The sequence below is a fragment of the Symphalangus syndactylus genome, chromosome 8 (genome assembly GCF_028878055.3).
Source record: "Symphalangus syndactylus isolate Jambi chromosome 8, NHGRI_mSymSyn1-v2.1_pri, whole genome shotgun sequence".
NCBI classification, from domain to species: domain Eukaryota; kingdom Metazoa; phylum Chordata; class Mammalia; order Primates; family Hylobatidae; genus Symphalangus; species Symphalangus syndactylus.
Genome location: NC_072430.2, coordinates 63,108,627 through 63,252,805, shown reverse-complemented (window position 1 = coordinate 63,252,805; position 144,179 = coordinate 63,108,627). Strand labels below are relative to the sequence as shown.

The window sequence follows — 144,179 nt, the reverse complement described above, 5'->3', positions numbered from 1 at the left end:
TTTTCTAAGCCTATTTTTATGTTCAGGCTGGCCTATCTCCTAGGATAATCATCTCCTAAGTTCCATTCCCATCAAGAAAAGCAGCACTACACGAATGCAACCCTAATAAAGCCAAGATACACATTGTTCAGTCCCCAAATAGGTCATATTTTAAAAAGGACAGTCTGAGGGGAAAATAAGTCTCAAAGAAATTCATGTGTGAAGTGAAATAGGCCAAACACAAAAGGACAAAAATATTGTCTGAGTCCACTCATATGAGGTACCTAGAATAATCAAATTCATATAGACAGAAAGTAAAATAGTGGTTACGGGAGTTAGGAGGATGGGGAATAGAAAGTTAATGTTTAATAGGTAGAGTTGCAGTTTGGGAAAATGAAAAAGTTCTGGAGATGAATAGTTGTGATGGTTGCATAACAATGTGAATGTACTTAATGCCAATTGAAATGTATACGCTAAAATGGGAAATTTTATATTGTGTATATTTTATAATTTTTAAAAAGAAATTCAATGCTTTTCTTGCATCTCTAGAGAGATGCTAATGAGACTCTAATCTATAATATTCCTATTCTTGTCATGTATTTTTAAAAACTCTCTTCACAATTAAAAGAACTAGAGAAGCAAGAGCAATCACATTCAAAAGCTAGCAGAAGGCAAGAAATAACTAAGATCAGAGCAGAACTGAAGGAGATAGAGACATAAAAAGCCCTTCAAAAAATCAGTGAATCCAGGAGCTTGTTTTTGGAAATGATCAATGATCAACAAAATTGATAGACTGCTAGCAAGACTAATAAAGAAGAAAAGAGAGAAGAATCAAATAGGCACAATAAAAAATGATAAAGGGGTTATCACCACTAATCCCACAGAAATGCAAACTACCATCAGAGAATACTATAAACACCTCTCCGCAAATAAACTAGAAAATCCAGAAAAAATGGATAAATTCCTGGACACATACACCCTCCCAAGACTAAACCAGGAAGAAGTTGAATCCCTGAATAGACCAATTTTCTCAAAGCCCCACACTCACCAACATCATTCTCTTCCAAACCCACCCCCAAACTTCTTAATACTCCACTCTGGTCACTACTTTATATCTTCCCCTTCTCCTCGCTTTCTTCATGAGCCCACACCATTTAAGCACACAAGAGATAGAACCTCTATCCAGGGGCAGAGAAAAGAAAAACTATGAGCAAGCAAGTTCCTCCGTAGCAGGCAGGAGAAGGAAAAAGTCTAGAAGTAGTCACCAATAGTAATTTAATTTCATCGCACTCATTTTAGCCTATTCTTAACCTTTATCTAGCTTCAAGTGCTTCTAATCATCTGAGATTTGGTGAATGAATCTGTATTTCACCTTATCTATTGACATTCATGATTTCAGTCTTCATTCAGATCATGCCTTAGCCCCTTGTTCATCACGTGTTCACGTTGATTAGAGGTTTTAGCAGTGGTTCTCAACTTTTGCTGTTCATTAGAATTACCTGGGGGAACTTTTAAAAGTTAAGGCCACAACCCATACCAACTAAATCAGTGGGATCCAGGTAACTGTACTTTTTAAACTCCCAATGTGCAGCTAAGTTTGAAAATCAGTGTTTTAAGGAAGTGCATCCCAAATTTTAATGTGCACGTTAATTACATGGAGATCCTGTTAAAAGATCTGATTCTGATTCAAGAGGTCTGGGAAGGAGCCCCAAGATGCTGCATTTCAAATGAGTATCAAGGTAAGGCTGAATTGACTGTGCCTGGACTCCACTATGAGTAGTGAGGCTTTAGGGAACAAGAACCATTCAAGTTTCCTTTCTTAATGGAGCATTTATTACAGTAATACACAGCCAGTGATGGTGAAGTCACAACTGAGCCTCCCAGCAAAAAGGGTCTGAAAGATGGCTTGAGCCACAGCTGTGGTACCCTGGGGACTGTAGCTGCACCTCAGTTGCAGCTGTGTGTGTGTGTGTATGTGTGTGTGCACATGTGCGTGTATGCTGATTCCACTGCTCTTCCTCTGCTTCTAGGTTGGTCTAGGTGGGAGCCCCAAATCAGCCACTTCTAAATTCAGGATCTTTAACAAGTTATTCAATTCTCTAACCCTCAGTGTCCTCACATGTAAAATGGGGATAACAATGTCAACTATTTCACTGGGCTTTCGTGAGGATTAAGTGAGATACTTGTGTACAGCACTGGTGTGAGGCTTGCCATTAAACATGTCTGTCTTTATTTCTGCCCTGGCTGTCAATGAAGAACCAACTTACTAATTTGCTGTCTACCTCAAATTCTGTTTATGGATTCAGCTAACTGGTGGCTTCGCTCTATGCACTTTTTACCTCTCTCCCCACTACCAACTGCTGACTCCTTATAAGTCCAGGTTTGCATTCCTCAGGAGTGGATTTGATTGGTTCAATCAGTCACCATCCACTATAGGCTATCCCAGTAGGACTCTGTGTTTGCACAAAGCAACCTCTGTGGTAGAGCAGGGTGAATGTGTGGATTGGCTTCCTTTGGTTAGGATTTGACTTATACTAGGCTACAGTATAATTTATATGTAAGAAACCCTCAGAAAGAAATGGGCATATGGCAGGCAATCTAAGGCTCCTTGGGAGAGGACAGTGGAGGTACCTTGCTCAACTTGCCTAGTACACTCAGCAAATATTTACTGAACATCTAATGTGTGCAAGGCATTCATTGTAGCCCCATCCCTTGAGATCTGGGCCCATCTGTGTTTCGTAGTTCTAGATAGGAAGAGTAAAATACCCAGAGTTCCATTCCTTTTTGTACAGATGGTAGAAGAAAAATACCAAGATCTTTTCTCATCGAATACTGTTTTTGGTTTGTAATGAATTTTGTGCTCAGAACTGCTACTCCAAAAGGAACAAAGATAACCTCTCCAATTCTCAGAATTTGGTAAGGGGATAATAGCTAATATTGAATGCTTATGATACACCAGGTAATGTTCTAAGTGCTTTATATGGCTTAACTCATTTAATCCTTATAACAACCCTATGATGTAGGTATTATTATCCCCATTTGGCAAACGGGGAAACTGGGGCTAAAAGATGGCCAAGTCATACAGCTAGTAAGTGACAGTACCAGTTCCCAGCTCCAGTGGCCTGCTCCAGAACCTCCACTCTATCTGCATTTCACTGTGCAGTGTCTCTGGCCCTCTCTAGAGTCTGCTCAGATTGATGGTGGCACAGCTGCTACATCAACATATACCCACTTTGTGTTTTGCAGAGATGTCTCACAAATTGTAACATTCTCATGTATATACCATGAAAATATATATAATACCTGGCCTTCTAGCAGGGACTTAAAATGATATTAAAAGATAAACTTGCAATGCCTACAGTTTATGTCAAAAAGCAAATCATTCATAAACCTCAGTATTATTACTATTATTTGGAACCAGCAACAATTAAAATTTGCTGATTTCTTGCATATATATGTCATAGGGACTTTTTGTGGTTGCCTGGCATCTGAAGCTCATTCCTATTTTGGGGAAGAACCCACTGTGTAACTTCCTAAAGACCAGATTTTTGCTTTCTCTCTCCTCCTGTCAAACCCTCTAGGCCGGACATGTGACCTAGACTTTAACCAGTCAGATTTTCCTGCCCAGAACTTGAATACCAAGAAATAAGGTGAGTGGAAGATTCATTTTGAGGACACAGCAGAGGGCAGCAAGGCCAGTCACACCAGCATCAGGAACCAGGAGCAGCTGCCGCATTACATCTGCCAACTGTTGCTGGGCATGATGTTGGCTGAGGCCTGCTGCCTAGCTTCTCTTTGTATTAGTTTCCTAGGACTGCAATAACAAAGTACGGGCATACCTTGGAGATACTGTGGGTTCAGTTTTAGACCACTGCAGTAAAGCAAAAATCATGATGTAGCAAATTGCACATATTTTTTTTGTTTTCCCAGTATATAGAAAAGTTACATTTACATGGTAGTGTAGTCTATAATTAAAAATACTTTATTGCTAAACAATGCTAAAAATCATCTGAGCCTTTAGAGTCATAAACTTTTTGCTGGTGGAGGGTCCTGCCTCAATGTTAATGGCCGCTGACTGCTCAGGGTGGTGGTTGGTGAAGCTGGGGTGGCTGTGGCACTTTCTGAAAATAGGGCAAAAATTGAGTATGCATATCAATTAACTCTTCCTTTCATGAAAGATTTCTCTGTAGCATGAGATGCTGTTTGATTGCATTTTGTCCACAGAAGAACTCTTTTAAAATTGGAGGCAAACCTCTCAAACCCTGCTGCTGCTTTTCAAATAAGTTGATGTAATATTCTAAGTCTTTTGTTGTCATTTCAACAATGTTCACAGCATCTTCAGGAGTAGATTCCATTTCAAGAAACCACTTTCTTTGCCCATGCATAAGAAGCAACTCCTCATCCATTCAAATTTTATAATGAGATTGTAGAAATTCAGTCACATCTTTAGCCTCAACTTCTAATTATAGTTATCTTGCTATTTATATCACATCTGGCTTCAGTGGAGGAAATCTTGAAACCCTCAAAGTTGTACATGAGGGTTGAAATCAACTTCTTCAAAACTCCTATTAATGTTGATATTTTGGCCTCCTCCTATGAATCACAAATGTTCTTAAATAGCATCTAGGATGGTAAATCCTTTCCAGGTTTCACATTTACTTTGCCCAGATCCATCAGAGGCTATAGCCTTACAAATGCATTTCTTAAATAATAAGACTTTAAAATCAAAATTACAGCTTAATCCATGGGCCACAGAAAGGATGTTGTATTAGCAGGCATGAAAACAACATTCATCCTCTTGTACATCTCCATCAGAGCTCTTGGGTGACTAGGTGTATTGTCACTGAGCAGTCTTATTTTGAAAGGAATCTTTTCTCTCTGAGCAATAGATCTCAACAGTGGGCTTAAAATACCCAGGAAACCATGCTGAGGAAACCATAGGTGTTTTGCCATCCAAGGTTCGTTGTTTCATTTATAGAAAACAGGCAGAGTAGATTTAGCGTAATTCTTAAGGGCCTTAGGATTTTCAGATTCATCAATGAGTATTGGCTTCAACTTCAAGTACCACCTGCATTAGCCCCTAACAAGAGAGTCAGCCTAGTCTTTGAAGCTTTGAAGCCAGATATTGACTCCTCCTTTCTGTGAAAGTCCTAGATGGCATCTTCCAATAGAAGGCTGTTTTTTGTACATTGAAAATCTGTTTAGTGTAGCCACCAGCATCAATAATCTGAGCTAGATCTTCTGGAAAACTTGTAACATTTCCATCAGTACTTGCTGTTTTACCTTGCACTTTTATGTAATGGAGACGGCATCTTTCATTAATCCTCACGAACCAACCTCTGCTAGTTTCCAACTCTTCTTCTGCAGCTTCCTTACCTTGCATAGCCTTCACAGAATTGAAAAGCATTAAGGCTTTGCTCTGGATTAGGCTCTGACTTAAGGGAATGTTGTGGCTGATTTGTTCTATTATCCAGACCACTAAATTTTTCCCATCACCAATAAGGCTCTTTCGCTTTTTTATTCATGTGTGCACCAGAGTAGCATTTTTAACTTTCTTCAAGCACCTTTCCTTTGCATTCACAACTTGGATGTTTGGTGCAAGGAGCTTTCAAGCCTGTCTCAGCTTTCGACATGCCTTCCTCACTAAGTTGAATCATTTACAGCTTTTGATTTCAAGTGAGAAATGTGTGGCTCTTGGAACACTTGGAGGCCACTGTGGGGTTATTAATTTGCCTACTTTCAATATTACAGGGAAATGGCTGGTCAGTGGAACAGTCAGAAAACACACAACATTTATCAATTATGTTTGACTTATTACATGGGTGTGGCTCATGGCACCCCAGAACAATTACAACAGTAACATCAAAGATCACTGATTACAGATCACTATAACAGATATAACAACGAGAAAAAGTTTGAAATATTACAAGAATTAACAAAAGTTTGAAATATTGCAAGAATTAACAAAATGTGACACAGAGACATGAAGTGAGCACATGCTGTTGGAAAAATGGTGCCAATAGACTTGCTCAGCGCAGGGTTACCACAAACCTTCAATTTGTAAAAAATGCAATATCTGCAAAGTCCAAAAAAATGAGGTATGCCTATACCACTAACGGGGTAGCTTTAAAACTACAGAAACTTATTTTCTCACAGTTCTAGAGGCTAGAAATCTGAAATCAAGGTATTGGCAGGACCCTGCTTGCTCCAAAGACTCTAGGAAAGACCTATTTTTGTCTCTTCTAGCTTCTAGGGCTTGCTGGCAATCTTTGGCATTCCATGGTTTGTGACAACAAAATTCCAATTTCTGCCTTCATCTTGACAGGCCTTCTTCCCTTCTTTGTCTCTGTGTGTAAATCTCCATTCCTTAGGAATCACACTAATGAAGTATGACCACATTTTAACTTGATTATATCTGCAAAGACTCTATTTCCAAGTAAAGTTACCTTGAGATATCAGGGATAAGGAGTCCGCCATATTTGGGGCTTAGGGTGGAACACAAGTCAACCCATAACACTAATATCCCTGCCAAGTTTCTGGATCTGGATCTCCATCCATCCCAGTGACCTTGTGGGTCATCCAGTAATTTTCTTATAAGGCGACCCTTAAGCAACACAGGTTTGAACTGCACAGGTCCAGTTATATGTGAACTTTTTCAATAAAATTTACCCCCAGTGTGCCTGCCTCTCCTGCCTCCCCTTTCACCTCTTCTACCTCTTCTGCCTCTGCCACCTCTGAGACAACAAGACCAACTCTTCTTCTTCCTCCTTCTCAGCCTACGCAACATGAAGATCATGAGGATAAAGACCCTTATAATCACCTACTTCCACTTAATGAATAGTAAATATATTTTTGCCTTATAATTTTCTTAATAACATTTTCTTTTCTCTAGCTTCCTTTTTTGTAAGAATACAGGATATACTATACAAAATATGTGTTAATCGACAGTTTATGTAATTGGTAAAGTTTTTGGTCAACAGTAGGCTTTTAGTAGTTACATTTTTGAGGATTCCAAAGTTATGTGTGGATTTTCAACTGCACGGGGGTCGGCACCCCAACCCTGCATTGTTGAAGGGCCAACTGTACACTCTTTCTACTTAAAATCTGTGGAATTAGTTTTGCTGCTTGCAACTATTGCAACTACAAACGCTGACCTGTCTTACGTCTAATTCAATTTCCTTGACCTCCCATCTGACAGTCGTCATCAAGATTCACTAGGAATGAGCAGAACCGTGACTTTCTGATGGCAAAGATCCATTTGCTTTAAGCCCAAGGTAAAGATTCCCATCCCACTCTCTGAATCAAGCAAACTGAAGAAGTGACATCCCAGGCCCATGTTGAAGGACTCACATTCACCAGTCCCAAACCTCATCACTGAAATGCCAGCAGAACCTTTTGATTTCCTAAATTATGAGTTTGTTCTCAAGCTATATCTCATTCTGGAGCAGAATTCAACTAATTTTTGCCTTTGGGGCCTGTGGATGGTGTGAGGGCTGTTTCAGTGGAAACGAGCACACTGCTTGCATTAGATCTCAGAGACGTTGCCCCAGTCTGTGTAATTTTCATCAAGTCATGACAGCAGCACCAAAGGGGCTAGCCATCATTTCAATTGTGTTTGGTCTAAAATTTCCAAAGCCTCATCAATGCTCTTAGGAACAATAACATTATGCCAGAAAGAGCTGCAGAGGAAACAAAACATTATGGGGTTCTAAGAAACATGGTAATAAAAGACAGCTGAATTTTTAAAGAGAAAAAACTACATCATTGACTTCAAGGAAATAAAAACACATTTAAACTTATTGAATAAGTCATCTTCACAAACGGCCGTTAGGAGAAGAGTGGTAATGTTACTTTTTGATTTGCCCTGCTATGCTGCTTTTTATGCCCTGCCCCTTGCCAACATCATGGAATCGTGGTAGGGCTAGGGACCACATATGCTTGGAACTGCCTGAAACTATCTTTGCTATCATTTGTAGAAAGCCTGTTTGAGAATGAAACCAACTCAGGAAAGAAGAATCAAATAGATATATACAAAGTTATTATTTCATTGAGTCCCTCAATCTAGCCATACCTAAAAATATCTATTAAACTTCTAAGATTTTTGAGCCAATAAATTGTGTTTGTTTGTTTAAGCCGGCGTCAGTTTGAGCTCTAGCCTTACAAATGACAATATGCTATCAAGTGCCCATATCTATTTTGACCTAATTTATTTGGACTGCTATTGGCAAGGGACTATTGTGTTGAATGAACCACAGATTTCAACTAGGATGGTGGTTTCTGAATTTCTGTCATCTGGCACACTGTTGGAAACATGTGCACAGAAAAATACACACATAAGCTAATGGAGAAGCACCTTTGCAAGGCAATCTTTTGGCACATGCATATTGTTGAATTATGATTACACCTAAGGGCATGGCCAATAGGAAAGTAAATCAACTAACTGGAGGAGAAAAGTCATTTATTCTACCCAATTCAAGCTCTGTACATCCTTGCCTTACCACATCAAACCAACAACATGGGAATTTACCTTCCTGAGCTCCAGCATTGTCTGTTTTTTTAGCGAAGCTGTGCTGTTACATCTCGACTCAGCATGTTCACAGACAACATATGGGTAACATGGCGCCCAGCTAGACCAATCTCCTATACCTCTCATCCTACTTCTCCCAACCCAGTTTTTCCAAAACCCCTGGGACTAGCCTGAACTTCCTCATTCATTCACATGTTTATACAATAAATAAGTATTGTGCACTCGCTATGTGCTGAGCCCAGGTGTAGGCACTGTGAAATCAGCAATGAACAGAATAGAGTAAGATCTTGCCCTTGTAAAATTTATACTCTACCGGGAGAAGATAGCCAACAAACAACTTTTACATAGACATATGTCAGATGGTGATAAATGTTATGGAGAAAAATTAAATGGGGTCAAAACGAGAGGAATGCAGAATGAGTGGCTATTTCACATATGGTGAAACTGTGAACCTTGTAGGTTACTGTGGGAAGACTATGCCAAGGCAAGGGAACAATATGTGCAAAGGCACTGAAATAAAAACACTGAGGAGGCCAGTATAGCTGAAGAGGAGGTAATGAGGGGCAGTGTGCTAGAAGATGAGGTGAGAGGTGTTAGAGGGGGAAAGGTTGACAGAGAATATTTGGAGCATTTGTATGCCATGATAACAACTCTGGGCTTTATTCTGTTATTTTAAAAACAAAAAACAAAAAACCCATGGAGTGCTGTAAGCAAAGGAGTCACATAACCTGACTTAAAGTTTTAAAGATTGTTCTTTAAACAATCTTTAAACAATGTCCACTGTGTTGAGAATATAACTGGTATTAAGGACAGAAGCAGGGACACCAAGGAGATCATGAAAATAATAGTGCAGGGGGTAAGAAGTAGTTGAATGTTGGATATATATTCTGAAGGTAGAGACACCAACAGAATGGGATGTAAGCAAAAGTGTTCATAAATGTCTCCAAGAGCTTTGGCCTAAGCAATGAAAGAAATGGAATTGCCAGTTACTGTGATGCATAGATTTAGAAATGGGGGAGGAATCAGCAGTGTAGTTACAACATATTAAGTTAGAGATACCTATCAGATATGCATGTAGAATAGATAATTAGCTAAATGAGCCTGAAGTTAAGGGAAAATTTCTGGACTGGAGACACATATTTGGGAGTCATCAGAATATAGATGAAATTAAAATCATGGACTGGATGAGGTCACCTAAGAAGTGGGTCCATACAAAGGAGAAGAGAAGAGATCTAAGGACTATATTGTTGAGCAGCCTGATGTTTAGAGGTGGAGGAGAAAGGAGACTCAGCAAAAGAAAATGAGAAGGAACAGCACATAAAGCAGGATGAGAACCAAAAGGTTCCTGGAACGCAAGTTAAGGAAAAAAGAACCACAGCAACATTTCAGTAAATAAAGAGTAGTTAATGGGATCAAATGTTGAGATAGGTCAAATAAAATCAGGACTAACAATTACTACTGGATTTGGCTACAAGGAAGTCATTGGAGTGGATTCAAAAGGAACAAGAGGAAGTAAACTGGAAATAGGTAGCACAGACAACTCTTTTGAGGAGTTTGCTGTTACAGCAATAGAGAAATAGAGCTATAGCTGGAGAGAAGTGTGGGGAAAAGAGAGAATTTTCATTTAAGATGTGCAGAATTTCAGCATGTTTGTATGCTATGAGGATGATCCATTAGAGAGGGTAAATTTTGATGATGCAATGGGGAGAGGAGACACATACTGGAACAATTTTCTTTAATAGGCAAGAGGAGTAGAGTCTAGTGCACAAGTATAGGAGTTAGCCTTAGGTAGACATATAGATAATTTATCCACTGTAACAGGAGGGAAGGCCGAGTATAAAGGTAAAGTTGCATATAGGTGAATAGATGAGGCAACAGAATCGTGTATAAATCTTCATCTGACTGCTTCTATTTTCAAAGTAAAATAGGAAGCAGATTCATCAGCTGAGAGTGAGGATGAGGGAAAAGGTTGCAAGGCTTGAAGAGAGATGAAAAGAGTTGCCTAGGAAAGTGGGAAAAGCCTGAAATAAGACAATGGTGATAGAACCCCTGGGTGGCATGAAGGGCCTGCATGGGTCAGTGGTCATCTTCCTACTGTGGGTTTTGGGCACTATGGTGAAGGGGATGATGTCCATAGGTGTTTGGAGTCAAGGATGGGAGAAGGCAGAAGTGAACATTCATTTACTTTTTCAAAAAATTAATTGTTTGTTTGTATGTTTGAGAGCTCTGTCGCCCAGGCTGGAGTGCAGGGCTGCCTTCATGGCTCACTGCAGGCTTGAACTCCTGGGCTCAAGCGATCCTCCCACCTCAGCTTCCCAAGTATCTGGGACTTCAGGCACGCCACCACACCTGGCGATTTTTTTTTTTTTTTTTTTTAATAGAGATGGGGCCTCATTGTATTGCCCAAACTGGTCTGGAACTTCTGGCCTCAAGCCTCCTGAAGTGTCAGGGTTACAGGTGTGAGCCACCATGCCCAGCTGTGAGCAGCCATTTAAAAGTAAGCTAATATTTAAGACACAGAAGTAAACACAGGTCTACAGTACAAATTTGAAAAGTGCCTGAAATCTTAAAGGCAAAACATTAGATATAATTTGAATATACTCTTCAAAATAAAATCAGGGAATTTTAAAACTTAAAATGAAAATGACCTTAGTGATTTTCTCATCTGAATTCACTTTACGACATTTGAAAATCAAGGGCCTATAAAAGTAAATGCCTTTTCCAAGACCACAAGCTTAGTTAGCAGCAGACACAAGTCTAGACATTAGTCCTCAATCTTCATCCACTAGTCTTTCCTTTCTCATTTAGTGGCAGAGGACAAGGATATTTCCGGCTGATCCTCTTTTTCTCATTGCATGTCCAGGCCTTCCTTTCTCTTAACTGTTCCATCAGCTATTTTCCATAACAAAGTCCACTTGTTATCTCTCAGTCACCCAGCCCCCTCTCAGCACCTCAGCCAAGTGGGTACTTCATTGGAGCTTCAAATCTAGTGCCTTAAACTGGATTGAGAGCCCAGTCTCAGCAAAGTATGAGTTGGGCTTCCCTTAGAAGGAAGAAAGGGGGGTTGTCTCACCAAAATTCAACAGCTGATTTCTCTAGACTTAACAGACAGCACCGTGGTGCCCAGGTGCCAGTGATAAGGGCACTGCATTCTCTTAGCCCTACTTGTGTTCTGGTCAGAGAGAAGCACAAGACAGTTTTCAAGCCACAAGCCATATGTGCTCTTTGGACCAACAAACGTCAAGCCTTTGCATTAAGAAGAAAATGAATCTGAACCAACAAGCTTGGGTACAGCCTGCAGCTTGCGTCCCATCTGAATACCATTTGAGCACAACTGGTTAAAGTTCTTCAAATGATGGCTCTTGTTATCTATAAAATTAAGACTAAACCAGAGATCAAGGAATTTCAACTGGAAGCTATATCCTGTCTCCAGTCTCCCATCTTGGTGTAATTTAAGTGAGTTACAGGCCCCTTTAAATTCACTTATTTAAAACAGATACTCATCCAAAGAGGCACTCTATAAACATTTGGTACATCTTGATGAGCACTTCGATTGTCCTTCAAAGGCAGTGGAAACAACCTCCAAACCAATTACTTATGCTCTCCTCCAAGAAGTCCATTAATTGGAATGAGGGCCTGCCTCTGCCTGAGTGTGTCCTCTCCTCTCTTTCATGTCTAGCAATTGTCCCTTCTGAGAAACAGTAGTACAGTTTCAGACAATATTTTAAAATGTATACATTATTGGCCGGGCGCGGTGGCTCACGCTTGTAATCCCAGCACTTTGGGAGGCCGAGGCGGGCGGATCACGAGGTCAGGAGATCGAGACCACGGTGAAACCCCGTCTCTACTAAAAATACAAAAAAATTAGCCGGGCTTGGTGGCGGGCGCCTGTAGTCCCAGCTACTCGGAGAGGCTGAGGCAGGAGAATGGCGTGAACCTGGGAGGCGGAGCTTGCAGTGAGCCGAGATCGCACCACTGCACTCCAGCCTGGGCGACAGAGCGAGACTCCGTCTCAAAAAAAAAAAAAAAAAAAATTTTGTGGGTATATAGGTGTATATATTTATGGGATACATGAGATGTTTTGATGCAGGCATGCAGTGTGAAATAAACACATCATGGAGAATGGGGTATCCATCCCCTCAAGCATTTATCCTTTGATTTACAAACAATCTAGTTATACTCTTTAAGTTATTTTGAAATGTACAATTAAGTTACTATTGACTATAGTCACTCTACTGTGCTATCAAATAAATAGTAGGACTTATTCATTCTTTTTATTTATTTTTTTAACCCATTAACCATTTCCACCTCCCCCCACCCCAGCCCCCTGCTACCCTTCCCAGCCTCTGGTAGCCATCCTTCTACTTTCTAGGTCCATGAGTTTAATTGTTTTGATTTTTAGATCCCACAAATAAGTGAGAACATGTGATGTTTGTCTTTCCATGCCTGGCTTATTTCACTTAACATAATCCCCAGTTCCATCCCTGTTGTTGCAAATGACTGGATCTTATTCTTTTTTATGGCTGAATAGTACTCCACTGTGTATATGTACCACATTTTCTTTATCCATTCATCTGCTGATGGACACTTAGGTTGCTTCCAAATTTTACCTATTGTAAACAGTGCTGCAACAAACATAGAAATGCAAATATCTCTTCAATATACTGATTTCCTTTCTTTGAAGTATATTCCCAGAAGTGGGATTGCTGGATCACATGGTGTCTCTATTTTGAGTTTTTTGAGGAATCTCCAAACTGTTCTCCATAGTGGTTGTCCTAATTTACATTTCCACCAACAGCATACAAGGGTTCCCTTTTCCTCAAAACCTTGCTAGCATTTGTTAGCGCCTGTCTTTTGGGTATAAGCCATTTTAACTGGAGTGAGATATCTCATTGTAGTTTTAATTTGCATTTCTCTGATGATCAGTGATGTTGAGCACCTTTTTTTTATGCCTGTTGGCCATTTTTATGTCCTTCTTTTGAGAAATGTCTATTCAAATATTTTGCCCATTTTTCAATCGGGTTATTAGATTTTTTCCTATAGAGTTGTTTGAGCTCTTTATATATTCTGGTTGTTAATCCCTTGTCAGATGGGTAGTTCGCGAATATTTTTCTCTCATCTGTGGGTCATGTCTTCACTTTGTTGACTGTATCCCTTGCTGTGCAGAAACTTTTTAACTTGATGTGATCCTATCTGTCCATTTTTGCTTTGGTTGCCTGCACTTGTGGGGTATTCATCAGGAAATCTTTGCCTAGACCAATGTCTTGGAGATTTTCTCCAATGTTTTCTTGTAGTGGCTTCATAATTGGAGTTCTTAGATTTAAGTATTTAATCCTTTTTGATTTGATTTTTGTATATGTCAGAAATAAGGGTCTAGTTTCATTCTTCTGCATATGGATATCCAGTTTTCCCAGCACCAATTATTGAAGAGACTGTCTTTTCCCCAGTGTATGTCCTTGGCACCTTTGTCAAAAATGAGTTCACTGTAGGTGTGTGGGTTTATTTCTGGGTTCTCCATTCTGTTTCATTGGTCTATGTGTCTGTTTTTATGCCAGTACCATGCTGTTTTGGTTACTATAACTCTGTAGTATCAATTGAAGTCAGGTAATGTGATTCCTCCAGTTTTGTTTTTTTGCTTAGAATACCTTTGGCTATTTTAGGTCTTCAGTGGTTCCATATAGATTTTAGAATGTTTTTTCTATTCTGTGAAGATTGTCATCGGTATTCTAATAGGAATTGCATTGAGTCTATATATTGCTTTGGGTAGTATGGACATTTTAACAATATTAATTCTTCCAATACATGAACGTGGAATATTTTTCCATTTTTTGGTGTCCTCTTCAATTTCCTTCATCAGTGTTTTATAGTTTTCATTATAGAGATATTTTGCTTCTTTGGTTAAGTTAATGCCTAGGTATTTAATTGTATATGTGGCTATGATAAATGGGGTTACCTTTTCTCTTTTTCACATTGTTCACTCTTGGCATATAGAAATGCTACTGATTTTTATATGTTGATTTAGTATCATGCAACTTTACTAGATTTGTTTATCAGTTATAATAGTTTTCTTGTGGAGTCTTTAGGCTTTTCCAAATATAAGATCATATCACCTGCAAACAAGGATCATTTGACTTATTTCTTTCCAGTTCGTACGCCCTTTATATCTTTCTCTTATCTTAGTGCTCTGGCTAGGACTTGCTGTACTATGTTGAATAACAGTGGTGACAGTGGGCATCCTTGTCATGTTCCAGATTTTAGAGGAAAGGCTTTCAGTTTTTCCCCATTCAGATGATACTAGTTGTGGGTCTGTCATATATGGCTTTTATTATGTTCAGATATGCTCCTTTTATCCTCAGTTTTTTTGAGGGTTTTTATCATGAAGGGATGTTGAATTTTATCATATGCTTTTTCAACATCAATTGAAATGATCATATGATTTTTATCCTTCATTCTGTTGATATGGTATATCACATTGATTGATTTGCATACATTGAACCATCCTTGCATCCCAGGGATAAATCCCACTGGGTCATGATAAATGATCTTTCTAATGTATTGTTTGTGATTTGCTTGTATTTTATTGAAGATTTCTGCATCAATTTTCTTCAGAGATGTTGGCCTGTAGTTTGCTGTTTTTGATGTGTCTTCGTCTGGTTTCCGTATCAGGGTAATACTGGCATTGTAGAATCAGTTTGCAAGAATTCTCTCCTCCTCTATTTTTCAGAATAGTTGGAGTAGAATTGGTGTTAATTCTTCTTTAAATGTCTGGTCCCAGATTTTTCTTTAGTGGGACACTCTTTATTATGGCTTTGATCTTATTACTTGTTATTGGTCTGTTCAGATTTTGGATTTCTCCATGGTTCAATCTTGGTATGTTGTATGTATCTAAGAATCTGTCAGTTTCTTCTATGTTTTCCAGTGTATTGGCATATACTTGCTCATAGCAGCCACTGGTGATTCTTTAAATTTCTGCAGAATCAGTTGTAATGTATCCTTCTTCTTTACTTATCTGGATCTTCTCTCTTAGTCTGGCTAAAGGTTTGTCGATTTTATTTATCTTTAAAAAAACAACTTTTTGTTTCTCTGATATTTTGTATTGTATTTTTTCATTTCAGTTTCATTTATTTCTACCCTGATCTTTATTATTTCTTTTCTTCTCCTGATTTTGGGTTTGGTTTGCTCTTGCTTTTCTAGTTCCCTTAAGATACATCATTAGACTGTTCAATTGAAGTTTTTCCTCTTTTTTGATGTATCCACATACAGCTGTAAACTTCCCCTAGTACTGTTTTTGCTGAATCCTATAGGTTTTGGTATATTGTGTTTCCATTATCATTTGTTTCAAGAAATTTTTCAATTTACTTCTTGATTTCTTCATTGACCCATTGGTCATTCAACAGCATATTGTTTAATTTCCATATATTTGTATAGTTTCCACAATTCCTTGTTATTAATTTATAGTTTTATTCCATTGTGATCAGAGAAGATGCTTACTATTATTTCAGTTTTTTAAATGTTTTAAGACTTGTTTTGTGCCCTAACATATGGTCTATCCTTGAGAATGATGCATGTGCTAAGGAAAAGAATGAGTATTTTGCAGTTCTTGGAAAAAATGTTCTGTAAATATCTGTTAGATCCATTTGATTTATAGTACAGATTAAATCTGATGTTTCTTTCTTAATTTTCTGTTTGGAAAATCTGTCCAATGCTGAAAGTGGGGTGTTGAAATCTCCAGCTATTATTGTATCTCTCTTTAGTTTGAATAATATTTCCTTTATATATCTGGGCACTCCAGTGTTGGGTGCATATATATTTAAAATTATTATATTCTCTTGCTGAATTGAGCCCTTTATCATTATATAGTGACCTTCTTTGTCTCTTCTTCTATTTTTTGTCTTTGAAATCTATTTTGTGTGATATAAGTATAGCCAGTTCTGATCTTTTTTGGTTTCCATTGGCATGGAATATCTTTTCCCATCCCTTTATTTTCAATCTATGTGTGTCTTTATAGGTGAATTGTATTTCTTGTAGGCCACAGACCAATGGGCCTTGCTTTTTCATCCATTCAGCCTATCTGTGTCTTTTGATTGGAGAGTTTAATTCATTTACATAAAATGGAAATGTTATTATTGATAAGTAAGGACTTAACTCCTGCCATTTTGTTATTTGTTTTCTGGTTGTTTTGTGGTCTTCTCTTCCTTCTTTCTTTCATCGCTGTCTTCCTCTAGTGAAGGTGATTTTCTCTGGTAAATGATTTAGTTTCTTGCTTTATATTTTTTGTGTGTTCATTGTATGATTTTTGATTTGAGGTTACCACGAGTCTTGCAAATATCACCTTATAACCTATTATTTTAACCTGATAACAACTTAACACTATTTGCATAAACAAGGAAAAAGAAAACTATTAAAAACTCTATGCTTTAACTTTGTCTACCTGCTTTTTAACTTTTTGTTGTTTCTCTTTTTTTCCGAGACAGAGTCTTGCTCTGTTGCCCAGGCTGGAGTGCAGTGGCATGATCTCAGCTCACTGCAACCTCCACCTCCCGGGTTCAAGCAATTCTCCTGCCTCAGACTCCCGAGTAGCTGGGATTACAGGCACATACCATCACGCCAGGCTAATTTTTGTATTCTTTAGTAGAGACAGTGATTCACCATGTTGGCCATGCTGGTCTTAAACTTCTGACCTCTTGGTCCGCCCACCTCAGCCTCCCAAAGTGCTGGGATTATGGGTGTGAGCCACCGCGCTCGGCCTGTTGTTTCTCTTTATATCTTATTGTACTGACTATGTCTTAAAACATTGTTGTAGTTATTATTTTTGATTGGTTCATTGCTTAGTCTTTCTACTTAGGGTAAGAGTAGGTTACATACCACAGTTTCACTGTTATAATATTCTGTGTTTTTCTGTGTACTTACTATTGCCAGTGAGTTTTGTACCTTCAGGAGATTATTTATTGCTCATTAATGTCCTCTTCTTTCTGATTGAAGTACTCCCTTTAGCATTTCTTGTAGGATAGGTCTGGTATTGATCCCTCAGCTTTTGTTTGTCTGGGAAAGTCTTTATTTCTCTTTCAAGTTTGAGAGGTATTTTCACTGGATATACTAATCTAGGGTAAAAGTTTTTTTTCCTTCAGCACTTTAAATATGTCTTGCCACTCTCTCCTGGCTGGTAAAATTACCACCAAAAAGTCTGCTGCCAGACACACTGGGGCTTCATTGTACGTTCTTTGTTTCTTTTCTCTTGCTTGCTTTTTGGATCCTTTCTTTATCTTTGACCTTTGGGAGTTTGAATAAGTCTCCTTTGGAGACTACCTTGGAGGTCTCCTTAAATTTGCTTAGTGTTCTATAACCTTCCTGTACTTGGATATTGATATCTTTCTCTAGATTTGGGAAGTTCTCTTTTATTATCCCTTTGAATAAACTTTCTACCCTTATCTCTTTCTTTTCCTCCTCTTTATGGCCAATAACTCAGATTTTCCCTTTTGAGGCTATTTCCTAGATCCTATAGGCATGCTTCATTGTTTTTTATTCTTTTTTGTCTCTTCTAACTGTATTTTCAAATGGCCTGTCTTCAAGCTCACCACTTTTTCTTCTGCTTGATCAATTCTGCCATTAAAGGATTCTGATGAATTCTTCAATATGCCAATTGCATTTTCAGCTCCAGAATTTCTGGTTGATTCTTTTTAATTATTTCAGTCTCTTTGTTAAATTTATATGATAGAATTCTAAATTCCTTCTCTGTGTTATCTTGAATTTCTTTGAGTTTCCTCAACTCAGTTATTTTGAATTCTCTGTCTGAAAGGTAAAGCATCTGGGGTCTTATTTAGTTCATTTGGTGAGGTCATGTTTTCCTGCATAGTGTTGATGCTAGTAGATGTTCTTCAGTGTCTGGGCATTGAAGAGTTAGGTAGTCTTCACTGTCTGGGCTTATTTGCAGCCACCTGTCTTGGGAAGGCTTTCCAGATATTTGAAAGGACTTGGTGTTGTTATCTAAGCTATATCTGCTTTAGGGGGCACCCCATGCTACAGTAACACTGTGGTTCTTGCAGACTCATAGAAGTACCACTTTGACAGTCTTATACAAGATCTGGAAGAATTCTCTGGATTACCAGGCAGAGACTCTTGTTCCCTTCCCTTACTTCCTCCCAAACATAAAGTCTCTCTCTCTGTTCTGAGCCATCTAAAGCTGGGGGTGGCATGACACAAGTACTTCTATGGCCCTCACCACTGTGACTGGACTGGGTCAGACCAGAAGCCAGCACAGCACTGGATCTAACCCAAGTCCTGCCGTAACCACTTTCTGGCTACTGCCTATGTTCACTCAAGGCCCTGGGACTCTATAATCAGGAGGTGGCAAAGTGAGCCAGGCCTGTGTCCTTCCCTTCAGGTGGTAAGGCCCTGGGTGGGTACAGAAGTGCCGTCTGGAGTCAGGGACTAAAGTAAAAAAAGACCTTAGAAGTCTGCCTGGTATTCTACTGTATTGTGCTGAGCTGGCACTCAAACCACAAGATACAGTCCTTGCCACTCTTCCCTCCCATTTTCAAAGGCAGAGGAGCCTCACCCTATAGGCACCACCAACCCAGGCCATGAAGGGTACCAACAGACTACTACTGATGTTCCCTTATAGCCCAAGGTCTCTTAAGTCAGCGTGGCATGAATACTGCCTGGCTTGGGACTCACCCTTCAGGGAAGTGGTCTCCCCTCTGGCCCAGGGCAGGTCCAGAAATGCCATCCAAGAGTCAGGATCTATAATCAGGAACCCCACGAGCCTGCTTGGTTTTTTACCCCACTGTGGCCATGCTGGTACTTAAGGTGCAAGACAAAGTCCACTTTACTTTTCCCTCTGCTTTTCTCAAGCAGGAGTTTTGCCCCATAGCCACCACAGCTGGTTATGTGCTGAGTCTCACCTGAGATCAGCAAGTCTCAGAGGCTCACTCAAGACCTTTGATGTAGTATCTGGGTATCACTGCTGGTTATTCAGGGCCCAAGGGCTCTTCATCTAGCAGGTGATGAATGCTGCCAGGATTGGGTCCTTTCCTTCAAGGTAGTGGGTTCCCTTTCGGCCTAGGGTGTGTCTACAAATGTCATCTGGGAGCTAGGGCCTGGACTGGGGACCTCACGACTTTGACCAGTGCCATATCTTGCTGTGGCTGAGCTGATATCCTAGATGCAAGACAAAGTCCTCCCCACTCTTCCCTCTCCTCTCCTCTCCTCAAGCAGAAGGAAGGGGTCTCTTTTAGAGCTATGAGCTGTGCACCCTGGGGTTAGGGGACAAGTGATGCCAGCACTCTCTTGGCTTTCCCCAGCTGGTGTCTCAGTATGTTGCATGCATATGTTGCATGTCCACTGTCTCCGGGCCCAGTTCAGCACTAGGACTCACCTATGAGTTGCAGTCCTTATGGACTAGATTGCCTTTCAAGATTACCTGGAGACACAAAGCTGCTGGGTGTGGTGGAGGGGTGGCAACAATGATTCAGGACCGTTTTTTTCTATCTCTTCAGAGCCTCTTTCAGCAATACGAAGTTAAAACCAGGTACTATGAGTGCTCACCTGATTTTTGTTTCTTATGAAGGTGTTTTTCTGTGTAGATAGTTGTTAACTTGGTGTCCTTCTATGGGGGACAATAGGTGGAGCTTTCTATTCTGCCATCTTGTTTCCTAAAACAAACCTTTAAAATGGGGCCTACGTACTCTGTAAAAAATTAGAAAGGATTCATTGGTGGCAAAATCATCTTAGTGAACACATTACCCACAAGTACTAGAGGGCTGAGGATCAAGACACTGCATATTTTAAAGAATGGGTCATGTAACCTATTTGAAGTATAGTTTTGATTTCATATGTATCTATAAAATATATCTTTTGGTCAACAATTCTACACTTATAAATAAATTAAAAAACCATGGTTAGACAAAGATTTAGCTACAAAGATGACCACTACTGCATTATTCATAATACAGTAATGAAAACATAAGAAACCACACATTAAGATATTGGTACATCCATAAATGAATTATGCAGCAACTAAAAGTGATAATACAGAAGAATGACGTAAGATATTCTCAATATATTTTTAAAAGTAAGGCATAAAAACAGCATTCATGGCAAAAACTTATACAGTATGTATATACACACACATACATACTATGAATATATATATGCATAGAAAACAGACTGGAGGGAAATTCATTAAGGTATTAATAGAATGGTGATAGAACTATAGAATTTTTTTGTCTGTGTTTTCTTATCTTTCCCATGGTCATCATTGTCATAGATTGAGTTCCCTTTGCAAATAGTTTCTCAGATGAAGATTTTCCTGCTCTCAGTAACAACGTCCAAAAAAGACTGCTCACAGAAACAACACCTATAAGAAGTGAGGAAAGCAGGGTCAGGCAGAAGAGGAAGTTGAGCTGCAACTGCAATAGAGACCTCAACAGATCCCATAGGGAGTTCTGAAACTGGGATGGCCCTTCAGAGGCTAGAAAGGTATTCCTTGTACCCCTGTACTGACAAGCCATTAAATATGAGCACTCCAAGGAGGGATATGACCTCGGAGAGGTAGTTCCCTTCAGCTGAGAGCAGTGCCTGGTGAAGAACTCAGCTGTGACCTAGTTGCAGGTAGCATTACAGCAGCCAGGTGAAATGAGTGCCTAAATCTTTAACTGGATGTGGGAAATTGGGTGGCACACCACATCTATAACAATATACCTTGTGCTACACATATCCACTAATTTTCTCTATTAAATTTACCTCATCTTTCTTTTTCTGGGGAAACTTACAAAATGAAGGCTAATCAGACAAGCAACAGCCCTAGCCACTGGCAGCTGGTCACGGAGCTACAACTGATATTCATCACCTTCTTCCTCTATTTCTCAGTTTAAATTCTCCTCACTCTCACCTACCATTTCTGCTGATTTAGTTGATTTACTTAGCAGGGAGGAGGCAAGAAACTATATCCTCAACCCTAGTCAACCCTGGAGGCCTAATCACCATGCCCTTCTAGGCCATGACTGATGAATTTGCCCGTCTACTAACAAAACTGGGCATAGGAGTACCAACAGACAACTTAGAGGCTCTAAATTCTTCCCTGAACCTTCTTCACCTAATAACCAGGGTCAACTAGCCCTGCCACTGATGACTCCCTTCTTTGACTGATGGTCTCTTTGTGCTATAAATCTATAGAGACCAAGCAATAATAATTTAAATTTAATGGTATTTTTTTTTTTCTGTGTCCTCTGGTGGAAGCATTCTCCTCTGGGAATCATAACCTCTAGATAACAGAACTTAGAACTATAGGGACTGAAAATACAGATTCTCCAAGAGGCAGTAAATGGATGATATGTAGGGCCACCCCTTTGTTCCTGGAGCCACATATTATACCTATTAGGAATATAGAACCACATGACAGACATTGATTTGGGATAAATGCCACATCCTTGAAGATGGCCCCCCATCGCTGTACGGCATCATCCCAAAGTTGGCAACTCAGCTACACTTTCAAAAAGCTGTTTCATGCCACCATCTGACCAGCAGCTTCTGGGTGATCAAATAAGTGACAGGACCAGGGATAATGCCACACCCCCACTGCCACTGCCATATTTTGTTTGCTATAAATTTGGTCCTTGGTCTAACATGGTGTTAGGCAGGATTCCCTGTCTGTGGATAAGACACTCAGTAACCCCTCAGATAGTGGAGCTGGTTGAGGCCTTGGGGACAGGAAAGCCATTATTTATACCTGAAATATATGTTGATTCCAATCAAGATAAATTCTGTGTAGAAGGGGTCCAATATAACCAATTTGCATCAAATGATTGGTAGTTCTCCTTGAGCTAGACCTCAAGGCTGTTTCTCTGTTGGTCCTTGTAGCTGTCATGCTGGATTTTTGGCAGCAGCAAAAGCTAGATCAATCTTAGTGAGTGAGAAACTATACTCTTAAATTAATGCATAGCCTCCCTTTCTGCCATCATAGCTATTCTGTTCATGCAACCTTGTTCCTACCCTGGGGTAACCAATGACAGAGACTGGCTGACATCAACTGACCAAATCATTACATTTACTTGGTTTTTTCACTTTTTTTTTTTTTTTTTTTTTTTTTTTGAGGCAGAGTCTCACTCTGTCACCAGGCTGGAGTACAGAGGTGCTGTCTCGGCTCACTGCAACCTCCGCCTCCTGAGTTCAAGCGATTCTCCTATCTCAGCCTCCCGAGTAGCTGGGATCACAGGCACACACCACCATGCCCAGCTAATTTTTAGTAGAGATGGCATTTCACCATGTTAGCCAGGATGGTCTCAATCTCCTGACCTTGTGATATGCCCACCTCAGCCTCACAAAGTGCTGGGATTACAGGTGTGGGCCACCGTACCCAGCCGGTTGTTTCATTCTTTTCCTTCATGTTCAGGAACACTGAAACGTGGTGCAAGTATCTTCACATTTAGTGCACACTTGCATAGGGCCATCCATATTTCTCTTCCCCATATCTGCTTGTCCCCAACATTCTAATCACTCTCCTTCAGACTCCTGGCCATTTAGTCAAGCCATTTGCAACAGTCCATAAGGCAGTATATATTTACTCCTTTGACCACTTCTTGTACCATACAAAGAGGAAGATGAGCTGCACTGCCCAAAGCTGTGTTCACTGGAAGGATTCCTCTTTACATAACCACATACAAAATCAACATATCCACAACAAAGCTTGCCTTTTTTTGTCAACTGATCATACGAGACTATGTATGTAGCCCTAGGTATAAGATGAGGGAGTAGAAATGGTGCAAGAGTAGTGGATGGCATGGGAGTCTGGGCTACTTCCTATGCAGCCTTCTTGTGCCCTCTGACCCTGCTCATGCTCAATCCCAGATGTACCACTTCTATACTGGATTGCTGTTGGATTGTAATTTATGACTTAGTGGGTCTGATAGAACTCAAGTAAAGTAGACAGTTCAGGCCACATGGCCACTCAAAGTTCCATGATTAGGTGCTCTGTTCCTACCAGAACCCAGAAGCACACAAGGATCTGATTTCCAATTAGTACATAATTCTCCACCATAGGTGGTATGGCATTGCTTCAGAGCCCTAGGTGTGTACACTGTCATGAACCCTGGAAACATTATTGGTCTGTCTCCTCCACCATCCCTTTCAAAGCATGGCTAGGATTGCACACCATACAGGCTGACCATTTTCTTGATGATATAAAGGCTTGTGAGCCTCTTCTAGATGGTTTAAACTCAAACAGTACACTAGTAGAACTGACTGTGTCTGGCAATCAAGATGCTGTAAACGTCAAGCCAAATGAGAAGTTGGTGGTGGAAATAGAAACATCCGGGGTATTTTCAGAAAGCACACATCACAATCAGTAACAATAAGAACAATAAAGCAGCCATAGTCATTAATTGAGCATGTGCTAAGCAATCACATTGTTTCATTATTTTATTTAATCCTCACAATAGTCACATGTGTGAAGTAGGTGCCATTTTTCTCATTTTTGTAAATACAAAAGGTAAAGCATTGTAAGCCACCATGCCCAACCAAATTATTTAATATGCTTTCAAAATTATTTTCAAAGCATATTAAATTATTTAAAAGCATATTAAATAATTTGGCTGGGCATGGTGGCTTACACCTGTAATCCTAGCACTTTGGGAAGGTGAGGTGGGAGAATTGCTTGAGGCCAGGAGTTCAAGGCTGCAGTGAACCATGATCATGCCACTGCACTTCAGCCTGGGCTACAGAGTGAGACCCTGTCTCAAAAAATTAGTTAATTAGTTAATTAATTTAAAAATAAATATTAAATAGTTTTTCCAAGTCACACAGTAAAAGTGTCACATCAGGGATTTAAACACAAATTCATCTGACTCTAAATGCTAGGTTCTTTCCCACTGTATTGTAACCACTCCTCAAATTATGAAATTCTCCCCATGAGGTAATCTTTCAAGATTTTCTATTGATTCTTGGTCATCTTCTAGAGAAGACAAGTGAATCTGGAAAGTTAAGGTGAGTTATATAGAATGTTTAGCATTTCTTTTTTATTTTTTTAAAAGAAAACCATTTTTATTATAGAACAAAATCATGTTCATTATCGGATAACCATAAACTATTTGTGGAGCCATCACTTGCCCCCAGTCCTTAGGCCTGACTATTGAGATTTACTCAGACATGCCATGTACTTTATTCGCCTTTCATTGTCCCTCACCACAAGTTGAGTCCTTCCCAACCTACACAATTTAAGTCTTTTTAAGTCCACTGAGTTCATATACAATTGTGGACATAGTTTGAATATTTTCCCAAAGAGGCTACTCCACTTTCTTATAAATCAAGGGTGTAGCTAAGTACTTTGAGGGGGAGGAGGTGGATTTATCTAATCCCACTGTCTCAAAGTCCTATCTAGTCATTGCATCAAACTGTACACCAATATCCAGTTCTGTTCTACTTCATACATGTGGGAAGATGATAATCACAGGTGACTTGACGTGGCTAATAAAATATAAATGGAAAATGTGATGTATCACTTCTAGGGTGGAAACATAGAATGTTTAACATTTCTTTATAGCATTTCCTGATCAGAATCTATTTCAGACAAACATTTCTTCTAGCGAATGTTATTTTGTGACCAATTCCTACCATGGCAAGATAATGTAGTGGATGCTTTATGGATCAATGTTACAATTTGACTATAAAAGGTGTTTTATTGTGCATATGTTGTGTAGTGCCAGCTGGGGAATTCGTCAGAATAAGCTAACTGCTAATAATAATTCCTGAATCTCAATGTCTTCATATAGTAAAAGTTCATTTTTTCCTACTCATGCAAATGTTTGTAAGGATATTCTTTGATGGGTATAATTTCTGAGTAGCTCACCCCCAAGTGATGACTCAGGTATCCAGTCTCCATTTATCTTGTAAGGTACAATCTTCATGCAGTCCCTCCAAGGTTGCCATGAAAGGTAAGGAGAGTATGGGCAAGGCACATAGAATACTTAACCACCTTAGCCAGGAAGTGACATGCATCATTTCCATTCATAGCCCATTGGCCAGAACTTGTCACATGGTCACACCAAAAATCAAAGCAGCTGGGAAATGGAGTCCCCAGTTGGGCAGCTGCAACATAGCTACAACTCTACATTATAGGAGGGTCCGTGTCTCAGGTAGTCACTCAGCTGTTTCAGCCACAGCTGGTGTTAGCTGATTTGGGTTTGCAAAAAGCTTTTTAAAAGCAAGATTACTCAAATAGTTTTCTTTACTAGACACTGACACCATAACTAGTTGTCATACAAATCAATAAGTTGTCCCATGCATTTTGTTGGATGAATTAACCAGACTGCAGTGGGTTGAATGGTGGCCCCCCAAAAAAGATATGTCCACCTGGAACCCATGCATATGACCTTATTTGGAAAAGGGTCTTTTCAGAAAAAATTGAGTTAACGATCTTAAGATGAGATCATCCTAGATTAACTGGGTACACCCTAAATTCAATTATATCTGTCATTAAAAGAGAAAGAGAATGGAATAGAGAAGAGAAGAAGGCCATGTGCAAATGTAGGGAGAGATTGGAGTGATGCCACCACAAGCCAATAAATGCCTGGAGCCACTACAAGCTACATGAGGCTCCCCCAGAGACTTCAAAGGGAGCATGAATGGCCCCGATGACAACTCGATTTTGGACTTCTGGCCTCCAGAACTGTGAAAGAACATATTGCTGTTGTTTTAACCCCCCAAGTTTGGGGCACTTTGTTATGGCAGCCACAGGAAACTAATACACAGCCTAAAGTAGTATGTTATGAACTGAACGGTGTCCCCCCCAAATTTCATGTGTTGAATCCCTAATACGGTAGGACTTGTGTCTTTATAAGAAGAGGAATACACACCAGGCGTGCATGTGCACAGAGAAAAGGCCGTGTGAAGACACAGCAAGACAACAGCCATCTATAAGCCAAGGAGAGGCCTCAGGAGAAACCACACCTATTGACATCTCCATCTTGGACTTCCAGCCTCCAGAACTTAATAAGTACATTCCTGATGTTTAAGCCACCAGATGGTGGCACTTTGTTATGATAGCCCTAGTAGACTAATACAAGATGTGCCAGAGAGACTTCCTAGAGGTAAAACTTCTGATGAAAGAACCAGAAGGCCCAGAATGTCCACATTTGAGAGTACTTCTAATTTAATAAGCGAATAAATATAATCATAAGCCAAAAGCATGTATGATGTAGGCTTCTTACCTATGATACATGCTTAGCATAGTACCTAGTACAGAGTAAACACTATTTCAGCAATTTCAACACAAACATTTTTTCATTTCCAAAACAAGTTATATGCAGCCAATAAATATATTTTCCCTTAAAAATCTATTTTTAAATAATGATTTTTCTGATAATTGAGGCATCTTATAATCAAGGAAATAAAGTATGTACAAGCACAATATTAAGCACTTAACATGCTGTATTGCCTTTAATTCTCCCACCAATACTAAGGTTTGGGTGCTGTTAATGGAGCACTGGCAATGGCCTGCACCAGCTCAAGAGAGCTAATTGTGCTCATCTTTCCCCAACTCTGGTTGGCAACTTGAAATCAGCCACAGTGCAAGTATTTATACAATGGAAATTGCCATTTATCAATGTACCATTAGACTAGACACTATTATTATTCCTACCACATAAATAAGGAAACAGAGAGGCTTACTATCTTGCCTCAGTTAATGCTAAGCAGCAGATCTCAGATTTCAACCCAGGTAGATGGTATTCCCAAAGCACAGGCTCTCAATGCCATTGCTAGGCTGCCACCCACTTGAATAGTATTTAACATAAAGCCATAGCTATAGTAGTAATTCTGGAACTTCCTAAATACCATAATAACAGCAATGTTTCCTTCGTTCAATTAGTTAAGTTTTGAAGATTATATACTAGCACACATGACAAAAAGTAAAACCATTATTAGGTAAAATGGAAATGAATTTGCCAAGTTATATGGGCACCTGGTTGTCACATCATTAAAAATAATACATGTAATAAGATGCTATTGAGATACCTGACAATAGTACCATAGGTTTACCACTGTCGAAACTTAATAATCCAACAATGTAAATTCCTTGTTCTTTAAATAATAACCTTCTTTAAAGTTACACAGTATATATAGTACATAATCAACAGTAATGCATTCTTTAAATGAGATATTTATCATTGTCTTCCTACAAAGTTTGGATTATGGTTGTTATTCAGGAATGTATAAACTATGGACTGGAGAGGGAGTTATCTCTCTTTTTTCTGGTGGTGAGGGAAGACAGGATGTAATCTAACTTTACTTTTGCTTCCAAAGATCAGCAAGTTTACAACTGTAAGCAAGAAAGGAATTTGGTCCCACTTAAAATGCCTGCAATTACTGATTTTGACTAAAAGCTACGAAGGAAAAAAAAGCTGCTTCAAGGGAATATAAAACTCCCCCAAAGGCCAGAAAATAGACTGCATTTATTTTTCTTGCAGCTCACAAATATTCATAGTTTCAAGAGTACTTGATAAAGGACAAAAAAAAAAAAAAAAAGAATACTAGGCTCTTTTACCCTATTCCCTAAAGTTGATGGGATAAACAGTTCCCAGCCACTCCCAGTCACTTTCACGAACTTAAGAAAATGCTGTTTTCTCTTTAAAAACAAGAGATTGAGAAAGGAAAGGCAAAATCTGAGATCCTATGACTATTACCTCATGGAAGCATGCAGATTCTAGCTTGTTTCCAAATCTTTGGTTGTGGAACAGAAAAAAAAAGGACCTTCCTTCCTTCCTTCCTTTTTTAATAACTTACGGAAATTGATAAGTGGGACAGTAGGAAAAAAAATTCTTGTCACCACACAATGGACCATAAGTAATGTTAAAAACAGGACGGAGAGGTTAGGGTCCTCAGCACTCCTTGCTAATTACCCATCTTTTTTCCACTCTACATTCTTAAAGGTTTCTTGAAATGAAAACAAAGGAATCCAACCAAAACCAACATTTTGATGAGTAAAGTGTAAATGAATGAGAAACAGATGGGCTTGGTTTTCCCAGGAATCTATAAATGAAGGGCAAGGTACTTGGAGCAAAACGCATTGGGGCTTCACTGGCAAATTCTTTGCTCTGTTAACAAACCCAAAATGCAGCCAAAGTTCACGCACCCACATCTCCACACATTGGCAGGACTCAGAATGAAGGATCTGGATGCCAAAGAAGCAGGCTTTGGAGACCCCCAGGACATTGTTCGGCACCTCACAAATCATATTTTACAGGTGCCAAAGGCAGTTGCAAATCTCACATGTGCAGCCAGAAGTTTTCATTCAAGAACTCAGCAATTTTGGCTTTGATCAGAAACCACAGATTGGTGTAAACATTTCTCTTGCCACATTTTATGATATTTATGCTTTGCGTGGATCCTCCTGGTCTTATGATGACAAAGTGTTCTGCAGGCATCTGCTGCCAAGTCATCTCCACCTTAGCCTTCAGGTGGAGAAACAAGGCATAAGTAGAGGAAGCGTGATGTGCCAGGGGTCATTCCCTAAATCAGAGGGGAAGAGCTCTTCTTTGTGCATCCAGGCCAAGGCTGAATGCCCCTCCTGTCTCTCCTTGGGATTACTATCTCCCTGCTGTCTTCAAATCATGTATATATCAAGTTACAGCTCAGAAAGAATGCATTTTTGGTTTTTCATTTTGGGGGTAAGTATAGGCCCCCAAACCACAGATAATTTGAAAACCATCCAAACTGACTTTAAGATTTTTGAAGATAATTTATTTGGCAATCCTAAGACCCAGGATTGGCCATTTGGCCAAAGTAACATTCCCTTCAGTGCAAATACTACAATTAATGGGCCACATTGTCCTCCGCTCTAGAGCAACATAAGCGGCCAGCTGCTGGAGAACGCTGTGCGGTCTTCCAGTGTAAACGCCACCGATATCATCACCATCAGAAGGCTATAAAACTGATTGATTATAAACACAGCTCTCATTTGTTTACAGCTTACATTTTTGGGTTCGTGGTAATTAGCACATTAGCCGTCTCTCAGGGTAAGGGCTCACAGGTGCTGGGAGACAGCCTTCCAAGGGAAACCAAGCCAGGAGGAGACCACAAAACCTTCACAAAGCAAGCACTGGCCTTTACCAGAAACAGACTGGGAAAACGCTGATTCTGCTGAGTGCAGGGTAGTTGGTAACACCTATGTGGGGTCACCTGTAAGGAAGGGCATTTAACTCCCATAAGCAACTTTTTCTAACACAAGGTAAGTTTGGAAAAAATCCAAGACATGTTAGAAATGTGAGGGAGGTGTCCTCTGTGAGGAGCCCACAGCTGCTAGAGCCTTTTAAGATTCCTTCCCTTTCTCTCAGGTCAGCAAAGACAGATAAAGATCACCCTTGCTAGTGGTAACTGGTACTTATTTTCTTTCAGTTATGGTTAAAATAAACTCTTTTAGTCTTATAAAGATGCTGCTTCTCAGACACTCAGAGAAAGCAGCTGGCTCGGCGGTCTCCCCTGGATTTTTATTCTTGTCTTAGTTCCTGTCCCTTCCAGTTTTGCTGAGCTTTCCACCATCAAGGCAGGTTTTATTTGGACAGCTAGGGCCATCAGATTGGTGCAGATTGTCTAATTACTTAACCAAGCCTCTTGGGTAAGCGAGTTTTCCATATTAGCCTCTGTGAGAAGTCCAGAGAGCCTAAAAAGCTTCCTAAATCATTAAAAGGATATCCTTTTAAAGGAATGTGCTCATGGTTTTGGTTGTGAGATCAGAGAGCTAGCCTTTTAAAAACAAACAAACAAACAAACAAAAACCCTGTTTTACTCAATTCCTAAATCTTTTTGCCTAGCACAAAATTATTTTCAGTATCTTGTGATGAACAGTTAACAAGTCAAGGGCTCTGGATCTGAATACGGAACATTCAAATTTGTTCATCACAAGCCACATTCATGGTCAGAAATTTGAATTCCATTTTCCATTCATGATATTATTTTAATAATTAATATTCATATTGAGTTTTACAGTTTTCTAAGTTCCTTTATCTATATTATCTCTTTTGATCTTCATAGCAATGCCATGAAGTTGGGCAAGCACCACAATATCTGCATTTTATAGTTTAGGAAACAGACTCGGAAAGATTAACTGACCTATGCCAGATGCCAAAAAGCAGTAAAATGCTAAGTCTTCTCATTTGAAATTCACTTTCTTTGACCTTCATCACACAATTTGTGGGAGTTTTAATATGAAGGATATTCCTTTGAAGTCTTTGTTTTGTCTGCTTTCCAAACTTTAGCTGCTAGAATAGGAGAGTTGGCAGCTAATTTCTTGGTGTAGAGAAGTAGCTGCAAATAATAATCAAGTGGTCTTTAGGTATTTCAACTATCTGTAAATACCTAGTTAAAACACTACAGATATATTGTGAAAGAGCTCAAATAGGAGCATGTGCTTGCTTCATCGAGTTGCCGAAGTTCAATTTATGTCGTACTGCAGTGTTTACATTGGCACTGCATATTGATTATTTCCACAATTTTTAAAAGATATGCTCAATACTTTGCTTATATTTCATTGACTTTACTTGCTGTAGTGATTACTTGAGGGGTCACACTAAAATTTTGGTATTCATGAAACCTTAAGGACAAGAAATAAAAATGTCAGATTAATCAATATTTCCAGATACATTTGTTCTCATAAAGAAATTCTAAGAATCAAAGAATAGGATTTGGGGCAATATCTCCCACTGAGATGATTTCCACTCCAAGCAAATGAAGATGAGTTTTGATGAGTTCAATCATTCAACTTATTTTCATCAGCTTCTATCACATACTAGGCACTGTGCTAGTTCTAGGGATGTCTGAGTGAGTAAGAGGAGATCAGGTACTGTTATCCCAGAAATTCCAGTCTAATAAGGAGCCTTCCTTGGGGAGCCTCTCCAGCTGCCAAGAGATGCCCTTCTTCTTTGCTCTCATAACACCATGTGCATATTGAATTTCCTTACATTTGGCACACCAAATAATAACTGTTGACTTGATCTGTTGGCCACCTTTCTGTCTTACTCATAATCATGTCCCTAGTCCCTTGGTCCTTGACTGGCCTGCAGTAGGTTTAATAAATACTTCAGTGAATAAATGAATCTTATTTCACGCTGGATTAGAAACCCAAACCAAATGTCAAAAAACCATCTTATCTACATAGCCCAGTGTGATGCCTTTAGAAGACCCCCTTGTCAAAACTGACTTTCAGAATTTGTTAGGACACATAAAACACACTTTGTAGCTGGAGAAGATTGGGCACTATTACAACCCATCGAATACACATTTAAAAACAATTCCTCTCTACCCCCATTTATCTTCCTCCTCTTCTTAGCCATCTCTCTACTTTTTCAGCTGTTATTTTCTTTAGCTACCTTTCACTCGCTGCTTCATAGCTAATGTTGTAGCTATACCTTCCGCCCTTCACATGTCTAATTATTCTCATGCTTCGTCATCCCTTTAACTTCTTTTCATATTTCATTCTAACGAACAAGAGTTCATTCTCAACAACTGCTATAGAAAAGATCATCAATAATTCTACTATATAATATTAGGCAGAATTCAAATAAGCCTTAGGTTTTCCTGGTAAGCTCTTTGATAAAAACACAATGTAAATTTTTCAGGTAGAAAGTCCCATGAAGAACACAAGGTGTGGCCACACAAGTGAGCCACACAGACAGGTTGAGGAGAGATCTTGCTCCAGGTCTGAGTTAGCTGTGTAGACCAGACCAGTTTTGTCAGGATATCTGACATGATATGATGTCTAGATGAAGGTAAGAGATGATAAGACCTAGGGAAGTCAGCTTGTCCTAACCAAGCCCAAAGAAGTCAAATGCCATTTACTTCTTTTAAAATGAAATTTACAACTTCTCAACAGATTAAATTCCCAGTTTTTTGAATTAGTCCATTTTTGTTTGTTTCCACTTGTTTTTGTAGGCAGATATATATAACAAGCTAAATCATAATCCACTCCTCATTCAGCACAGAATTAGAGCAAGGGAATTGATTGGATTCAAGAGGCATTTATCCACTTCTCTTAAAAATTCTGGAGACGAACTGAAACGTATTCAGAGCATACCTCTTTCATAGATGCAGTCACAGATCACCCATTTTCTGTCACCACAATCTTCCACAGGGGTATCATAATATTAATTTCTCTTCATCTAGGTTGATATACTTTACTAGCTTAAGGCTTGATTGTAATATGCATACAACCACAGATACCTAATGAGTACCTACTAAGGTCCAGGCACCATGGCAGGATCTGAGGACACAAAGGGAAATGGCCATATAAACAAATAGACGTCTTAAAAAGATGTTATAGGTAATTTGAAGGAAGTCCATGCCAGGTACTGAGTTCAATTCTAGCTGGCTAGCATGGGGTGTGGCTGGTTAGAAAAGGTTTCTTAGTGGCAAATGACTTCAGTTGTATATATGAACCAGCTAAGGAGAGGAGGAAGGAGAACATTACAGCCACGAGGAATACTATGGGCAAAGACTGTCATTAAATAGTTTTGTATAGTTGAAGAATTTCCACTGGTTTGTAGAAATTCAGAAAAAAAGATGCAGGCTAAACATAAGAAGAAATAATGAGCTAAGTTGTATGCATGTTAAATTACAGATGTCCATGGAAGACTCTAGCAGAATGATCCATTAGGCAGTTAGATAATAGGTTTGGAGATGGAGAAGAAAGTAGAGCAGGAAATAGAGATTTGAAAATCATCAATACTCACGTTGAGTTGCAGTCTGGGGAGTGAATGCAATTTCCCCAAGAGGGCATCCAGAGTGAAAACTGGGAAATAATTGAAAATTGTTTAAAAAAATGACAACTGGGAAACAATTTAAAAGGCAAACAGAAAAAGAGGTAGCCATGATGGAGGCTGAAAGGGATTCAAAGTTAAGTGGTTTGAGAACCAAGAAAGGAGAGAGCTCTAAGGACAAGGATAAATGTATAGGAAGGGCCAGAAAAGACAAAAACTGGGAAAGGCCTGTTGGATTCTGCTATAAATGGGTCACTAGGGCCTTTGCCAAAGTGGTTTAATATAGAGTACCTTAGACAGAAGCTCATGTTAGCAGACTAAAGGATGAAGCACACAAGTAGGCAAAGGATGTGTAGCTATTATTTGAGGAGATCAGCTTTACAGGAAAGGAAAAGAGTATTAGCCAGAGAATTAACAGATTTTTTTTTCACCAATTTTATTCAACGTTTTGCTGGCAGACCTATCCATTGGAATAAAGGTATAAAAAAAATCAAAGGCCTAAATCTTGGAAGAAAGAAGTAAAGCTGTTCCTACTCACAGATTATGATTTTTTTTTTTGTAGAAAATCTTAGGAAATCTCTAAAATAATTACTAGAGTAATAAATGAGTCTAACAAGGTCACAGAATACAAAGCTAATCAACTGCATTCTTATATACTACCAATAACAATTTGGAAAATAAAGTTTTTTAAGAACCCAATTTCAGTAATATATAAAACAAACAAAAAAAACCCTGGAAATAAATCTAACAAAAGATATATAACACTTCTACACTGAAAACTATAAAACATTGCTGAGAGATAACAGAAAAGTTCAAAATAAATGAAGAGATAAACTATGTTCATGGATTGAAAGACTAATTAAGTGGTGCACAATTACTCAAAATAGAAGGAAGAAATGCTGGTTAGGCAATCAATCAGTCAGAGAGATATCCCTGAGAAGCAATAAGCTTTCCATTTTTAAAATGTCCACTGCACTTAGGGTCTTACCACCAGGTGAAATATGCTGTGTTGGGCAGCTCCAACTTGGATTAATTTGTGGTCTCACCATCCTTTCCCGCAATAAAAGCCCTCATCCCAATTGCTGAACTGTCTTTAATATATTCATTTTTAATAATAATTTATTTGGTTTATCCATCTACCCCACCCCAAAACTTACTCCAAATAGTATGTGATCCTTATGTGCAAGGCCCCATCATATTCATTTTGTCAATAGTGCAGGGCACATATTAAGTGTTCAACACATGTCTGTTGAGCTGGGAAAAGACAATAGAAAGAAACTATAATTCAATATACATTCCTTACAATATTTTAAATTTATATATGCATATAATAATAGGAATCTATTATTTTCCTTTCCTACTCCTAGACCACAAAATGCCACCAGTTCAAACAGTGTTTTAAAGGCATACATCTTAAGTAACAGTTAACTGCCTTTAACTCAAGGCAGTATGGTGCTCTTTGACGGAAAGCTGGAGCTAATAGTAACTTGGTCACTCAGTCACTCAGGCATTGTTAGCCCTATTTTAAAAACAAGTAAACTATAGCTTACAGCAATTCAGTTACTGATAGAATTAAATGAAAGAACCCCAAATACAGTACATTTTCAGTAATTATTGTCTATTTTAGTTAAAGTTATATGTTGTAAGCTGTATGTAAGCAATATGTTTCCATAAATAGTGCATAATTATTCTTTCCATAGGCTGTTTACCTCGAATTATAGTCAGCCACAGTGCTAAAAGCAGATGTTAGTCACTTCCTGAAAAGTCTTCATCCCCAAGATCTCAGGTCCTACAACTCTTGGTTTTTCCTAACCTAAGTCATCCTTCTATTTTCCCAACCACTGTGTTAGCTTCCCTCTCTTCTTCAACAGACTCTAAGCTGCATGATTCTGTTTTCTCTTCACTAAGCATGGTTTCCTTCAAATAACTTCATGTAATTCATTTGCTTATTTGTTATTCATTCAAAATCTAATGGGAACCTCTGTCAAGCTGCTTCTAATCTTGTTTTGTTTTGCCTTTTTTCTGACTTGCCTACTATACAGGAAGTTCCAAATTTGTTTTACTCACCACTGTATCTCCAGCTCCTATCATAGGATCAGACACATAATATACACTCAATAAAACTGGGTAAAGGTGTAAATAAATGAAAGAATTAACATATAAGATTTCCACTTCTGCATAAAAGTACAAGGAGCTCCATAAAGCCACTCTCCAGTGAAACTGGTGAAAATTATAATTAGGAAAAAAAATGAACACTTAAAGGAAATGGTTCTAAGGGCTTGCAAATGAAGAAACATTTATTCAACAAAATCTATTAAAACCCAGTAAGAACTGCAAGAGTGTGTAGGATTTGAATGAAGAATCATACCCTCCCTCCTCCTAGCAGTGAAACAGAAACTCCACTCCTGACTTGGTACAGCCAAAAATACAAGGCTTCCTCTCTCTCAAGCGCCCAGTCAGAGGCTGTTTCCCAGGAGGCAAAGGATGTCAGCAATTCTCATCCTGCCCTCAGCAACAGCCTCAACTGTTGCTGAGGCTAAATTCTTGGAAAGTGCAACAGTGAGGTGGGAGCTCCCATTTTCTGCCCAACCTCCACTCATAGGATGAAGAACATGGTGCCACTGAGAATACCAGGGCTCTTAATGTCCTAACTGTAGCTCATGGCGTAGGGGTTCCATACCAAGGAACACAAGCTAAAGACACCAGGGTCTGCTGCCTCCATCCACTGAGCACTTAGCTCTGAAAGCAGGCCTGTCACTCAGAAGGAAGTAATTTATTGTCTCCACCCCTCCTACCCCATTCCAAGAGCTCCCAAATTTCTTCATTTGCAACAAAGTGTGGAGTTTAGCCCCAAGGGCACTCTCAGAAATAAGGGAATTGTGGTGAGAGGAAACTGGGAAGAGATTGATAGATTCAACTGAAGAGGACTAGTTCACTGGAGAGAAATGGGAAAACAGGCAGCTGGGAAGAACAACTGGAGTCCAAACAAATCCCAAATACTGCCCTCTGCAACTTTATCTTCCAAGGAGCCTGAATTTAATTGAATTAGTTTATGAAGCAATTTATGCCCCAAGACATTGTTGAAAACAATAGAGCAATCAGCTGGCAATTAGTAGTGCTTAATAGCTGGATGTGGTCAGAGAAAGAGACTATCAAAGACTGTCACTGCCAAAACCACTTTCATCTTAGGGTGACTGTAGGCATACCCAAGATTGTGTCCCCTGAGGAGCAACATCAGAGGCTTCACACTGTAGGGGGGAAATAGACTGCACTAAAGTAATCCAGATAGTCATTAAATAAGTACACAAGCAAATAACAATAATAAGTCCCACACTGGGGAATCAGTACCCAGAGTTGCTACAATATATTATCTAATATGTTCAGTTTTTATTTTTAAAATGGGACATGCAAATAAACAGGAAAGTATGATTCATTCACCAGAAAAAAGTAGGAAACAGAAACTGCCTGTGAGAGCAACCAGATGTTAAATTTAACAATGACTTCAAAGTAGCCATTATAAATGTGTTCAAAGAGCTAAAGAAAATCATAATTAAAGAGCTAAAGGAAGGTCTGATGACAATGTTGCAACAAATACAGAATCTCTATAAAGAGAAATTATAAGGAAAAAAAAAACAGTGGAAATTCTGGAGTTGAAAAGTACAATACCTGAAATTTTAAAATTCACTAGAGGAGCTCAACAGTAGATTTGAACTGGCAGAACAAATAATTAGCAAACTTGAGATAGATTGATAGTGATTATACAATCTGAGGAACAGAGAGAAAAAAGAATGAAGAAAAACAAATAGAGCCTTAGAAGATGTGAGACTCCATTAAGGATATCAATATACTCATAATGTGAGTATCAGAAAGAGAGGAGAAATACAAAGGGAAGAAAAAATATTTAAAGAAATAGTAGCCGAAAAGTTCCCAAGTATATTGAAAAACATTAATCTATACATCCAGGAAGCCCAGAGAACTCCAAGTAGGATAAACAAGGATCTGCAAATTGATACATTGTAGTAAAAATATTGAAAGTCAAAGACAACAAGGAAATCCTGAAAGCAGAAAGCAAAAATTATCTCATTCTCATACAAGGGAATCCCAATAAGGTGAACAGCTGACTTCTCATCAGGAACAATGGACTCCAGAAGGTAATGGGATAATACATTTAAAGTGCTCAGAGAAAAACAGCTGTCAGACAATAATATTCTATCCTTCAAAACTATCTTTCAAAAATGAAGGCAGAATAGATTTCCAGATAAACAAAAACTGAGTGAATTTGTTACTAGCAGACATGACTTACAAGAAATACTGAAAATATTTCTTCAGGTTGAAAGCCCCAGATAGGAATTTGAATCCGCATACTAAAAAACAAAAAGAACCTGTAAAGGTAATTATGTAACTATAAAAGATAGTATAAATGCATATTTTTCTCCATTTCTTAACTGATTTAAAAAAAAACAATTGGGCCGGGCGCGGTGGCTCACGCTTGTAATCCCAGCACTTTGGGAGGCCGAGGCAGGCAAATCACGAGGTCAGGAGATCGAGACCATGGTGAAACCCTGTCTCTACTAAAAATACAAAAAATTAGCCGGGCGTGGTGGCGGACGCCTGTAGTCCCAGCTACTCGGAGAGGCTGAGGCAGGAGAATGGCGTGAACCCAGGAGGCGGAGCTTGCAGTGAGCCGAGATTGCGCCACTGCACTCCAGCCTGGGTGACAGAGCGAGACTCCATTTCAAAAAAAAAAAAACCAATTGTATAAAACAGTATATTAAAAAATTTATTGTTGGGCCGAAACACATAGAAATGTAATATATTTGCCAATATCCTCAAAAAGGAGGTGGGTGTAAGCAAAGCTCTATTGGACTAAAGAAATGACTACAGATGACTCAGGTCTACAGGAACAATAAAGAAAATAAGAAATGATAAATGAGAAGATTAATATCACAAAAGCTATATATACTTGTTCTCCCATCTTCTTTCAGCTTCTTTAAAAGTCATAAAATTATATAAAATAAGTTATAATAATATACTTTGAGGTTTGTAACATTTATAGAAGTAAAATGTATAACAATAATATGCATAACAAATATAAATATAATACTATATATAACAAAAAGGAAAAATATAATAGAGCTATATAAAAATAATGTTTCTATATCACACTGAAATTAAGTTAGTATAAATCTGAAGTAGATTCAACAACAGATAAAATCAACAAAACTAAAATCTGGTTCTTTGAAAAGATTACCAAAACTGACAAACCTCTAGCTAGACTGACTGAGAAAAATATACAGAAAACTCAAATTACTAGATTCAGAAATGAAAGAGTGGGTATTACAACTGATCTTACAGAAATAAAAAAGATTATACAGGAATACTATGAAGAATTCTGTGCTAATAAATCCAACAACTTAGATGAAATGAACAAATTCCTAGAAAGACACACACTATTGAAACTGACTCAAGAAGAAATAGACAATATGAATATATCTATAACACAAGTAAAGAGATTGAATTAGTACACAAAGAAAATCCCAGGCCCAGATGGCCTCACTGGTGAATTCTACCAAACACTCACTTAAAGGAGAATTGATACCAATCCTTCAAAAACTATTTCAAAAAATACAAGAGGAGGGAACTCTTTCCAACTCACTCTATAAGGCCAAAACCCTCAATTACCCTGAAAATGAAACCAAAGACATCACAGAAAAGAAATCTACAGACCATTATCTGTTATTAATATGGACACAAAATCCTCAAAAAAAAGTAGCAAATGGAATTCAGCACCATATCAAAAGAATTATAAACCATGACCAACTAGGATTTATCTCAGGATGCAAGGTTGGTTTAACAACTGAAAATCAATTAATGTAATACACCATATCAGCAGGATAAAAAACAAAAACTGTATCATCATCTCAATAGACAGAGTAAAAGCATTTGACAAAATCTAAAACCTTTTCATGATAAAAGCACTCAACAAACTAGAAATAGAAGGAAACTTTCTCAACTTGATAAACAGCGTCTACAAAAACTCGCAGCAAACATCATGCTTAATGGTAAAATACTGGATCTTTTTTCCCTAAGCTCAAGAACATGACAAGGATGTCCATTCTTGCCACTTCCATTCAACATTATACTAGAGGTTTGAACTAGGATAATTAGGCATGAGAAAAAATAAATAAAAGGCATTCATATTGGAAAGGAAAAAGTAAAACTATCTCTATTTGCAGATGGCACAATTTTGTATACTGAAAGTCCTAAGGAATCCCTGAAAAACTATTGGACTAAATAAATGACTTCAGCAAGGCTGTAAGATACAAGATCAATATACAAAAATCAACTATAATTCTATATATTTTTAATGAATAATCCAAAAATGAAATTAAAAAACAATTCCATTTGATAGCATCAAAAAGAATAAAATATTTAGAAATAAATTTAACAAAGGAAGTGTAAAACTTATACTCTAAAATCTACAAGTCACTGTTAAAATAAAGAAGATGTAAATAAATAAAAACATGCTATCTTTATGGATCAGAAGACTTAGTATTTTTAAGATGCCAATACTCTCCAAATTAATCTGTACATTCAACACAATCCTCATCAGAATTCCAAGTGGTTTCTTTGTGGAAATTGACCAGCTGATGCTAAAATTCATGTGGAATTGCAAGGGATCCAGAATAGCCAAAACAATCTTGAAAAAGATGAACAAAGTTGGAGGGCTCACAATTATCAATTTCAAAACTTACTTCAAAACAACAGTAATCAAGACAGTGTGGTATTGGCATAAGGATAGACATAGATCAATGGAATAGATTGAGAGTCCTAAGACAAATCCATGTGTCTATGGTCAATTAATTTTTGACAAGGGCATCAAGACCATTTCGTGGAGAAAGAATAGTCTTTCAGCAAATGATGCTGGGTATCTTAGTACATTTTGGGCTGCTATAACACAATACCATAGATAGAGTATTTTATAAAGAACAGAAATTCATTTCTCATAGTTCTGGAGGCTGAGAAGTTCAAGATCAAGTTGCCAGCAGGTTTGGTTGTCTGACAAGGGTCCAGTCTCTGCTTCTAAGATGACGCCTTGAACAATGTGTCCTCCAACAAGGAAGAATGCTGTGTTCTCACATCGCACAAAGTGGAAGGGTGAAAAGCGATGAACTTCTTCCATTAAGACCTTTTATAACAACATTAATCCATTCATGAGAATGGAGCCATTAGGACCTAAACCTCTCTGAAAAGGTCCCATCTCCTAACACTGTTGCATTGGGGATTACATTTCTGACACATAAATTTGAGGGGACATATTCAAACCCTGACACTGGAACTACTGGGTAATAACATGCAAAAGAATAAAATTGGACACTAACCTTATAGGACATATAAAAATTAACTCAAAAGGATCAAAAACCTAAATGTAAGAGTAAAAACTATAAAATTCTTAGAAGAAAACATAGGTATAAATATGCATTACTTTGCATTTGACAATGGCTTTCTAAGTATGGCACCAAAAGTACAAACACCAAAAGAAAAATATAGGTTAATTGGACTTTGTCAAAATTTAAAACTTCTAGGCTTTGAAGGGCACTATAAAGAAAGCAAAAAGACAATCTACCAAGGAGAAATATTTACAAATCATGTATCTTATCAGGGACTTGTATCTAGACTATATAGAGAACTTTAAAAATTCAATAATAAAAAGAGACGTAACCCAATTTTAAAAGGATTGCAAAGGATCTGAATAGATATTTTTTCCAAAGAATGTGTACTAAAGGCCAATAAGCATATGAAAAGATGCTTGACATTGTTAGTCATCAGGAAATGCGACTCAAAACCACAATGAGATATAATTTCACACCCACTAGGATGGCTAAAATAAAAAAAGACAGATTAAAAACAAGTATTGGCAAGGATGTGGAGAAACTGGAACCCTCATACATTGCTGGTGGGTATGTAAGATGGTGAAGCCACTTTTGAGAGCAATCTGTCAGGACCTTAAACTCTTAAATAGAGTGTTACCATATGACCCAGAAATTACACCTAGGAATATACCAAAATAAATGAAAACATGTCCACACAAGAACTTGAACATGAATATTTATAGAAACATTATTCATAACAGCCAAAAGGTGGAAACAACCTAAATGTCTATCAGCTGGTAAAAGCATAAACAAAATGTGGTATATTCATACAATGGAATATTATTTAGCCACAAAAGGAAAGAAGTACCAACACATGCTACATGGCTGGACCTTGAAAACATTATGCTAAGTGAAATAAGTCAGTCACAAAAGGTTAAATCACATTATATCACGTATTATATGAAATGTCTACTTATATAAAATGTCCAGAATAGGCAAATTTATAAAGATAGAAAGTAGATTAGTGGTTGCTTAGGGTTGGGGACAATAGAGGGTATGGACTGATCGCTAAAGCATACAGGTTTTCTTTTTGAGGGGATGAAAAATTCTAAGATTAACCATAGTGACAGTTGTACATATCTGTAAACATATTAAAAACCATTAAATTGTACACTTAGATGAATTAATTGAATGGTATATGAATTATATCTCAATAAAGCTATAATAAAAATAATTTGCATATACTGTTTTAGGAAAAGGGAATAAAAGATTTTAAAATGTTTCTTTTTCACCTGTTTTTGTAAAGGGGCATATTCTGAAGCCTTATGAAAATTTTGAAATTAGAAGTGAAAATGAAACATACCTTAAACAAATTTAAACAAGGTAGAACTTTTTGTTTGGAATACATTTTCCCAAATCTGCTGTTCTATCTTGATCACAAGGATCCTCCTTAGGGAGGCCTCTCCAGAAGCTCCTGGGTCACATGATACCATTCACATATCTTCATGATGGATTATCACTACCTAAAATTTTCTTGTTTATTATCTGTTTCCCTATAGGAAAATAAAATTCCATGTTCTGACACCAGGCTGGAGTGCAGTGGCGCCATCTCGGCTCACTGCAACCTCTGCCTCCCAGGTTCATGCGATTCTTCTGCCTCAGCCTCCCACATAGCTGGGACTACAGGCATGTACCACCATGCCCAGCTAATTTTTTTGCATTTTTAGTAGAGACGGGGTTTCACATTGTTGGCCAGGATGGTCTTGATCTCCTGACCTCGTGATCTGCCCACCTCAGCATCCCCAAGTGCTGGGATTACAGGTATGAGCCACCGCGCCCAGCCTGAATCTAATAATTTCTAAAACTTGACTTGTATTTATATATTGTTGGTTTATTTTATTTTTTTCTAGTAATTCATTTTTACAGAATTTTTTTCAAGTATCAAGTTGTGACAGATTTAAGCTTTCAAAAACCAGAACTTGTCCTTCACCACAGATAGTTTGAGAAATACTGGTTTAGGTGACCATCAAAAATTTTTGCTCTGCTTCCCTAATGTGTTAATGCCAAGAAGTGTTCACAAAGCCAAGGATTGTATTTCCCCATGCCCTTACGTGGAGGTAAGAGAAAACAATTGTCCTCAGAAAAATAATGTGAGCAAAAGTGATGTTGTGTCCCTCCTGAAATGGTTAATAAGGGACTGTGCCCCTTAACTGTGATAACTTTATGCATCCACTTGACTGGGTTAAGGGATGCTCAGATAGCTGGTAAAATATTATTTCTGCATGTGTCTATAAGAGTGTTTTAGGAAGAGATTGGCATTTCAATCAGTAGACTGAGCAAAGATCTATCAATGTGTGCAGGCATCATCCAATCCATTGAGGGCCTGCCTGAATAGGACAAAAAGGCAGAGGAGGGTGAACACCTACCTTCTTCTTGAGCTGGGATATATACCTTCTCCTGCCCTCAGATATTGAAGCTCGCCTGGTTCTTAGGCCTTCAGATCACAGGACTTTCACCAGCAGCCTCCCCAGGTTCACAGGCCTTCAGCATGAGACTGAGAGTTACACCATCCCCTCTCTGGGTGCTCTGCCTTCAGACTTAGGCTAAATTACCCCTGGCTCTCCTGTTCTCTAACTTGCAGACAGCATATTGTGGGACTTCTCGGCCTCTGTAAGCACATGAGGCAATTCCCATAATAAATCTCTCTCCTCTCTCTCTCTCTCTCTCTCTCTCTCTCTCTCTCTCTATATATATATATATATATATATATATATATATATATCCTATTGGTTCCGTTTCTCTTGAGAACTCTGACTAATACACCCACCATTTCTTTTTCCCATTGCTATCTAAACGAAGAGAACTCTGAGGACTTAGAAGAAAGTGGAGCCATGATAAAGGCACCCTTTCCCTAAAGACAACACAGAAGGCCATAGACCAGGACACCCACAGAGACTCTGATATGTCTGTGAAATAGGTTTTTATTACTTTAAGCTCAGGACTTATTTGTTACACTGCTAGGATTACCTTAACTAGTAAGGTGCTTAATAAATGCTTGTTGAATGAGTGAAAGAACAAATGAATGCTCAAATGGTAAAATGCCACTGGAGTGGCACTACTACAAGCACCAGGCTACAAACCACTGTTTGCCAATCAGTGAGAACATAAAGATCTTGTGCCAGAATAGAAATCAAGACATTCTTGCAAAAGAAAAATTTAGTAAATTAAGCAATGTGCTTATTATTGCTACTAGGAACAAATTATGGACCAACATCGGTCCACAGACCACACTTAGAGAACACTGCATTACAGGACATTTTCTAAGTATTGAAAGAATCTAAAATTATGTTCAAAACCACACAAATAGTATTTATAAAATCCATTCAACCTAATCTCCCAGTTTGGGTTCACTTCTAAATTGCTTATTATCTGATAAAGTATGATTGTTAATTAAATTATATATATTTAAAACAGATTTATATATGTGTTTATGCATCCAGCCACCCATCATCTATCTATCCAAATTTTAAACTCTTTAAAGAGGATCATGGATCAAAGGACTAAATACATACCAGAGAGTAACCAACTGTTTTATCTGAATAATATATACATACATACAACATGCAAAAATATGTCAGTGCTTCAGAAAGTACGAAACACTTTTTAAACACACTTTTCATATTTGTTATTTAATCTTCATTATAATCTCATGGGATAAAGTTACTATTATTCTCATGTTACAAATTTAAAAACTGGGGCTACCTAGGCAAAGTGACATTAGGAGATAATACAGATAATTATTGACAAGCTCAAATATAAATACTATTAAAGAAAAAAATGGGGACCTGAATTATCCAGTTTATCTCTCCTTACCTGTCAAACTCTTTGAACAATGTCTTCACTTTGTTAATGCTGACACAGTCATGGTACTGTGGCACGTAAGAAAAACAAAGGGTCTGATTTACATTGCTGTTATGTGCAGCTGTTATGTATAAAAAGCGATGGCTCACATTTGGCCATAATTTCTGCTTGCAAAAATAATTTGAGTAAACACAAGTTATTTTTTAAGAATCGACTATTCCCATGTATTAAGCCTTCTTTTGCAAACACACTGACCAGGACTGGGAATTTGTTGCAACATCTCAATCTTTTGAAGTACTTTCCTTCTTTTAAGTTATCTTTCATCTTTCAACCTATAAACTCACAATCTGCCAGAGTCTTGTAGCCAGGTTTCTAGAGTAAGCACGCCAGAGGTCAACCTGCTCAGTTCCTGAGCCACCTGCACCACATATTTGTCAGATTTGAGCCTCAAGTTTTCTGATACTTATATAATCTTCAGTTAAAATTTTTTAAATACATGTTTTATTATGATAAGCCCACAACTCTGCCCACTTTCATCTCAGAAATTCCAAAGATCTGGGAGAATCCATTTATTCAGATAAGCCTCTAAACACTTAGGTGGTCCTTGGAAACCGACCTGAACTCAAACATGCCAAGGTCTCCTCACCACTAATCCACATCCGTAGGCTCAGGCTGCCCTATAACTGGATGTACCAGAGATTTCTGCAGGACCTATTCTCCACGTTACACTTTTTCAGTATGATTAGGAAGGGAAGGAAGTAGCATTTACCTTTATTCTTTCATTTATTCATTCATCATCCAACATGTACAAGGCATGATGGAGAATACAAAGACATGGTTTACACCTTCCAGACATTGCAACCTACTGAGAAAGCTAATATAGGGACCTAAATAACTACAAAAAATGCATGTCATAGGCCTTAAGAGTAGTCTCAATCAAATGCTCAAGGAGAGGAAAGCAAAGAAAGCTTCTGACTAAAGTGCCCTGAAAAGGCTTTATGGAAGAAGGGGGATTTCTGACTTAGGTTTTAGAAGACAAGCAAGATATTATCAAGAAGAGATGAGAGGAAGTGACAGCCCAGATGGAGAGAATGGCATAAGCCAAAGGTGAGAAAAGACAAGATGAAGTTAAGAAATGAAGGGGTAGTCTGGGCGTGGTGACTCATGCTTGTAATCCAAGCACTTTGAAAGGCTGAGGCGGGCAGATCACCTGAGGTCAGGAGTTCAAGACCAGCCTGGCCAACATGGCAAAACCCCATCTCTACTAAAAGTACAAAAATTAGCCAGGCGTGGTGGCAGGCGCCTGTAATCCCAGATACTCAGGAGGCTGAGGCAGGAGAATCGCTTGAACCCAGGAGGCAGAGGTTGCAGTGAGCTGAGATTGCCCTACTGCACTCCAGCTTGGGCAACAAGAGTGAGACTCTGTCTAAAAAAAAAAAAAAAAAAAAAGGGTAGATAGGTGTCCTTTGGCTGGAGCATAGGAAGTAGCATATGACAGGCAGTATAATTTGGAACAAAATTGTAAAAGGCCTTGAACAACATGATAAATTGCCATAATCTTACTCAGTAGTCAAGGGGAGAGCCACTGAAAAAGTTAAACAGAGAAGTGAGATGAGCCAAGCAATAATCCAAGATTGTCTGGTGGCGGTGTATAGAATGGCCTTTAACTTTGGAAGGCTGAAGGTCTGGGAATGAGTAAAGAGTCTTTTACAATAGACCACCTTAAAGCAATAAGGTCTTAAAGTGAACTAGTGGCCAATAGAGTGGAAATGAAGAGAAGGAATAACAAACAATTTGGTAAGGAAAGGAGAAAAATGAAAAGATAACTCTCAGGTCTTGAGTCAGTGCCTGGAAAAATTTATGTTGTGAATGAAAACGTTTGGGCTCAAATTTATACAAAGATCTAGAGATTTAAAAAATTTATTTCAAGACTGTCTACGATGTTGTTCTTTTTATTTTTTTCAAAAAAGACCATCAATTCCCAGGATCACCCTGGACAGCTGGTTGCTCTCACCACATTCCTTCATAAGGCTGCTTTTTCCATGGTATTAGCTTGTTTTGGAATATGGACTGGAGTGTTGGAAAGAGTGAAGAGTTCTTATTACGATCAATCTAATGCCAGCCTCACTATCTTTCCTACTTGGACAGCCCCTAAGGATACGTATGGACCATCTCAATCTGCTCTCTGGTCTAGACAATCAGACATATCCTTCATGGCAAAGGCAAAGAAACACATTCTTTTGAGAGCATCAGAGACCCATGGGTCTATTGTAATGACATTCTCTATGACAGCACTGGGGAATTCTTCAATACATTTTGATTCACAGTAACCAAGGTGCCTCCAGGGACAGCAGGTCCTTCAACTCAGGCAGCAAATGGGAAATACTCCATTTCCTCAATGTCAGGGCATTGATAGTAACATTCTGCATTAAGAAGCAGGTCGATGGGGAAGTCAGTGGAACCAGACTCTTTACCTGTAGTGGGCAGGGGCCAAGAGAAACAAAACTGGCATCATTTTCAGCGCTGGGAAATCTAACCTGACCACACAAATAATTAACCTGAAAGGCCACTTCATGCTCCCCCAATAAACCCAGATGTTGCACTTCACTTTAGGTAAACGTTATTTTTAGAGACATAAGAATTCAGCATCCAAAATTTATCACCCATCTGAGTGGGAGACACAGAACACAGAACAGATTTATATGTTTAGGGGGTAGGAATGGGGTTTAAGCTCAATAAAATCTTAACTGTGCTTTACTTTTTAATTTAACTTCCAAACACTTCTTTCCTGTTTTGTGACTGAGAATCTCGTACATGTCACCCTTTCAGTGAAGTATCACAGGAAAGACATTTTTGTGGTGTTTAATGGAAATAATTTTTCTTGTGGTATTGCTCTGATACCCTGGGAAACTGGCTCTCAGAGATAAATTAGACTAAAAGCCATCTAGTGCTAATTTATTAAGCAGTCAATGGTTTAAAACAACTTTCTCTGTTTCAGCTCACTGGAGATCTGTTACTGGCTCTTGAGAAGACAGCAAAGAGCCAAAGACTGATAAATTTCATAGATTATCCTGAAACAGACAAAGTGAAGTGTTGGTGTAGAAGGGTTTTGTAGCTGGGAAGGGGTAGTACACATTGTGGGTATGTCTATGCATGTGTACTTTACACACCTCCAACATTCAAACTTCAGTCTTCCATACTGGACCTCCTGCAATAGTAGTTGAATATGCTGAAGGAACAAAAATTCTCTCTCAGGAACAAGTCTCTATAAAGAAAGATCTCCTAAATTTTCTCCTACTAGAGTGTACCACAGATCAGAAAAGTTCCATCTGTAAAGGAAAATATTCATGATCTTCCCCAGGGTTCTAAAGACCTCATTTTTCTACAGATGCCCTATGACAATGGTTCTTAGCCTTGGTTTCAAATTAAAATCACCAGGGAGCTGATGTCTGGGCCCTACCCTTAGAGATTCTGATGACTTTGGTCTGAGGTATGTCCTAAACTTTGAAAGTTTTAAATCCAGGTGATTCTAATGCAGTAAAGCTCAAGAACCACAGCCCTATAAGATACTGTCAGAGATTCAGGTCTATCCCACATCTGTGACTACCAGGTGACTAAGCTGTTACTATGTACCCCTTTTTTTGTCTGAAAATTCAGATCATGGTCACTGACCAGCAACATAGAGACATCATAAATAAAGGACCAACAGTAAAATGTTTTGGGTAGCTGCTCAACTCCAAATGCTATTCTATGTGAAGGAGACTGGATGATTGAATCTGTGGAGGAAAACACAGCTAGAATAAAGTATTGAGAAGAGGGAAAATGACTTGCTGTTCGTTTAAATTGAATTTTTTTTTTAAAGGCAATATGCCACTGACCCTCTCTTCAAAGACAGAGGAGCTCCTGAGCAGAAGACAATACTACCTTTTATGACCAGAACTAATAATTACCCTCTACATCTTAAGATGCATAAGAATCACCTGTAGAGCTCATTAAATATGCAGCTGCCTAGTCCCCACCCTGGGGAGATCCTGACTCAGTAGAGCTGGAGCAGGGCCCAGGAATCTGATGTTTTCAAAGCTCCCAGGTGATTCTGATTGAGGTGCGCTGTGCCCCACCTTTGAGAAACACTGAGTCATTCTATCTCCAGGCAACCTTGTGAATGGTTCTTTTGCACAAACTGAATTGCTCTTCTTTGGTTAAATATATTATCAAAGTCAAGGAAGAACAGGGAATGTGTCTTTAGTGAAATAAACTGCAAAATATTTTTTGGAAGGCATTTGACTAAAATTTATATTGAGAAATCTCCAGTCCTTTTTGGGTATCCAAGTGCCTCAGCATTTCCTCAGATTACCTACAGAGAAGAATGAAGATGAATTACTACCCACATACAACTCTACCCACAAATTACAGCCAATATAGTTCTTAGGAATAATGAGGGATTTTTCAAAATCAAAATCCCTTCATGTTTTGAGGGATCACAAACACTGATGAGGAAAATACAACCATGAAAACAAGCACACACAATTTATTCAAGGAATTTGGGAAAGGGAGTGGATATATTCCTCCATGCTAGAAGTTACTCCCTTTTTAATGATTAATATGGAAAAGCTGTCCATATTTATGCTGATTTTTTAAGCTGACACATTTTCATTATGGCAGTTTTACCCACTTAGCATCAAAGATAATGGAAAGAAACAAAATGTCATTTCCAGTTTGGGATGGAAATATAATAACTGGAACTTGCCCAGTCTCTCCTTACAATTCAGTGTGTGTGTGTTATCAGAGTAGAGCTGTACATCTGCAAGATGTGGCTATAATTATTTGGCACAAAACTTTGGAATCCATAGCTTGTGAACCTAAAATTTACTCAGAATTTATAATTCTGTAAATAGGGAAATGTGTATGTGTGTGTGTGTTTGTGTGTGTGTATGTGTGTTTGAGTGCGTGTGTATGTGTGTGTGAGTGTGTGTGTCTGTGAGATGGGGGCAGAGATGGATATTCTTCACTTCTTTGTGTTTTTCACTCAAAATTGCCCTGGTACTCTAAAGCTCTCCAGCCTTGAACATTGTTCCAGTGCTGTGCCCACGTTCCATTGGCACAGGCACAGAATGGTATGCTTGGAATGTCTCCACCCTCCAAAATATTTTTGGATCAAGCTTATCCCTTTTCCCTGAAAAACCTCTGTTGTACAGCATTTGCTTCACTGACTTTTATATTTTTGAATGTGGACCAAATCATGAAAACTCCAGGGCCCCGGTCAACTGTTAAAAGTTCTGTTAACCCTCTGACATCAACAGAATTCTCACTGAAGGAGAGCAAACATGGAGTTCTCTGCTTGGAGTCTAGTCTCTGTTGTGTCATATTTACCTGCAGGCTCATTCCTAAATGCTCTTGAATTTAGACTTCAGCTTAGAGAATTCTAACCTAACTACCATCCAATTTATGTGAAAATAAATGACTTTCTTTTGTAGTTTCCTCTAGATGGGTTTGTTTTTCCTAGTGCAAACTGACAATCTCAGTCAAAGACTGGAGCCTCAGAGGGACTTGCAGGGGAGACTGCCTTTCCTCTAAGTCAAATTAGTGGGGATGTTTTAGCTTGTATCCCTATGAAGTCAGTCAATAAATAATAATGTTTATAATAGTAATAATACTATTAAAGTGTTATTATATGTGCCAGGTACTGGGGTAAAATTGTCACATACAGTATCTCATTGAATTTCCATAACAATCATAGGAGATGGCATCCCCATTTTACTTATTTATTTATTTATATTTTTGAGACAGAGTTTTGCTCTTGTTGCCCAGGCTAAAGTGCAATGGCGAGATCTCGGCTCACTGCAAACTCCATCTCCCAGGTTCAAGTGATTCTCCTGCCTCAGCCTCCTGAATAGCTGGGATTACAGGCATGTGCCACCACATCCGGCTAATTTTATATTTTTAGTAGAGATGAGGTTCCACCGTGTTGGTCAGGTTGGTCTCGAACTCCTGACCTCAGGTGATTCAACCACCTCGGCCTCCCATAATGCTGGGATTACAGGTGTGAGCCACCGCACCTGGCCAGCATCCCCATTTTAGTCGTAAGAAAACTTAGATCACAAAGGTAGCATGTGGCACAGTCACAATTTTTTTAATTGCCATGGGTTTATAAAAGAAAAAATGACAGTGAAAAGATTTTATGTATCCTCAAGAAAACTATGATTAAAATGAGAATTAAATTTTGTTTCTAACATATCTGTGATAGCAACATATTTTGGGGTCACTTAAGTGGGTATAGTGAAATACTTTGGAAAAAAATTCCTTTTAAAATCTTGTTGGCATTTAAGTGACACTTTGGCAAAACACTATGAAAACATCTGGTCACATCTTCTCAACACTAATTTCTTCCCTAAATGTTGTTTTTAATATGTCACAGTTGTTAAATTTGTAATAAGTAATGCCCTTGAGACTAAACAACAGTGCCTGGTATGTGAAAAATGAACAATGCATTTACAGCAGTAAAAACCAAAAGGAAATTTTAAATAAACATTTAATTGAGTACAAATAGCCTGAAAGTTATTTTGATGGAACTTGCCCAATCTGTGTGCTGACATTAGCAGCAAGATGTTCTAAATAAACTCTGTTAAAACAAATGTTGTCTTCTTCAGTTGAGACATAACTGATCAGATTCAGTTCTTCTGAAGGATTATGGCTGGGGAAGGAACACTTGTTAGTTGGAAGGAAACTCTCCATTCATAGTCTCAGAACAAATGCATAACCACCAAAATGCCAGGGAGAATGGAGCTGGGTATTTAGCAACTTCAAAGTAGACAACAAAAAGGAGAAAAACAACCATGAACCACCGATGTTTGCATATCGGTTACCCAAAGTCCATGGGCCTGATTCACTTCCTCTCTAACTCTAAAAGGATTTTTCCTTCTAGATAAAGCCCTGCATATTTGAATAGAATCCAACATATGTACTTGTCTCAGGCTATATTTTGCTCTTGCTGTATTATAATTTTGTGCAATGGAAAGTCTTGCAAAGTTCTACAATGAGGGAAAAATTCAAAACACAGATCATATTCAGGCAATTAGTAACGCAGCTGAGAAAGAGGGGCTGTGAATGTCATATAGCCAATTATTTGAAAACAATTATTTTTCAGTTTCGTGTATTGACTATTTCCACATATGGATAGACAGATGCTTTTGAGCAGAAATATTTTTCCACTGATATGGAATCCTTGAAGAAACCATATTGGCTTTGATGTGATTCAGAGATTGTGTCATTCATCAAATGGTTTTAAAGAATGTGACTAACCTTAGGGTTCATTCAACCTGAAAATAAACACAGATGGTTTTGGGTGAACAAACTATTTTCCATAGCAGATTTAACCATATATGTAATGGAATATGCATCCTTTGTATTTAGTGCCACATTTGACTTAACATAAAAGCAATTAGAGTGAACATGAGTCAAACTTTCTAATATAGTAAATCTGTAATTTAGTCCCATCTCACTGAAAAAAAAATTTATATTGAAATATTTTAAAACATACAGAGGAGTTGTATATATATTACAAAGGACTTTTTATTCTTGAATCTTTTCTTTTCCTTTTTCTTTTTTTTTTTTTAGATAGGGTCTTGCTTTTATTACCCAGGCTGCAGTGCAGTGGCATGATCACAGCTCACTGCAGCCTTGACCTCGTGAGCTCAAGCAATCCTCCTGCCTCAGCCTCCTGAGTAGCTGGAACTACAGGCATGCACCATCATACCTGGCTAATTTTTCTATTTTTAGTAGAGACGAGGTCTCACCATGTTGCCCAAGCTGGTCTTGAACTCCTAAGCTCATGTGATCCCTTCACCTTGGCCTCCCAAAGTGTTGGGATTACAGGCATGAGCCAACTTGCCTGGCCAATTCTTGAGTCATTTAAGAGTAAGTTGTAGGCATAATTTTCTATTTCTCCTGAATAATTCAGCATGTACTTCCTACAAACAACAACCTGCAAAGCAGGAAATTAACACTGATATATTATTACCACCTATTCCAGAGTTTCAACTGTTGCCCCAACAATGTGCTTTATAGTAATGAATCTCAAACTTTAGTGTGCTATAAAATCAATGGGAAGTCTCAGTAAATACAGATTAGTGGGCCCAAATCCAGGGTTTCTGATTAAGTGGGTTTAACATGAGGTCCAAAATTTTATATTTCCAAGCAAGTTCCTAGGTGGTTCTGAAGCTGCTAATCCTGGGACCACACTTTGAGAACCATTGCTTTATGGCAAAAAATCCAATCCAAGATCACATGTTGTATTTACTGACTGTGTCTGTTTAGTTTCCTTTAATATGAGGACATTTTTCAGCTATTCCTTGACTTACATGATCTTGCGGTTCTGGCAGCATACAGGACAGCTAACTATACTCTACAGACTATCCTTAATATGGGTTTGTCTGATGCTTCTTTGTGATTAAATTCAGGTTATGATTTTTAGCAGGAATATATCACAAAAATGTTCATCTTATTGCATCCTCTAGGGTGGTACAGATTTTTAATTTGCCTCATTACTGGTGTTAACTTTGATCACTTGATTAAGATGGTCCTTGCCAGGCTTCTCTACTACAAAGCTACACTTTTTCCTTTACATTTGTAATTTTAAAACATATTGTGGGGAGATAGTTTGTCACTTAAGTAAATATCCTGTCTCTCATCAAATTCTTATCCACTAGTTCTAGCAGCCACTGATGTTTTTTGCCTGAATTGATTATTACTATGACAATTGCCAAATGCTGTTTTCTAACTCTGTCTTCCTTTCTACATTTATTCATTGCTATTCTACTGTTTTATTTCCCCCATTTATTTATTCAGTATTTATCAGTATAGACTGATGGATTCCTATTTTATTTAATAGGTTACAATCCATTATTTTGTATTTATTTTGATGCTTAAATTGTCCGAGAGTTGGCCTGTGGGAGCCCAGTCAAGCTGACTTCTGTGTCCTTTCTTTATGTCCCAGCATTCCTTCAACATTCCCTTGCTCTCTTATATCAAAAGATGTTCTGGCTCTTCTTTTACTTTTTCTACCCAGACCCAAAATCAATCATTTTCTTAAAGAGACCTAGTCGCTTTTAATGGGGAATGGTATTTTAAGATCAAGATATAGGTCCAATTTATCTTTTACTATTGGTATATTGCTGCTCCTAGTCTCTCTCAGTAGACAGAGCTAGCAGATATATGTATATGTAAACACACTCACACATACATACCAGAGTTACATCTAAATTTAACTCTCTGCTTATATTATTGAAATGTGCATGTGTGTACATACAGGCTTGCATCTATATATTTATATTTTGGCCTATGTATTGATAATCATGAGTTCATGCCTCCAATTCCAACCCAACATCACAGGATTCAATCCAGCTTTCTTCCTCTAACTCCATTATTCTCAATATTTTTACTTAATTAACCCCCAATATGTAACAATCTCCCAACTTAACCAGAATAAGAAGTTACTAATTATTAAAGGATACCTGAAGTTTCAGGAGGCTTTTGTATACCCAAAGAAAACCAAGCTAGCATTTTTTTGGTGGTTTATAGGTCATCTTACCACAATAGTATCATCCTAAGCAACTCAAAAAATTAACTCAGCTGCATTACAAAAAGTCAAGTGCTTTGAAGTGTGAGCTGCCTGCAGCTACCTCTACTTATACTCATCAGAGCCAAAGGTTTTCCATTCTCTTCAGGGTCAGATCGTGAAGTTAGATGTGATCTCACAGCCTAACATCGTTTAAAGTTTAAGAGCTGACTCCTCCCTGTACCCCCTCCATAGGAATGACTGCTGTCAAGCAGACCCTCCAGAGCTCCTGGAAGGGGACATTGAGTTAAATATGACTAATCAAACACATATATTTACCTCCTATTCCACCTCAGATCTCACCAAAAGAGGGAGTGGGGAGAAAGGAGGTATTCGCTCAAACAAAGAGAATGGGATATCAGGAAAATGCAAATCAAAACCACAGTGAGGTATCATTTCCACCCTACTTGGGATGGCTATTATCAAAAAGACAAAAAATAAATGCTGACAATGATGCAGAGAAAAGGGAACTCTTACACACTGTTATTGGGAATGTAACCTAGTATAACCACTATGGAGAGCAGTATGGAGATTCTTCAAAAGAAAAACAACTATGAATAGAACTACCATATGATCCAGGAATCCCACTTTTGGGTATTTACCCAAAAGAAAGGAAATCAGTACATAAAAAAGACATCTGCACCCCCATGTTTATTGCAACATATTCACAATAGCCAAGATATGGAATCAACCTAGGTGTCCACCTATAGATGAATGGATAAAGAAAATGTAGTATATGTACACAATGCAATACTATTCAGCCATAAAAAAGAATGAAATCCTATCATTCCCAGCAACATGAATGGAATTAGAGGACATTATATTAAGTGGAAGTTAAATATCTCATGTTCTCACTCATACGTGAAAGCTAAAAAAAAAAAAAAAGTGCATAGAAGTAAAAATTAGAACAGAATATACTAGAGGATGGGAAAGGTAGAGGGAAAGGGAGAGATTTGTTAAAGGATATAAAATTACAGCTAGATAGGAGGAATAAATTCTAGTGTTCTATAGCACCATAGGATGACTATAGATATAGTTTCAAATAGCTAGAATGAGAATATTGAATGTTTACAACACAAAGAAATGATAAATGAGATGGATTTGCTAATTACCCCAATCTGATCACTATACATCCTATGTATCAAAACATCACTATGTACCCCATAGATATGTACAATTATGGTTTCCATTTAAGACATTTTAAAAATATGATTCTAAAAAAATTAAAAATTTAAAAAGCAAAACACCCCACTGACACAGTTTGGATTTGTATCCCTGCCCAAATCTCATGTCGAATTGTAATCCCCAAAGTTGGAGAAGGGGTCTGGTAAGAGGTGACTGAATCATGGGGGTGGATTTCCTCCTTGCTCTTCTCATGATAGTGAGTTCTCATGATATCTGGTTATTTAAAAGTATACTGTAGCAACTCCCCCTTTCCTCTCTTCCTCCTGCTCTGGCCATGTGAATATGTGCCTGCTTCCCCTTTGCCTTCGGCCATGACTGTAAGTTTCCTAAGGGCTCCCCAGCCATGCCTCCTGTGCAACCTGTGGAACCATGAGTCAATTAAATCTCTTTTCTTTATAAATCACCCCAGTCTCAGGTATTTCTTTATAGCAGTGCAAGAATGGACTAATACACCCACAAAAAATCCCAAAGAAAATGGAAAAGAAAATAACTGCAAAAAAAGTTTAGAAAAAATAAGAAACACTAGTATCTCCAAAATTGGGCATGGAAGGCAAACTTGAAGACAAGAGAATTCATTAAAAGTTGACATAGGAAGGTACATTCATAAATCCTCTTCCTCATTGTTTGTTGCAGGCTGCAGTCTCTTCCACATCTAAGCAAAAAAACTTTCTCCACACTAGAAAAAAAATCAAAAACCATAGAGGCCAGATTCAGGGATGATAGACGGAGCTGAGAAAAGGTATCCATATTGAAAATGTGGATTAAGTGAAAGTCAAATTACTGAATGGTGAAAATTCTGACCCCCAAAGCCCCACCTCAAAATATTCAACATATACCCTTCTCCCCATATGACTCCCAGGACCTGACACAGGCTTTTATAATTCAGTAAAAGATTTAAGATTCCTTTGAGAAAATACACCAGCCCAAAAGATAAGACTCAAAATTCTGACAGTTCTGGGTTCTCTGATAAAATGACTAAGCCAGATCATCCTACACCAAAATCCACCATTCGACAGCACACTGACTGTCCTCATACCTCTGCCTTAACTATGAATGAGCTGGAAAAAGAAAACTTCAAAGCTCATGGGAGTATGGAAAAATTGTTTGCTTCAGAACACCATTTGCAAAGTTTTATATGGTGCCTGAACTTCCCAAGAACTCTTATCCCTCACAACAGATTACTAGAAAGGGACTTTTCCTTCATTTGAAACTGGAGGAACTATGACGTCAAGAAAATGGAGACAACTTCTAAAGGTGCTTTGCTCTCTCAACATCTTAGTGATTTTACATTAGGCACCTCTGGAAGTCACATTAACCCTTCCATATAAAATGTAATTATTTACTTCATAAATGTAATTGGTCCTGTAATTTTTCAACTTGTAGGAACTCTAAAACTCTACTGTATAGACTGAGGTCATTCTAACCTCTACTAATTAGAGTCACTTAACCTATACTAATGCCAACTGAATACAAGTTCAGGGACTATAATCTGAGAAACCACCTACCTTGCTGTTTGGACAAAAGTTTCCCTTCCCAGGAATTCCAGCTCCACTTCCTGCAAATGAGTACCACAAAATTCTTCTGAATTCTTACATCCTCTATCAGTTTAGGCCCTCTAAGAAGCAGACATCAAGATGAAATTAAACATGTAGGAGTTGTTTTGAGGGAAATACCCATGGAAGATAAAGGGGAGAGTGAGAAGCAGCAGGCAGGAGATACCTTCAGATCAAAAAGGAATGAAGGAGGGTTGAATAGGAAAAGTCTCAGACTACAATCAAGGTCTGAGATAGCAAGACCAGGCCGATGAGGAACCCTAGAGCAAAAACTGCCCATCAAAAGAGCCCCATATTGGGCCAGAAAGGCCCAGCTCCCATGCCCACAACATGCTCAGCCACTGGCTGGGAGCAGCTTTGTGGGATCATGAACTTGGTGTGAGTGAGTGTTGCAGTGGATCCCAAAGGTGCAGCAGCTGGAGGCTTGTGCCGGAGGGAAATCTGAGCAGGGCTGTCTTCCACAGCTGCCACATCTCCTTTACCTGGAACCTGGAGATGTTCCTTGCAATGAATGATCTAGAGCAGCTTATAGTCAAAGGGAAGGCTGACTCTGGAACTCAAGCCTTCTCACTCAAAGGCCAGTAGTCTTTGTTTCTGGTGAGGGTCAGGTGAATGAATCATAAATAGTTTGTCCTGTTTTATCAGTAGCTGCCACAAGGCATCATTTCTTTGGCAGCAGATCTTAGTACAGTTTATATATTTAATGTTTAGCATATATCAGTAACCTATGACTCAAGCTGATCACAGACTCAAATATAATGTACCTTGTGGATGAGCAAGAAGTAAAAAGAGTGTAAGCATTTCATCTTGGCAGGGAAATAGATATGAATGTTCATGGAAGAATGAACAAAGGAAGAGGCTTGCAGGTAAATGTTGGCCACACTTGCTTGTCCTAGAAATGCCAATCACTGTCTCCCACTCCACTCTCTTCTCAAAGAATCGTGTTCCAGTTTCAGCCCTAATGAGGAGATAAGTGCATGAAGCTATACTTTTACTGGGTTGTTCTTTTATTCTTTCCAGGCTGAGTCAATTAATTCTCTCTCTGGAATTTTGAACTGAGATTCACAGAGAAGCTGTTGTCAAGGAGCCATGGATAGCTGGAGGTAATGCCCTATAAAATCAAATTGGAGTCATAGGAGGTGTTATAAGTTCATGCCATTTTCTAGCCAAATTTTGGGGAAACAGTCCTTATCACCTTTATCCCATCACCAATTTATCTCATCTGCATGAGCTTTGGATCTAAAAGATATGGGTGCCAGTCACAGCTCAGCCACTCACTAGCTTGCCTCTCTGACCTCAGCTTCCTCATCAGTAAAGCACACAAACTAAGACTTGCTTTTCAGGCCTTTCATAAGGAACAAAAATGATAATGTATATAATATACATTTTGTTTTGTAGGCTTACAAAACAAAAGTTGGAAATGCAGAGAAAATAGATTAGGAATTAAGAACTGTATCAGCGTTAAGTAAGAGTTGGTTTAAGTTAACATTGAGATTATTTTGATTCCTTGACATTGTGCAGTTTTGTGGGACAAAATAGTTATCAATTGTCCTAACACCATCCTGGAAATTCTAAGACTCTTCCACGACCTCTTCCAGGGTCTTCCTAGTTAAAGCCTGGACTGAAAACAAGTAAGAAGCACTTTTTGGGTTCATTCAGTTTTGAGGTAACAATAAACTCATCTTCAGACTGCCTGTGACCTTTTCCTAATGACACCAGAAATATGAACAGGACATATTTTAAAACTAGCTTATCTAGAAAACCTCTTGCCCATTCACATTCCCATTTCCTAACACAACTTTTTTTCCAGATCTTGCACAAACAGGAAATCAGAGTAAAGCCATCATTAGAGACAGGTGAACATATTTCTCTTAAGGCAAAAAATACTTTGCTATACATATGCAAAATAAAAACGGGCAATAAAGCAAGTCATACGGTGATTCAGAAACACTCCCCTCCCTACTCCCCTAGAAAACGCTTCCTATGCTTGAAATATTTTAATGGAGTGCAAGTCATTTGTGAGCCTGAATTATTCAGGCAAATGCTTCCTCTACTATAGTTTGCATGTGCTGACATATATATGAGAATAAATGCAAACTAGCACGAGATTACCCTAAACACTTGTGCTTCCATTTCCTTGGATCTCAAAACCAATGAGTTACGCTAGAACAATGGTTCTCAAAGTGTGGTCCCTGCACAGGCAGCATGATATAACCTGGAAATTTGAGAAAATTGCTAATTATTGGACTCCACCCTACACCTACTAGATGAGAAACTTGAGGTTGTGGCCCAGCAATCTGTGGTTTCTAAATCCTTTAGATAAGCCAGGGAAAATTGGGCCTAGCATCACCCATAATCAAGCTTTTCTTTCAAGGGTGAATAATATTAATACTTGTGCTGGGCCTAATAGTTTTGTTCTTTAGCTTTGTTTTGTTTTTCCTGACAAAGGAAGGATCTGAGTAAGGGAAGTCAATACTCTGGAAGACAAGTGACTTTCTGGGGGAAGGTGTTAAGCCCTTTCATTTTGTCCTCTTTGTTTAGCCCTTTTTATTCCAGTGGATATTCCTACTCTTATCTGGGAAGCTAACATGGTTTTAAATTTATTTTTCATCCTAATTCATCTGCAATGGATTTCACAAAATATTATATTTACCTCCTCTCTATTGGACATGATGAGTCTGCTGGTCTACTCACTCTTGAGTGAAGCTCTTTCTTTGAAAAAGCTATCTGCGTTTAAAATCTGTGTGATTCATCTTTTCTCCATCCATTTTGAGGCTCCAAGGCCAGTGGAAGAGTTCCGACTCAGGCCCAGTTGCAGGGTACAAGCCAGTAAGTCACATTGTTTCTTGACACCACTTTCCTGTATTTTTTTGTAACATCATAGCCAGTGTGTCAAGTTGGTTTGCGTCCCCCAGGAAGCAACACCAGTGACTATTAGTAAAGGAACACTACTCGGAAAGACCATTTTGAAGGCTCTAGTTAAAAACAACTTAAAATGAAAAATTTTTAAGCTGCTTTATTTTGAAAGGTTTTTGTTTTCAAAAATTAAACATTGTAGTTCTTCAAGAACTCTGTAGTTGGAAATATTTTCTCTCATTAAAAACGCAAAGCCTCTGGAGGAAATGATACTCTGAGCTTTGTAGCACAAATCAATGCCAAATGAAGGCCATAAACCATGTTTTGTTCTGCACTTGGCACAGTCTCCAAATATCTTGAACAAACAACGGCACTGTGCTTCAGACCCAGGGACCCTTACTTCTCTGGAAATTTATGATTGTCCATTATAGGAAAGTAGAAATGCTGGGGATTAGCAAGTCTGGACTAGGATTGGAGGAGAAACAAAGAAATTATTAAAAACATAAACAATTTGAATATTTTTTCTAAAACCATTGCTTGGAAAAGCCATTCCTGCCAAGCCTATGTACTCAAACGAAACTGGCTTTGGGTTTAGATGATCAATCTCAGCTGGCTTTGGGTTTAGACGATCAATCTCAGCTCAATGAAAGTACTCAGAACTAGCCTAGGTTGAGGTAGTGTGAGAAGGCAAAAGGGGATAAGGCAGGTTGCTTCATACAAATCCCATTTGTGGGAAAAATCAGGAATTCCAAATCATCATTCCCATGCCTTTGTCAGAATGCCTGTCACTTTACAGTTTGAATGCCATTTCTAAATAAACACTAGCTCTCCTATTTGTGGGGGCTGGTTGCTTTGTGGGCAAAGGCCACAGCCATGGGTTCTGGCCCTGCAAAAATATGCAGACTGCATATTTTGGGGGCCATTTCTGTGATCAGGGAATCACAGGAAATCAGGGGCCCCATATGTCACCCATTTCCCAATCCAAGCCAAACCTAAAATCACAGGTAGAAAAAGGTGTTTACAAATGTTAAGAATCAAGAAAGCAACACTTGATATCACCAAACCACCTCAAAAAAAAAATCTGGCGTGACTTATTTCTGATCTTTGCTCAAAAGAAACCTAATTCAAAGAAGCATATTTTTTAAAAAAGTCAGTAATTGCCAATGATAAAACTGAATGATAAAAACCTGATGTGAGAGCTTAATGATGCTACATTCACTTTCTTTTGCATACAGTGCATGTGGCTCCATCTCTTTCAGGAATGTGCAAATTGACAGTTCATGCCTCAACTGTCTGATCACTAATCACTGCTTAATATCACTGCTTCTGCCTGAACCTGAACCTGAATGTGAACCTGACTAGGACACTAGGCATCCTAGGGCTACTGTTAGGAACTGGCATGGCACCATCAGCTTGTGGTGGTGGTGGTCTGTGTGTGCCTGTGTGTGGTTTTGAGCTGGTTTGTCTTTCTTTTGAAAGAAAAAACTGTCCCTTATATAATATTTTTGTATTGTAGCTCTATATCCAGAAATCTGTGAGATGTTCTTATTAGTATGTTGTACTCCTGAAGGTCAGCCCCTTTTACAAATCCCTGCCCCCAGCAAGTGGGCTGACACTTAACAATTATAATGAAATTAATAATAAGAGTTATGACTAAAAGTGAGCAAAAGTATTGGCCAAGGCTTATGGATTTCATTTGAGGCTTAATGTGGCACTTTGATTTTTCATTCAACTTTCCTTTTAGGAATTACTTTGCTAAACATATCCAGATTGTCTTTTGTGTTTAATACTATTATTATTTGTTACTTACTGCTACTGATAACTAACAGAAGTAACTGGCCTAAACTTTAAGTTACTGAAACTTGAAATAAATTTTTTTCCTTGCCATTTATGTATGTAGTGGTTTTATGAAGCTCCTTGCCTTCTAATAGCACTGAGGAACTAACCAATATATTCTCTGATTTGTTGAGTTATTTTGTATTCATTCATTTAGTCATTCAGTAAATACAGAAGAAACATCTACTATCCAGAAACGTTTTCAAGGAATTATTCCAAATCAAGATCTACTTTTAAAGCCTTGCTAAAAAGACAATGTTTGCACTCTGAACAATGAAGTTCTGATCTATTAGAAATAAAAAAAAGGGCTTGAGTTCTCAAGTTCATCTCAACATAGACTCCGTAAAGATTATATAACTGGAAGTAAATACCAGCAGTCTTTACCCTGCAATGTTTGATCAGTGTCCAGATATCTTTATTTCCTATAGCCAGATTTTATAGATTGATCCTTACAATTATCACAGGTAGGGTTAGACTAAATGCTCATTTCAAATAAATATTACTATATATGTCTTACAGTAAAGAGAATCTTTTGGAATGGCAAAAGTCTCTGTTGATTAGGTTTTCCTGGTAGTCTTGCAATGGATTCCCTGAAATATATACTAAAACCAATGTTAATATCACAGGTATTCACTATGTAAGACTAAATCTATCAAGTATCTATCAGTAACTAGCAATAAAAATTCTGTTGTGGTGTTTTGAATCTGGAATTACTTATACTTTTATGAAGCTTATTGATTCAGACACTATTTTTAATAAATATTAATAATAAATATTTAGTAAATGAATATATGCTAGAGCCAGGCATCACACTAAGTCCTGGGGGTATAATTCCAAATGAAATGGACATTCTCTTTGTCTTCACAGAACTTGGAATTCTGCAGGTTGTAATCATAATTTTTTTTCAATTTTGACCCCATGAAAATAAACACAGACTAGTTTCCTTTTAAAGAAACAGAAAGCCAGCCATTAGGCAACTCTGACAGCCACCTACAACTCTCTTGCTTAGATATTCTTAAGTTTGGTTCTCCATAATGGGGACATTACTTACAGCTTTCTATCTGAGGTTTTCATGACACTAGAGAGATGATCCATAAAGAAATACCCTTGGCTGTTCAAACAGAAAAGCAAAGCAAAACAGAAAACAAACAAAAAAATTTTATCATTCACATTCTCTTGCAGTCTAAAGGACATCATTTTTGAAATTCAATTCTCCCTTACCCCTGACCTTTCTCCACTTCCCATTATGTTCCCTGGATAAATCACCCCATTGAATGGGTTTTTTTTTTCTATCTTTCAATTGTCTGGAGCATTCCTGCTGTGTCTGGGCATAGATCTCTTCTTTCGTATTTGATTAATTTCATGCACTTGACCTAACTAAGAAGCTGGACTGTACTTCGGACATACTTCAGTTGGCAAAATTAAATAAAACCCTAACCAGAGAAGCATAAGAATCATTAAAGCCAAAGTTTCTCATTAGCATTGACAGAAATTCAGATTTTTCCCAAATCGGTAATAGAACAGAAAGTACTAAAATTGTCAAAGGTACAGACCACAATGCAAAAAAATAAGGAGAGAGACCAGAGAGTGGATTCATACAGAGGGAGGCTGGGAAGGTTCACAGGATCTGAGCAGGGTCTGTGGAGAATTCCAAAGGAAAAGTTTTTAATCATCTCCACTCCCTATCGCCACTTTGCGAGTTGCCATTATTGCACAGACCAGAGTACCTTTGAGTGAGGGGAATAAAAGGAATACAGTTCATTTTGTAACTAAAGATTAGAAATAGTTTTTGCAATTATCTCCTTTCCTAAGTCACACATAAATCATTCAACTGCAAATCCAGATTGCTTTGTTAGGATTTAACTTAGTTTAAATGACAAGCATAAACACGAATTGAGATGGAAAAAATCGTTTTCCTCTCATGAAAATCAACTTAGTCTGCTAGCCTAATTATCTGAATCTGTTGCTCCCTTCAGACATTGAGAATCTGATTACAGCATGGCTCTCAATCTTCGTACCCATAGAAGTGGAAGCTAACAAAACATGGTGAGGTAGACACTATGCTCTTTGGCATCCTGCTCTTAGCTGGCAACTTGAATACATTGTCCAGCATTGTTGGTCCTTTCCTGCCCACAGGTGCAGATCTGAGAAGCTCCAGGTTCCAGACTGGCATTCTGCCCACATCTGTGGGATATGTACCACTTTGCACTCCAAGATGAGTTTTGTGGTTGGCATTTTCCTCCCACTTTCTACAGATAAAGCATCTCTTAACTGATGAATAGAAGTGGGTTTCCATTTCCTTCTCTATTACTCTTTTAAGAGATCTGGTGACAGGACTGAATTCCTGCTAATTCTCAGATGGACTGCCTGCTCTCTGCACCATGCCAGTGGTCTCAAATGAGCTAGAAAGATAAATAGGTAGTGGTTCCCTTCTTCAAATATTCAGCATGACATGATACCACTGTGGATAGCAGAGATTCTGGCTCCCTGGTCGATGGTGGAGATGTGTTCTGGGGATTTTGGAATGCTGGTACCCTAGCCAAGGAGCACAACAATTCAGGAATGTGGTAGCTGTTTTTAGTGGCTCATGCATTTAAGCATCAGGCCTCCTTGTCTCTACAACAACTTTAAATCTGTTTTTGTTGCCTAACTCTAAAAGTTAAGGAATTCTATGCATTTCTGTATGCATCAGATTATATTTAGTGCCTCTTCCAACCAGCAGATAAAGCATTTCTCCAAAGCAAACTGCCAGCCTCTCACTTGTCTCATGGTTGAACTTCAGGGATTGAAGCTGTATTCATTAATCCCCTTCTTATTCAACAAGGATTTATAAAACATTTTCTATGCACTAAGTGCTAAAGAATAGACTCTGAAAGCTAGAAACAGCTCCAACAAGTCACTTATTTAGAAGGGTCCAAAAAATATGCTTGCTATTTTAAATCTCTAGAAGAAATTTTAAAGCCCATCTCTGGAAAAACTGCCCTAAAAGTGAATCCCACCAAAGTCAAGAAATTCTTTCTATGGCCCAAAACCATTCTTGATCCAAGTTCTGCCTCACTGCCTTGAATGAAGATGGATAATAATAACTTCAGCATAATTCATGGATAATTCTGTATATTCATTGTTATTGAGTTACCAATTCCTCTTTTCATCTAGCTAAAAGTCTATAGTGTTTTTATGTTTACTTGTGGTACTATTCTCTTATGCCTTTAATCAGATTAGCTGTTTTTATTCAACAAGTATTTACTGAGTGGTCAGGGAAAGCTCCAGAGAAGATGACTAATTGAACTGCATCCTTAAAGGAAAGGTAAGATTTGGACAGACTGAAAGGACACAGAACGGCATTCTAGGAGAGGAACTAGCATAAACAGAGGCATAGGAGTAGAACAAATCAATAAATTGAGTGAGAGTAGAGTGAGGTGCTGAATGGAAAGAAACAGACAGGTATGAGAACTCTGCAATAACCCAGTTCTTCCCTAGATGAGTGTTCACTTTCTTCCAGGAAGACAGGATGATCTTCTCTGTGGAATTCTCTTGAAGGCTTTTTAGATTTGGGAGTTTCTTTTTGACAAGGATATTTTAATTGTAAGCAATAGAAACCCACTCAAATTAGCTAAGGAGAAAAGGAGACTTTATTATAAGAATCAGGAGTATCACAGTTAACCTAAAGGCTGGAGGCAATGGTCTTGACAAGAAACAGGACCAGAAGGTGGCTATTCTCTCTCTCTCTCTCTCACACACACACACACACATACACACACACACAGAGTTCTGTTTCTCCCTACATATCGGACTCATCCTTCTCTCTCAACATTCATCTGCTCCTCTAAGTACCTGTTTGCCTCCACAACTCCTGACCATACAAGCCTCTAGTCCCAGAAGAGAGTATACAGGATCAGCATAACCCAATTCCAGTCAACAGGAAAGATAATCCAATTAGCCCAGCTGTGGTCAGAGCTCCACCCTGCATCCACCAACCATGGCCCAAGTAGGATTAAATAATGCAAAAGTGGCTCTGCATACCCAGTTGCAAATGAGTAGGCTCATTCTCAGAGAATATGCAGTTGTGGTCACAGACACCAGAAAGAAACAGTCGTGTGAACATTCCTGAAAAGTGGACAGAAGAGAATTTACATGTTTTCAATTAAATGTTTCATTTGCCTTGGTAATACAGTCTGGGTGGGCAGAATGCCGTGTGTGAGACTCAGTGAAGGACCCTTCACTGAGCCAGGGATGTGAGGGGCCCCACACTATGGGGAATAGTGAAGGAACTGAAGCTGCCCTTCTAGAGAAACAAAGACTTCAAGAAGATCTGCTGCTGCTGCCTCTCTTCAAATGCTTGATGGATCATCATTTTGAAGACAGATGAGTCTCTAGGGGAAATAACGAGGTCAGGAATAGAACAGCCTGGAAATGATGTGACGGCCTTGAGGTTAGTGAATTTTCTATCAAGAAAGGGATTTCAAAATTGTGGAAACAATAATTTTATGTGATGTTTATGGAGATAATTCAAGTGTCCACTAGAGGATTAATTAAATGACTTATATTTAGCTACAGACCTGTAATTAGATGGCCTTCCAATCCTCAAATTTAACAATTTTTCTAATCATCAGTCAAGGCCCATCTTAGAATACACAAGAAAGGATCTTTCAACAACAGGTATTCAAGAAGAGATCTTAACATTGAGAGACAGGGAATCTAGGCAACACAATCTAGTTCATTCTCAAACTCAGCTCCATGGAATGTTAGCACCCATGGGGTGTCTATAGGTATTCTACAAACACAAGACCTACTGTCAAGTAAATGCTACTTAAATAAAGCAAAACAGGCTTCTTTACTGCAGGATATTATAGAGCCTTTAATAAGTTGATGTTTATCATGAATCTCCAATAGATGAAATACACCAAACAATGTTTCCCAAACTTATCTGACCACAATGAGGACTTAATGGCATCACCTAGCACATTAACTTCCCTGAAACAAGAGTTTAGGAAATGCTGGTATAGCTCTGGTTCCTGATTCTATCCATTTTTTGTGTCACATATCCTTTTGAGAACCAGGTAAAAGCTATAATACCCCTCCACTCCCACCAATGAAAAATAAACATGCAAAAATGTACACCAAATTGTGCACATAACTTCAAGGTGGGTCGCAGACTCTAGTGACTCATCCATGGATTCTTAGGTTTTCCTGAACATCAAGTAATAAATCCCTATCCATAATTTTTTCTACATTCATACATCCCTAAAGGGTCATAAAATAAAGGCACAAGTCGTCTTTATTGCATTGTTTGTGCAAGTTGTACACAGTTTTCTCTAGACACACCTTAGCGCTATCCTTCAGTACATACCACCTGAAAGAGGGCAGGACTCCTACAGCCAATGGGACACCTCCCAGTTTATCTTCTCTCAGTTGGACTCTCATGCAACTAACTTTGGCTCTTTCCAAACCAGAAGTCCTATTTAACTTGGTGAATAAAAAGATGTTTGAAGTACATTTCACTTTTTCACTTTTTTTTTTTTTTTGAGACGGAGTTTCACTCTTGTTGCCCAGGCTGGAGTGCAATGGCGCAATCTCAGCTCACTGCAACCTCTGTCCCCCAGGGTTCAAACGATTCTCCTGCCTCAGCCTCCCAGTAGCTGGGATTATAGGTGCGCGCCAACACGCTCGGCTAATTTTTGTATTTTTAGTAGAGGCAGGGTTTCGCCACGTTGGCCAGGCTGCACATTTTTAAGATAAAGTTTTTTCTAACATATAAAAAAGTCTGAAGAACTAAGTAAGTGTATTATTCTTATTCTACTATGCAGATCATTAAGAAATGCCATTATTTATAAAAACATGATCTTGGAGGCAGAGAAGCCCCTCTTTATTTTTTTACAAAAGGGTTCTTCTTGGCCACAGTTCTGGGTATCACCAGAAAAATGAAATATCTGGGGACAGGTATAAGATGAACAAGTAAAACAGCACAGGGCAAACAGTGCAGATCAAATGGGTTGTGTAAACCAGAGGTTATAAAATAGCATAGGTAAAAAGAACATGTTTATCATTTCAAAATTACTTCACTTGATCTTAGCCAAAAAAAACCAAAAAGTGACTATTTCAAAATTACTTCAGTCCTATAAAAAATGAAGAGTCTTAAAATGGGCATTAAAAGGGCCTGACTCCAGTGCATGCATTTGGAAGCCAGATATATTACTTCTTGTGCATCTGTCATTCATTTTATAATTGAAGCTTACGAATATCCCAGTTGAAAAACAAACAGTTTATATCAATGGGAATGATTTAGTTTTTATTTTTATCAGAGTTAGTACATGTTAATAATTTTTTCTCAAAGTAATAGTTGTTTGCACATTATAAGCACATGTCTTGTGCTTTCCTTATAAGGATTTCCAATGAAAAATTTTTTTCTCTTTGGCCTCCTTATAGTCAGTGTATTTCCGTTTGTACGAGAAGCAAGTAGTCATTTGAAGCCATGGAGAAATGTCTGTTTGACTAACAGATGTCTATGCTGGAGTAAGCAGGAAGTCTTACAGTTCCTTCCCAACACAAAGGCCCACTTATGATAAAAGAAAAGACCAAACAGCTTGGGGATAAATAAGGCAGTTTTTATTCCAACAAACATCTGTTCTAAACCTGCCACAAAGGTGGAACCAAGAAAATCCCTAGTACCTCATAATCAAATGCATTTTTCTTTCTTTTACCTCTTTCTTACCCTCTCGGTGACCATTCTCAACATTACTGAAAATCAGCCAAAATATTGTTTTATTTGTTCCACCACTGATACTTTAATCTGGAATGCTTAAGAGCCAACCTCTAGCTATAAGGAAGCAAGTCTGCTCAGAAAGCGATGAACTCTGTGAGCTGGAGATCAATTTAAAATACAGTTTAGTCATTTATTGAGCACCACTGTATGCAATTCACTGTTCTAGGCACTCTGGATACAAATGTCCATGGTGGGCATCCCTTATCGGTAAAGACTGCCAATCAATGCATACTCAAAGAAGCGAGTAAGTTAATCTTACAAAGTGATAAAACAAAATAAGGTGACATGATAGCGAGTGACTGACAGAGGATGGAGAGGAGGCTAATTTAGAGTGGGTCATATGTGGAGGTGAATGAGTACAGAATGCCAAGGAGCAGTCTGCCTTCTGCAGATCTAGTACAGAGTGTTCCAGAAGGAGAAAACATCAAATACCAAGGACCTGAGGTGGACACAAACTTGGTCTGTTCAAACAACAGAATAAATGCTCAAGTGGCTGAAGCATAGTGAATGAAGGGAAAGTGAGGGGTGATGAGTCAAGAGGAAGGCCAAATAGAAATTACAAACCAGAAATCATAAGGGAAAAAGACAACTGTGGCCCTAAATAAAGGCAAATGATATGCCATCTCCTCAGCTAAGTGAACAAAATAATTACCCAGAAGGTGATACAAATCTCATTTTTTGTCACCTAGAAATAATGCAAATCTATGATAGTGGGATCCTAAACAAATGTTCCAGAAAGGGACTTTTTCATAATATAGTGCAGACTAGACCTGTCCTCATCAACAGGTACTTTCTTCCTCTCTAGGGTAAGGTTTGTCCAGAAAGTGGTTTGCTCCATTCCTTTTCTCAGGTAGCAAATGCCCATTCATTCATCACCTCCTTTGCACCCTGGAACCTGGGTGTTCCATATTACCAGAGCGATAAGAAGATGCAAGCTCTGGCCTTGAAGGATTATTCTGGAAGTTTGCCAGACCACTGGATTGTTTCCTAGTGCTCTGCAGAATGAGCACATTGTTTCTAGGTACAGTTAACATGCATTATTATCACAGAGCTGGTTCACCCTAGATGAATTAATGAATTCTGACACCATACTTCAGATTACGGTCTTTTGCTAACCTTTTTGTAGCCTCTAAAAAAATTGAAATGAGACAAAATCTGGTATTCCCTCCTCCATATTAGGCCAGGCTCTATTCCACTCCACGTAGCAATCACCAAAGGGGAGAAAAGGTACCAGGTAAGTAAAGAATGAAGAGCAAGATTTTCACCAAAGAAACTTTTACAGTTTTAGGAGAGCATATGTATTTATATATTACCTAAGTAAAAGGCAGAGAACCTGGGCAACCTGGTCTAGTTCAACAGCCTAGAACTAACCAGTCTAATTCAAATATACACACACACACACATCCAGAGGCATACCTCACTTTATTGCACTTTACTGTATTACACTGATATTGCATTTTTTACAAATTGAAGGTTTCTGGCAACCTTGCACTGAGCAAGTCTATTGACTTGTCATTTTTCCAACAGCATGTGCTCACTTCATGTTTCTGTGTCACATTTAGTTAATTCTTGTAATATTTCAAACTTTTCATTGTTGTTATATCTGTTATGGTGATCTATGATAGTGATTTTTGACGTTACTATCGTAACTGGTTTGGGGTACCATGTATCACACCCATATAAGATAGCAAACTTAATAAATGCGTGTGTGTTCTGAATGCTCCACCGACTGGCCATTCCCTCTCCTCTATCTCCCTCTCTTCAGGCTTCCCTATTCCCTGAGACACAACAATATTAAAATTAGGCCAGTTAACATCTCCACAATGTCCTCTAGGCTTTCAAGTGAAAGGAGAAGTCGCATGTCTCCCAGTTTCCCTCAAAAGCTAGAAATGATTAAGCTTAGTGATGAAGGCATGTTGAAAGCTGAGATATGTTGAAGCTTCTTGCACTAAACAGCCAAGTTGTGAATGCAAAGGAAAAGTTCTTGAAGGAAGTTAAAAGTGCTACTCCAGTGAATACATGAATGATTAAAAAAAAAAGAAAAAATAGTGTTATTGTTGATATGGAGAAATTTCAGTGCTCTGGAAAGAGGATCAAACTAGCTACAACATTCCTGTAAACCAAAGCCAAATCAGAGCAAGGCTTAACTCTCTTCAATTCTGTGACATCTAAGTGAGGCAAGGAAGCTACAGAAGAAAAGCTTGTTGGTTCATGAAGGTTAAAGAAAGAAGCCATCTCGATAACATTTAAGTGCAAGGTGAAGCAGCAAGGGTTGACATAGATGCTGCAGCAGGTTACCCAGAAGATCTAGCTTAGAGCATTGATGCAGGTGGCTACACTAAACAACAGATTTTCAGTGTAGATGAAACAGCCTTTTCCTGGAAGATGTCATTTCAGGCTTTTCCGGCTAGAAAGAAGTCAATGCCTACCTTCAACAGACAGGCTGATTTCCTTATTAGGGGCTAATGCAACTGGTGACTTTAAGTTGAAGCCAATGTTCAGTGACTATTGTGAAAATCCTAGGGCCCTTAAGAATTATGCTAAATTGACTCTGTGCCTGTGCTCTATAAATGGAACAACAAAGCCTGGATGATAGCACATCTGTTTACCACATGGCTTCCTGAATATTTTAAGCCCACTGTTGAGACCTAATTCTCAGGAAAAAAAAAAAAAAAAAAGATTCCTTTCAAAACATTACTACTCATTGACAATGTACGTAGCCACCCAAGAACTCTAATGAAGATGTACTAAGAGATGAATGCTGTTTTCATGCCTGAGAACACAACATCCATTCTATGGCCCATGGATCAAGAAATAATTTTGACTCAAGTCTTCCTATTTAAGAAATATATTTTGTAAGGCTATAGTGGCTATAGCTGCTATAGCTAGTGATTCCTCTGACGGATCTGGGCAAAATCAATTGAAAACCTTCTGGAAAGAATTTACCATTCCAGATACCGTTAAGAACATTTATGATTCATAGAAGGAGGTCAAAATATCAATATTAACAGGAGTTTGGAAGAAGTTGATTCCAACTCTCTGGATGACTTTGAGGGCTTCAAGATGTCAGTGAAGGAAGTAACCACAGATGTGAAAATAGCAAGAGAAATAGAATTAGAAGTGAAGCCTGAAGATGGGACTCATCGTGAGGTACTGCAATCCCGTGATAAAACTTAAATGGATGAAGAGATGCTTCTTACAGATAGTAAAGAAAGTGGTTTCTTGAGATGGAATTGACTATTGGTGAAGATGCTGTGAACATTGTTCAAATGACAACAAAGGATTTAGAAGAATATATAAACTTAATTGTTAGAGCAGCAGCAATGTTTGAGAGGACTGAGTCCAATTTTGAAAGTGTTCTAGTGTGGGTAAAATGCTATCAAAACGGCATTGCATGTTTCACAAAATAAATCTTTGTGAAAGGAAGAGTCAATCGGCGCAGCAAACTTCATTGTTGTCTTATAAGAAATTGCCACAGCCATCCCAGTCTTCAGTAACCACTATCCTGATCAGTCAGCAGCCAACAATATTGAGGCAAGACCCTCCATCAGCAAAAAAGAATATGACTCACTAAAGGCTAAGATGATTGTTAGCATTTTTTAGCAAATAAAGTATTTTAAAATTAAGGTATGCATATTTTTTGTCATAATGCTCTTACATTCTTAATAGACTACAGTATAGTGTAAACATAACTTTTCTATGCACTGGGAAACCAAAAATTTCATGTGACTCACTTTACTGCAATATTTGCTTTATTGCCATGGTCTGGAGCTGAACCCACAATATCTCCAACGCATGTCCATATATGATTTATATAAATATATAGAGATTTTATATATATGTATGATATATAATCATATATACATACAAAATAAAATGAAAGTTGTGCAATAAGAGGGCCTTAAAAATGTTTTTTTTCCAAAGTCAGTATATATAAGTCCAGCTTTCCTTATCCAACTAGTGAGGTGATGATTTTCTCCACTTCCTATTATATTACATGTCTATATCACGAACTCATTTCCATTCTTCTTTTTTTTTTTTTTTTTTTTTGAGACGGAGTTTCAGTCTTATTGCCCAGGCAGGAGTGCAATGGCGCGATCTTGGCTCAACGCAACCTCTGCCTCCCAGGTTCAAGTGATTCTCCTACCTCAGCCTCCCACTTATTTCCATTCTTAGAAAGAATATAACTCTCTCTTCAACTTGCATGCTACTGTTTCTGTTCCACTGTTCTCATCTGTGTTATTCATTTTAGGTAAATAACATTTGGAGAGCAGTAAACCATACTTGTTTAAAACAAACATGCTGGTGATGCCTTAAGATATTAGTTTAATTACTTTCATGTTGTTGACCTTTTGGTTCTATAAAGTAGCCCAAAATATTATTCTGACATTTGGTTTATTCAAGATAAAGAAACCAAGTAGATACCTTTTAGACAGAGTTTAATGCTTATATATCACCTTAGTCATTTACTCTTTTCTCATCCATTAAATATTACTTTTTTGTTTTGTTTTTAGAGACAGGGTCTCAGCTTTTGTACCCAGGCTGGAGTAAAGCTCACTGCAGCCTCGAACTCCTAAGCTCAAGAGATTCTCCTGCCTTAGCCTCCTGAGGAGCTGAGACCACAGGCATGTGTCACCACACCCAGCTAATTCTTTTCTTTTTGTAGAGACAGGGTCTTGGTGTGTTACTCAGGCTGGCCTCCATCTCCTGGGCTCAAGTGATCCTCTTACCTCAGTCTCCCAAAACACTGGGTGTGAGATACCATTCCTAGCCTCATTAAATACTACTTTGGAATGGAATAATTAAAGCTCAGAAAATAAATTTCCCCTAGATTGGCTATTAGTAGACACAAACTCTAAGTTTTATGGTCTTCCAATTCATTCTGTGCCATTCGATTTGCTCTTTCCCCAAAAAGGGGGCAATAAAATAGTAGGCACTGACCCAACTCCTATGATTTCATATTGTCATATTTATATGACAAATATGTGTGTGTGTGCGCACTTGTGTGTTTATGTATATGCACATATATGCACACTGTTATTCATTTCCCTTATATATAAGGACACTCAAATGATGTCCAGGGTAGCACATACAATTTTTTAAGGATGTAAACATACTTGAATATACTCAAAAACATAAGCAACCATTGTTTTACATTTTGCATTAATTACCAAGACTCTATTTTAAAAACCAGTATCTTTAAAGATATTTCGGATCATGTGAGTAATACATCAATTGGGTAAAGGAGAAGTGTTTGATGAGTTAAGGATGACAGTTAATGCTACCTGGATACTAGCCACTAGAAAGATTAAACCACTAGCCGACAGTCTTCAAAAGACTTCCAACTTTTGACTGACCAACTCCCTAGATACTAGCTCTAGAACAGCTAACTTGCTATTGAAGGCCCCTAATGAGCAACTGGTAATGTTCCCTGAGATAATTACATTCACAACTAATTAGCCCTTCATTATCTTTTAAACAAATGAATTTCTTAGTTAACAGATTTCCTTGCAGAATTACTTTTTAATGCCCTAAAACAAAGTTCTGTTAATACTTTTAATAAACTGTGTATCAAAAATCATTCTACAAAATGTAGCCTCTTTAGACTTTTGCTCTGAATAAAAAATATACAAGTAATAATAATTTAATCTGAATCAAGAAAAGCCAAAAACAAAAAAACCCTCTGACCATGAACAGAACTACCAAGGAGCAGTATATACAGAACACACTGCCTATGTACATTAATGTTTCAGCTTCAGCTGACCCCACATCTGTAAATCTAGACAGCTAGTTACCATGTGTCTTCGCAACTGAAAAAGACAAAAGACAACTGGCTGCCACATGCTTTTGACAAATAAATTGTAAACAGGTTACTCGGTATAGGCCACATATATAGGATTTACACGAGTGCCCCAGGAATAAATTTGGCTCAAAGTCTCCTCAGCTAAAAAGCTTCAGGCATCACAATATTCCCATATGCCTACTGTATAATGAAATGTATAACAATTTTTACCCTGAAGGTTGTTCTGTACTAAGAATGAGATTGGGCAGTGGGTAACTCAGGCAACCATCCAAAGGAGTTCTTGTGACTTATCCATGTGTACGTATATTTAAAGATGTGTACCACATTCTTTGGAAACCATAAATAATGTACTAAAAAATTCTAGAAGTACATTGTGTCACTCTCCATGCCATAATATACATACACGCGCACACATACACACACACACACACACACACACACACACACCCATAAAGGTCAAGAAATGCTCAAGGTTGGAACATTTGTTACAAACAACAGTGATAATTCTCTTTATAAAGAAGACTTCTCTTACCTCCACACTGGCTGAGGCTAAGATGGAGAGGAAAGGTACCTGATGCTTTGGGAAGAGAGCTCTGAGTGAGGAGCTAGAATAAGAAAGAGAAGGTGGAAAGAGGCTGCTTTCATCCTGTTATGTTTCAACATCAGAGGGGGATGGTAAAGAGAATTCTTGAGGTTTCTATCTTGTCTATCTTAGCTCCATAGAGTACAAAAACTGAGGAGGATTTACGCAAAACCTTCAACTATGAATAAATAGCACGCATCTGCTTGGAGTGGCTTGTGTCTTACCTTCCCAAGAACTTCAAATGGGGCAGCAGTTAGGAATTGAGAAGGATGTGGGGACACAACTAACAGTGTTGCAATTCATGCATGCATCCATTCACCCAATGTTAACTGAAGTCCTACTAGATGTAGGGTCTTGTATTGAGAAGAGAGAAAGATGGTTTGGATGAGAATTTTGCCAACATATATAGAAGTAAAGATGGATAATTACTAACACAAAATAATAATGATAAATGCCCCAAGAAGGTACAAATAAAATACGGTAAGAGTTAAGTAGAGATGGATTCCAGCTCAGGAATGGGAAAGGAGTTAATAGCTTTTCCCAACCCTCTAGAATCTAATTCCCCATTGAGACTTCATCTTTTCAAAATGCCCTCATTGTTCCTCCTTACCCTTATCTTCATGGATACAAGTGTTCCTCCTTACTGTTCCTCCTAATTGTTCCTCCTTACCCTTACCTTCATGGATACAAGTGTTCCTCCTTACTGTTCCTCCTCATTGTTCCTCTTTACCCTTATCTTCATGGATACAAGTGTTCCTCCTTACTGTTCCTCCTCATTGTTCCTCCTTACCCTTATCTTCATGGATACAAGTGTTCCTCCTTACTGTTCCTCCTCATTGTTCCTCCTTACCCTTATTCAAGGATACAAGTGTTGGAGAAGGGTGTTTATACAGCATGTTTTATTTGATCTCATCCCCTAGGGACACCCTACCTTTTACTTAAAATCAGCTGTCTCTACCTCTTTCCAGCCAGACTGTTTTGTCTTCCAGTGACCCTTGCTCACTTTGAACTATGATTTTGCCCTCCGGAGTACACTTCAGAGTTCTATTCCTCACTTATCAGCTCTTGAGCACCATACCACCTGACTCATGTTACAGGAGTTGTGAAATCCCTCCCTCACTAGTACTCACACAGGGCAATCCACATGTGATAAGCACCAGTGTCTTCACAAATAGGTAAACCTGTCTGGTCATTCCAGCTTCACTGAGCAGCAAATAAAACTAGCTTTTCATTCATCTACCAGGCACTGGTTGATTAGTAACCAGTGTCTACGATTGTGGGTGACAATGTTTTACTATCGCAATTTATTTTATCCTTTTTATGTTATTATGAGAGAGAGGAGAAAGAGAGAAAGAGACGTGAGAAAGAGAGAAAGAGACGTGAGAAAGAGTAAAGCACATGCTGGGTACTGAGAAAATGTTTGTGGAATAAATGAATTTTTCCATCTGTGCTTTAAAATATTTGTTGTTTTACCCACATGGAAGGAAATATTTCATATCAAGCATTACCAGTCTGGAAACTCGCCCTAAGTCTCTATATGGTGGGGCGAAGAAGGAAGATAAAAACTGAAATAAGATGGTTCAAAATAATAAATAGCATACTCTATGGGTAGATCTAGCCTGTATGTGGCTCAAAGGTCATAAGGAGGATATTGTCTGGGAAGCAGAATGCAGCAGACAACAAAGCTCTCAGACAATAAGAAATATGATAAACCGTTACCCACTTCCATACGCTTTATGTTTTGGGACCATACAGAATCTTTACCATGAAGATACCAGAAGGTAGTATGGCAGATTGAGATTTGGTGCCTCTATTGACCACAGATTCTAAAATTCAAACCCTAGTGTTATCTCCTGTCATACTACCTCTAGGCTTGGCTATGTGATGAGTTTTGTTCTCATAGAATGCACTTTTTTTTTTTTTTTTTTTTTTTTGAGATGGAGTCTAGCTCTGTCACCCAGGCTGGCATGCAGTGGCACGATCTCAGCTCACTGCAACCTCCATTTCCCTGGTTCAAGCAATTCTCCTGCCTCAGCTTCCCAAGTAGCTGGGATTACAGGTGCCCACCACCATGCCTGGTTAATCTTTTTGTATTTTTAGTAGAGACGGAGTTTCACTGTGTTGGCCAGGTTGGTCTCAAACTCCTAACATTGTGATCCATCTGCCTCGGCCTCCCAAAGTGCTGGGATTACAAGTGTGAGCCACTGTGCCTGGCAAGAATGCACCTTTTTATCCCCTAGCCACCATGCTGTAAGTAAACCCAGGCAGTCATGTGGAAAGACCCATGTGGAGGAGACTTGAAACCTTGGCTTACAGCCCCAGTTGAGGTCCCAGCCAGAAGCCAGTATATAAACTGCCAGAGATGGAACTGAGGCCATTTTGAACCTTCCAGCTGAACCCAGTGTCCCTGCTGACACCTTGCAAAACAGAACTGCCAGTCAATAGATTCATGAGAGAATAAATCACTACTGGTTTAAGCCACTAAATATTATAGTAGTTTGTCATGCAGCAATAGATAACCAAAATATATAGAGAGTGAAAGCAATAATCTACATATTATTAAATGAGCTCAAAACCAACCTTGGTACAGTTTTGACTCTCGAGTCCCCCCAAGTCCTGAGGTCTTGGTCCAGCAGTTTTCAACCTGGCTGTCTGCCAGAATCACCTTCAGAGCTTTTTCGAAGTACATGTAACTGGGCCCACCTCGGAAATTCTGATTCCAAAATATCCAGTAGAGCCCGTCAACTTCTTTGTAAAACGTTCCACTGGTGTGTACCCAATGTCAGAACTCCCAGAATCCATGTCTGTACTGACATGACCAGATGTTTTAAAGTGGACAATATCACATATGACCTCACATCCACCCTCAACACAGAGAATGGTATCTTAACAACAATCTGTTGTAACCCGTTTCTTTTATGGAGCAATACTGCCCTTAGAGACTCTACAAGAAAAATAAAATGGTGTTGTGTTGGAATACGTTTTCCAAACCTTTGTTGGAAAAAAACAGTCAACTCTGTATTACTTTAATTACTAAAATGTTCTCAAGGTCAAGCTGAGCACACAAACCTCAAATAAGGAGTTGATGGGAGGGGTTACCTAACAGGAGCAGAGGAGAAAGGAAGCAGGGCAGCATGAGAGTGTCGCTGCAACAATTGCTCCTTCTGTCCACCCTGGCTTTGTTATGGTCAGAGGAAAGGGAGAGGTTGTGCAATTGTGTACATAATGCTGGGTGGGAGTGAGGTGGGTCGAAGGAAGCGGGAGGTCAAGGTGGCCCATTTTCCTCATCTGCTCAACATAAGCATGTGAGGAAATAATAATGTCTTTTAATAATATCAATGAAAGACAAGCATCAGGGGAATGGGCATTGAGGTTATGAGGTCCAGCCAGTCTCTCGAACAGGGAGATTCTCCCTTCACTACCAATCTTGCAGAACCTGTACATGTGTTTATGAAGAGGAGAGAAGGGTTTGGGTTTTTTTATGTGTCATGGCAGCAATAGCATGAGCAAGAAATCACCAAGGGGAAGACAAAATTCAGGGGTCAAGACCTCCTCCCAATGTGAAGATCTTCCTCCAGTGATAATTTTAGGCAATCTGGATTGACTTTATTAAGGGAGATAAAGGATTTCCCTAAAAAGTAAAATGGATTAATAAGTCTGAGAACACGGATAAGAGTAAAAGGATGCTTCATGTTTCCTCCCTGCTTGGACATGTGTTAATTCAAGGCTCTCTTTGTTGCAAGTGAATGAAAACAACTCAAACTGCCTTCAGCATAAATCAGAAGATGATTGGCTCATTTAAAAAAAAAAATCTAAGGGTGTTTTGAACTCCGTCATGGCTGGATCCAGGTGCTCAATTTTTCATGAAGTTCCCTCTCCGTGTCTTGATCAGCTTTCCTCTTTGCAGGCTCCATTCTCAGGAAGGCTCCCCAACCCCACCACCAGGCCAGTGCGGGTGGGGTGTGACAAGATGGAAGCGAGAAGTTCCAGGTCATTTTTTATTCTCACAATAATCTACACAGAAAGATTTCTCTTTTTCTAACGATCTCCAAGAACTAAGTCTTCTCCACTCTGATTGGGTCACATGTCCATCACTGAGCCAATCACTATGCAGGAGAATGTAATTTCCTGTGTGGCCAGCCCTGAAGCATGAGGAGGAGTCGGCTCCACCCAACCTATGTGTTCTGACAGTGAAGGAGAGGCAGTTTCCCATGAAAACTCAAGGGTTTGTTTTGTTTTACCAGAAACAGGGTGAATAGATGCTATACAGGTAAATGCCATCTCTGGCTTAAAGCAGAGAACTGGGCCTCTGGAAGAACAACTTACACATTTTTGAAGAGGGAGTTCTGTGTTTCGAAGTAGTGACTGTGTGCAGGCCCTGCATGCTTGATGGCACCCACAGATGCTTGCCCTGTACCGTCCATGGTAAACAGTTCTTGATCCTTCCCCAGCATCCAGCAGTCACCCTGACACTGGCTGGGGTCATGGATGCTCAACCTCATCCTCAAAGGCCTAGAACAGAGCAGCTCAATTGCCACTTATTTATTCTGATGAAGTCAGTCAGTCAAAACTAGAGGATTTTTGGTCTTAGCTCCTCCACCGGCTTGTTGCTTTGTGCCTGGAAAGTTCAACAACTGTTAAATCTTTCAGCTTTCACTCAAGTAAAAAAAAAAAAGGAAGTCCAAGATTCTTCAAAAAGACATTCTACTGAAATGAAAAACATTTCAAATATACTGTCATCACTCTTACAAGTCTTCTCACCTGAGCCAAGTAACAATGGGTGCCAGATGAATAAAAAGAAGAATGCCAACTTTATAGATTTTACCACCTCATACTTTTTCAGGTCTGTGAAAAATGTTTAACGGGTGAGTAATTTTTTTATAATTCTCTACAAATCTGCTCCACGTCAAAGATTGTTTTGGGGAGGGTGTTTCCAAGAGACAGAACAGAATACTTAAGCTAGGATAGTTTGATATTCACCATTCCTGGTATATTAAAGTATTTGGTGATGTAAGGAATAAAAGCCTCCAGGATCCCCAGGTTGGTGGTCAACGTATTTTATAATCAAGCCAGAATCTTGTTAGTTTCTCATAGTGTCTTAACGTATCTAGTTGAAGGAGTAAAAAGCTATCTTTTCTTCATTCTTCTTTTTCTATTCTTAGCCTCCATCTTGGCCCAACTCCATCCCCAATTTGAATCTAACCAAGTAAATATTACATGGTGTTATCATTTGTGAGCCTTGCCTCAAATGCATAAGCATAAAAGAATGTGTGACTGGGGCACAATAAAAAGAAGGCACCATGAGAAACATACACCCTGTCTACCTTATTGACAATCCTCTGGCCTCCACACTGAATGGCACTAATAACAAGGACAAGCACAGAGAGAAAAAAGAGTGAAGAAAGACTCCCCCTTTCACTTTCACTCTCAGAAAGGCTTAGCGGGGTATCCTCTTTGGTACAAAGAGAAGGAATAACCTCATTCCAATTTTTGGTATTGGTGAGACAACCTAAGAATCCCCTGGTATAGCAGTTTTTAGATTGTGTTCCATGGATCCCCAAGATCCCACATGAAGAAGAAATTATTTGAATGTCTGTATGTTAAATTTGTGCCTGCCCTACCATTTCGTGCCTCCCCTTTCCTCTCTCTCCAGCCAACACTCCACCAGCTAGGACTTAGATCCAAGCCACAGAAGACAATGCAAAAAGTTTCTACAGTCCTGGAAAGTCTGATGAACTGTGAGCTAGACCACAGAAAGTCATGGCCACATGAATCTAGTTTTGTACCCTCATTTTGATCCTCATTGCCAGTCTGGCTCTTTGTTTAGGTGACCCTTGGCCTCTGGAGTCAATGTTTGTCTTCTAAATGGTATTTCAACACTAACATCTGGTGATGTCCCCCAGCCTGACATTTGTGAAGCAGATGCTTCCAGTGGCCTGGAGTGTGCCTTCTGGGTAAATGTTTTCAATAATGCCCTCTGGCATTGATCTCTGTGGTACCTCTCCCCAGGTAAGAAAAAAATGCCACTAGGAAATGGCTGAGAGAGAACACTTCAGACCATCTGGAGGTAATCTTGGAATGTAAAAACCCAGAATTTCTTGTATAAAGAAATACCTAGAGGAAGGCAGTAGGGAAAAAAAATCAAGTCTGTGGTATTTTTTTAAGTTGTACTTTAAATAGTCCAGCAGTTCAAACCTGATAAATCTATGCTTCATTTTAAGTAATGTCTTTCTGTTCAGGGTCATCTCTGCTGAAATGTTGAAGTAACAAAGAATAGAATCTGTTGCTGAGAAAAGCAAGCCCTCTCTCCCTACTCAGTCCCACTCTTCCTCCATGCACACACATGGGCCCACACTTCACAGTACTTAGTAAGAGGCTCCTCTCATTGTGGGCCTAGATAAAACTCCAAGGAACTAGAGCATAAATTCCACTAGCCTACATTTGGACAATGATGTCTTTTCAAATTAAGGACTTTTCCTATGTGTCCTGTTAAGCTTTCAAAAGTAGGAAGCTGGTCAATGAGAATTACTTACTTCAACTAGATGAAGACTTCTCATCTCCACCACTGTGTCTCGAGATCTGCTCTTACTTTTCACCAGAACCACCTATAGAGGAGGTCGGAATCTCCTCAATCTACTCAGGAGTTCAGTATAGGCAATGTACTCATGAGGCTACTTTGTAATATTCACCACACTGCTGTATGGTTTTTCTTTCTAAAAAGCTTAGAATCCATCATTCTCTCATTCCAACAGCCTCTCATGTTTCTAAAAATCCTGTTATCCAAGTGGTAACAAGGGCAGGGCAGGGTAGGGGGGTGAGCACTACACAAACCAAGTTGAAGGAGTATGGTAGGCAGAATTGTAAGATGACCCCCAAAGGCTCATACGCTTGTATAACCACCTCCCTTGAGTGCATGCAGAACTTGTGACTTGCTTCCAATGGAATATGGCAAAAGTGATGAGATACCACTCCCATGATTATTACACCATGTTATATGGCAAAGGTGAAGGGATTTTTGCAAATGTAGTTAAGCTTCCAAATCAGGTGACTTTCAGCTAATAAAAGAAGATTATCTAGGATAGACCTGGCCAATCAGGTGGAGCCCTTTGAAAGACGGTCTAGAGGACAGAAGCAGTGGCTCGTGCCTATAATCCCACCACTTTGGGAGGCAGAGGCAGGAGGACCACTTGAGCCCAGGAGTTCAGGACCAGCCTGGACAAAACAAGAAGACCTTGTCTCTAGGAAAAAAAAATTGTTTTAAAAATTAGCCAAGCATGGTGGCTTGTGCCTGTAGTCCCAGCTACTCGGGAGGCTAAGGTGGGAGGATCACTTGAGCCTGGGAGATGGAGGTTGCAGTGAGCTGAGATTGCACCATTGAACTCTAGCCTGGGTGACAGAGCAAGACCCTGTATGTATATATGTATGTATGAATGAATAAATGAATAAAGTAAAATAAATAAGGTCTAGAGTCAGAGAGTCCAAGCAAGAAAGACTCTCTTTCTGGGTTGAAAAATAAGCTCTCATGTAGTGAGAGGATTTGTGAGGAGTCCACGTGGCAAGGATCTGAGGATGGCCTCTAGTTTCTGAGATTGATCCCTGGCCAACAGCTAGCAAGAAAACACGGACTTCAACTAGACAGCTGTGAGGAAACAAATAGTGCAAACAAACTGAATGAGCTTGGAAGCACTTTATTCCCAAATCATGTCTCCAGATAAGAACACAGCCTGGCTGACATCTTGATTTCAGCCTTGTGAGACCCTGAGCAGAGAACCCAGTTAAATCATGCCTAGACTTCTGATCTGCAGGAACTATGGGATAATAAACTGGTTATATTTGAAACTGCTAAAGTTTGTGGTAATTTGTTATGCAGCAATAGAAGATTAGTACAGGGGGGTTGACTGGGAAGCAACTCAAATATATAATATCCCATAAGTCAGTCCACTAACCACTGTGTACTTTGTGGAGCTTGGATACAGTTCTTTACTGAGAATGAGCAGTCCCGTGGGACAGAAGAGAATGTGACTCTGCTTCAAAATATAGATGAATGGACGGATAAATAGCTACATAGAGATACACACATACACATAACAAGGACTTACTGTGTACCAGGATCTCTACTGAGGGTGTTAAACATTTGATCTTGTTTAAATGAGGGCTTAGAGTTAAAATGGTGTAGATACTTTTAATGCCAGAGATCTTGCTGTGGTCCTTACCCGAAATCTTCTCCCATGTACAGACTGGATGTTGATGTTTAGAGCAGCCTCAGAAGTCATGGGTCAAAGATGATAAAGCCTTGTCCATCTGGGTCTCTGAATGATTGTATAACCCCCATGCCCTGCCAATTAGATCTTTTTTTTTTTTTTTTTTTTTTGAGACAGAGTCTCGCTCTGTCACCCAGGCTGGAGTGCAGTGGCACAATCTCGGCTCACTGCAAGCTCCGCCTCCCGGGTTCACGCCATTCTCCTGCCTCAGCCTCTCCGAGTAGCTGGGACTACAGGCGCCCGCCACCACGCCCGGCTAATTTTTTGTATTTTTAGTAGAGACGGGGTTTCACCATGGTCTCGATCTCCTGACCTCGTGATCCGCCCGCCTTGGCCTCCCAAAGTGCTGAGATTACAAGCGTGAGCCACCACGCCCAGCCAGATCTTATATGAATAAGTAATAGCCTTCTATTGAATTAGCCACTGAGATTTAGGGGTTAGCTGTTTAGCAGTTAACATTATCCTAATGACTACATTGCATCTGTTTATCTGTTTTGTTGAGAGAAAATTGCATTCTTTTTTTTTTTTTTTTTTTGAGATGGAGTTTCACACTTTCGCCCAGGCTGGAGTGCAGTGGTGTGATCTTGGCTCACTGCAACCTCCGCCTTCGGGGTTCAAGTGATTCTCCTGCCTCAGCCTCCTGAGTAGCTGGGGTTACAGGCACCTGACACCATGCCAAACTAATTTTTATATTTTTAGTAGAGACGGGGTTTCATCATGTTGGCCAGGCTGGTCTCGAACTCCTTACCTTGTGGTCTGCCTGCCTCAGCCTCTCAAAGTGCTGGGATTACAGGTGTGAGCCACTGCGCCCGGCAAGTAAGTTGCATTCTTAAAACAATAAGGTTTCCTTTAAAATACTGACATTAGCAATTCACACAGCAATGAGTTCCATGTCAGTGGCAGATTTCACATTTTGCTGATTGTGGATTCATGACCTACTAATAGGTTGTGACTAACTGTTTTAAAACATCCCATTAAATGCATTTCATACCTACATATATAAATACAGACCTGCCCACTGTTCACTCAAGGTCAGTCACCAGGAAAACTGTTAGTTTTATTTACAGCATAATTTGGCAAACTCTTAATTTAAAACTGTAATCAAACTCTTCTGAACAGATTGATTATGCCATCTAGCTTGTCCTCTTTGCTTTTTATAACATTCATATCCTTGAAGGGCTACAGAGACTGGGAGATACATCTTAACCTGTGATTTTGGGAGGGGTGGATTCATGTGTCCTTTGCTTTGCTTTGTTAGTGTTTATTTCGTTTGAGTCCATTAGCTTCAGTAAATTTCTGGCATTAAAAGTATCTACACCATTTTAACTCTAAGCCCTCATTTAAACAAGATCAAATGTTTAACACCCTCAGTAGAGATCCTGGTACACAGTAAGTCCTTGTTATGTGTATGTGTGTATCTCTATGTAGCTATTTATCCGTCCATTCATCTATATTTTGAAGCAGAGTCACATTCTCTTCTGTCCCACGGGACTGCTCATTCTCAGTAAAGAACTGTATCCAAGCTCCACAAAGTACACAGTGGTTAGTGGACTGACTTATGGGATATTATATATTTGAGTTGCTTCCCAGTCAACCCCCCTGTACTAATCTTCTATTGCTGCATAACAAATTACCACAAACTTTAGCAGTTTCAAATATAACCAGTTTATTATCCCATAGTTCCTGCAGATCAGAAGTCTAGGCATGATTTAACTGGGTTCTCTGCTCAGGGTCTCACAAGGCTGAAATCAAGATGTCAGCCAGGCTGTGTTCTTATCTGGAGACATGATTTGGGAATAAAGTGCTTCCAAGCTCATTCAGTTTGTTTGCACTATTTGTTTCCTCACAGCTGTCTAGTTGAAGTCCGTGTTTTCTTGCTAGCTGTTGGCCAGGGATCAATCTCAGAAACTAGAGGCCATCCTCAGATCCTTGCCACGTGGACTCCTCACAAATCCTCTCACTACGTGAGAGCTTACTTTTTCAACCCAGAAAGAGAGTCTTTCTTGCTTGGACTCTCTGACTCTAGACCTTATTTATTTTACTTTATTCATTTATTCATTCATACATACATATATACATACAGGGTCTTGCTCTGTCACCCAGGCTAGAGTTCAATGGTGCAATCTCAGCTCACTGCAACCTCCATCTCCCAGGCTCAAGTGATCCTCCCATCTTAGCCTCCCGAGTAGCTGGGACTACAGGCACAAGCCACCATGCTTGGCTAATTTTTAAAACAATTTTTTTTAATAGTCACTATTGGCTTTAAGTAAAAATGGCCTTCTTAAAGCAAAACTTAAGACACTTCAATGGAGTATTATTTTGTAATAGAAGGACAAAATTATGATGTGGTCATGAAAGCCCAGACAGCTTCCTCAGTCATCTGACTGCCTCTTTTCATTAATATCCGAAATATTAAACCATAAACTTAGACATATAAACTTTTCTCAATTTCTAATTTTGGGGTACAATTTTTATACATTTGCTAAGGTAAAGCTGAATTGTGTTTAAAAATAAATCTTTTACGATAGAAGATTCTAGCTTAATCAAAACTACTGGAATTAACAAGAGAATTTTATAAAGTGACTGGATATAGGATAAATATGTAAAATCAACATACTTATTTGTAACTAGCAATAAACTCCTGCAAAACAATATGGAGAAAATATGCCATTCACAATCGTGACAAAATTTAAAATTACTTAGAAATAAGTTATAAAGAATGCCTCAGAGCCAATATGAATAAAGTTATCAAGTGTCACTGAAGGATATAAATAAGAATCTGTACAACTGGAAAGACAAATGTTGTTTTTAGGTACAAAAACATCAAAAAAGCAACTTCTCTCCAAATTTATATACAATTTAATTCTAATTAAATTTGTAACAGGCTTTTTTTAGTTGGATAAAATTAGCTTTAAGAATAAGCGTAAGGAGATCAACTTCTGGCATGACATCACACAGAGCAACACAGACCTGCATCCCAGAAAAACTGGTGAAAACTAATATTTTAAAAAGTTAAAGTCTCTGGAAATGGCCCTAAGAGCATATAGCAAATGAAGACACATCTACTCAAAAAAAAAAAAAATCTATTAAAATTTGTTAAGAACTAAGAGAGTCTATAGTATTTGAAGCAAGACTGCTCCTTCCCACTCCCCTACAACCTCAGAAAACAGAAACTCCACTCCAGACTGATACAACCAAGAGCAGAGATCTCCCTCTCCCCTGAGATCCCAGTCAGAGGGCTATCTTCACAGGATGTACAGAGCATCAGCATTTTTCAGCCTGCACCCAGCTGTCCAATGCTGAGGCTAAGTTTTGGGAGAGGCGAATGTGACCAAGAGGTGGGATTTCTATTCTGCTCAGCCCCCAATGATGGGGTGAATTGTATGGTATATGAACTGTATCTCAATAAAGCTGTTCTTTTAAAAAAGAATAAGTGGCAGAATACATGCCCAAGAATAACCAAGAAAACTGTGAAAAAAAAAAACTGACTCCCCAGATATCAGAACATAATATAAGGCCACTATTTCAAATCAACATGGTATGAGTATAGGAGTAGGCAAATATATCTGAATTGAGATAAAGGAATAAATCCCTATTCATATGATGATTTCATACATGACAATGGCATTTCAGTTTAGTGGACATGGATGAATTATTTTGCCAATAGTGCTAGTGCAACTGGCTCGATATATGGAAGGCAAAAAATACATCAGACTTCTATATTACTCCATGTACAAAAACAAATTCCAAATATATAAAAAGATGTAAATGTGAAAAAACTAAACTTTGCAAGAATATTCAGGAGACTCCACATACAGTCTAGAGTTAGGGAGGCTTTACCAACACTGGAAACCCTGATATGTTAAAAAAAAAAAAAAAAGACCTATATTCTGCACAGCAAAAGATAGTATAGACTGAGAATAGACAAGAGTCACAGAAAAGCAAATCTAAATGGTCAATAAATATAATAAGAAAATTCTTGGAAACTGGAAAAAATGGCAGACAGGAGGCAGAACTAACTTGTAGCTCCCACTTGGACGGACAGAACAGCATGTGGAGATTCACATCATGAACCTTTGCTCAAAGAACTACCACAGGAACGTAACATGAAAACTGAAAGAATTCACAGACCCTTTGAAAGAAGCAGCTTTCTGCTGCAAACTCTGTAGGACAGCCAAAAAACTGTAAGTGCCCACAGTGTGAGAGGGGAAAAGTCTGCCTCCAAACACACATTCCCACTGGAGAACCTGAAAATCCGGATCACGGGAGAATAATTTAACCTTACCTAGAGATGAAACAAATTTAGAGAGCTGAGCAAAATATAAAAAGTGTAAAAAGCAGCAGGAAGAGCCCTGCAGGCAGGACTTCCTTCCCAGTCTCCAGGGAAGCCATTTCTGATTTTTCTGACAGGGGTCCTTTGGGAGGGCTGCTAGTGGAATTGCGAAAGGACCGCAAGGAGAAGAAAACTTCCAGCTGAAACCTATAATACTTTCGACCAAGTGTGAATTTTCCTGGGCAGAAACCGTGATGGGTGTTGAGGGTGAATGGAAGTCCAGATACTACCATGGCAGACAGGGAGGGGCAGGCCCTGAAATCTCTGCTTCCTTTTTCAGCAGGGAGGCTTGTGTCCTGGGGCAAGATTTCAGCTCTGCTCACTGGCTGCCTAGATATGAACTCAGTGCTGTTGATGGGGCATGGTGGGAGTGAGAATGGCCTTGCTGGCTGTATGGGAGCTGGGTGAGGCCTGTCACTGCTGGCTTTCCCCCACTTCCCCGGAAATCTGTATAACACAACAGAGGTAGCCATAATCTCCCTAGGAACATAACTCCATTAGCCTGAGAACCACATCCCTGTCCTCCACAGCGGCCACAGCAGCCCCACCCAAGGAGAGTCTGAGCTCAGACATGCCTGTCCCTCCCTCATCTTATGGTCTTTCTCTACCTGCCCTGGTAGCCAAAGACAAAAGATATAATCTCCTGGGACCTCTATGGTCCTGCCCATCACCTGAGAAGCCCAAATACTTATCCAGGTGATCTTAGGGTAAGCTTGTATCCCCCCTATACTACCAAAACTTATGCCCTCTTGAAAGTACCACCTCCTGGCTGGAGGCCAACCAACTCAAGTCATTACAGCAACTCATAAAAGAACAACCCTGTTCCAAGAAATGAGAAAGCAACAGCTAATTCCACTCTCTGTAACATCCTGGCTAACCAGGGGTCCTGAGTCTGTCCATGTGACAACTTCACTGCTAGCACAACCAGTGTATTAGTTCATTTTCACCCTGCTAGAAGGAAACACTCGAGACCAGGTAATTTATAAAAGAAAGAAGTTTAATTGACTCACAGTTCCACATGGCTGGGGAGGCCTCAGGAAACTTACAATCATGATGGAAGGTGAAGGGGAAGGAAGCACCTTCTTCATATAGCAGCAAGAGAGAGAAGTGCAAGCAAGGGAAATGCCAGATGCTTATAAAACTATCAGATCTCATGAAAACTCACTTACTATCTTGAGAACAGCATGGGGTAAACCACCCCTATGATTCAAACACTTCCCACCAGTTTCCTCCCTTGACATGTGGGGATTATGGGGATTACAATTCAAGATCAGATTTGGGTGGGGACCATATCAACCAGTATTCAAGAAAACGAGCACACTAAACAAAACTACAACCAAGGACCCTCACAGAGTCCATTTCACTCCCCTGCTACTTCTACCAGAACTGGTGCTGGCATCCATAGCTGAGAGATCTGAAGGCAAATGACATCACAGGACTCTGAAGACACTCCCCAGTACTGGCCCAGAGCCCGGTAGCTCCACTGGGTGGCTAGTTCCCCAGAAGAGTGATAACAATCACTGCAGTCTGGCTCTCAGGAAGCCCCATCCCTAGGGGAAGAGCAGCACATCAATGAATCACCCCATGGGACAAAAGAATCTGAACAGCAGCCCTTGAGCCCCAGGTCTTTCCTCTGACACAGTCTACCCAAATGAGAAAGAACCAGAAGAACAATTCTGGTAATACAACAAAGCAAGGTTCTTTAACACCGCCACAAGATCACACTAGCTCCTAAGCAATGGATCCAAACAAAGAAGAAATCTCTGAATTGCCAGAAAAAGAATTCAGAAGGTTGATTATTAAGCTACTCAAGGAGGCACCAGAGAAAAGGTGAAAGTCAACTTAAATATTTTTTTTAAAAAGGACAGGATATGGACAAAAACATGTCCAGAGAAATAGATAGCATAAATAAAAAACAATGACAATTTTTGGAAATGAAGGACACACTTAGAGAAATGAAGAATACACTGGAAAGTTTCAACAACAGAATCAAACAAGTAGACAAAAGAACTTAAAGAGGCCAAAGACAAGCTTTTCAAATTAACCCAATCTGACAAAAAAAAAAAAAGGAAACATGAATTGAAAAAATGAACAAAGCCTCCAAAAAGTTTGAGATTATGTTAAACAACCAAACCTAAAAATAATTGGTGTTCCCAAGGACGAAGAGAAATCTAAAAGTTTGGAAAACTTATTTGAGGGAATAATCAAGGAAAACTTTCCTGACCTTGCTATAGATTTAGACAGCCAAATACAAGAAGCTCAAAGAACACCCAGGAAATTCATTGCAAAAAGATCATCACCTAGGCACACAGTCATCGGGCTATCTAAAGTCAAGACAAAGAAAATAATCTTAAGAGCTGTGAGGCAAAAACATCAGGTAATCTATAAAGGAAAACCTATCGGAGTAACAGCAGATTTCTCAGCAGATACCCTACAAGCTAGAAGGGATTGGGTCCTATTTTTAGCCTTCTTAAACAAAACAATGATCAGCCAAGAATTTTGTAACCAGTGAAACTAAGCCTCATAAATGAAGGAAAGATAAAGTCTTTTTCAAACAAACAAATGCTGAGAGAATTCACCACTATCAAGCCAGCACTACAAGAACTGCTAAAAGGAGTTCTAAATCTTGAAACAAAACCTCAAAATACACCAAAACAGAACTTCTTTAAAGCATAAATCTCACAGGGCCTATAAAACAACAGCACAATGAAAAAAAATACCAAGGTATTCAGGCAACAACTAGCATGATGAATAGAAGAGTAACTCACATCTCAATGCTAATGTTGAATGTAAATGGCCTAAATGCTCCACTTAAAAGATACAGAATGGCAGAGTGGATAAGAATTCACCAACCAAGTATCTGCTGTATTCAAGAGACTCACATAAACTGAAGGTAAAAGGGTGGAAAAAATATTCCATGCAAATGGACAACAAAAGTGAGCAAGAGTAGTTATTCTTATATCTTAGACAAGACAGACGTTAAAGTAACAACAGTTAAAAAGCACAAAGAAGAACATTATATAATGATGAAAGGATTTGTCAAACAAGAAAATATCACAATCCTAAACATATATGCACCAAAAACTGGAGCTGCCAAATTTATAAAACAATTACTACTAGACCTAAGAAATGAGATAGACAGCAACGCAATAGTAGTGGAGGACTTCAATACTCCACTGACAGCACTAGACAGGTCATAAAAAAAGAAAGTCAACAAACAATGGACTTAAACTATGCCCTAGAACAAATGGACTTTACAGATATTTACAGAACAGTCTACCCAACAACTGCAGAATATACATTCTATTCATCAGCACATGAAACATTCTCCAAGATAAACCACACGATAGGCCACAAAACCAGTCTCAATAAATTTAAGAAAGTCAAAATTATACCAAGTCCTCTCTTAGACCACAATGGAATAAAATTGGATGTCAACTCCAAAAGAAACCCTCAAAACCATGCAACTACATGGAAACTAAGTAACCTGCTCCTGAATGAACACTGGGTCAGCAATGAAATTAAGATGGAAATTTAAAAAATTATTTGAAATGAATGATAATAGTGACACAACCTATGAAAACCTCTAGGATACAGCAAAAGCCGTGCTAAGAGGAAAGTTCATAGCATTAAATGCCTACAGCAAAAAGTCTGAAAGAGTACAAATAGACAATCTAAGGTCACAACTCAAGGAACTAGAGAAACAAGAACAAACCAAACCCAAACCAAGCAGAAGAAAAGAAATAACAAAGATCACAGCAGAACTAAATGAAATTGAAACAAAAAAAATTACAAAAGGTAAATGAAACAAAAAGCTGGTTCTTAGAAAAGATAAACAAAATTGATAGTCCATTAGCAGGATTAACCAAGAAAAGAAGAGAGAAGATCCAAATAAGCTCAATTAGCAATGAAAGGGGAGATACTACAACCGATACCACAGAAATCCAAAAGATCATTCAAGGCTACTCTGAACACCTTTATGTGCACAAATGAGAAAATCTACAAGAGATAGATAAATTCCTAGAAATATGCAGCCCTCCTAGATTAAACCAGGAAGAAATAGAAACCCTGACAGGCCAATAACAAGCAGTGAGTTTGAAATGGTAATAAAAAAATTGCCAACCAAAAAAAGTCCAGGACCAGATGGATTCATAGCTGAATTGTATCAGACATTCAAAGAAGAATTGGTACAAATCCTATTGAAAGAATTCCAAAAAGATAGAGAAAGAGGAAATCCTCCCTAAATCATTCTATGGAGCCAGTATCACCCTAATACTGAAATCAGGAAAGGACACAAAAAAAGAAAGCTATAGACCAATATCCTTTATGAACATAAATGCAAAAATCCTCAATAAAATCCAACAGCATATCAAAAATATAATCTGCCACGATCAAGTAGGTTTCATATCAGGCATGCAGGGATGGTTTAACATATGCAAGTCAATAAATATGATAGACCACATAAATAGAATTAAAAACAAAAATCATATGATCATCTCAACAGATGCAGAAAATGCATCTGACAAAATTCAGCATCCCTTTATGATTAAAACCCTCAACAAAATTGGCATAGAAGGGACATACCTTTAGGTAATAAAAGCCATCTATGACACACCCACAGCCAACATTATACTGAATGGGGAAAAGCTGAAAGCATTCCCTCTGAGAACCGGAACAAGACAAGGATGTCCACTTTTACCACTTCTATTCAGCATAGTACTGGAAGTCCTAGCCAGAGCAATCAGACAAGAGAAGGAAATAAAGGGCATCCAAATCAGTAAAGAGGATGTCAAACTGTTGCTGTTCACTGATGATATCATCATATATATACCTATAAAACCCCAAAAACTCAACCAAAAAGCTCCTAGATCTGATAAATGAATTCAGTAAAGTTTCAGGATACAAAATCAATGTACACAATCAGTAGCACTGCTATACACCAACAGCAACCAAGCTGAGAATCAAATCAAGAACTCAACCCCTTTTCCAATAGCTGCAATAAATAAATAAATAAAATACTTGGAAACATACCTAACCATACTGATGTGAAAGATCTCTACAAGTAACACTACAAACACTGCTGAAAGAAAGCATAGATGACACAAATGGAAACACATTCCATGCTCATGGATGGGTAGAATCAATATTGTGAAAATGAGCATACTGCCAAAAGCAATCTACAAATTCAGTGCAATTCCCATCAAAATACCATCATCATTCTTCACATAACTAGAAAAAACAATCCTAAAATTCAAATGGAACCAAAAAATAGCCCACATGGCCAAAGAAAGGCTAAGCAAAAAGGACAAATCTGGAGGGATCACATTACCCAACTTCAAACTATCCTATAAGGCTATAGTCACCAAAACAACACAGTACTGTTATAGAAACAGGCACACAGACCAACTGAACAGCATAGAGAACGCAGAAATAGAGCCAAATACTTATAACCAACTGATCTTTGACAAAGCAAAAAAATAAATAAATAAAGTGGGAAAAAGACACCCTGTTCAACAAATGGTGCTAGAATAATTGGCAAGCCACATGTAGGAGAATGAAACTGGATCCTCATCTCTCACCTTATACAAAAATCTACTCAAGATGGATCAAAGAGTTAAATCTAAGACCTGATATCATAAAAATTCTGGACGATAACTTTGGAAAAACCCTTCTTGGACACTGGCTTAGGCAAAGACTTCATGCCCAGGAACCTAAAAGTAAATGCAACAAAAACAAAGATAAATAGATGGGACTTAATTAAACTAAAAAGCTTCTGGACAGCAAAAGAAATAATCATCAGAGTAAACAGACAACCCACAGAGTAGGAGAAAATCTTCACAAACTATGCATCTGAAAAAGGACTAATATCCAGAATCTACAAGCAAATCAAACACGGTGACTCACACCTGTAATCCCAGCACTTTAGGAGACCGAGGCGGGTGGATCACCTGAGGTGGGGAGTTCAAGACCAGCCTGACCAACATGGAGAAACCCCATGCCTACTAAAAATACAGAATTAGCTGGGCATGGTGGCACATGCCTGTAATCCCAGCTACTCAGGAGGCTGAGGCAGGAGAATCGCTTGAACCCGGGAGGTGGAGGTTGCGGTGAGCCAAGATCACGCCATTGCACTCTAGCCTGGGCAACAAGAGTAAAACTCCATCTCAAAAAATAATAATAATAATCCCATCAAAAAATGGGCTAAGGACATGAATAGACAATTCTCAAAAGAAGATACACAAATGGCCAACAAACATATGCAAAAACGCTTACCATCACTAATTATCAGAGAAATGCAAATCAAAACCACAATGTGATACCACCTTACTCCTGCAAGAATGGCCATAATTAAAAAATCAAAAATAATAGATGTTGGCGTGGATGTGGTGAAAAGGAAACATTTTTATAATGCTGGTGAGAATGTAAACTAGTAAACCACTATGGAAAACAGTATGAAGATTCCTTAAAGAACTAAAAGTATGGTCAGGCATGGTGGCTCATGACTACGATCTTAGCACTTTGGGAGGCTGAGGTGGGCAGATCTCCTGAGGCCAGGAATTTGAGACCTGCCTGGGGCCAAAACTGCAAAACCCTTTCTCTACTAAAAATACAAAAATTAGCTGAGCATGGTGGTGCATGACTGTAATCTCAGCTACTGAGGAAGCTGAGGCACGAGAATCGCTTGAACCCAGGAGGCGGAGGTTGTGGTTAGTCGAGCCGAGATCATGCCACTGCACTCTAGCCTAGGTGACAGAGTGAGACTCTGTCTCAAAAAAAAAAAAAAAAAAAAAAAGTAGATCTACCATTTGATCCAGCAATCCCGCTACTGGGTATCTACTCAGAGGAAAAGAAGTCATTATGTAAAAAAGACACTGGCACACACATGTGTACAGCAGCATAATTAGCAATTGGAAAAATATGGGACCAGCTCAAATGCCCAACAATCAACAGGTATATAAAGAAAATGTGATACACACACATGCACACACACACAGAGACACAGACACACCATAGGATACTACTCAGCCATGAAAAGGAATGAAATAATGGCATTCACAACAACCTGGATGGAGTTGGAGACCATTATTCTAAGTGAAGTAACTCAGGAAGACAACAAAATATCTTATGTTCTCACTTGTAAGTGGGAGCTAAGCTACGAAGAAGCAAAGGCGTAAGAATGATACAGTGGACTTCGGGGACTCAGGCAGAAGGGTGGGAGAAGGATGAGGGATAAAACATTATACTTTGGGTACAGTGTGCGTTGCTTGGGTGATGGATACACCAAGATCTTGGAAATCACCACTAAAGAACTTGTCCATGTAAACAAACACCACCTATTCCCCCCAAAACTTATTGAAATAATAATTTAAAAATTACTAATACTATTACATCTATACTATTGTTCTATTACAACTTTCACAATATGTGAATGTAGTACTTTAATTTTTTAATTAAAAATTTCAACTGGCTGATGAAAACAGCCATGGAGTTAAATCAAAAACAAAAAAAGATAATTGTCACATTGCAGCTAAAGTAGCAATAGGGCATTGTTTACACCTCTTAGAATGAAGAACTTTAAAAGAGGGGTAACATATCATACTTAAGGTTAATGGAGAAAAGAATGTGCCCATACTTTGCTGGTGGAAATGTTGAGACCCTTTTAGCAAAGCAGTCTGGCAAAATCTATTCAAACTAAAAAGACATACGTTAATTTGGCTCAGTAATTCTATTCCTTGGAATCTATCAAAACTACCAACATGAAATGAATACATGAAGATGATCATTGTAGTATTTTTTATAGTGGATAAAGAAAACCAAGCCAACAAAATGAATTCTCATCAGTAAGAATTAAATAAATTCATAATTCTTATGGACATCACCAATGTACCATGTGACTTGGAAGAATTTCTATAAGGTATTCTGAGACAAGCAAGACACAGAAAACTGGATATATTATTGTATTAGTCAGTTTTCACACTGCTATAAAGATACTACCTGAGACTAGGTAATTTATGAAGAAAAGAGGTTTAATTGACTCACAGTTCTGCATGGCCAAGAGGTCTCAGGAAACTTACAATCATGGCAGAAGGTGAAGAGGGAGCAAGACATGTTTTACATGGTGACAGGAGAGACAGAGAGCACAGGGGAAACCGCTAGACACTTATCAAACAACCAGATCTCATGAGAACTCCCTCACTATTACAAGAACAACAAGGGGGAAACCATCCCCACGATCCAATCACCTCCCACCAGGTCCCTTTCTCAACATCTGGGGATAACAATTCGGGTTACAATTCGAGATAAGATTTGGGTGGGGACACAGAGCCAAATCATATCAAATGTATTCCTAGTTTTATTTTAAAATGACTAAAAAGCATTCAAGAATATATATACGTGTGTGTGTGTGTGTGTGTGTCATGAATCTTTGTAATGTATGTATATTTTCTTTTTTTAAAAAACTTTTAGGCTCAGGGGTACATGTGCAGGTTTGTTACATAGGTAATCTTTTGTCATGGGCGTTTGTTGTACAGATTATTTTGTCACCAACTTACTAAGCCTAGTATCCATTAGTTATTTCGTTCTGATTCTCTCCCTTCTCTCACCCTCCACCCTCGAGTAGGCCCCAGTGTCTGTTGTTCCCTTTTGTGTCCATGAGTTCTCGTCATTTAGCTCCCACTTATAAGAGAACATGCAGCATTTGGTTTTCTGGTTCCTGCGTTAGTTTGCTAAGGATAATGGCTTCCAGCTCCATCCACGTGCCCATAAAGGACATGGTCTTGTCTTTTTTTATGGTTGCATAGCACTCCATTGTATATATGTACACATTTTCTTTTCTTTTCTTTTTTTTTCTTGAGATGGAGTCTCATTCTGTCCCCCAGGCTGGAGTGCAGTGGTGTGATCTTGGCTCACTGCAACCTCCACCTCCCAGGTTCAAGTGATCCTCCTGCCTGAGCCACCCAAGTAGCTGGGATTACAGACACCCACCGCCACACCCTACTAATTTTTGTGTTTTTATTAGCGATGGGGTTTCACCACATTGGCCAGGTTGGTTTTGAACCCCTGATCTCAGGTGATCCATCCGCCTCAGCTTCTCAAAGTGCTGGGATTACAGGCGTGAATCATCGCGCCCAGCTGCACATTTTCTTTATCCAGTCTACCACTGATGGGCATTTAGGTTGATTCCATGTCTTTGCTACTGTAAATAGTGCACAATGAACATTCACATGCATGTGTCTTTATAGTAGAATAATTTATATTCCTTTAGGTATATACTCAGTAACGAGACTGCTGAGTTGAATAATAGTTCTGTCTTTAGGTCTTTGAGGAATCACCACACTGTCTTCTTGCACAATGGGTAAACTAATTTACACTCCCACCAACAGTGTATAAGCATTCCCTTTTCTCCACTACCTTGCTATCTGTTATTTTTGACTTTTTAGTAATAGCATTCTGACTGGTGTGAGATAGTATCTCATTGTGGTTTTGATTTGCATTTCTCTAATGACCAATGATGTTGAGCTTTTTTTCATATGCCTGTTGGCTGCATGTATGTCTTCTTTAGAAAGCTGTCTGTTCATGTTATTTGCTCCCCCAATCTTTTTTTTTTTTTTTTTTTTTTTGAGACAGGGTGTTGCTCTGTCACCTAGACTGGAGTGCAATGGCACAATCTCAGCTCACTGCAGCCTCTGCCCCTGGGCTCAAGTGATCCTCCTACCTCAACCTCCCAAGTAGCTGAGACTACAGGTGCACACCACCATGCCATTTTTTTTTTATTCTGAGTAGAGACAGGGTATCGCCATGTTGCCCAGGCTGGTCTCAAACTTCTGAGCTCAAGAGATCCACTTGCCTCAGCCTCCCAAAGTGCTGGGATTACAAGTGTGAGCCGCTGCATCCAGCCTCACTTACCCACTTTTTAATGTATTTTTTTCTTGTAAGTTTATGTTCCTTATAGATGCTAGATACTAGACCTTTGTCAGAAGCATAGTTTGCAAATGTTTTCTCCCGTTCTGTAGGTTGTCTGTTTCCTGTTAATAGTTTCTTTTGCTGTGTAGAAGCTCTTAAGTTTAATTAGATCTGATTTGTCAATTTTTGCTTTTGTTTCAATTGCTTTTGATGTCTTTGTCATGAAATCTTGTTCATTCCTATATCCGGAAAGGTATTGCCTATGTTGTCTTCCAGGGTTTTTATAGTTTTGGGTTTTACATTTAAGTCTTTAATCCATCTTGAGTTGATTTTTGTATACATAAGAAAGGAGTCCAATTTCAATCTTCTGCGTATGGCTAGCCAGTTATTCCAACACCATTTATCAAATAGGGAGTCCTTTCCCCATTGCTTGGTTTTGTCAGCTTTGTCGAAGATCAGATGGTTGTAGGTATGCAGACTTATTTCTCACCTCTCTATTCTGTTTCAAGTAATGTATGTATATCTTCATTTGATTGCACAAGCATACAGAAAAACTATGGAAAATTATAAGCCAGGTTATTACTGTTACTGGGCAGAAGTAATGCTCACATTTATTATTTTTTTTATTTTATTTTTATTTTTTATTAATTTTTTTTTGCACACAAAACAATAAACATTTTCTAAAAATACATACAAACAAAAAGATGCGTATCAAACAAATTAGGAAGGTTGCACATGGGAAGTCGGGGAATAGAAATGGGGGGTGGGAACCAAAATAAATGAGAGAGGGACTTTATATGGATCAGTGATAACAGCTCAATCCTCCATTTGACAAAGAAGAAGGAGAAGGAAGAGGAAGAAAAAGAAGGTGGGATAAAGGATCAGAAAGGGAGGAAAATAGAAAAACTTAGAGTATGACTCCAGGGTAGACCTGTTTTGTTGTCACTGGGTTGGTTGGTTGGTTTGTCTGTTGTATTTTTCATATGTTTCGCCATGTTGGCCAGACTGGTCTCGAACTCCCAGCCTGAAGTGATCAACCCGCCTCGGCCCGCCAGAGTGCCGGGACCACAGGCGTGAATGCTCACATTTATATACGTATTTTAAATTGTATTTATGCATATGATGTAATTTTCAAAATAAATTTTTTAAATGCTGTAAAAATGCTAACTCCGTTAAGACATAGCTCTTAATGGCTAGAAAGGACAGACAGAAAATCAAATTCTCTGTGGTTGCACATTTAATAGAAGCACTTGTTTCTATCACCCAAAATCAGCTGTTTTTCATCAGTGACATCTAAATCTGATCTCTCTCGAGCTTTCTTTTTTTTTTTGAGATGGAGTCTCACTCTGTCAACCAGGCTCGAGTGCAGTGGTGCGATCTCGGCTCGCTGCAAGCTCCGCCTCTCGGGTTCACGCCATTCTCCTGCCTCAGCCTCCCGAGTAGCTGGGACCACAGGCGCCCACCACCATGCCCGGCCAATTTTTTGCACCCTTAGTGGAGACGGGGTTTCACCATGCCAGCCAGGATGGTCTCGATCTCCTGACCTCGTGATCCGCCCGCCTCAGCCTCCCAAAGTGCTGGGACTACAGGCGTGAGCCACTGCGCCTGGCCTCTCGAGCTTTCTTACCTTGACCTCTGAAATTATGCATAGTAGCCCCAACCCTTGTCTTACTGCTCCCCTGTCTTCAGGAAAGCTAACCCTTCATCTCTGCTCTAGAGACCACCATCTCCTGCCCTTTCCAGCAACTATCATACATGTACTCTCTTCTGTCTCTTCAGTCCCTTCCTCCAGCTATGGGCTCAAATCTCTTCTCCCCAAGATTCTTTTCTACTTGAGAATTCCTTTCACAGTCAGATTTCAGAAGAGTAAAATGGTCTGTTTTAATCATCTACTGATGACTTTCAAATTTCAATCTTTTTTTTTCTAGTCTAAGCTCCCTATATCCAATAGCCTACACATCATCTCCACCAAGGTATCTCAAGGCATTTCAGACTCGGTATGTCGTTAGTCTGCTACAGTTGCCATAACAGAATACTACCACAGCCTAGGTGGCTTAAACAGCAGAAATTTATTTCTCACAGTTCTAGAGACTGGAATTTCAAGATTAAGGAGTTGGCAGGTTTGGCTTTTCCTGAGGCCCCTCTCCTTGGGTTGCAGGTGATCACCTTCTCACTGTGTCCTCACAGAGCCTTTTCACGGTGCATGCACGTATCTGGTGCCTCTTACTCCTCTAAAAAGGACACCAGTCATAGTGGAATAGAGCCCCACCCTAACAGATCTTCTCTTTAAAGACCCTATCTCTAAATAATATCACATTCTGAGGTAATGGGAGTTTTAGGACTTTTCCTATCCATTTGTCACAGAAAAAGGTATCAACCCAAACTCCAGAGCTAGAAACCTGAGTTATCTTTGGTTCCCCTGTTCTTTCCCCATGTTCCAACCCTTTCCAATTGTTCACCAAATGCAGCCTCCACATCTCCATTACCACTGCCATGACCAGAGATCATTATTACCCTCTTAGACTACTGCAACAACACTCAACCATTTTTTCTAGCAACCAGCCAGTCCCCACTCAATCTAGCCTCCACTCTGCTAGTAGAACAATCTATATTCCTTCAATAATAAAACCTAGTAATGCTGCACCCTGCTTAGACACCTCCACTCTATCATTCACAGGAAAAAATCCAAACTCTTTTGCTTGGCTTAAAGCTTTTCCTATTAACTGACTTCAATCTAGGGTTTCATCTTATCTTCCAGCATTCTATCCACTTGTAACCTGAGTTCAACAGTACAAAACAAATCTGTCACCAAATCCATCCTGCCCTCTCACCCTGCTTTGCTCATTCTGTTCCCTAGGCCTGGAATGCCATTACTTCTCTTCTCCTTCAGGTAAGGTTCTAATTATTCTTCAAGGACCGACTCAAAGTTCCTCTACAAAGTCTTTTCAGTATTCTTCAGTCAGTCCCTCTTCTATTCCCCCAAATTCTGTATCTATATTATACACATTTATTCAATTATTATAATTTTACAGCTTATTTTTTCTTTCTTCTCCACCAGGCTATATATGTCTCAGAGATAAAGGCACTACTTCTTTGGCACTCAATAATGTTTTTCCCATGAATGGTTGCAGAGCATTTAGCAGCCCTTTGACCCATAGCTTCCCAAACTCAACAGTCCAAAATGGAACTCACAGTCTCCACTTTCACGTAGTTCCCCTCCCAATGTTCATGATCCTGCCATGGAACCCACTATTTTTCTTGGACATATGGGGTTCAAATCTTGGACTCCTCTTGAATTTCATCTCTGCCTTCGTTACCAAGATAAAATCAGCTACCAAAGTGTAGATGTTCCTCAAAAAGTTGCTGCTCCTACCAGAAACCAAGTCTGCACCACTTCTACCTGCCTGCCCTGTCCTGGCATCCCTGCTTTCAGCCTCTCTCAACCCAAATCCACTAAATGCCATTTCTGGACAGTTTTCCTTAAACATCACATTTAAAGTATTGTTTTAGAGGATCCCTATTGCCTAAGGAGTTTATTTCAAACTCCTCACTCTGGCATTAGGGGCAGTAAAATAACGGATCTGCCCTTACTTCCCACAGCTACCGATCATAGACTCCAAGTACATCATTCACATTCCCTGACAACATCCTCTCTCTTTCCATGCCCCACCATTCATTCAATACCCTGCTCATTTATTCATATTTACTGGGAACTCTCTCTATGCCCGTCACTGTGGCAGGCTCTGGTGATAAAAAGGTAAGGTTCATGCCTTCATATAAACCAGTTGTTCTCTAATTTTACTGTGCCCGCCAAATAACTAAGGTGCACTTAGAATGAAGATGCCTACAGTACCCTCCCCTAAAGATTCATATGTGTACGTGCAAAGTGGCACCTAGAAAAGTTAACGCTTACCAAATACCTAAATGACTCCAACAGACCCCACTTAGAGGTACAGTGATATAAACTGACAATAAAACCTAAGAATCATGCATGAAGTAAACACAGGTTATTATGGGAACATACTATACTACTTAAAAGTCATATTAGCAAGGTAAAGAAGATGGGTATGGAGAGATTGCTGAGGGGAGGACCTTCCATGAAGAGGGAACACTGTGCAAAGCAAACTCTTAAAAGGCTGGGAACAATGATGGTGCTGCAAATAGCTCAACAAGGCTGGATCAAAGAGTCCAGTGGGAAGGCATGGGAAATGAGAAACAAGGCTGACCATACAGTACAGACCTGTCTCAAAGACAATAGATCTAAAGCAGGGGAATGACTTGATTAGATTCATTTCATAAAGATCTATCTGAAGGATGGAGTATGGGAGGGCAAGTCTTGAGTCCAAGAAAACATTTAGAGACAACTGACACCATCTAGACAAAAAAATGTGAAGAAACCCAGAATAACAGCTCTGTCAGTTACTCCTTCTGTAACCTCTATTCAGTAACCGTGCTCCTAGAATCACTACCAAGATAGGGCCTCAAACCTCTCCCCACTGTTACACTTAACTGTGCCCCATCTCTCCATTCCCCCTCCAAGGTCCTGGAGAAAGGTGACAGAAGAAAAAAGAAGTTATGATAGCAGTGGAAGATGCTCACCAACAATTGGAATTGAGAATTTCACACTGTTCACTCCTCAAACAGCTGGTGAAAATCTCCATTCTATTTTGTGCCCTATTCTGCAGTAGTGATGCTCATGTGTACATGCCTCAGGCCTCTGGCTGCATCTCTGTCTTCAGCTTGACTGTTGGTATTTCAATCACAGGAATTTTTTTGCTTGTTCGTTGTTCTTTACCTTTATTTTTTCAAATAATATGCACACGTTTTAAAAACTGTTAATGGTACTAAAAGGTTTATAATGAAGAATAGCAGTACTCTCCACTCTCTCCTTCCCTATCCCAGCATCCATCTCCCCACAGACAACCACTTTTAGCTGTTTTTATGGCTTCTTCTGGTACTTCAGTCCATATTTTTAAAACGTTCCCTTTATCACAGATTTTACATATCTTGATTATGCCTTGGTGTAGTTTATTTTCATGCTTCTTGTGCTTGGGGTTTGTTGCACTTCTTAAATCTGTGGGTTTATAGTTTTCATCCAAATTAGAAAAATTTTATCATTACATCTTCACATATTTTTCTCCCCCAACCCTCAGAGACAACAATTACATCTATATATGTCTGCTTGAAGTCATCCTATAGCTCACAGATGCTCTCTGTTTTAAGTCTTTTTTCTCTGTGTTTATTTTGGGTGGTTTTGATCATTATCTCTTCAGGTTTATTCATCTTTTCTTCAGTGATGTATAATCTTCTGTTAATCCGTTTGGGTGCATTTTTCATCTCAGATTTAGCAGTTTTCATCTATATCTCAATTTGGGTATATCTTTCATGTCTCTAACAGGCTGAATTTTCCTTCTACTTTTGAACATGAGCTCTTAATCATTCCCCCTAATCCTTCCTGATGATTCTTTCCCTAACCGTGGTTCATTTTCTCAACATGCAAATACTGATCAGCACCCAGCTGACTTGAGAGAACCTCTGCAGATCTCTGGAGCTCTCATTTGGTGAACATTTTTCCCTCTGGTACCCTTCCCTGAGAACTCCAGCCACCCTGTTCTCCCTCCCCAGCTCCATTTTCTCAACTCAAGAGTCCACTAGGCTCTACCTGCATTCCTGCTCCCTGCACCATGATCCCAGATTTATCTCAAGGCAGCAATCTGAGGCAAATATAGGGCTCATCTCATCTGATACCTGTATCTCAGACATAATTGTCCCTGTTTGCCTGAGTCTCAATATTTTGAAATGTGCTTTTTCACATATGGTGCCCAGGTTATTTTTATTGTTTCAGCAGGAGGATACATGTGATCTCTGTTACTACTTCTTAGCTAGAAGCAGAAGTTCAATAGCACATCTAAATAAAAGGCTTATGCTGACATTTTTTGATTTGTGCATTTTAGGCATTAACAATCATTTTCTGAAAGTGGTCAATGAGAATTTAGCTCTCTTGTAACACTAACACTCCCATTTTTCTCTCAACTTATCCTCCCAATATGGTTTCCTCAGAATGTTCAGTTAATCAATCTTGTATGTTTACATATATATATATATATATATATATATATATATATATATATATATATTTTTTTTTTTTTTTTTTTTTTTTTGAGACAGAGTCTCACTCTGTCGCCCAGGCTGGAGTGTAGTGGTGTGATCTCAGCTCACTGCAACCTCTGCCTCCCAGGTTCAAGTGATTCTCCTGCCTCAGCCTCCTCAGTAGCTGGGATTACAGGCACCCACCACCATGCCCAGCTAACTTTTGTATTTTTAGTACAGACAGGGTTTCACCATGTTGGCCAGGCTGGTCTCGAACTCCTGACTTCAGGGGATCCACCTGCCTTGGCCTCCCAAAGTGCTGGGACTACAGGCATGAGCCACTGTGCCCAGCCCTACATTTATATTTTTACACCTACTAAGCATTTTTCACTGCTGAGTCTTGTGGTTTACTTTGTTGTTTTGTTATTTTTGTTTTTCCTAGAATTAACATTTGCCTCATTTTTATCTGTTCAATTTTCCTTCTACTTATTACTAATTTTGCTCAAACTGATCTGTCATTTTTTTTCCAAATGCACGAACATACTCCCAGTTCTATTTCCCACCCCTTGCCTCTACCTAGAGTTCTGCTCTCCAGATTCATTTTGGTTCTCTTGTTTTCTTGGCTTACTTCATAGCCGTCATCCTAGATTTCCCTTACTAAAGAGCCCATTACCTCTCTCTCTCTTAGGTTTCTCTTAGTTACTCCCTTATTTTGCTAAGGAACTGCGTCTAGTACCCTCCTAAGAGGGCTCTTTCAATGTAGAAATTTGTGACTTTCCATCGTATGACATCTTCTGTTATTTATGTAATAATCTCCTTTCATTTGTTTTTTCTGTTCTCTATGGAACTTACAGAAGTCCTATGCTTGACATCCTGAATTAAGCCTTCGATTTTATCTTCTCTCTTCTATGTTCCATTTCTTTGTATTTTTGTTCTGCTTTCTAAGAGATCTACTCAATTCTACCTGTCAACCGTTCTGTATCAATTTTATATATTTTTTCATTTCCAAGAGCCTTTTCATAGTAACAGCACTTAAGAACTAATAATAGTACTAATAATACTAATAATAGCACTTATAAGCCAGGCATTGTCTAAGTGCTTTAGATATATTACTTCATTTAATCTTCAACAAAGGAAGGTACTATTGTTATTCTATTTGGTAAGTGATCCAGAGATGTTAATAACTTGTCCCAGGTCACATAGCTAGCAAGTGTCTTATTCTCTCTCTCTCTCTCTCTTTTTTTTTCTTACAATATTGTCTCATCTTTCTGGGGGTATTAAAGTTTAGAGTTGAGGGGTTTTTTTGAAGTTGTATTTTGTTTCTTATTCTCATTCTTCTTCCAGGTTTTCATTTGTTTGTTTGTTTGGTCTCTGTCTTCCCCGCCACACCCCGCCCCCCCCCCACCCTTTTCTCTCTCTCTCTCTCTGATGTTGGCCTCTTTTCCCAAACATGTGGTGACTCTTGATTGTCCATTCATGTTTAAGACCGAAGGACTAGCTGAGAAGGTGAATGGAGTTTGTCATTCAGTCGGTTTCATTTCATGTTGACCAAGAAGTGAGCCCATCTTTGTGTTTGGGAAGTCACCATATATCAGTATTGGAAGGTCTTACTCCTAGAGTTGTTACAGTCTCTCCACAGAAGAGTCTCCATACTCACCTTGAGGTTAGAAATTGTGGAGAGTGCCATTATAAGCTTAGCTTCAGGTCTTCTGTGAGTAGAATAAAACATGAGGACTAAGGACCCCAAAATTCAGTATATAGACCTCTCAATGTATTTAATGCCAGTTTTCAATCCCATGCCTCACCCTCCAATGGCAGCAGTAACTGCATATCTAGAAACCTACCAAATCATTTTCTCCAGAGAACCCTGGGTCCCATGTTGTGGGGAGAAGAAGAAGCTTGGCTACCTGAATGATGGGAAGAAAAGGGATATGGAGGAGGTCCAATCCCTATGCTCAGCCCCACACTGCTTTTTTTTCTGAGGCTCCTGGTGCCTCAAGGACAGCATTACAGAGGTTCTCTAGGACACACTTGTTCACTTTTGATTGATTTTCCCCTCAGCCTATACCTTCTTTTCCATTTACACCCTAACTGGGTGAACTGCGATTCAATTCTGACACACTTACCTGGAGTAACACCTACCTGGAGTAACATTAGATTCTTAGTGCTCCACACTAAGCTCTACTTCAGGTGCCAGCCACCAGTGAAGTCCTTAGACCTCCCACACCTCTGACCAACTGATTACAAATTCGGGGGTTTCTACAACTTCCCATCAGGTTTGGTAATTCACTAGAATGACTCACAGAACTCACTAAAACCACTACACTTAACAATTATAGGTCTATTATAAAGGACACATATAAGGTAAGGTCTGGGAGGGTCCCAGATATAGTGCCTATGCCATCTCCACATGGAGTCAGGGCATGTCACACTCCCAGCACATCAATGTGTTTAACAACAGGGAAGCTCCTCCAAACCTCAGTATGCCAAGTTTTTCAGGGTTTCATTAGGTAAGTACGGTTGATTGCATCATTGGCCATGTAGCTAAACTCAATCTCCAGCTCCTCTCCCCTCCCCAGAGGCTGGGCTAGCTGAAAGTTCTAACCCTCTAATTCTGTGCTTGGTCTTTCTGATGATCAGCCTACATCCTTAAGCTATCTAGGAACCCATTACGAGCCACCTCATTAACATAACGTACCTATCAGAAAAATTCCAAGTACTTTTGAAGCTGTGTGACAGTAGTGGGGACAATGACCAGATTTATTATTTATTACAACATACTTTCTCTACTTATTTTATTTTTCCTTTTTTTTCTGTCTCCCAAGCAGAGTATAGTAGTGCAATCACAGCTCACTACAACCTGGAACTCCCCAGCTCAAGTGATCCTCCAGCTTCAGCCTCTCAAGTATCTAGTACTACAGGTACCTGCCACCATGCCTGGCTAATTTTTTTTTTTTTTTAATTATACTTTAGGTTTTAGGGTACATGTGCACAATGTGCAGGTTTGTTACATATGTATCCATGTGCCACGTTGATTTCCTGCACCCATTAACTCGTCATTTAGCAGTAGGTATATCTCCTAATGCTGTCCCTCCCCCCTCCCCCAACTCCACAACAGTCCCCGGAGTGTGATGTTCCCCTTCCTGTGTCCATGAGTTCTCATTGTTCAATTCCCACCTATGAGTGAGAACATGCGGTGTTTGGTTTTTTGTCCTTGCGATAGTTTACTGAGAATGATGTTTTCCAGTTTCATCCATGTCCCTACAAAGGATATGAACTCATCCTTTTTTACGGCTGCATAGTATTCCACGGTGTATATGTGCCACATTTTCTTAATCCAGTCTATGTTGGACATTTGGGTTGGTTCCAACTCTTTGCTATTGTGAATAGTGCCGCAATAAACATACGTGTGCATGTGTCTTTATAGCAGCATGATTTATAGTCCTTTGGGTATATACCCAGTAATGGGATGGCTGGGTCAAATGGTATTTCTAGTTCTAGATCCCTGAGGAATCGCCACACTGACTTCCACAATGGTTGAACTAATTTACAGTCCCACCAACAGTGTAAAAGTGTTCCTATTTCTCCACATCCTCTCCAGTACCTGTTGTTTCCTGATTTTTTAATGATGGCCATTCTAACTGGTGTGAGATGGTATCTCACTGTGGTTTTGATTTGCATTTCTCTGATGGCCAGTGATGATGAGCATTTCTTCATGTGTTTTTTGGCTGCATAAATGTCTTCTTTTGAGAAGTGTCTGTTCATGTCCTTTGCCCACTTTTTGATGGGGTTGTTTGATTTTTTCTTGTAAATATGTTTGAGTTCATTGTACATTCTGGATATTAGCCCTTTGTCAGATGAGTAGGTTGCAAAAATTTTCTCCCATTCTGTAGGTTGCCTGTTCACTCTGATGGTAGTTTCTTTTGCTGTGCAGAAGCTCTTTAGTTTAATTAGATCCCATTTGTCCATTTTGGCTTTTGTTGCCATTGCTTTTGGTGTTTTAGACATGAAGTCCTTGCCCACGCCTATGTCCTGAATGGTATTGCCTAGGTCTTCTTGTAAGATTTTAATGGTTTTAGGTCTAACATTTAAGTCTTTAATCCATCTTGAATTAATTTTTGTATAAGGTGTAAGGAAGGGATCCAGTTTCAGCTTTCTACATATGGCTACATGCCTGGCTAATTTTTTAAAAAATTCTTGTAGAGACAGGGCTTTGCTATGCTGTCCAGTCTGGTCTCAAACTCCTGGCCTCAAGTGATCCTCCCCACTCCGCCTCCCGAAGTGCTGGGCTTGTAGGCATGAGCCACTAAACACAGCACTCTACCTATTTTCTATATTTCCAATGTTTCCCATCTGTTAATATCTCATTCACTGTATTATTTGTCCTTACACTTAATATCTATCATTTTTTTTCTTAGTTCCCTTGGAACAAGACTGGGGAGAGTAAAAAAAGGTAGAAGATTACTCCTCTATGTTTACTGAAAATCCTCATCACAGTGGGCTCAAGTCATGGCTTTTCTATTAACTTACTGGATGATCTTGGAAAAGTCACTTTATTGCTCCAGACTTTAGTGTCCACAACCATAAAATAAGAGCATTTAACCAGAACTAAGAAGATCAGATAGATATCACCAGTTCTATGACTCTTTCTTCCCATACTTCTTGCAGATACCACCAGTAGGTCATAGAAGTCTTTTCCCCTAAGCCAGACCCAGCCTCAGAGTTATTCTCCAGAAAGCACTCTAGACAGCCAGTCTTGACCAACAGATCATAGCCAGAAAACAAGCTGAACCACATTTGACATTCTAGGACTAGATGCTAAAGTGCCTTCCAGCTCTAAAATTCTAGGTGATCCTGGTTAGATAGAGTGGTCAAAAGATGAAGTAAAAATCACATAAGTTATTATAGCTAATTGGAAACAGCCAGTAAAAGTTTCCTCAATGTCAAAGTGATAACTGGTGATTAAATTAACATTTAGGAAAAAAAAGCCGTGAGATCACTTCTTTTTTCAACTAATATTAGGAATACTAGAAGTTGTAACTAGGGGTTGAGAAGAGTTAGAGGAAAATATAAAAGATGTAGCTTATAGGATTTTTCACTTTCTACTCAATAATATAGGGAGAGAATGACAAAACCAGGAGTCTCTGTCTAGGATCTTCATCCACCGAAAATACCATAGATTTGCCATCTGACAGAATCCATAGGCTGGGGGTCCACAGAATCTATAGTGGAAACCTATGGTGATTTCAACCTCAGAATTAAACAATGATTACGTCATAGATTTTTCTAATCTATAAATGCTCATATATAATGTTCATTTAATTCTTTGCAAAAAGAAAAAAGTAAATCTTCAAAGAATAATTAATTGGAAGAAAGAATCACTAAAAAGTTATATTATTTGTTAAAATTAATTTGTCTAAATATGTGGAGAAAAAATCCTGGAGAGTGCCAGTTAGATCAAAAATTTCCATATAAATGAAACTGGTATAACAATAACAACAAGCACAGTGGATCATACAACAAGCAAGAAAAATAAAAGTTCCCAACAATTCTTGCACTGTTGAGACAAAAGTGCTGGCTCTACATACTCCCTCCCTTTCCAGCCTAACTTCCTCAACTCCTCAAGGAGGGTCCTGCTTGTATCACAGGCATCACGGAGCCTCACTTTGCAGGCAGAGGAGGCAACAAATACCTCTCCCTCTGCCCCTTCTGTCTCCTCAGACAGGTATGACATAACTGATGCTCAAGGAAGAAGCAACTGTGGAGGAGAGACTCTTGGACATCCTTGCTGTTCTCTCTCCTTTCCTAGAGGAAACAGCTGGAGGTCCTTGTATGTGGGGAGCTCATTTGCCTTTGTAAAATCAAATGGAATCAGGAATTCAGTAGTTGTCTCTTTGAGGCTTACTCAAGTCAGGACTTTAAAAGAATGACTGGAAGAGTCCAAGCATGTTTCCCAGCTAAGACTTCAAGGGATCTGCATGTGACAGGGAGTTGGGGTAGCAACTCTCTTCAGGAATAAAGAGTGTACTAGAATACACAAAGTGGCCAGAGGATACCCAAAGCTGAAACCCTAGGGAGTTCCATCTCTGCATCAGGTTACTGTATCAAAAGGAAACTCCTCCTCCCCCAACAAAAATTATACAAGCCCCTACAGCTGGAATTCAGGAGGAGAAAGAAGAAAGAGAAATTCTTTGTACACTTTTCACGTGGTCCCAATTCATTTGTATGCCTTGTTAAGGATTAAGATGATTCCTGCTCATGCTTGCTGACGTACATCCAAGATTATCCTGCTAAATCTCCAGAAATGCCAACTGGGAAACAAATGACGATTGTTCTCTTAAAAGATCTTTGTTTGACTGTGTGACTGTAATGGCCTGTTGGGCTCCTTCAAGTGCCAGCCTGAAGACAACAATGTAAAAAGGAAGAAAGAAAACCTTTGCAGAGCAGCAGTCAAGGGCCACTGCAAGTCCAGCTCCACAAACCCAGTGGCTGGCCTTTTAGCCAAGTGCTGAAGCAGAATGCCAGAACCAAGAGCAAGACAGACAGGCACCCGCGCATAAAGCCAGAGTAGTGCAAGGCTTCAGCACAGAACTGGGCAGAAGTTTCAGCAGTTGGGGCCAATTGTGCCCAGAGCTGGATTCGAGGCTGCTGAAGGAATCAGAACTCTTGGCACAGGAGAACTAGAGGTAGCCTTGCCAGCAGGTCCTGAAAAAGACCTGTGGTTCACACACACACATCCAGCAGTGCAAAAGGCTAAGGTCTGACTGTCTACAATGACTCAACACCATCCAAGTTCCCTCTTCTGTCCTGTTCCTGTACAACCTCTCCCTTGCAAGGCTGCCCTCAGAGTTTATTTCACTCCATTTCCTCTGAGAAAAATTTCTCAGGACTTCCTGGGGAGAAGAGGCAAGGGAGAAAAGGAAGTCTTTACCGCACAGTGCAATTTCCTCTGCCTAGCACTTTCCCCTCCTCACCCTTTGCCTTAGGGGTGGTTCCACTTCAGCTCTGGAGAAGGTCTTGCCTCCCCTTCTGAGCTGCCATATGAGGCCCCATCTGCCTCCAGAGCAACGTCCGCACACAATAAAGGGACACTCAGAGACCTACCCTTGCTCTCTTCCCGTCTCTCATTGCTGTGATCAATGGAAGAAGCCTTAGCATCATGCCTAGGGTTCCCAGGAGCCAAGTATAGGACCTTCCACTTGAGGAAACTCCTGTAGGTCCATCTACTCGGAAAGGCTCAGCCTTTAGAGAACAAACTGAAGTATTTGTTAAATGAAATGTATTTTCACTGACATTTGGGCTCTCGATTTCTGTTCTACCAGATTTTTCTTAACCCTCTTATTTTGTAATGGAATAGCTAAGATAACAAGGCAAGAGGAAAATGTACTCTTTATTTTAACTACTGTTAAAATAAAGAGTACATTTATTTAATGTTTAACTACATTAAATCTTGCTTTAAAGCATTTGTTTTCATTATTGTACAAAGCCAATGGATAGGAACGCAAAGTTGGGAGCAAAAGCCAAAAGAAGCTTAAAGTTCTCATTTTAAACACATAACCTTTCTCTCGGAGCTGGCCCAAGGACCTGAATGAAGATAGACAAGTGCCACAGGTCCACTGCAGTCCTAGGGTGGCATAAGACAAAGGTCTTGGGAAAACTATGGAGCCAGGGAAAGTGTTTTTAATCCACATTCCGAGGACTAGGTCCTGAAGGAATGTGTTTTCCAAGAGCCCTCAAGAATCCTACTAGCATTAGCTTCGTGAAGCTCAGTTATAAGGGGCAGTAATCCTGATGAAGGTCCAAAACAGGAAGGGAGAGGGTTCAGACTCCAGAGTTGGGCTCCAGAATTTAACTACTTCCAGCTGTGAAGTTGAGGGATGATACTGAACTTCTGTAAGTTTCTACTCTCCTGGGCATAAAATGGGGATGATAATAATAACTACTACCTACTGAGCACATAGCACATGCCAGGCCATGTCTGAGATTTTCCTACTTCAACTCAGTTCATCTTTGTTCACAACCCTAAGTTTTTTACTCATACCAACCCATTTGATCCTTACAACAATCCTAGGAAGTAGATTTTATGATTATCCCTATTTTATAGATGGAAAACAGAAACACTGAAAGGTTTAAGTACCTCATGATAAGATTGACTGGCATATAGTAAGTACTCAATAAATGTTAGCTATTGTTACTTGCAGTAAGGATTTTATTAAGCCTTAAGCAGGTCAGAAGGATACACTGAATGAACAGAGCAAGATCATATGCTATGTAGTGTCTTTCAGACTTAATTTCTTAGTTCCAACATCTTGCATAAATTTGTGTAAACCAGCCACCTGCTTTACTGTCTCTTTTATTTCTCACCCAAGCACACATACAGACATATTTTCTCATACACATGTGCTCAGGCTCACCACACATGCTCAGACACATAGAGATGCTCTGGCAACTCTGAACTAGCTTGAAATATAGGGTTGCTTTAATTCACCAAAAACTTCAGATGAACAGTTTAGCTTGATTCTTTTGTGGCCTAGTTGATCTTAATGAGCAAATTCAGGCCTTTGACTTTAGAGGCCTTAGAAATACTTTCTGGCTTTTTCTTAACCAGCTAATCTGCAGCAATATTAAGCCTTATAACAACAGGAATCACCTAAGTGTCAATACTCTGCTGCAGTAACTGGTCATGTTTCACGACTGCTCCCTACATGCCCATGATGCTCCTCATCAGGAACTGACCAGACAGGTTCCTGGGCAGACCACAATACTTTAAGACAAGGGAATTGAGACTACCTCAGAGAAAATATCACACACACCACACTCATGTGCTATAATGAGCAGGAAGAGAACTTAGCAGACACCCAGTTAAGACCCATCATCATAGAAGTGATACCTTTGGACTCAGAGAGCTTGGAGGGATTTCCCAGAGGTCACACTATTGAAAGGGGCCTAGAACTGACGTCTCCTTATTCAGAGTCTGGCCTTTTTTTTTCCATTATACCTTGTACTGCCTTCTCCATCTATAAAACAAATATACATTTATCCCTTTGGCTACATAGCATTTTCCCAAGAGGAAAAGAGGAGCCTGAGCATGTGAGGGGAACAAGAAAGAGGGCTAGAAGATAGGCCCACAGTATTGTGAAAGAGTGCTTGGCATGGGCCTTAAGGAAAATAAATTTTGATTCCAAAATTAAAAAGAAAAATGTCAACTCCCTGAAATCTATTGAGACCCCAGCAATTGTCCTTAATGAGAAAGCATAGAAATCACTCAGTGAATGAAATCTTTCCAGAATGTTCTTCATGCTAAATCTCAACTTTTAGAAGTTAAATATTTGTTCTGTGCTTGTGGCTCCTTTAACTGGACTCTTCACAGATGGGCTGCAGAACAGGACATGTGTCTGTACCTTCAGGGATGGGAGCAGCACTTTGCTTCCTGCACCATCTGGTTCACTGTTCCTAGCTGTAGCATAGACCCCCACTACAGCCGAGTAATCAGAAAAAGTCAGAAGAACACCTCAGGGAAAACAATCTAGGATTCAGATTTAACTTCCTCTAAGGAGGATCAAACACTGAAGACTGTGAAGACTGTTCCTTTTCAAGTTTTATTAATCCTGGTTCATAATTTCCACCACATCATTAGTCATTTCCTATTTCTGAAGGGCTGGCAGCAGTTGCCGAGGCATCAGGCAGTAAATGGCAAGACAACTGTGCCACCTGTGCACCGTATTGACAGTTACCCACAACCACATCTGGGTGAAAGGCTAATGTGTTTTTTTCTAAAAGGCAAGCCATTTAGAAGTGCAGCCCAGTTTTTGATCTCTTGCTAAATACTTTTATCCACATCATCTCCCCATTTGGGCCTGGAAGTCATCATGAGACCTATGGTACTTTGAAAAGAAAGCAGCAACAGCAACAACAGCAAATCTGCCGTAACCCTGGAGTAGGGTGAGCTCTTGAACTCCTCCCCCGCAAAAAAAGATGGGAATCTGCTTCTCACTGAGACAACCCCAAGAGCTGAAATTTAAAGAATGGAAAGTGACAAGAATGATGTCCCTTTTTAAAAGACCTCTTTTTAAAAACACACAGACGAAATGTAACTTATAAAGCACTTGAAAGCTGCCTAGTAAGACTAATTGCATGAGGGCTTCACCCAGCTCATCAAGGCACGTAGGCAGCCACATCCCATGGGGCATGACACCTCGATTTCCTAAGGTCAGAGAGTCTCCCATGTGACAGACAGACAGGGTCTTTTAGTTCTGGGAACCAAATGGAGGGCTAAAAATGGGAAAAGGTACATAGCAGCTCTGTTGGCCAAGGCCCTGACTGGTGACTCTGCCTCTGATCCATCCCAAGAGCTATGGCTGGTCCCAGAAACCTCTGAGCTACATTTCCTCCCCTGGCAACTTCCTGTAACAAGGACTTTAAAGCAAACACAAATAAAGCTCATCTGGGGATATTTTAATTTTTAAAAGGCAAAACCCTAATACCTAGCCCTTAAATAGCATTTCCATCTGGATAATCCCAAGCACCCTGCCAACAGTTGGGTAATCACATCCCCACCTAGCAAAGAGGGAAATTCCCAGACTTATTACATCTCTCATGAAGCAATGAAAATTGAAGATAGGAAGTTAAGGGGATAGATAGCTTTTCTCTATTACCATTCAAAACATAGAAATTTTCTTCAAGAACTATAACTTTGAGTGCCATGCGGGGTATTAAAACTGAGCCAGGACAAGTGTTCAGATACACAAGATAGCCCCCATCCATCTCCAACTCATCCAGCAATGGTAGCACCAGGAGGTCATAAAAATGCAATTCCACAGGGTGGTAGCATCAGCTACCATAGGAACAGGGGTGGAAAATTTGGAGAAATTAAATCTCTTGTTCTTTTTTTCTAATACTGGTCCCTGCTGTTACCTGACAGCCTCAAGGTACAAAAAGCATCACAATATTTATCCCATTACATTTTAAGAAGCCTGTTCTGTACATCTGACCTCTTTTGATCTTTCAGATGCTTCTAGGGAAAGGCTAAATGTTCAAATTATAATCATGAATTGGAATTTTTCTTTTTGACTACATATACATACATACAAACATGCATGCAAACACTATCCCAGCCTTTGACCTTATTTTAAATCCTCTGATTTCCCCCCTCCAGATTTTATGTGGTAGTCAACAATCCATTTATTAACTACTTGTCAAAGTATCAGGAAGGAGTAACTACCATTTCTTATTTTTGCCAATTACAATATTCCTCATCTTAGAGTGTTATCCCTGGTTTTTCCACGAGGATAGTAAAAGGTTCATACAATAGGACTTGGGCTTTTACAGCAACCTGATTGTCAGGATGGGCCCTTAATTTCCTTTCTACAATTTAACTCATTAAATTCTCATTATCTCTGTAATTTCCCTGTTCATATCCTCTCCAGCAAATCAGATATTGATGGCTAACCCTCCTGTCTGACTACTTTAAAGAGAATCTGCCTCATTGATACACCCTTCTGAGGAGCTGAGGGATTCTAGCTCTCTCAATGAGCTTAATCATGATGAAGCCAGCACAAGAAAAGAAACTGTCTCACAGTTCCTGATATGCTTGGTGTTTAGTCACAAGACCTTTAAATAACTCTGCCAAAGTCACTAGGGCCTTTCGTCCCGATTCTAAACCTCTTCCAAAGGCCCCGCTACTCTCACTGCAATTGCTGCGGTAGCTGAAACCAGTGTTGATTTTTATCTGCATGGCAACTTCATGCTCCCTCAGGATTCAAACTAATCAAGTGGCCTTCAAAAATACCACCAGTGCTTAAAAAGGCTGAGCTAAGCTCTGTACGATCAAGACAGAAAACGATCCCTTATCATGTCGGAAGTACTACTTGTGGTTATCTAAAGCAATGGCAATCATATCATACACTTTATCTGTGAGTGGCTTTTTCCTTCCAGGGGTAGGAATAGGAACTTCTTCTCCTTCATAATGAGCACTATTGAAACTTCAGCAGGCAGACCTCTAGCTTTGGCAACATGCCATTCCCTAACGTAAGCATGTAACCATCTCAAAAAATGCAGCATGGCAGAAAACAAATACAAGTATTTTCTGAAAATATTATTTGTAAAGGTCTTATTTTATAATAGGGATTGTTTGTGTTAGGGCCTTGGGGCATGTATGGTTAACAAGAACTTGCAGTTCTGGTGCCAGCTTACTTAATCCCACAGGGTCTGTGTAGGAGTTTAGGGGATGGGGTCCAAGAAACAATACAAGCTTTTTCCTTCGCAAGTACTGCTACATCTACATCATGAGTGAAAAGCACTCTGCTATTTAATCTCTCATAGTTCCTTTTGACAGACATTGTGGCTGTCACTGCACCACATCAAAACATACACTGTACCAGATTCTCAGCACTCAAGAAGTCTTTAAAATAAAATCATCAAACAGTATTATTTGTTGGAAATGACAATTCAACCGCAGTTTCTTTGTGACTCCTCAGTCATGCAAACACCACAGCATTAGGTGCACACAAGCCAGAGACATTATAGGTCAAGCCCGCTGATGAAGGAATCACCACTGTCTACAAGAACACATTTTCAGGAGAGAAGTAAAATGACGGCTCCTTCTGCAAAAGAAGAAATTTATATCTTTGGTTGTTAGATTGGAAACCCAGAGCACAGTGCCAGGTACCCTGTGAGTTTGGCAAATATTGGTTCAGAGTGACTAAGGACTATAGATTTTGATTTTCCCCATATATACCTCCTGGGCATCTGTCCCATTTGCTCCTGCCCAGTCCCGCAGACTTGCCTATCACTGCAATTTTTGTCCCTGGTCCCAGATGATTATGCAACACTTATGCAAGATGCAAGGAGTAAAATGAGCCCATTTGCCTATAGATATAGTTTTATTTCAGTGAATTAATGTCACTAAGAGAGAAACATATTCTAATGCCTAGGACAGTTGTGGTCCTTTTTGTATCTCCGTCATTGGGCTAGTGTCTTTGCCTTCCTATAATGTAAATATATTATAGAGCAATATTACATATAATGCAAAGATAATCCAAACTACTTGCTCTGCTTTAGAAATGAACTGTGAGGATCAAATTTGCACAAACATGGGTCAAGCAAAAGCATACAGACTCTAGTGAAACCTAGAAAGTATTTCTGGAATATTTTTGCTACAGATACTTTTCTATTAGATTTTTATTAAATTGAAAGTAGTGTTGTTCTTATTTAGGTGTTAATTATTAAATTATTTACAAGTTTAGAAACTAGGCCATTGAAACATATAAAAAGTAGTTATTTAAAGCTAATCATAATAAGCTGTTGTCAACCTCTACTGAATAAAGAAGCAAAACATTTTAAATACATTGGAAAGTTATATAAAATGAAGAACTTCTTGACAATGAAGATTGTTAAACACGAGTCCTTGTGACAAATGTCCTAAATTACTGTTCCCAGGAAACTCTAAGACTGGGCTGCCTTAGGTGGTTTAAAAATATGGTCAGAGGCATGAGGAACTGTTTCTAGACTTCTTATTGAAGTCCCTTCAAATAATATGGGTCTTCAATCAACATATATTCTTGTACATGGGTGCCTTTAGGGAATTCACAGTCATAAGCAAACCCTGGAAAATGGACTTGATAGCTCAAAGTCGCACATTCATATACAAAATGTATGCACTTTTCTCTGTATGACGAGATGGCTACAATCACCACTCTAAGCTGAAAAGTGGTATAAGAAAGGCTGGTGAGAAGACAAATTAATACCAATAAGATCGCTGATCTGTAGAGAAATAGAAAAGGCTAAGGGGCTCTTGAAATAAAAGTTATTTGTTCCTAAATCCTGCTTCTTTGCTTGAAGCTATTTCTTAAGAAAGAAGCTGCTTCCTTCCCCAACCATATAAAATGATCCCTGAAGTTATTTATAGTGTTCATGGCCCGGAGGCATCACTTGGTTCCCCCACCACAAGCCCAACCATGTGTTACTATATTAAAAAATGTGAAAAAGTAATTATGGGGTATGGGAGCCAGTGTCTGCAGACACAACCTGCCAAAGAGGAAGTGACAGGAAACTTATGCTCCTTGTTGCCGCTCAAGCACTGCCCAGGCTCCAGACTCAGAAGAAGGGAATCCATTCCAAGAAATAGGAGAGGGGCCTGCCCTGGTAAATCAGAAATATCCCTGTTTCTGAATATACAGTAAACTGGTTTCCATTCTTGGGTCCCCTTAATTGGTCAAACTTTCCAGTCACGTGGAGAGAACATTCACAGCGTCCTCCCTCAGCAACTCAGCCAGATGCCTGCCTCAGCTCCCACCAGACTGGGCAGGCTAGAACATGTAAGGTTCTGAACTTGGGCAAGAGTCTAAGATCACTATAACTGGCCCCTAAGACTCTGACCTGCCACTGTCAGATCTCCATTTCTGCCACCTTGTCCTAAATCTAGCTTTGTTGTTCCTCTTCCCACCTCCACCCCCAGTTCCTTGCCCTCAGGTAGGATGCGTTAATCAATCCATTACTGATTTCTACAGCAGTCCTCCACATATTCACAAACCCCTCAGCTTTCCTCTGGAACAATGGACTCCACCAGCATGGGGACACAATTGTTTTCTACCCTTGGAGGGAGACAGGAAAAGTAGCTCAAACATTTGCCCCCAGAGAGCATAAATTTGTCAGGGAGAGAAGTCCACATTTCTGCAGAAAGGCCAGTGTTTCCAAGAGGCCTTAGCTTAGGAAATGTTTATTGAGAATTACGTTTCCTTCTCAGGACCTGCCTCTGCCTCTGGTCTAAGCTACAAAAGAAGTTTTCTTCTGATGTCTCAGGAAAAAAGAAACAAGCACCACCCCTCACAAGAGAACCCTGGTAGTATGGACAATTCCTACTACCTTAGGAAGATTTCACTTGGAAGTAAATAATCGTTGCCATCTCTGAATTCAATTTGATTACCTAGATAAATCACTACATGAACTTCCAAAGAAGCAAACTTTACCTCAAAAAGTATGTTATAAAAGTTGATTTACAGAAGTCTCTTTCAAATAAATTCTTAAAGAGAGACATACACGACAAAGAATGCAGCAGCTACTGTAAGTCAGGAAAATGTCCTTACTATCTCTTTAATATAATAAAATAAATTAAATTAACCTGTTTCCTTAGTGAATAATATTCTCTAAGCACGAAATGTAATTTTTAATACTTTATATACACCAGGCTTGAGTTCCTATTTTACATGCTATGGTTTTAGAATATGTGTAAATGTTTATTTCTAAAATTACCTAAAAAATCTTCTGTTCACGTTTGTTTTTCAACTCAGGGCAGTAGCATATAAGTAGAATTTAAGCAGATATCAATTGTATCACTGGAAAGACTTTAAAAATCAGAGAAATGTTCTTATAAGGCAAATCCATGGCAGCCTTCCACATTCAGAGACTGGTTTATAGCTTTCTGAGATGCCCTGTTAACCTCTCAAAGATCTGTAGACTAGCTTATATTATCTCATTATCCCAGTTATCCCCCCTTTCATCTTTGCCTCCTATATCCCAGTTTCTTTACCACTGTAGTATCCACAGTGCCACCTGCTGGTTGTAGAAAGTATTTTTGTGGCTCCAAGGTCTCCCTCCGCGATTTGTTTAATTAAAGTCTACCAATGACTGCTAGAAAAGCCACAGCCATAGTGGACAAATCCATGAAATGAGAAAAATGTCAATTCATGAAGGGTTAACATGAACCAATATATGCTGAGGCAAAGGTTTGGCTATTTTAAAGGCAAACCTAAGTTGCCTAAGTTAAACCTAACACATGCAAATTTGCCTCGGGCAGCTTGGCAATAGGGCTCTGTGTAAGAATACAAAAAAAAAATGATTACCAAGACTAAATGCCTCAGAAAGTTTCCAAAATCCTTTATTTCCTCATACCGGTCAATCCTAGACTTCCACTTTTTTTTCTCTTTTCTTAGACAAGTATTTTCAACTTCCCAAAGGTATGAAATTTGCCATCATAATTGTTTAGACAGGAATAAAGCATTAACTCAGTCCCTTGACTTTGATTCATAGCAGCTCTTTCTTCACCAAAAGTTACAGTCTCCCTCTCCACCCCAGCCTGAAGTCTGTGGACCAGCACACAAATGATAGGCACCAGAGCATCTACAGGGATGTGGAAATGCAGTTCCCCCTTCCCATACTTAACCTTTCAGATGGTTCAACTATTTTCCATGTGTCAACAATCACCATTTGCATCTTAGGACTTAGCCAGGCAAAAGATAAGAGAGAATAACCTTTAGAACCCACAACTAGCCAGACGCAGTGGCTCATGCCTGTAATCCCAGCACTTTGGGAGGCCGAGGTGGGCGGATCACTTGAGGTCAGGAGTTTGAGATCAGCCTGGCCAACATGGTGAAACCCTGTCTCTACTGAAAAATACAAAAATTAGCCAGGCATGGTGGTGCATGATTGTAATCCCAGCTGCTCGGGAGGCTGAGGCAAGAGAATCACCTGAACCCAGGAAACTGAGGTTGCAGGGAGCTGAGATCGTGCCACTGTACTCCAGCCTGGGCAACAGAGCGAGACTCTGAAAAAAAAAGAAAAAAAAAAAAAATATATATATATATACAAAGAAATAACTAACAACTAATGAATAAGAAGTCATTCCTGCAAGCTTCATCATGATGGGGTACAGTAAGGCACAGGGAAAAGGATTAATCAACATTTTTAACAATCCCCTGGAGTGTAGACTGGCACAGGGTCATTACCCCTCTTTAGCAGGTAGGCGAACTAAGATCCATAAAGTTTGCCATTTCAACATCAATTCTGTTCGGAATATCATCAATTCACTGATATTCTGATGCGACAGTGAAAAAAAAGGTGCTGCAAGAAGCTTCTCAATAACTCAGCTTAACGCAGAAAATATACCCAAGTCAGGAGGTACAAATACACTGGACGAGTATTGACCCAACCATTATTTGGTAGTCATTTTATCAGAACAGATTATTTTAGAAACGTAGATTCTCTACCTATGAATCTGCAAGACTTAGATTAGATTATAACTGAGTAATAGTTTTTAAGAAATTATTGTGTCTATTAGCATTTAGTTGGGGGGGTGGGTTTCCTTTTTCTCTTCACTCTTCACTCACTCCCATTTAAAGGCTAAACATGGAACTGCAGATAGAGGACAGAGATCACAAATGTTCACCTTTAGCTCTATCTGTAACATTCTCCCATTTTAATTGTCTTTGCATTTGTGTTCCCCTTTCTAAAAGTATAAACTATATCCTGACATTTTCCTGCCTTCTGCCAAATTCAGAAACTGTCACGTTTTCTTTTTTTCTTTTGGTCTATAAACTTCAAAATATTTTCTGTCAAGCTGGCAAAGCTCCAATCTGCCCTTCACCACTGCAATTAAAGTGATTTTCCATCTGAATATAACCCTGACATGGAGAGGAATTATAAGAGTTCTATATAAATCTATTTTGATAGATTAGTTCCCTCACTGAACATATTTTTGTACTCATCACAAGCATTTATACATATCCAGATTATTCTAAGAATCGTGAATCAAAGTAACAGCAGTGGTTACTACTAAAAGGAAAAGCTGAATTTTGGGTCCCCCTTTAAAAGAAGCAACAACCTAGAAGGCAAAAATGAAAACAAAACCCAAAGAAATATTTTATTTCTTTTCACACAGATGTCATGAAATAACCTAAAACCATGGTAGAGCCAGATAAAGTCAAACCATACATACAACCTAGAGGAGATGGTGCAGCAGAGAGTACTGTTATAAAGCATTATTCTTATGTCATCATGGCTTCCAGAAAATACTCAATGTTCCACTATTTGTCCACTTAATACAGGATTCACTTCTCAGCCGAGGAGGACCTTACTAACAGTACACTTAGCACTCAGCAGTTATTTGACCTATTTTACTAATGTGTTTGGGAAGGAGGTTAATTAACAGTGGATGGCTATATCCTTAAGCTTAATTTTTCCAACAGCCCTGCTCATAAAAGGAAAAATTTAGTATGTATTGAAGGAAGCAAGCAATTAAGTTGCACAAATAGTGAGCTCATTGAACTGCAGCTGACTTCTATCATGTCAAAGAACAACTAAACACAGAAGCAATAAAAAGATTGTTGCCACGACCACCACTGAGAACCAACTGGCAATAAAGATGAATAACTTCCTACTTGAAGATTACTGATTAAAGCTTTTTAGAAACCAAATGTTACACATAGGCATAAATGGAGCAAAATATTTTAATGCGTGTTTGGCAGGTTCAGAAACACTTTATAGTCAATTTTAAATGAAGGTTTATACAACAACAGTAAACTCCACTTAAAACAGCCTTTCCAATTGCTGCTCCTGCAAGAAAGCTGCAGTGCTCCTCAGGAAGGCTTGAGTCATAACTGTGGAATAAAAGTCCCATACCTAACAGTAAGGGGAGGGTCTATGGGGAGTGGAATTCCATAGGACCGAGTCCTCTGAAATCAAACCCAAGAGCAGAGCCAGAGAAGTCCATTCAGATGGCTGTGACCCTTGAAGGCAAGTAAACAGACTCCCTATAGCAATAACCAGGAAATTTCTCTCTCCCCGGCAGCCCTCTGCTCCTCTTCCCACCTCTCAAAGCTCCCAAAGGTCAAGTTTTAGCTCAACCTGCCCTTCAAGAAAGTGCACTCACATCTAGGAGTTCAACACAGGTTGGCATCAGAATCGGCTCCCAGGACTATCAGTGTCGGTGAGGTGGGATGGGCATGATTTGACAAGGAAAATGTGTCTGTCAGAGGATTTGGCTCTCAGCTTACAGACATATGGAGGTGTGTGGAGAATATCAGCTTCTTTGAGGGCTAGACCCTACCACACCTGCTGCCTTTGGAGGGGATACTATGGAGGGTTAAAAAAAAAAAAGACAAAAAGAGGAGGATTTTTGCCTTCAAGGTTGCTTATAACCTAACATTAAATAAATAAGTTGTCCTTTGCATTGCATTGCCCTCAAACTCACTACTGTGGAGAATTAAAACCAGCCTATTGCAAATAAACCAGTTTGCCATCCCATATCTATCCTTCTCCTGCTAGCTCCATCTTAGAACGTCTCTAAAATGGGAGGGGGCTGAAAATAGGCTTTTCTTCTGACCATTTCCTCCTCAACTTGGGCTTTAAGGGATCAGAGTCCAGCAATGAGATGACAATACGTTTTTCCCTTTCCTGAGCTCCAACCCTTTCCTCTGTCACTCAGATATGTCTGCAGTGAGCTCCTATGGGGCTTGTTTCTTCTTCCTGTACCACACAGCACCCATCAATGTGCTGGGTATTCTGTAGTTGTTTAGTATATGCTTTTTAGCTACCATCAGTGGGAAAGGCTTACCATATTTCTGCCCCTTTCGAAGATGTATTTTCTCTTAATCATTGCTGCTGCAATCATCAAAGTAATTGAAACTGGAAAAATGATTTTGTGTCATAACATGAAGGGAAAAAATTAAAAAGCAAATGTAGTGTTCTCAATTTGCTTGGGTGGGAAATGGGACACAAAATGGTCTGAATAAATTGTTAATGCTCAGATAAAGCACACGGCACCTTAAACTTACACTCTAGTTGGATCGATCCACCCATTACACGCTATTTGCCAGAGATTCAGAGCTGAATTTGCTGTTTGGGATTTGTATTCAATGTGGGGAATTCTAACTGCAAATCAAATTCATACTGCAAACATCGGAATGACTTTATCAGATGAGAAGTAGATATTTGGAATTTAATAACAGTTCTCACCACCTTTCAAGAAGACTTGTCATCGAATATATGGTGTGCAAATCTGATAAAGAAAAAAGAAGAGTTTGAATATTTGTACAAATTACATTTCATTTGCAGGAGGAAATCACAGTGGCACAATTCCTTCCTTTCATTTAGGTTTCTCCACCTAGAAGTTGTACAGGGGCTTTCAGCTCCAAGCTCTCCATTAAGACATTCTAACACTATACACTAAAAGTCTGGAGATAGAATGAATTGTACAGCACAGGAAGGGGGGTGGAAGAAGAAAGTAACAACAGTTCAGAGATGGGAATTGTCTGCTCTCTGGAAACCCCTCCAGCCTTAGATTCACTATTCAAACTCCAAAAGCCAAGACTCTTCAGTTCCCCTGTGTAAGAGAATAAGAAAAATGCCTAGGAAAGCCCACGGTTTCCTTCCTCATGAAGGAGAGGAAGCAGCAGCAGTAGCAGACGCCCATGTGCAGCCATCACTTCCTCGGGGGCTGGTGTCCATTTCCACCCACTGGGATGGGGTCTGGCAGCTTTGTAACCGGCAGGAGATACATGATCCAAGAATCCACTTTGGCTCCAATTTGCCTTTATAAAGGCCAGTTCTGTCTAACTCTGAGAATCCTACAAACATTAGTGAGGATTTCTAATTGTCTCATCCACAGGAGCATGGCCAGAGAAAGGGGAGTTAGGTCAAAGAGTCCACCTTGAGTAAGGCTCAAGATACTCCTCACATACACATTGAGATTATGGTAAATAGGAATGCATTCAGAAGTAGTAGAGAGCAGATATACCTTTTCTTCTCCTCTTTTGAGGAATCAGCAAGTGTCAGGGTCCTACATTTAAAGGAAAATAGAGTATAATTCTAACAATGGAATCCAAAAAGAATGGCTGTAACAATCTAGTTCAAAAGAAGAAAGAAATGGTATGTATAATCATAGTGTATTATAAATGTCAATTTACACAATCATTGTTTTCTCCTTCAAACCTTCTTCTCTTAAAGTTCTTTCTCTCAGTTCATGGTTTCTTCTTTTACTAACCACCTGAACTACAAACTTCAGAGTCATCTGTAAATCACCTCTGAGTCCCACCACATCCAGTTCTAGACTCAGAATGTCTCTCATTTCTGCTTTTATTATCACTGTCGTACGTCACTTCACCTATACCTGGATTATTACAATACCCTGAATACCCTGCCAATGGATCCCTGTCTCCACTTGCTTTGTCTCTACCCCAATTTATCTTTAACATCCTGAACACTTACCTTTCTAAAGTACAGTTACAATCATGGGTACCTTCTCACTCCAAACACTTTTACCAGCTTTCTGGGTTTTTTTATTAATAAAGTCCAAATTTCTTAGCGTAATGTTCAATGTCCCTCAGGAACTGAAAATATTCTTTGAAACTCACCTGTCATTTTCTCCTCATACACACCTCACACACAGCTAATGCTCAAGTCGAAACAGACCTCTCTCCTTTCCTTGATTGTATTATGGGCTTTCATACTTCTGGAACTTAGCACATTTCCTCCATCTTCATCTATTCAAAATCTTGTTTCTCCTTTAAGGACTAATTCAAATGTCACCATCTCTAGGAACCCTTACTGGATTCCTAGGCAAAATAAATTGTCCTCTCCTCAGGGAACATATGACACTGTGTTTACCCCTTTTTACCATGTTTATCCCAATCTGACTTATATTCATTACGGCAGAATTTTCCATCTCCTTCTAAAGGACAGAGACAGTAGTTAATCTCTCCAAAAATGATCCTGAATACCCAGCATGGTGCCTTAAACAGCATAGGCATTTTATAAACATTTGTTATATTAAATTGACCAGTACACAAATTAGGAATTTTCACTAAAAGTTGACTGGATGTAAGACCAAGCTGAGAATCAAACGCAAGGACAACTCACAGGGAAGGAACGAATTTGAGTAAATGCTGCCCAGAGGCCCATGAATAAATCTTTTATAAATTAATACAGATGGCCTGATCCATTACTTATCAACATTTTTGTAATGGCAGATACTTGTGAAGGGGTTGACTGTGATTGAGAACTGCCACTCTAACTAAATGGAGAAACTACCTCTTTTTCAGCAGTAGGAACGTAAATGCTGTATTTGAAAGAACTCAATCAGGGATTGACAGATAAACAACACAATAAAAAAACTGTATATACAAAATGTAAAGATTATATATACCATATAGTTGTATAAATATATATATATATATATATATATATATATATATATATATATATATAGAGAGAGAGAGAGAGAGAGAGAGAGAGAGAGAGAGAGGGAGACAGGGTCTTGCTCTGTCACCTAGGCTGGAGTGTACTTGTGCAATGATAGCTTATTGCAGCCTCCAACACCTGGGCTCAAGCAGTTGTCCCACCTCAGCCTCTCAAGTGTCTGGGACTAGAGGTGTGCACTGCCATGTCCAGCTAAGTTTTTTTATTTTTTGTAGTGACAAGGTCTCGTTATGTTGCCCAGGCTGGTCTCAAATTCCTGACCTCAAGTGATCCTCCCACTACAGTCTCCCAAAGTGCTGGGATTACAGGCATGAACTATCACACCTGGCCAGATATTATTATATATCTGAGAAACTATTTCATTTAAACATGTCTACACACAGAGATATGATGATGTCTTAGTAAAATAAATATTTATTTCACCTTTTTGCCATAATTCCAAAGGGGGAAAAAAAGCCAAAACCAAAACCACCTCTTTAGCCTTACTAGCATTAAGTAATCAAATTCCACTAGCCTGAGCAACATAACGAGACCCTGTGTCTACAAATAATTTTTTAAAAATAGAAGGGCATGGTGGCACTTGTCTGTGGTCCCAGTTACTTGGGAGGCTGAGGTGGGAGAATCTTTTGAGCCCAGCAGGTCGAGGTTGCACTGAGCCATGATTGTAGCACCACACTCCAGTCTGTGTAACAGGGTGAGATCCTGCCTCCAAAAACAATCAACAACAACTCCCTGTTACTCAGAAGTCTGAGACAGACTCATTGCAGTTCTCCTCATTCTTACCTGGAATAAAAAATGAACTCAAACTTCCAGAAGAAAAGCATAATTTTTCAAAATCTCCTCATACAAGTCTTGCCTCTCCCCCAAAACTTTTCTGAGTCAACTCTTCCTGAGATGAATCACATTAAGAAATGAATCTCTTAATTGTACCATATAAGCTAAACAGTAAGCCATGACCTCATCACCCTGGACGTAATAAAAGGGCAGAAACACTTGGGCATTTCAACAACATCTTAATTCCTGCACTGTTCTGGTTTATTATAAAGCAGGCCTGTGTGCAGGAAGACATTTTTTTAAATGCTTTTATCTTCTTTTTGCATGTTAGCAGATGTCATGGTCTCTTTCCTTTGCAGATGGAAGCCTGAAATGTGCAAAAGCTAGGCAGGCAGACCAATGGATTTATTTGAGAAATAAAAAAAAACCCAGTCATGAAAATGACACATGGATTCAAGATGAGCTAGAAGCAGAAGGACCTTAAACTACACAATTACTCCCCACAAGCTCAAGCCAGAATCAAACAAAAACCAGAAATAAACAAAACCTGGAGCTGAACAAATATCTGAATGCCACAGCCAGACTAAAGAAGAAACAATAAGAAACTGGTATAACTGGGCTTGAGAAGAAACAGGGTAGAAGCACAATGCCACATCCCTTAGGTAGCGTATCATTTTCTGAGCCTTGATTTACCATGACATCCTTTGTGTGATGATTACTGGTAACATTCTCATTTTGCTAGAGGTAGCACCAGTAGGTCCAATCTATATGTGGATACTCTACAGAGTGCATCCCATATGGGCACAAATCTTTATCAACTCTGTATCCGGAATTGATGAGTAAGTATCCCTAACATAATGGTTCAATCAATTATTTGAATAATTTTCTGTAAAAGTTAATCTCTCTGTACGGAAGAGAAGGTACTTGTGTTACTTCTATAAGTAATGCTAAATATAGCTATTTAAACAAGAGTTAACACTTTAGCCTGTTAAAATCACAAAATGCATTTAACGTGTTTAGGAGGATGGAAATTGCCTCCAACATATCAGAGAGGCAGCAAAATCAACAATATTAGCTAATTCTATAGGCTCAACCACTGACCCCGAGTGAATATTCTTCCTTTGCATCAGTTCCTAGCCACATAGGTCTCTTCATTCGAAGTGGTTTTAGATGGTGCTATTGCTTGAAAACAGCTGTGAGCATGCTATTTTGCATTCCACTGTTTCTAGCAGTCAGAGAGTCTCAATCAATGGGCCCTTCTGTCCTCAGTGTCCCAGTTAGGACTCCAACTTAAGACTAGGCTCACAGGAGAGAGTGGCAAAACGGAAAACTTACCTGGAAGCACATAGACCTGGGTTCAAAATTCACCCATAATACATTCCATAGAGCTGCATGGATCCCAAAATCTCAGTTTCGCCACCTGTGAAAAGGGAATAACCATTTTTATCAGCGATCTGAGACTCAATAGCTATGAAGTAGTGATTTAGAAATGGAGCTAATTCTACAGGCAGACACTTTGGTAAAGATTAGGCATATTTCTCATGAAAACTCTTCAGAAAGAGTGGACCAGATTGTCAGAAGTGACCAATTCTCAGAAAGATTCTGTTTCATAATCAAAATGAAATCCCTTTCTGTAACTGTCAATGTCAAACTTTAGTTTCATGATTGATGTGGGCTTTAAGTTGCTAACATGTAAAAAGGCACTTCACTGACTGTGGCACACACTTACATTGTCAGCAATCACATTTCTGCAAGAAAGATAGCACAGAAGGAAAAAAGCCTACTGTAAAAATCTTTTGTACACATACCTTGAAGAGCTCATTTCTAGGAATAGTCTGACACCTTTAGAAGATAAACAATATTGTCTCAATCAATTACAAAGATTTTAAGGAAGACAATACCGCTAAACCCCATGCATTGGTGGAATTATAATTTATTCACATATCATCTAAGAAAAGCATTGAACCAAATACTTGAACCAAAGTATTGAACCAAATCCTTCCATGTATTCAACACTGAAAGGCAGCAAAACGAAAAGGAGAAAGGAGGTCCAACTTCCCAGGATCCCCTTCCTGAAAAGAAATTTCCACTTTACTAAGTAGGAATGAGGAAAGGCGTGTGTATTTGCATAATTTCCAAGACATTTCTGGACTCCCTAAATAGGAAACAGTATATTTGGAATACTAAAAAAAAAAAAAAAAAAAAAAAAAACCTTTGTACTTAATTTAACTACAAATTGGTTGGGTTTTCTAGAGAAGTGGAGGGATGTTAATGCGAGAAACAAAGATTAAATATTCAAGGCCATAATAATAATATATGAATTTAATGCTATTCCAGGATTTTTTCCATCCAATTTTAAGTACATAAAAATGATTTGCATATAAAGATTCGGGACAGAAATATTCTTGTTACTGTTTTCACGATTTACACAATATCCTTGAGCAGCCTTATTTTATCTTTGCTGCTGTGTTTACTGACTTGTCGGTGTTTAGATCAAGTTTTAATATTTGCATCTTTAGCTCACCACACAAAGGCAGCTGGTCCAGAGAGGTGAGGAACAGGGAGAGAGGAGTTGCAGGGCTTATCAGGTTATCCAAAAGGACTTGTGCTCATCCTTTGTAAACAACAAGACATGTCAGCATCCCTGGCTGCTGTCATTGCTGACAGTCCTCTGAAGACCAGTAAGTGTTGAATTCTTTAAAGCTGGATTGTGCCCAGTGAGAGAAACGATAGTGTGAGATGAGGAGGACTTCGTGGATATCTGAGTACCTTGGGAAAAGAGAGGAATTGAGGCTTTTCACTCAGCAACCTAATGAAAACTAGAAAATAGTCTTGCATTTAATATATAGTTTTCACCAATTCATGCTTCTTTTGTTAGGAACAATTCTAGCCTGTATAGGAAAAAAGACAGATATAAGGAAATAATTTCTCATTGACAACGGAGCTTCAGGTAAAGCAATGCCTATGAAAGGACAAGAGACTACGTTTACCTTGGTAAATTTCCATTGTGCAACCATTTCATTACTTTAACTTCATAGACCCCAAAACTTTATGTGCTTGAACAAGTAATCAAATGCAAAGGACAGAACTAAATAATCCATCTGGGATAGCAAGGACTGTATACAAAACACAAAGAATAAAATACAAGTCTTTAAGGAATATGAATAAGAAATCGTGGCACAGAAGGGAAGACTTGAAAATAAGTTCCAAAAGCAGTATCTAGTTCTTTAAAGATAATGAACTTTACATGCTCTGCTTTAAAATCCAAAAAGGTATATTTTGAACAAAGATACACTTGTATAAGTTAATAGGTTCAATAAGAATCCTAATCCATGTGATTCTTCGTTATATCTAACCTCAAACTTTCAAAATGTATAAAATGAATATCAAATTCTTTTCATGGAGACTGATAGCATACGTTGAATTAGAATAAATTCCACATTACAGTATGAAACACTCATAACAGCAACTAGTAATATGCTATATTCAAGACTTCCTTTGTTTTGACATTTAAGCTATGGATTTTGAGGTTAATAATGATTCAGGGGAGTAAATTCTTTTCCAGTGTTTCCATTTTCTTCTTCTTAGGATAATTTCCTAAAAGTATTTGCTCCATTAAATTACCTAAAATGTTTGAGAGGACAAAATGTCTTAGGCCTACTTGTAAAATATTAGGCTCCAAAACTTTGAAAAGGATCATCCTTCCAATATAAAATCCATCCTTGAAATAAGGATTATGTATCTCAAAAACAAGGCCAGGACTTAGCATTCCATTAATCTAACAATATAGTATTTAACTTGGATTTTTATTTGTTTCTATATCATAAACACTATTTGATGATATAGAATAGAATCATAGATTAATCTTCCCAAGTTGGCTTTTTCTTTTTTTTTAATCCTCTTCAATCTTCTTGACTGAAACTACCAGACCATTATCTTACATAGCTATAGGTTAAGCACAGAGCCTGGAAGTCTGTCTGAACCACAGAATGCAGAGAACAATTTAGAAAAAAATTGCAAATTTCTGAGAACTAAATAACAGTCACTCTTGTTTTCCTAATTTTTCTATGAGCAGAAAAGCAAAAGACCCATTGGCATGGCCCAGGCAGATACTACCGAGCAGCTTACCAAAGAGCAAATGGTAAAAATAAAATAAAATGAAAAAGATTTGCCTGTCATGGGAGTTGGTCAATAAAATGCAACAGTGTTTATTACAACATTTAAAGTCTGTGATTAAGAACACCAAAAGGCCTAAACTAGAAAGGTTTTCAGCCTGTAATTTCCCTGCAGTCCTGGCCTGTACTTCCTTATGAGTTAGCTCAGCGGGGCTTTTTTTCCATGTCCATCATCAGCTTGTAATTATTGCCATTCTCAAAGCTATGCCAGATGGGTCTTTAGAAGCAGGCATGCAGCTTGTTTATGAGAGAAAGAGCTGTAATATTACTCTACACAGAGACCTATCTGGTCCTACTCAAAGAGCGCTGCTCCTCCCTCCCCTCCTCGCCCAGATCTCCCCTACTACCATTCTCTCTGCCTTCCCTAGACAGCCTCTCATTTTCAGCTCCTTGTCCCAGCTGAATGGCCTGGTGACCGGCTGGGACCATGGGGGCCAAGAAATAGCTATATCTTAAAGCACATGGCCTAATCATCACCTTTCACCATTCACATATGAAAATGAGGCAACACCCAGGGAAAAACAAACTGTGGACTCTTTCCCCTATATAATGTTGTGCAGAGGCTTATTTAAAACACCGCAGCTGAGCATCTACCTTTGAGAATACAGATCTGCAGAGATGCCAAAATGATGCCTTCCATTTCGCTTTCCTGAAAATTCCTCATTGGCTAGAAGTGAGATTCCCAGCAAGATTCTCCCTTTGCCTGGTAGGAAGGATAAACATTTGTAAGAAGGTTGAGGTCAAGGAGCTGTGCAAAGCAACACAGAGAAAGGCAAGAGCGCCTAAGCCGGGTTCATCTGGTGATAGGCCCTGGGGTGTTAGGTATCCCAGAGGGCCAAGCAGAGCTTCAATCAGCGGTTAATGAGGCAAGACCTGCAACAGATAGCCACTTTTAACTTACAAAAGCTTTTAGATGTCTCTGTTTACTTTGATCCATTTCAGTTAATTTGAGCCTGGTTAGGGTGCATTTTCCTTTTTTTTCTTTTTTTCCTAGATAAACCCCCTGCTCCCACCCCACCCCCACCCTCACCCTCACCCTCACCCCCACCTCCACCTCCCAAACAATAGTATCATTTACCAACTTTATACTTAATAAGTTTTGAGGTCTTCTGTCAAGGTCGGCAACAATTAAATAAAAAAACAAGGAAAGAAGGACCTGTACCATAGTCTGACTCTAGGACGAAAATTTCAAAATCCCACCAGTGTAAGATAAATGAAAAGGGTGGCGGGACAGGAAAGGCTGCATTTTGAAGGGAGATTTAAGTTATTTGTTTCTGATTAGGTGACGTACATGTTCTTTTATTCCTTGTTATTTTACTCATGTGATGACCAGAGAGCTTTGTTAAAATGTTTCAGAGCGGATAAAGCTAATTTACTGGAATGTGAAATAATCCAGAAAGAAACCGTACCTGATGGTCACAGGCGGGGAAGGCACTTTAATAAACTGGCCGGAGTTTCCAGGCCCCGGGGCTGCGGCTGGGATTCCTGGTTTGGGAAGCAGAGAAGACTCCTGCGTTAATGGATTTGCACGTGGGTCAGCCTGTTAATGGGGATGGGCTGGTGTAATGAGCTTTTAATTAGGTCAGCTAGATGCTTGACCCCACTGTACTGTGTGCTTGCGCCTTGGGGGATACCTCCCCACCCTCAGGAGCGGGATAAACAGTCCTGGGAGCCTTCCCAGCATGCCCCAGAGAACCTCGATCCCGGCATGCTCCGGGCAGCTGCCTTCCCAGCATGCCCCGCCGGCCTCTCCTGTGCCCTAGACCCGTTAGCCTCTTGCGGACACCCTTTTCTTAATCCCCTCCCCTCCTTCCCTCGTGTGCCTTGTTCTACCAAAGCAGTTTTTAATTTTTTTTTTTTTTTTGAGACGGAGTCTCGCTCTGTCGCCCAAGCTGGAGTGCAGTGGCGCGATCTCGGCTCATTGCAACCTCTGCCTCCCTGGTTCAAGCGATTGTCCTGCCTCAGCCTCCCAAGTAGCTGGGACTACAGGTGCCCACCACTACGCCTGGCTGATTTTTGTATTTTCAGTAGAGATGGGGTTTCACCATATTGTTCAGGCTGGTCTAGAACTCCTGACCTAGTGATCTGCCCACCTCGGCCTCCCAACGTGCTGGGATTACAGGTGCAAGCCACCACGCCTGCCAGTTTTTCTTAGTAAAAAATACGTAAATACGTGTGTGTGTGTGTGTGTGTGTGTGTGTGTGTGTGTGTGTGTGTGTTATTTGCGGCAAATTTGTACATTTATAAAGCCCCTGGGTCTTCTAGCTGGTAAAATTAATTTCACAAATACACATGGACAGGTTTGGTTTGACATATATATTCCTCAAAAATAAACTTTTTTCAAATGAACCATATTCCTATTCTCCACTCCCCACCCCTGCCCTGTCTTCTACATTTCCAGGCAGTATTATGAAGACACGTAAGTTAATAGAAGGAACAGGATGAAATCCTTCTGCACGTCTACTCTTAAATAAATTGGAACTACTTTAAAGTGTTCTCTTTGAAATCCTGTCTACTAAGACCCTGGGGATTCATCAAGGAACTAAAGTTAGGAAACCTAATTTCTGCTTTGGGTCCTTTTTCTTGGGAAAGGGAAAGACTAAGTACCCAACCTTCCAGGAAGGGTTCCAGACACTAAACATGCCTTATCTGTAGCCCTCACATTAGGGTCTCTGTAGTAACAGTTTACATTTATTTTGCTCTTTACCAAGTCTCGAAAATGAAAGTAAAGTTGGTTTACCACTGAAGAATCCTAAGTTCTTTGGTTGAAGAGCATTAAATTCACAGAAAAGTCCAGATGTCTTCAACTATAACAATAATAGTAACAGTTAATATTATAATAACAGTAACCGCTAATAACAATAATAGTAACAGCTAATATTTATTCAATGCTTACTAAGGGACAACTGCGCTAAATACTTTAGGATTCTGCATAATTTGTAGAGTGTTTAACATATAAGCTTACTAAATTTTTCAGTTAATGATGGTGGCAGTTGCTAAGCTATAGGCCAAGTTATTCCTTTCATTCACAGTCCAGGGAGAGATGACACAGGCATGTTGAGTCACTCAAAACAGGCTCAAACCACCCTAAGGAGTTTGCCTGATGAAAGGTTTTCCTTTCCTTCAAAGCCACTTCCTGTGTCACGTGACCTATATCACTCCAAAGATAATAACACTTCATGTTTCCAGAACACTTTTATCCAAAGATCTCAAAGCATTTTCAAATGTTAATTAAACCTTCACCATCCTGGAAGATAGCAATGCCAATCTCACTGTTTAAATACTGTATTCCAGAACACAGGTTGTTCTAATCATTGAGAGGGAAATGGAAGCCTCTCTAAGTAAATCCATTATGCAAGCCACTACCCAAACACTTATGGCACCCAAAATTCTCCTGAGTTTCCTAGGAAACCACCGCAGCATCTTGATTCCAAATTGTCCCCTACTCCCATTGATTGTTTCTGCTGAAAGAAATGCAAGAAAAAAGGGGGTTGGGCAGGAGGGAAGCAGAAAAAGACTTTCAAATAGTTCCCACTTTATTCAGGGGTAGAAATGTAGGTAGAACGATATGCAATATATTTCTGCAAATATATTAGTGCTCTCATCAAACAACTAAGCACCTTTGCTGTGTGCTTTTTCATTCATTGTGGTGACCACATGGGGAAAAAAATAGCCAGTTTTTCCCAAGACTTAGATGTGACTGTTCAGACTGCAGTTTCCCTGTCCTCCTATTTAACAGGCATCAAGAACTTACTCTGATATAGAGAGCAGTCAGATTTTAGTCATTTTGTGTATCCTTTCAGTCTGGATAAATGAAGATCATGTGGCAACAAAAGCGCTGGAAGATCTTTTCCTGCCTTCTTTCCAGCTTCACCTTTCTCCACTATGACACGCTGGCTTTTTCTCTGTCCTTTTAATGGGCCAAGCATTTTTTCTACCCCATGGTCTATGCACAGGGTTTTCCTTCTGCATGGTGTGCTTTATCCCTATCCTTAATGCAACTCCTACTCTTAGTTCTTAGATCAAAGGTCACTTCTTCAGAGAGGCCTTACCTGATTCCCAGATCAAAATTAGCTTCTTTCTATTATTCTCTCTCATGGCAGACTGTTTTGATTCATACAATTTATGAGATTTTCTTTTAACATCTCCCTTCTAGACTATAAGCTCCAAGAGAACAAGGATGGTGTCTATTCTGTTCCCACTGTATAACCTATATCTGGCACTTCGGATGCCTCAAAACCAATTCGTTGAATAAAGTAACGAGTGAATGAATCTATTAACCTGGTTTCAAATCACATTTTTTTTTGAAGTGATATTACAGGGTGAAGAGGACAAAAGAGAAATTGACCTCAGAAGTTTGGTGGTAATCATTTAAGGTCTTAACTTATTTCTATGAATACTGAGAATAACAAGCAGTCCTTGAATGATTTCAGCAAATATGATTTTTGCTAAATATTAAGCCTGTGAACTAAGTATTTTGTCTACATCACCTCACTTATCCCTCACAACAACCTGAAGAGGTAGACACCACTACTATCCATTTCGTGATCATGAGGACTAAGTAATTTGCCCATGTTTCTGAGACTCCTCCTTTGTTTATTCATATTAAGTCCTCACTATTTGTCAGGCACTACAGTGGGTACAGCAATGGAAAAGACAGGCATGGCATTCTTCTTGGAGCTTTTGTCTTGAATCCTCCACAGCAATAGCACAGTGCATTCTGGCAAGTAGTTAGTGCTCAACAAATACTTAAAACAGTGTAAACCAAGTTAAAAAAAAAAAAAAGACTGAAGCGCTGTGATTGAATCCCTTCAGAGTTTCAGTTTTCACAATACTGCTACAATACTGGTGTTTATTACATGACTTACCTGGGGGGTCTGCAGTTTGCCATACATTCTATAAAGGTATGACATGCAGAAAGAATCATGAGTCACTCCAATGTTCTAATAAAAAATACAGTGATCATGATAACAAGAGTTTTCATTAATGGCACCACAGAGCAGCCAAAATGATCCTTCAAAAGCACAAATCAGATCATGTTTCTTCCATGATATACAACCTTTAAGCGTTTCCCATTGGCCTTACTTTAAAGTCCAAATTCCCCATCTCCATAACATGGATTACAAGAACTTGATCCTCTTTCTGGAATCATGTCCCTCCTCCACTGACTTCAATTACACATTCCAGACTTCATAAAAATCCTTTCTTTCCCGCCCCGCAACACCTCTAGGCCTTGAACATGCCATTTCATCTTTTAGTAACATACTCCCTGCATCCTCACCATAATTACCATTCTTTTCCCATGTTGAGGAGAGGGTTTATTTGTGTGCAGGATTTTTGTTGGGCAGTATTCTTGGGAACAACATCTGTAAAGAAGAAGGGAGGCAGGACTGGGCAGAGGGAAAAGTTAACTGCCATGGAGGTGCAACTGAGGCCTCAGCCAAATGTATGAGGAGCTTTGGAACTAGGATGGCCCTTCAGAATTGTCCTAATTGAGGCAAGGAGGTGGCCCTTTTACCGCGCCTGTCCCTGGAGGTGAGATAACCTTGAGCAAGGCAGCTTCCTTCAGCAGAAGGCAATTCCTGGATAGGACTTTAGCTAAGAGCCATCAAAGGCAAGACTACTGCCACCTGGGGGATAAGTGGCCCAGTCCTTAAAGAGGTATGTGGTGGTACACCACAACATCCACTACAGTCTAGTTACCTTTAGTCATCTTTCAGATCTCAACTTAGAGGTCCCTTCCTCTAGGAAGCTTCCCTTGATTCCCTAAGCCTAGGAGAGGAGCTCCTCCTAAGTGCTCCCAAGCACCCACTTCTTCCCCATCATGGCATTCTTCATCTTATATAGTAATCATCTGTTTGAATTCCCTCAGAAAATGATAAACTACATCATTAGCATTCTATCTATTAATACATAAACGCGAACAACTTAAAGAATGAGTGAAAAATTAACGATTCAATTTTGATTTTTTTTAATTATTCACAAAAAACAAAAAAGTCTGGATGACCATTCACCAAAATATTGTTAATTCTTATCTCTTGGTAACAGGATTATGTTTGACTTTTATTTTCTTCATTATACCTTTCGGTATATCTAAATTTTTGTGAGTACATTTGATTTTTGTAATTTAAAGAATGTATAGAGTAATCATTTTGAAGAAAACAATAAACATAACTCTTACTATAATAATAACTAGCATCAGTAGTCACCATATTAAGTTATTATTTTGTACTGTAATTTATAGTTTATCATGCAGTTCATCAAAAACAATTTGACATAAATTATTTTGTTTTATCTTGACAAAATTTCAACAAGAAAGGCAGGTATGGTATTCTAATTCCTACTGTTGCAAAATAAAGCCAATCCTCTCAATCAGAGTGAGTTAGTATATACCCACAGCCTAGAAATTCAGAGTCTAACATGAGTATTTCTCCAACATGTTCATTTTTAATGAGGTCTTTCCAGACTTTAAATAGTGATATAGGAAGAATGTATAGATGCTGTCCCACTCTATCTACCTCGTGCTTGCTGGCTACACTCCCTGTTCTCACTTTTCTCAATCTCCCCATTCTTATTCATAAAATAGAGTATAATGCCTCTCCCTGTCTTTATTTTCATCATTTGTTTGCACAGGCCTAATCTACAAGGCCTGCTAGATTTGAAAGCCCTGTTTTCCCCTCACATCTCATGTCACCCCTTCTTTCCTATGATAATATTTCACGTATGTATAGCATTTTCCAGAAGACTTCCCCATATATCACCTCACTGCATCCTCCCAACAAATCTTTGAGGTCTGCACATCAGATAGCATTGCTCCCATTTTAGAGATAAGGAAACAAAAACACAGAGAGGGTACGTGACTTGCCAAAAATCACAGTTAGTTACTGATAAAGACAGGACTAGAATCCGGGGCCTTACAGAAAAGCTCAGAACCCTCTGTGATTTTACTTTGATCTTATAGTCTAGCATGCAGCCCACTGATAGGGCCCTACAGGACCTAAAACTGATTACAAACAAAACTGATGAAAGCGAGATTGTGGGTTCAATCTCTGGGTAGGCCTGCTGTGATCTTTGCATTGGAGTAGGTGAATGTATGCAATAGACCTACAGATGCAAGGTCTAAGTTACAAAGGGACTAGTTGAGAGTATGTAGATGATTCAGCTCAATTCCATCACCACAATAAGTTAAATAATTTGGTTACTATTCTTTTAAGGGTATATAAATACATACACATAAATATATAAAATAACAATTTCTCTAAATAAACCATAAGAATCTATATTTCTATAATGGTCAGTTTCTGTATCTTTCTCTCAAGTTTTCCCAGGATAGTTTCAATTTATGCCTATTGTCCTGGCACAACTATTAATGGCTTTTCCTTTCACTCTCAAAAATGTCCCAGTGTGGAAGATAATTTATATGATCATCCTTATATACACCTTACAGAGAACAAATGAGCAATTTCAGTAGACACTGAACAGTATCGACTTTCAAAGTGGCATGCCCCAAATGTTGTAAGAAGGGTTACTGTTATTGAAATACACTGTTGGAAAGATTCCCAGTGTTAAATGGCCTTTACTAAAGACATAGTAAGACACATATTCCTTTGTGTTACACTGGGCTTACATTTTAAAATGTAGTGAAATTCTGGCTAGCTTCAATCCATTTACTAAATGGTTTTGGTTTTTCTGCACTTCATCCCCTCACCTGATATTATATCTTTGTCTCATTGCTTATCAGAAGTGTTCCTTTCCACATTCATTTTTTTTTAAATGAGAAGAAACAAATTAGAATTCGCATTGTTTTGGCTTAAAATTATAGTGCCTGCTACATTTCCCAAAGGAATCCTGCCAAGACAATGGCCTCAAACAATAGCTATATGCCAAGGTTTTCATGGTAATTCCAGCTTGCACATTTTGAGCTTGTGCACGTCTTTTTTCCCCCATCTATAATATGGGGAGAAAATCTGCTCATGAGTTGCTAAAAAAAAAAAAAAAAAAAAGAAAAACCATAGATGATGTTGTAACTTACCCAATTAATGAACTATTACATTTTGTACTCCTTAGAAGTCCCAGTACTGCTTCAACATAAAGGTCTGGTCCTTGTGGGAAACTTACAATCTTGTTACTGGAGGATGTACAAGATAGTACATAATTAAATGTCAAGAGTGTACATTCCAAAAACAGTATGTGTTAGCATAAGAAGAGAGTAGTATAAGTAATAGTAGTCAGAGTAGGTCAATATTAATACTTTCCCCAAGGAAATCCCCCAAACTACCTCAAGAAAAGTCTTTGACAGGGCCGGGCGAGGTGGCTCATGCCTGTAATCCCAGCACTTTGGAGGCTGAGGCGGGCAGATCACGAAGTCAGGAGATCGAGACCATCCTGGCTAACACAGTGAAACCCCTTCTCTACTAAAAAATACAAAAAATTAGCTGGGCTTGGTGGCAGGAGCCTGTAGTCCCAGCTACTTAGGAGGCTGAGGCAGGAGAATGGCGTGAACCCGGGAGGTGGAGCTTGCAGTGAGCGGAGATCATGCCACTGCACTCCAGCCTGGGTGACAGAGCAAGACTCCATCTCAAAAAAAGAAAAGAAAAGAAAAGTCTTTGACAGGTGTAGAGTCATGTGTCTAAGATCCCCAGCAATTCCTAATTGGTGTTCAGCCAAATTTTTTCAGATTTCGATGCAGACCCTAAGTGACTCTGTCAGGCATTTTATGGAAGACCCCCAACTCTTTTTAAATCAATCCAATTCATTCATCTAAGCAAGGAAAATGGAAAAATCCATATTCTGTTGAGAGATTCTTTGATCCATTTTACAAAGATCTGTCTTATCCTATTATTGTAATAAAACCAGACTGCTGTTTTTCTGAAGAGTGTGTATGCATGTAGGTATATATGTATGTATAACAGTAATGTCTAGAAGACATAAGTAAATATATCTCCAACACATATCCCAGTAGAAAACAGATAAAAGAGACAGTAACCTCAGGTTCTTTGAAGCAAGAATTTAGCTATTCAGTGACAATGCATCTCCTTTATGATCATTAATTATCCAGTATTTACTGAACACTGACTAGCTTCCTAGACTGAGCACTCTGATGAAGATCTTTGCTCTGCAGTACCTGAATTGGGAAAGTGACTGTGATAGGGCATTTCTACATAAGGAGAGAAGAGACCCAACACTTGCCGAAGACCCATTCCAGCCAGACACTGCAATAGGATGTTTATACATGCTAGTTCTTGGATGATCTCCCCAGTAAGCCCCGTTTTACAGATGAAGAAACAAAAGCTCAGAAAAAAATATTATGCCAAAGTTTGCAAAGTTGTAAAGTAGGATTCAAAGCAGGGTTTCAAGATTTCAAAGCCTCTGCTTTTTTTTTTTTTTTTTTACCATCCCACTTTTCCTTTGCTCTCATTCTAACTGAGTATGCTGCTAGTTGGCACTGCTGAACAAAGGTATCTGATATCTGGATGTTTTTCCACCAGGATCCTTGCAGCAGAAAATGTCTTAACTTCAGTGCAACAAAACTCCAAGTGATAACATCAGATTTTGCCGGAATGGAGTTACATCCTGGCTGTCATACAGATACCCAGGCCTCCAACAACAGTGAGTACACTATCATGTCACATTCTTTCAATAGCTCCAGGACAACGGAGGAAAACAGTGATAAGAATAATTTGAAATAATAGAGGATTTAAAAAAAAATCCTTTGTATCTGGCTTTTGAATTAATTATGTAATTATTTGAGTTCCAAACCACATTTTTCAAACATTCAATTATAGTTTTTCTGCAGTTTCTGGGACAATGTTAGCTGGGTATTAGAGCAAGTTAGCCATGGAAACACTGGACAGCTGGGCAGCTTAATTCAAGGCCTCACTTCCATGATGCCAGCATGCTGGTGGCTTTAGACAGTCCACTCACTTATCTGGTCCTCAGCTTCCTCAAGAATAAAATGATGGATTTGAACCATAAGATTTATTTATTCAATAGATTTTTATTATTAGGTATCAATACACAGGCCTGCCCTCGTAATATTTATAGTCTGGTGGAGGAGACAGAAAACACAACCACCAATTTCAATGAAGTGTGATCAGTGCTATAAAATAGTAAATAGGAGATGCCATAGCAGTCCCTAGTAGGAGCTTCTGATCCATCCTGAGGGGCACAGGAGGAGAGCATACAGTAGCGGGAATGACATCTAATGCACAGCCATAAAGAACCTATAGGAGTTAGCATTCTCGGAGGGTAGTGTGGGGATGGAGAACAGCACCCAAGGTGATTGCACAGCCCAGGCAGAGGCCTGGAAAGTCGCTGTCACAGCCTCTTGTGAAAACACAAGTAGTTTAGTACATCTGGTTTCTGAAAAGGGAGTGGGGATAGAGGAAATGGAAAGGGAGATAGGGGCAAGACCCATCATCAGGGGCCTTAGATATCAGCAAAAGGACTTTGGACTTTGTTCATTCCCTCAGGAACTATTTGTTGACCTTACTATGTGCCAGGCATTTTTGTAGGCTCTGGAGTTACCAGAATAGTAAACAAGATAAATAGGCTTCTGCTTTACAAAGCAAAATAAGAATCCATTCAAGAGTTTAAAGCAGGGAAATGATATGATTGGATTTGAGTTTAGAAAGACCACATTGGCTACAGTGTTGGAATGGCTAGGACAAGAATAAGTCTCTTTCAGCCATAAAACTGACTCCATGATTTAAAACTCAGGATATACCAGATTATAAAAGCCCCATGTTGACATTATCCATGATAAATAAATACATAACTGTATTCTTTTTCATATATATAGTATCTTTGGTTTACATGATGTTGCGGGAAGTCAGGGACCCCAAACGGAGGGACCGACTGAAGCCATGGCAGAAGAACATAAATTGTGAAGATTTCATGGACACTTATTAGTTCCCCAAATTAATACTTTTATAATTTCTTACGCCTATCTTTACTGCAATCTCTGAACATAAATTGTGAAGATTTCATGGACATTTATCACTTCCCTAATCAATACTTTTGTGATTTCCTATGCCTGTCTTTAATCTCTTAATCCCATCATCTTCGTAAGCTGAGGATGTATGTCACCTCAGGACCCTGTGATGATTGCGTTAACTGCACAAATTGTTCATAAAGCATGTGTGTTTAAACAATATGAAATCTGCGCACCTTGCAAAAAGAACAGGAAAACAGCGACGTTCAGGGAACAAGGGAGATGACCATTAGGTCTGACTGCCTGAGAGCTGGGAGGAACAGAGCCGTATTTCTCTTCTTACAAAAGCGAATGGGAGAAATATCGCTGAATTCTTTTTCTCAGCAAGGAACAGCCCTGAGAAAGAGAATGCATTCCTAAGGGGATGTCTCTAAAATGGCCACTCTGCGAATGTCTGTCTTATATGATTGCAGATAAGGGATGAAATAAGCCCCAGTCTCCCATAGCGCTCCCAGGCCTATTAGGATGAGGAAATTCCCACTTAGTAAATTTTAGTTAGACCGGTTGTCTGCTCTCAAACCCTGTCTCCTGATAAGATGTTATCAATGACAATGAGTGCCCAAAACTTCATTGGCAATTTTAATTTTGCCCCAGTCCTGTGATCTCACTCTGCCCCCATTTGCCTTGTGATATTTTATTGCCTTGTGAAGCATGTGATCTCTGTGACCCACATCCTATTCATAAACTCCCTCCCCTTTGAAAATCACTAATAAAAACTTGCTGGCTTTGCAGCTTGGGGGGCATCACAGAACCTGCCGACATGTGATGTCTCCCCGAGACACCAAGCTTTAAAATTTCTCTCTTTTGTACTCTTTCCCTTTATTTCTCAGACTGGCCGACACTTAGGGAAATAGAAAAGAACCTATGTGAAATATTGGGGGTGGTTCCCCTGATAACACATTTCTTCGCAAATATTCTATAAATCAAGAGGGTCCTTTCAATTGTCACACATTGTATGTTCAGACACCAGAACATTATTTGATGGGGAAGGAAGGACAGTCAATATGTGTTGAACACAGTATGTACTGGGGGGCAGGGGAAGTATTAGAAATGAATAATGTCCCATTTCCAGATAAGGAATACTAAGCTCCAAATTCATTAACTCTGAATGTCACTCAATGAGAACAGAGTAAAGCCAAGATTCAGATCTGATTTGATGGTTTGTGTATTTATTTGCTGTACCTCAAAGCCCATACTGTTTAATGTCTACAAAATATAATTATTATATAATCACCATTTTTCTGAGCTCTTAGAAGACTAGTAAAAAAAATGCACAAGTAGAGGATTACAATATAATGTGTTAAATGCTTACTAGGTGTCAGCTGGTTGACTCAGACCAGTTCTTTCTCATGTGAACATGTTGTATCTTCAATAAATTGCAAAACTCCTGATGTTACAAGACCACATCAATCTCAAAATCCTGCTGAGAGTTTATAGAATATAGAACTCAAAACTTTGTTCACCAGATACACAGAGCAAGAGTTTCAGGTAAGGAGGAAGTAGTGTTTCCCTTGGAGTGGAAATGCACAGGCGGTGAGGAGAGAGTCAAAACTTGAAAAATACTTCATACTTCTTAGAAAGTTGTTTTCTGGTACTAAAAAAAAAAAAAAACATGTCCTTTTCAAGTCAAAGAAACTCCCCGAGCTTCCTGAAAATAAACCAAAAATATATAATCAAAACCACCTTAGGCCTCAGAGCCCATTCCTGCTCCACTCACTTAAGTGTTTCCTCTCCTCCCGGCAGGTTGACTTCCATCTCTTCCTTGAGGAATCCCAGCTCAAACTCAGTGAAGCTCAGGGTTTATAAGACTTCCAGGAGGCTGGCAGCCTCCACATACTTCCCAGTCCCCGTCTGGACCTGGAAGAACCACCCCCAGTCCTTCCAGAGTTCCCCAGAACTAAGCGCCCTTACAGGACACACGGGAGGTGGGGCATTTTCTTCCAAAGCCCCTGAAGGTGAAAGATGTCAATTCCTCTGCTTCTCTGCAAGTCAAGACACCTGCTGTACTTAGCTATAGTTGTTGAATGCAGGAAAGACTAAACATCTTGTTCATTTATTTGTTTTTCTTGGGAGCACAAGGATTCAGCCATAGCTGGTCATGCACAGGTGTAGTCAATTTTGTTGATTATCTACCCAAAATTTCTTTCCTTTTCTTTTAATATTCTTAACTTTTATTTTAGATTCAGGGGGTACACGTGCAGATTTGTTACATGAGTACATTTTGTGATGCTGAGGTTTGGGGGGGATCCCATAACCCAGGCAGTGAGCATAGTACCCAATAGTTGGTTTTTCAACCCTTGCTCTCCTCCCTCCCCACTCTAGTAATCCCCAGTTTCTATTGTTTTCATCTTTATGTCCATGTGCATCCAATGTTTATCTCCCACTTGTAAGTGAGAACATGCGGTATTTGGTTTTCTGTTCCTGCATTAATTTATTATACTTAGCATAACAGCTTCCAGTTGCATCTATGTTACTTCAAAGGACATGATTTCATTCTTTTTTATGGCCGCATAGTATTCCATAATGTATATATAACACATTGTATTTATCCAGTCCTCTGTTGATGGGCACCTAGATTGATTCCATGTCTTCGCTATTGTGAATAATGCTGTGAGGAACATACAAGCACATGTGTCTTCTTAGTAAAACAATTTGTTTTCTTTTGAATATATACCCAGTCATGGGATTGCTGAGTCAAGTGATAGTTCTGTTTCAAGTTCTCTGAGAAATCTCCAAACTGCTTTCCACAGTCTACCCAGAATTTCTAACCCTGGATTTTCTCTGGGCAATCCATACACTATATATAGCCTGTGCTTCATTAAACTAGTCATGCTAATTCCATTCTCCTTGCTAGGAACTGGTTTTGCAATGAGTATTAGATGCAACTCTGACCAATGAGATGAGAAAAGTCTGCTGGGGGTTGGAGGAGTAGTGAGAGAAAGTCTGAGAAAGGTTTCCTTGCTCGTAGAGACATCTAGGAGGAAGCAGCCTCTTCTTTCTCTATGTCAG

The 144,179-nt window shown here is 39.2% G+C and overlaps 1 long non-coding RNA gene across 2 annotated transcripts; it reads right to left on the bottom strand.

The window, feature by feature from the left end:
* Positions 1-61,990: 61,990 nt before the first annotated feature.
* On the bottom strand, positions 61,991-131,844 carry LOC134737453 (uncharacterized). 2 transcript variants are annotated; one of them, XR_010122358.1, is made up of 6 exons: positions 131,587-131,844; positions 130,772-130,880; positions 128,527-128,771; positions 127,338-127,422; positions 62,575-62,634; positions 61,991-62,113 (listed from the first exon to the last, which is right to left on the bottom strand). It is a non-coding gene; the product is annotated as an uncharacterized lncRNA (long non-coding RNA). The 2 variants fall into 2 exon arrangements; XR_010122359.1 differs by lacking the exon at positions 128,527-128,771.
* Between the last annotated feature and the right edge of the window lie 12,335 nt (positions 131,845-144,179).